This window comes from Leuciscus leuciscus, assembly GCF_965113295.1.
Source record: "Leuciscus leuciscus genome assembly, chromosome: 14".
NCBI lineage: Eukaryota > Metazoa > Chordata > Actinopteri > Cypriniformes > Leuciscidae > Leuciscus > Leuciscus leuciscus.
Window position 1 is genome coordinate 30,347,987 of NC_138738.1, and position 144,179 is coordinate 30,492,165.

At 37.4% G+C, this 144,179-nt stretch overlaps 7 protein-coding genes across 11 annotated transcripts in view; 3 read left to right on the forward strand and 4 right to left on the reverse strand.

The window, feature by feature from the left end:
* Nucleotides 1-6,994: 6,994 nt before the first annotated feature.
* Nucleotides 6,995-8,836, reverse strand: cdk5r2a (cyclin dependent kinase 5, regulatory subunit 2a (p39)). The gene has a single exon (XM_082136992.1). It carries the CDS (start codon nucleotides 8,570-8,572, stop codon nucleotides 7,646-7,648), a length of 927 nt encoding a protein of 308 aa, XP_081993118.1. The 5' UTR covers nucleotides 8,573-8,836; the 3' UTR covers nucleotides 6,995-7,645.
* Nucleotides 8,837-9,167: 331 nt separating this feature from the next.
* Nucleotides 9,168-15,769, reverse strand: wnt6a (wingless-type MMTV integration site family, member 6a). 2 transcript variants are annotated; one of them, XM_082136973.1, is made up of 4 exons: nucleotides 15,282-15,769; nucleotides 14,537-14,757; nucleotides 12,360-12,649; nucleotides 9,168-11,021 (listed from the first exon to the last, which is right to left on the reverse strand). In XM_082136973.1, the coding sequence occupies exons 1-4, from the start codon at nucleotides 15,356-15,358 to the stop codon at nucleotides 10,560-10,562; spliced, it is 1,050 nt and encodes a 349-aa protein (XP_081993099.1). In that variant the 5' UTR covers nucleotides 15,359-15,769; the 3' UTR covers nucleotides 9,168-10,559. The 2 variants fall into 2 exon arrangements, with proteins under 2 accessions (XP_081993099.1, XP_081993098.1); XM_082136972.1 differs by having other exon boundaries at nucleotides 12,360-12,685.
* Nucleotides 15,770-19,974: 4,205 nt separating this feature from the next.
* chpfb (chondroitin polymerizing factor b) lies at nucleotides 19,975-33,566 on the forward strand. The gene is made up of 4 exons (XM_082136803.1): nucleotides 19,975-20,396; nucleotides 22,087-22,654; nucleotides 27,398-27,580; nucleotides 29,108-33,566. The coding sequence occupies exons 1-4, from the start codon at nucleotides 20,095-20,097 to the stop codon at nucleotides 30,368-30,370; spliced, it is 2,316 nt and encodes a 771-aa protein (XP_081992929.1). The 5' UTR covers nucleotides 19,975-20,094; the 3' UTR covers nucleotides 30,371-33,566.
* Nucleotides 33,567-33,705: 139 nt separating this feature from the next.
* Nucleotides 33,706-70,598, reverse strand: asic4b (acid-sensing (proton-gated) ion channel family member 4b). Of its 2 annotated transcripts, XM_082136878.1 has the most exons (11): nucleotides 68,523-70,598; nucleotides 41,908-42,052; nucleotides 40,270-40,397; nucleotides 39,834-39,987; nucleotides 37,525-37,578; nucleotides 35,820-35,973; nucleotides 35,187-35,278; nucleotides 34,509-34,553; nucleotides 34,297-34,376; nucleotides 34,008-34,187; nucleotides 33,706-33,922 (listed from the first exon to the last, which is right to left on the reverse strand). In XM_082136878.1, the coding sequence occupies exons 1-11, from the start codon at nucleotides 69,108-69,110 to the stop codon at nucleotides 33,821-33,823; spliced, it is 1,722 nt and encodes a 573-aa protein (XP_081993004.1). In that variant the 5' UTR covers nucleotides 69,111-70,598; the 3' UTR covers nucleotides 33,706-33,820. The 2 variants fall into 2 exon arrangements, with proteins under 2 accessions (XP_081993004.1, XP_081993005.1); XM_082136879.1 differs by lacking the exon at nucleotides 34,509-34,553.
* A 25,484-nt stretch (nucleotides 70,599-96,082) lies between these two features.
* On the reverse strand, nucleotides 96,083-101,075 carry gmppab (GDP-mannose pyrophosphorylase Ab). Its single transcript, XM_082135966.1, has 12 exons — nucleotides 100,798-101,075; nucleotides 100,493-100,590; nucleotides 100,028-100,131; nucleotides 99,677-99,869; nucleotides 99,537-99,596; nucleotides 99,265-99,395; nucleotides 99,032-99,166; nucleotides 98,828-98,925; nucleotides 98,541-98,587; nucleotides 97,851-97,943; nucleotides 97,594-97,762; nucleotides 96,083-97,118 (listed from the first exon to the last, which is right to left on the reverse strand). Exons 1-12 carry the CDS (start codon nucleotides 100,835-100,837, stop codon nucleotides 97,018-97,020), a joined length of 1,269 nt encoding a protein of 422 aa, XP_081992092.1. The 5' UTR covers nucleotides 100,838-101,075; the 3' UTR covers nucleotides 96,083-97,017.
* A 4,197-nt stretch (nucleotides 101,076-105,272) lies between these two features.
* On the forward strand, nucleotides 105,273-122,428 carry mylkb (myosin light chain kinase b). Its single transcript, XM_082137462.1, has 17 exons — nucleotides 105,273-106,138; nucleotides 107,673-107,789; nucleotides 107,924-107,989; nucleotides 110,564-110,605; nucleotides 110,784-110,911; nucleotides 111,868-112,024; nucleotides 112,893-113,198; nucleotides 113,729-113,773; nucleotides 113,872-113,962; nucleotides 114,071-114,274; nucleotides 114,956-115,173; nucleotides 115,256-115,379; nucleotides 116,915-117,067; nucleotides 117,356-117,479; nucleotides 117,594-117,684; nucleotides 118,603-118,737; nucleotides 120,964-122,428. Exons 1-17 carry the CDS (start codon nucleotides 105,487-105,489, stop codon nucleotides 121,212-121,214), a joined length of 2,904 nt encoding a protein of 967 aa, XP_081993588.1. The 5' UTR covers nucleotides 105,273-105,486; the 3' UTR covers nucleotides 121,215-122,428.
* Nucleotides 122,429-125,084: 2,656 nt separating this feature from the next.
* Nucleotides 125,085-144,179, forward strand: part of fmnl2b (formin-like 2b) — a 28,947-nt gene continuing 9,852 nt past the window's right edge. For all 3 annotated transcript variants that reach the window (XM_082136720.1, XM_082136722.1, XM_082136721.1), the window contains exons 1-14: nucleotides 125,085-125,665; nucleotides 128,352-128,435; nucleotides 131,095-131,175; nucleotides 133,368-133,444; nucleotides 133,517-133,600; nucleotides 137,137-137,286; nucleotides 137,380-137,488; nucleotides 137,595-137,671; nucleotides 138,225-138,318; nucleotides 139,004-139,078; nucleotides 139,191-139,301; nucleotides 139,378-139,527; nucleotides 140,422-140,523; nucleotides 141,579-141,927. In XM_082136720.1, the coding sequence (XP_081992846.1) occupies nucleotides 125,546-125,665; nucleotides 128,352-128,435; nucleotides 131,095-131,175; nucleotides 133,368-133,444; nucleotides 133,517-133,600; nucleotides 137,137-137,286; nucleotides 137,380-137,488; nucleotides 137,595-137,671; nucleotides 138,225-138,318; nucleotides 139,004-139,078; nucleotides 139,191-139,301; nucleotides 139,378-139,527; nucleotides 140,422-140,523; nucleotides 141,579-141,927 (1,663 nt within the window). In that variant the 5' untranslated portion in view covers nucleotides 125,085-125,545. The remainder of the gene's footprint in view (nucleotides 125,666-128,351; nucleotides 128,436-131,094; nucleotides 131,176-133,367; nucleotides 133,445-133,516; nucleotides 133,601-137,136; nucleotides 137,287-137,379; nucleotides 137,489-137,594; nucleotides 137,672-138,224; nucleotides 138,319-139,003; nucleotides 139,079-139,190; nucleotides 139,302-139,377; nucleotides 139,528-140,421; nucleotides 140,524-141,578; nucleotides 141,928-144,179) is intronic.

Here is a 144,179-nt window from a genome sequence, read left to right on the forward strand (position 1 = left end):
AATGTCGGACACATAACGGTAATTCATATGATTAGCCTTTTGCTTACTATGTTATCTGTCTATCTATCTATCTATCTATCTATCTATCTATCTATCTATCTATATATCTATATCTATCTATCTATCTATCTATCTATATATCTATATCTATCTATCTATCTATCTATCTATCTATCTATCTATCTATCTATCTATCTATCTATCTATCTATCTATCTATCTATCTATCTATCTAACTACAAAATAGATTGATTGATCATTTCAAATAAATGTTTTTTTTTTTATTATTTCTATTCATCAAAGAATCCTGAAAAATGTATCACAGTTTCCACAAAAATAATAAAATATGACTGTTTTCAATGTTTTCAACAGTGATACTAATAAGAAATGTTTCTTGAGCACAAAATCAGCATATTAGAATGATTTCTGAAGGATCATGTGACTCTGATGACTGGAGTAATGATGTTGAAAATTCAGTTTTGCCATCAATAATACATTAAAAAATATATTACAATAGTAAACAGTATTTTTTTCCCCTCAGATTTGCACCCATCATTATATTGTCCCCATTTATGTTCTCATTTTACTTTCTGTTCTATTCGGTGTTCTGAATAGTACCAGACGTTCCTCCTTCTTCTCACTCCTTTCCAGCTGCCAGCATCTCTCACTCTTTTTTTCTGACTCTGCTGTTACTGCCACTGCTGGCTACCATGGCAACACTCTGGCAATGATGTTCTAGAAGGTACAGGAAGTGAAGACCCCACACAAATCAGTCCTTGTTGTGATTGTGTCAGTCTGTCATTCACATACCAATTGACATTGAGCAATGCAGCAATATTTATAATAATATAATATAATATAATATAATATAATATAATATAATATAATATAATATAATATAATATTATATTATATAATACACTATAACATAGTATAAAATAAAATAATCTGAAATAATCTGAAATAATATAATATAATATAATATAATATAATATAATATAATATAATATAATATAATATAATATAATATAATTGATAAGTGCATCCTTTTTATATCTCTCCCAAAAATAGTGGTCCAAAATAGATAAGAAGGTATGAAATACCTGTTTTCCCTTCTTATTTCAAAGCATAAAGCCTCATGGTACAGCTAAAATCTTACATAACCCTGTAAATCCTGATATGCAATCATACGAAATAGTAGTCAAAACCATTTTTAATGGAACAGTTCAGAGGCCCAAACTGAGCATTTGGTGCAGTTGCTAAAATGTATAAGACCTAAAATTCTGATAGCTTGTAATATAGATTAATTAGATCTTTATACCAGTATTGCAGTCTATATCAGTTTTTTCTCTATATCTTCCAGTAATGTCTTAGTAAGATGATATTTAGATGCTTCGTTTCATGATCAAATCTCTGTAGTTTTTATTGTGGGGGCAAAACATATAATGCAATGCAATACAATGACGATTGAGAGATGTACAAATAAATGATCTTCAAAAAGCCTGATCATATCTGATACTCACATTTTGTCATTATTTTTCTAAATAATGATGTCTTGACAATCAAGTAAACCTAAGTTGCTTCAGTCCAGTGTGTATTCATCTATATTACTAACAATATAAAAGTTATTTGAATGCTTACTTTATAAAATTCTGTAAAGATTTCACAGCGAAAAGAAATGTACCTCAACCTGAAGATTTTATTAATTTTTTTTAATTATATGGCATACTGCCTTTTACCTTCTAAAAAAGTATTAACTATCCATCAGACAACAGAAGACGTGTAGTAGATTGTGTACAATGGGTTTTGATCATGTTGATAATTTAGAGGCCTTAGAAATGTGTGTATCAAATGTGATGCAGTAGGCTTTAGGGTTAAATAGTGTTCTATGTTGTAACCTTATGAAACCTTCTGACAAGCTCATCTCCAGTGAAAACTTACACACACATGTAACACGACTTGCCCTGACTTGCCCTGTACAAGCTGAATCCTGAAGGTGCTGAATGAGCTTATATTCAGGGCTTATATAAATATATCTCTCAGCTCTGAGACTTTATTCATGATTGTGCCAGGTGGGTGGAACAAGCTTAATCCCTATTGAGTCTCATCAGGAATGTTATCCTGGGATCTGAAAGGCCACAAGGAAGAACAAAATGCATGGATAGATTTGTCAAGAGGGGAAAGAGAACATAATTTGGGGCAATAAATAAGAGAACAGGTGTGCCAGCCAGGTAAGAGACAACAAACTGTCAATGCAGATTTGAAGTGAAAAATATGCAATGTAAGATGAGAGCATCCTTCGGTATCACTGACATGATCAATGCCACTATAGTACACCTACCAAAAAGTTTCCAAAGTTGATCTGTAATGATAACTATTGATTCAAGTCAGTCTTCTGATCCTATCTTTCTCATCACTCATGTTTGCATGAAATCATCAAAAGCTTCATTGATGACTCCCCCTCGTTCACATTATCTAACCATTGTGTGGGCGAGTTGTTTTCGTTGGAAGTCCTTGGCAAAGTTTCATGAATGTTGTGTCAAGGGACGAAAATTACTGTTGCAAAGAAAATACATCATTGCATCAATGCTTATTTAGCATGAACCATTGTATCATAACAATAGGTTGTTAATAAAAGCTTGCAAATTAACCACTGTCAAAAAGATGGATAAATCTCAGCACAACTGAACTCAACTAAATACTCAAAAATATACTGTACAACGGTCTATTTAAATATAAGGGACTAAGGGTTTAATTAAACACACACACACACACACACACACACACACACACACACACACACACACATACACACATACACAAATAAATTGATATTTTTACGAAACAAGGGCACATTAATTATTCAAATGTAACAGCAAAATTCGATTTGCTATCAATAATAAATTGTAATAATAATTCACAATATGACTGTTTTTACTGCATTTTGACATTTTAACATTTTGACACTGCATTAATGCAGTCTGGGTGAGCATAAGAGATTTCTTTCAAAAGCATAAAAAATAATTTATTTTGATAGTCCACTTTAGACATTCTACTAACTATAAATAACTTAGCTGCTACATGTCAACAAACTCTCATTAATTTGCAACTACATGTCAACTAACTCTCATTATTAGTAGATTGTTATGTTAGGTTATGGTTATGGTTAGAAGAATAAGTTGATATGAACTTGCAAAGTTACTTATAGTCAGTAGCATGTCTGTTGGGGACCGTGTTGCAGACAGTCTACTAAGTTGACATGTGGTTGCAAAGTTACTAATATTTAGTAGAATGTGTAAAGTGGACTATTGAAATAAAGTGTTGCCAAATCTCTTACCGACTCGAAACAGACAAACAGTAGGCTAGCTCTTGCATTTAAACATATAGTTATACAAAATGTTTAAATGCAAGAATATTTGTTATTTTCATACTAGCTGTGGATTATGTCTTCTGAATTCAGTGTCTCGGGACCATAACTGCATGCACAGGGAGAATAAAATAATCTCATAACCAAGATTAGCCCATACCAATATAACCTGAAAGACATAAGCCCCCCTGTGGATAAAGTACAAATATAAACACACTATTGCTAGTGTTGATTACCTATGAAAAAAAAAAAAGATATTGGTTATATGATATGTATATATGATACTTAGATCAACTGTGTTATGAATACATTTTGTCAGAGTATTTATATCTCAATTTTCAATGTTTACTTCTGTCTTGATAGAAAGAGAAAGACCGTGCAATCATCCTGACCTCTTTACAAAATAAAAACAATTCAGTTTGAAGTTGCTTCTATTTTAAATTAGTTGTTATGCTTCAGAAGTTATCATTCCATACTTTGCCTAATATACCATTGTACCATTTAATGTGCTTTATTTGCTGAATATTGAGGTGAAGAACATTAACAATTAATAAGCGTTCTCAACATTTAGTTTAATAAAATCTCTCTGACAAAAACTGTATCATACTTTTGATATAATAACCTACAAGTATGAAGTCTGAACTGCATCCATTTATTTTGTGTTTCAGTGGAATCATGAATGGTTGAAAGCAGGACTTGACATTAACTTTTTTTGCTCACCAGCCACTGTGGCTTGTGGTTTTCCAAAGTTACTAGCCACTTAGCATTTTCACTGGCCCCATTTTTGATATCAATACCATAGGGAAAATTGTCCATATAGATATTTTTTTAATTATCTCATAATTTGGCAGCAGGTAAATTAGGCTTCTGCCTCTTTAAGACGATTCACTTGTCTTAAAGGGATAGTTCACTTTGAAATTAATTTTTGGTATGTTTTAGCTTACCTCAAGGGCATCCAAGATGTAGGTGTCTTTTTTCCCGCAGTAGTTTCAATTTTTATATTTTTAGGTCAAACCGTTCTTGTCTGTCAGTCATATAATGCAGGTCTATGGTCATCACCTCAAAGAGCATGCACAGAGTCCAAATTAAAACAATTCCCCGTCGTCCAAATTAAACAATTCCCCATCGTAAGTACACATTGATGGCCTAAGACACGAAACGAGCGGTTTGTGTGAGAAAACGAACAGTATTTATATCGTTTTTACCTCTTATACACAGCCATGTCCAAGTGATCTGATCTGACGTGTGTGCAGACTGGTGCATAGATATATACACACTAGATGTCGCCTTGTCTAATTGTCGCCTTGTCAAAATTGAAACTACTGCGGAAAAAAGACACCTACATCTTGGATGCCCTTGAGGTAAGCTAAAACATACCAAACATTTATTTCAAAGTGAACTATCCCTTTAAAACGACTGACTGTTTTTACGTGAATACTCGCCAAGAGAGGCATTTTGACATTATTTTGTGTGTATTTGGCTGTTTAAGTACCAATAAGTACCAAAAAAAAAAAAAAACTAAATTTAGTACTGAGAGGGTAGCCTATGGCATTCGCCAGGGACTAATCCCACATTCCAACTAAAGGTTTGACAGTCATCTCCAGTAAAAATAGAAAGCCGAAAGAAATATTGTAAATTATTAACTGTCTGCTTCATCCTTTCTGTGGTCCCTGGATCTTGCTTCCAGCTGCTGGCGTTTCCACGGCAACCTCATTCCTACGGCTGCATCTGTATCCAGCAGACAAGAATATACACTTACATAAACGGCTTATTTAACAAGAATGATCTTCACACTGAAGGTTCATTCAAGAACAGTGCCTAATGCATGCTTGCTGGTGCATTTCTTCAATGCATATATCGCTTTAAGGGCTATACGGCTCTTCCAGCACATTAGCATTCATGTCTGACTCTGCAACCTCTCCTGCTTCACTCTCAAGAACATTGATTGAATATTGGGGCATTTATGCACATCCGTGCACATTAGTAATAAGGTGTTAAACGTTTACTGACACTATATTGTATCTAATCATTTAACTCTAGGCGTCCGGTTTCATAGAGACAGATATTGTTCGAGATATATCTTTTCTCATCCTACGCTCGATCTGGATCAGACCCTTTGCTAATATAGCCGTTGCCATAGAGACGGAGCGGAATGCGCCCGCAGAATTCCTATGGCCGACACGCGGCCGGTTCTGCAGCCTTCCGTCACAATGACACTTCTATCAGACTGCACCAAAATCCAGCCAATCAAATGTTCGAACTCCCGAACCACGTGCTTTATTCACAAATTCTGGGGGTTCTCTCGTTTCAAACCAGCTGCTTCTTACTCTCTCCATGACTCATGCACCCCTGAGGCCATTTTCACAATGAAGACGTTTCTCTTGAGGACTACCTGTACAGGAGAAAGTGAGCAATGTCAGTGCACCATGTCCAGCCGCCACACACACACACACACACACACACACACACACACACACACACACATACACACAGACACAAAACATAATAATTATATATAAATATATATATATTTACACACACACACACACACACACACACATACATAATAACACACACGCACACACACATTTTCTGTTTTGAGTGGACTTTCCATTGACATAATGCTTATACTACACAAACTGTATATTATATCTCCTTAAACTAACACTATACCCATAAACCTACCATCACAGAAAACTTTTTAGATTTTCAAAAAACATAACTTATGATTTATAAGCTGTTTTCCTCATGGGGACCAAAACACACACACACGCGCGCGCGTATGAATTAATTTTAAACTTATCATTTTATTACTGAGGTAATCAAATCATAGGCTATATGACGTCTGGGTGTCTGATGTTTTCAGGTGACAGCCAATTGAACGACCAAGTAGAATGGTAGAATATTGATTTTTAATTTACTGTAACTTCTGAAACGTGATCTGTGAGAGTCGTTTGTAAGATAAACGACCAAGTTCAAGGTGCCCCATATTTAATAGATATGGAAGTAGTTTACATATATAACACATATAACCAATAGGCCTATTAACGAAACTAATGCGGAAACTGAAGGCGAGTTTCAGCACCACGGCTAGCGACCCCTCTTAAATAAAAAAGAGCCCGATACATATTTATACACAGAACTTAGTCACGAACAGTTGATTAAATGTAAGTGTTTGCTGTCCAGGCTCAAAATAAAACAATTTAGCAGCTATATATACTGAAAAGCCTCTGGTGAATTCAGGGACTGTATGGATTTATGTTGTTACAGCACGCGCTCCTTATCCGACTGATTATCTTGCTCAAGCATATGCAGTCATTTGCCTGCACAGGAATGACGTAAACCCTACACTGTTGCTCGTTCTCGTGCATGATTGAAATTCAACTTTTACCAATGGTCGAGTTTTGTTAAAATGTAAAAAAAAAAGGAAATCAGTTTTAATTAAATCAAATTAATTGATTTAAGAGAATTGATTCAAAGAGAAATCATCCTTATCTGCGTGCGATATTACGCCGGCGCCTGTCAATGTAAAACCTTGATCATTTATGCTCACATTAAAAACGCCTCAAAAAGGACACTTCAATCACGAACCAATGCATCAACTGTCCCCTTTTCATCATCAAAACAATAAAGAAGCGGCAGAGAGTCTGGGGGTATTTGTATTCATATATTTTCAAATATACAATATAAAACATTACGTTTTATACTATGACAATTGGCACATTGACTGTAGAGAATCGTTTTGTTGTAAAACAGTACATTCAACGTTCAGATAGACAGCATCAGGCGCCACAGGAGACAGGAGGAGAGTGTCTGTTGCAGGCCAGCACCCCGGACAGCTCAGCGTCGGTGACAACATCGTTTCTGAAACTAATAGAAAAATAAGACCCCAGCGTTGACGCACAAGCTAATAATTTACATCTCTCGTTTTTAGCTCGGCACCAACAGCTCGTTATTATTATCTTTTTTCTCCAAAAACCACAATGATGATACGAGTAGAATTCTTTAAGCATGCATTAAGTAAACTATGAAGAAACCCCAGATTGCGCTCGTGACATTCACTGGGTCATGAAGGTTGTAGCCTATTTTACACATGTGATAACGTAAACCCCCTCTCATGGAGGTGAGGCGAAATCCCCCTGTCCGTTTCCACAAACCAGCAATAGAGTGAAACACTCTTTGCACCTTCAGCAGTCGGGCCTTACATTCATTTCACCCTTGAAGGAAGGGTGTGGAGAGGTATCAGAGAGCTTCTCTCTCCTTTTAACACAAGCCAAATTTAGCGGTCCAGATTATTATTCCATCTCCCGTTCGTTTCGCTCGAGCCACCCTCGTTCTTGAGGTCTTGGAAGACCTCGGTGAAGAAATGCGGGTCGGAGTTGATCTGCAGCATTTTGGCACTCATTTTATCAATGATCCGCAGGGAGCGCTCCCAGAACACCTCCTTGTTGGTCTCCACCAGGAAGGGCTTGAGCGGGTACGAGATCTCGTTGCCCATGTAAGAATAAGCCAGGTACAGGCAGGTGAGAAAGGTGGCCTGTAGCTCATACTCGCTGGAAATATCCTCGGTCACCGCCTCCCGGCAGAGCAGGTAAACGAACACCAAGTTGGCAGGAGTGATGAAACCCTGGTCTTGCCAACCTTGGATGAGCAGTGATCGGTCGACGTTTCGGAACCACAGGATGATCTCGTTTTGGCTCAGCTCTTTGAGTTTGTAGCACCTCCTGCACATGAACTCGCTCAGGCAGCGAAGGAGCTCTCCTGTGGAGGCTTGCACGATGACTCGTCTAGGGGAGATGATGGAGCGACTGCTCGGTTGCCGTTGGACCGAAAGGAGCTGCTTTCCGTTCTGGGATGCATTCTGGGTTTGATTGGATCGAAGGCTTTTATCCGGTACAGTAGGGACTGGCACTGCAAGTGGCCCAGATTTCGTCTTGCGCTCGGAGCCTGATTGAGATTTCTTAAGATTTTCGGTGTTTAGCTGGTCTACGGGGTTACTGATTTGAGAAACGGGTGGGTTCGGGTTCACTTTCTTGGCACTCTTCTTCTTGGCCGAGGCAGCGACTAACCGCTTCCACGTCAGAGCCGATATTAGCACCGAATGGCGCTTGAGGCTCTTCTCCGTCTTACCGCTAGCTCCATCCGTCTTCTCATCCAGAATCCCTCCTTTTCTGGATGTGGGAGAAATAGAGAGCACCGTGCCCATCTTTTCAACCGTCGACCAACACCCACCGGCCCTTCGGAATGCGCTGTCTCGCCTTTCGTCCCGTTGAGTGCCTCGGGGAGGTGCGAATTCAGAGTCACAGGTTCACGTCCATTTACGTTTCGCGTGACCACTGGGTATACAGTGGGGAAAACAGCTGTTGAGTTGATCAGGTTACGATACCTATGTAATAATCGATGCAAGCTTCAGTCACACGCGCGCGCTCCGCCACTCCTTCTGCATCCCACTGCGCGCGCAGCCTCAGACAGCGGGAGCAATGGGCAGGACTTGTAATGTGTAGCCGGGCAAAAAAACTAAAGGTACAGACCTGTAAACCGGGATAAGCCTCCCCATCTGCCAATCCTAATGCGAAGTGAAACGACTGATGTCTGTTTTCACCAACCAGAGAAGCTTGAAATACATCTGCTCACATCTTATATGAGTCTGTATGTGGGTTAGACAGTCTCTTTCAGATTTCTATTTTTATACTGGGGTACAGAGAGTATTCCTGGATTTTTGCCAGCAATAGAAAAAAAAGTGTACCTCATAATTACATGCATGTGTTCAACCTGTCAGCTAGCAAGGTACATCTCTCTGACAGATACAATCAATTCCCAAAATTATCTCACAGCTGGTAGAACGGTCAAGCAAAGAGAAAGCTAGAAACAAGAAAATGGGGGGAAACAGACGGTAGCATGTTTTTCTTAATTGTGTATTTATAATTGTATTGGAGACTGTCACTTCAAACAAACAATTTCAATGATTTAGATCATTCATACTTTTTAAATAGGTATAGATACCATAACACAAATAAATGGTCATTTAAACCCCTAGTGGTACAGGTGCATTACAGTAGCCTCAGACATTTGAGCAGCACTGATTCTTATGCTCCACGCTATACTTATGCTCCACCTTGTGGACATTCATTTGTAGACAAACATAAAACAGAGTCTATAACATTAGCGTTGTGTATTATGTTTAGAGTTGCGCTGTAAAATATGGTAAACCTGCAAATATTACCATATAAAGCTACCTGATTGTATAAGCATTTAATTTATTATGTGATGACGTCAGAATGCGACACCCGCACACACATTGTACGTGTGTGAGTCACCTGTGTGAGACCGGAGAATATGAGGCGTAAATAAAGTTGGAAAAGTGTTCTTACATCTACGTCAACTGGCATCCTTATAGAGGGCTCTACAAACATGTCTATGTCAGAGCGATTATAACAAGGAACAATATTTCATTGATCATAACCTTAAATTTAGTTTTGTTGGTGTAACCTAATATATTTAGGTTGATTCACTAATGTTAAATAACATTTTGATTGGAATAAAATGAATTAATTTAGATGGTTTTTTTTAGGTTACCTTTCAGTGTCTTGCTACAAACAAATGCAGGTATTTAAAAGCATGGACAGGAAAAATTGCTGGAAAATGTAAAATTATAAACGATTCATAATTAGACCAACAAATGTTCTAAATCATTTGGGTACTGACTGTATCTTTAGGTTTGCCAGACAGCAAATCAGTCAGGGATTCAGCACCTTGGACAGTGCTGAAATTGGTTCGTTTTCAAATACCAAGAAAATGACCAAAAGCCAAGGATATCTGATGTGGCCAAAGTTTATCAGAGGATGTTTTTGTCCCAAGTTTCAAGCTCAGTCTATTCCCAGGTATTGTTCTGAAAACACTGGAGAAAATCAATTATTTCTGTATACACTTATTTCTCTTAATAAAGGACCAGCAGGTGGCAGCATGACATGTGCTTGATTTCAAAAGCAGACACACAATCCCAGACTCCCACCTGACTTTTAGATAATGCTCAGTCTTGTTTGCAATAACCAGTGGACTTGTTTTCACATGTCACTGCTTCCTTCTGCACAGAGGATGCTCCTCTGCATATAGGAGAGAAAACAAATGTGCCCTTCTAGCTCAAAGAGGAGTATCGCAGATGCAATTCTGCTTTTTATCTCCTCGAGTGGACTTCACAAGCAGAGGCTGACGTCCTGTCTCACGGAACATCTCTGGCACTGAACCTCACAGCACCAGTGAAACCGACACAGACAGTTTTCCTCGTGTTCCAGTGTGTAATCTGCAAATCCTTTACCACAGCACAGGCTGTCACAGCCTCCCGGGCCTGTCTCTGTACTGTTACACACACGGCCCTGTGTGCCTTCTGTACCGGTCCTTTGATTGGCCTGACAGAAATCAGGTGACTCAGCTGAATAGATGAGGACGTTTGCATCTAGGGGAGGGTTATCTGGATCGATGGGGACAAGTGATTTCCCGTCATTCCCACCCATCACGCGAACGGCCGCATGGAAGCTCTGCATGAGATAGTCGCCGACCTGACGGAAGAGAGGCATCTTCCTCCAGCAGCTGCGAAGAGTGCAGGAACCAGAAAGGCCGTGACATTTACACTCTGTTCGCATCTGTATCTGTATGGCCTGTGCACACACATGACAAGACAGAAAAGTGATAAAGTGATTTCTTTCTTCATACGTGCATCTGTCCTGCATTTCATGCAGTCTCGTAAGTTAAAGTCACTGCAAAATCAAAACTGACAATTATTTGTTTTGTATGGAATATTGCAGTATTTATAATAAATGATTTATCCGTGGACATCTTTTTTATTCATGTTACCTTGTAATCTTTAATCAAAATAACTTCCCCTCCCTCTTCTCGTCTCTTCTCGTCTCTTCTCTTCTCTGATGACGTGTTTACTGTCGTGAGGGCGGGGCAACCTGTCACTCACATGACATCACAGCAATAGCATATCACAACCGTCCAATCAACTCACGATGGACAAAATCAAGTCCCGCCCTACATTTATTTCTTGTTCAAGCAGCCGATATACATCACAATAGATCAGAAAAGACTATGGCAACTTCTGTTTCATGCCAGAGTATGATTAGACATGTTTAGTTAATGGTCAAGTCAAGACACTTTTATTTGTATAGCGCTTTATACAAAACAGATTGTTTCAAATACAATACAGCTTTACAGTAATAAAAAGAAAAAAATAACATGTTGCAAAATTCCTCAATTTTTTAAACAAATTCAGTTTCAACTGTAAAGCAGCTCAAAAAAGACAATAGTGTCATTATTCAGCTGAATTTAGTTTAATCCTGATTTAATTTAGTTCAAGAAAAAGTGAAACATGTATTTTTATATTGGTCTAATCGAAAATCGTGGTTTCTGCTTTAAACCTGGTTTGTTCAGTTTATCTAAACGCAAATAACACTCCCCATAGAAAAATATTACAGTAAAAGAAATCATTTTAATTTTAATGTTTAAAAAGTACTTTTGCTTGACAGTGTTGATGTGCAGAACACATTACCAGCTGCAGAAATGGTTGTGGGTTTTATTATTTTGTTGTACAAAACATATGATGTTTTATATGATGCATATCTTAAAAAGTGACAGGTCGTCCCGTTCTCGCGCCTGTAAACATCATCAGAGAAGAAATGTTTACTTTGATTAAAGTATATACGTAAATAAAATAAAATAATGATGTGCAAGGATAAATCATTTATGATAAATATTGCAATATTGCATCAAAAAGAATTTTCAATTTTGAATTCATGGTGACATTAAATAACAACTTTCTCTCTTCTGACTGCTGTAGTCCACATATCTACCTGTAACTCTTTTAGAAAGTAATACACCCAATAGTGTATTTTTTTTTCTTTTTCTATTAAAGCAAGGGAATACAAAAATTATATTTTCTATGATCTCCTATGTACCATGCCATCCGTATTCCAAACCCAGAAATGTAAACGTACCAGTCTTCCTGCCTCATTGTTGTGCAGGTCAATAAGGGTTCTGATGTCACTCTGGCCTTTTCTCTGCCTGGTGTCCATGAACTGACGAGACTTCTCGTTGCCAAAGTCCACATCATCTCCACAGCCCCCCCATTCCCAGCGCCCATTTTGGACAGGTGAAGCCTGGATAAGTACCTCCTCTGCCTGGAGGTCATGGTGAGTTTGAGAGGAACTCTGAAGGGTCACACAGCCGCACTGTGGCAGCGCCCCCTGGCTGCAGGCTTGTGTTACTGCGTGCATCACCCCAGCAGCTGTGATGGCATACAAAAATGCAGTTTCCCGGATATCTAGAGAACAGTTCATAGAACCTTAACTCAATGAGGAAAAATCTACAGTTTGTCCAAATACAAAACCTTACATCTGAAAAAGTGCATTGTGCCGTGTGGATCATGCTATGCGTTTAATTATGATCTCTATCTAAACTCTTGTTTCAGAGTAACAGCCCATCCCACTTCTAAGATCATTTCTAAGGAATTGCCACATTAACAATAACTCATTTAGCAGATTCACATTCCTCACACATCTCCGTTGTCTAGACCTGCCTCAATACACCACGAACTGCCAAAAGAGTTTTTCCTTTTCAACCTTTTCTCCTCAGTGTAAAGGATTCCTCCAAGACACACTCCCTCTTGGTATCAAATTTACATGTAAACAAGTCAAACAAAATTGCTGAGCTTTGGCAATCGGCATGTCATGTTTGGATTAAAAAAGATTAATCCTCATCTCAGTCTCATTTAGACATATGCACTACAAGGTCCAAGCTACTAATAAAAGCATTAGCTCTGATGCTTTTTTCTTCAATTATGTTATGTGTCAAGTAGGCCTAACCAATTTCATGTTCAAATTGACATACAATCATGCCCTCTATTGGCCATGTGGCTAACTACATGTGTTAATGAAGCATTCCTTTACTCTTAGAGCTGTCATTGCCAGAAAATTCCTTTCAAATGTACAAACATGCCAAAAAGAACTCAGCAATGACTAAGCAATCAACTAACTCTGCACAAGCATCGTTTGACATGTCAAAAAGTCCCAGCCAAAAAACAACTGTCTTTCTGGGAAAAAATTATTTGATTACTGGGAAATTAGTGTGCTTTTTCCTCAAAACTACATTTTCAATCCAATGGGGAATCGAAATGATGTTCTGGGTAATTATGACCCATATGAATTAAACATAGGAAAGAAAAAAAAAAGGAATTCCTATTAAGCAAAAGATAAATACAAATGAAGCCAATTGGAGCACTAGATCTGCAACATGTTTTGTCGAACAAGGTCATTGCTAATCAGTTAAGAGGGCTGACTCCATTTTATCTTCCTTTTTGTGTTCCAAATGTATACATATATATAATGAGAAGCTTTTATTTTATTTTATTCCTCACCATGCATGGTGAACCAACTCTAAGGAAAGATTAAATGTGATTCCTCCTTAAAAACATTTAAATAGAATGTCATGAAATAGTTACGTGTCACCTATCAACAACCTTCCAGCATAAACGCTCTTGTTATTAAAGTGGTTATGTTCACAAACCATTATAATTTGAACAGGCAAGCACATGTGTGATTTGACGTGGCAGCCAGTTTGAATATTAAATAGCCTGCCTTATCCATACCTAATGCAGCAAAACGTACGTTTTCTTCTAATTCTGAATGGATAATCGGATAGTGTGCATAAAAGCGCTCCCTTAATCACTAAGCTGTCACTCATCTTAATTAATTACTAATTTTAACGCCTCTGATTGGCCATTGCATAACCTCAGCAGAGTCGTGTGTGATTGGTTATAGTGCGCAACGTTGAGTAGACCTATTTAAGGCCGCAATCAACATTTTTCATTTCATTTTAATTTTCACTTTATTTCTATATTAGTTTAAATGTGCTGGAGCATTTTGGCCAAAGCCCCTGTTAATTTTTGACCCGTGACCAGGGGAAGTCAAGACACATTTATTTATATAGCGCTTTACAGATTGTTTCAAAGCAGCTTTACAGAGATAACAGGAAAATAATGCAAAAAAGTTTGTTTCCAGAAGAAAATAGCGTCATAGTCCAGCTTAAGTAAGTTCAGTGATGTTCAGTGTTCAGTGACAAGGCCATGGAAGGCCATAACCCCATGCCTTACACACGCTCCACCTATGTTCCTCACCTTGTTGCAGGATCTTGGCCAGGTTTCTGCTCTGGCTGGTGCAGTTCCAGCGACGGTTGTGGAACTGATGTTGGCATTCTCGTATGCCCAACTGGGCACCTTTTGCCACTTCTTGAATGATCTCAGGCTGAGACTGGCACAGGTCGGCATGTCTGCTTCCCAAAGTTCTAGTCTTACGGCAGATACTGTTGGGATCCATGACTAAAGGGTTGCCATCCACCCTATGGTGCAAAAGAAATGGGAATAGCTAGAGCACATGTATATATATATATCAATTTCCAAACAGACACACTCACACCCATCCAGACAAAATACATATTTCCAATTTCTCCTGATAGTATTTGAGTGTCTTCCCCCCCAACTAAGAAATTAAGAGAAATTCTTGAATGTTTTGTTTTATTTTTCAGGTTTTTTTTATAAAAAAAAAAAAAAACTGTAATGTGATTCTTATTCACTCAATAGCATTATTTCTCTTTCACTTTTCACACGTTTCTCTCCTCCCTCCTTTCATCTTTTCTGTCATGACCCACACAAAATTATATGCCATTAACAAACCAGTTTTTTCACATCGTTCATTGCCTCTTGTTATTTAAAAAGGCCTGTTGAACCTGAATGCAAAGTCATAGATTCTTACGTTTACAGGTGTAAATAACTTGATCAAATTGATTCTAAACGAACAAAACAAGAAGCTGCTTGTTGCATTCGTCTTATTAGAATATTAGCAGGCAGGAAAGCCACAGCTTACCTTAGTTGCAGAGGTATGGGAGTCGTATTGAGGATAAAAATGAACAAGAGGACGTGTTTTTGCATTGAGAGCATCATCCAGGGATTTAGATCCACAAACGGGTCAAATCTACCTGAAACTGTCCCAACGATGTGTCCTTGGTTTGTCGGCGAATCTTTGAACTGGCATCATATCCAGCAATGATCGAGAAGAGCATGAAAGCGTTTTAAATGCACCGCTGAGACACGATTAAAACTAAGTTTAGACCCTGTGATGCGCAAAAGTAGGGGCACGAGGACAAATAAACCCTCGCTGCTTTTAACTCAATAAAAACAATATTCCTCTTTAGTGGGACAAAACAACTGGCATCACATAAGCAAGTTTTCAGTGAGCGTCCACCGACTAGCGCGCGACTCACTTCTGAACAGCGCGTCTATCGTATCTTATTAACATCTATTGGCACGCGCGCATTCCACCTCCGTTGACGTAGCGTCAGAAAAATCCCTGTCAAGTCAAAAAGTTCAAGAGTTTGTAAACAAACGGCGCAGAAACCCTACATGACACTCACTGAGTTGATGTAAACTCGCACAGCCCTTATTTGTTTTGGAAACAGAAATGATTCCCATGGATTTATGTCAAGCACAAAACTCGTCTCATTATGTTTTCGTTTTGTTTCTCGTTTTCATCAGGCCTTAAATTTAAATTAGTGTTATGATGTCCAGCTGTCGTTTTTGATATGTTTTTCATAAAGTGTTCTCTTGCCTGTGTTGACCTTGGCAGTCTTCTTGGCCCTACAGCTATATCAGTATCCTGTGTTATCAGCCAGAATTTGTCTGTTAGATCATTTTCAGGCCAAACAGAATGGATTTTAAATGTCCATGCCAATAATCTTCCCATCAAATTTCAAAATTCGTTGCTTTATCGTCTTCTTGTTTGAAATAATTTTATAAGAGTTCATTTTATAAGAGTTCTAATCTTTCTCTCAGAGCAATATTGGGATGGACTGAGAAGTATTTTATGGCCATTGATATTGTCTTGCATCTTTTTTGTGCTAGATGAAAATGACAGCATAGTGAGTTCATAAATTGGCAGACTGTGAAAGATACATCACACAAACACACACAACACACACACACACACACACACACACACACACACATGGGTTTTCATGTTTATGGAGACTTTCCATAGACATAATGATTTTTATACTGAACAAACTGTACTGTATATTCCATCCCCTACCGCTTAACCTACTCATAAAAATATTCTGCTAAATATGTATTTAATTATCAAATATTATACAATATTTCAGGAAAAAACAGAAAAGAAAAACATAAAAATGTTATAACCAACTTTATTGTACATTTCTTGTTTATGATGCATTTACATAAAATGTAACATACCTTTATTCCATTTAATTATAACAATTCTATACTATTTGGACAGCTCGCTCTTGGTAAATATCAGGAAGGAAACCCATAATAAAAGGCTCTATGTCAATATGGCTTTTCCTGCATATAACACTGGGTGCGTTGAAGAGACAGAAGCCTCTGCGATCATGTGATCTGGGCTTTCCGAGGGAGGCGGTGGCATAGCGACATTATTTAGTAAACTCTGCCATACATTCCTTGCGTTTATCCCAGAGACAGTAAACAGCCTCAGTGTTCAGATGAAAACTGTGATCTGTGAATGAACAATGCCTGGCTCAGGGCCCCATACACTATGATGGCTTACTGTGAATACCACAACTGTGGGCCTGGACAATCTGAAAGGCCTTTGACCTTCAAATCAACCCGTATGGCTTTATTCATTGTACTTTTTTTGGATGAACAAGTGGACATTTGGGGGAAACTGGATAAAAGTTTCATAAATTATCTTGCAGTTATATAGTTTTCAGTTGGTCCACTAAACCTCAAGGTGGAATCTATAGATCTCGCATTTATTTCAACATTTCAATGTTCCATTTGATCATTTTACAACATTTTTAAAATGGAATATATTTTTATTAGTTGAATTTCAGCACGTGTCTGTGTTCATATTACGGTTTACAACTATGTTGCAAAACATGAGCACATCTTCTCCTGGGAGTCATTTCTGGGGCCATTTGAAGGCACTCAATTTAACGAATTACTGCCACCTAGTGGAAGAAAAAAATACTATATATACTTCAAAAGATACTTTTAGTTCTCTTTTACTTGTCCATTTTTTTATTAATATTGTCTGATGATGTTAGTTTCACCTAAACATCTACAGTAGATCAAATGTATCCCAGAGTTTCCATCTTGAGTTTGCAGGATTTGTAAGAGCTTTATAGTTTATCATATTTAAGGCAAAGCAGGTAAGTACGCACACAGAATCACATCAAATGTAATATTTCCAAAAGTGTAAAGGCACTTTGGGAAACAAGTATTATACTCCCAAAGTAACCCTAGTGAAAAAAGTATACTTTATTGTATTTGAAATATATTCCCTTTTTCAATAGTAGGCTACATTGCAAATACAAAAGTTATACTATCCTTAAATATAATAAAAGTATATTAGCATCATGCTTTTACCTATTTTCACAATACAACTTTTAACACACTTTAAAATAATTGTACTTTAATATATTTTCAAAAAATATATTTTAGAAAAATATACTTGAAGTGAAAATTCTGTTTAATATTTTAAAGTGTATTTATTTGCACTTTATTAAAAATATATTTTAGGTATATTTTAACTGTGTGCTGGAAATGATCATTGTAACAATGCATTTAAAGTATACTTTCAAAATACATTATAGTATACAATAGTATTTTGTAAAAACTATAGCTAAGTATTATTTGTCTATTAATGTGCACGCATTTGTTATTGAAGACAAAGTGTGCAATTTGTAGAGTACACTTATGGTCGGTATATAATGCAGTTAAGTGTATATAAATACACTTAGGGTATATTGCTTGTATGTTTCGAAGACACTTGTAATGAATTTGTAATGTACTTGTCACACAAATAAAGTTCACTTTAATATCACTAATCAACCATGTGATTAGTCCCTACACAGGCATATACTTAAAGTATAAGTATACTTGAAGTTGTTCCAATTTAGTACACAAAAGTACACTAAATACACTTAAAGTTATGCTTTACTACAATTTAATTACAACTAAAATAGAACAAAATTAGTTGTTTCAAAATAGCACTCTTCAAGTTAACTAATCATTAACTTGAAGTATACTAAATTAGACTGGCTGCAAGTATACTTAGCATATTTTTTTTCACCAGGGAATGATTACCCCTGGGAGAACACATCATGCTCTGCTTCATCTACAGAAAGTAAAACCGTATCAAACCAAACCAATTGTGTTTTAACAACCACATACAGAGAGAAAAAGTTTTTTTCTGCAACAAGCGTGGGACAGAAAGACATCAGCACAGTTCTGGAGAGCCCACTGTGTTCTTCAGTTGTAGCTGCAGGCATGCAGTATAAAGAACAGATGTGATGCTCGAGGGGAGGCGAGAATGACAGAGGATGAAAGATCTGAGCTGTGTTTTTGTGTATATTGCCATGTCTGTGCACATTTTAAGTCTGAGAGTACAGTATTTGCCTATATGTATCTGATTTATGGGAACAATTGGTGTGTGTGCAAGGCATAGATTGATTATGATTGTGTGTTTGTGTGTGTGTGTTTGTGGGTGGGTGGGTGGATGCGTGTGTGTGTGTGTGTGTGTGTATACATACATTTTGTATTTTGTATTTTGTATTTGTAAGGAGCAGCTATCAATCACATTAATTCCTAATACAAGGTATCTTCTTTGGACACACACACACACACACACACACACACACACACACACACACACACACACACAATATATATATATATATATATATATATATATATATATATATATATATATATATATATATATATATATATACAATTTTGTTGCAAAAAAATTGCAATTTCAAGGCAGAAAAATAAAGAATCTCACAATAAAATCTCGAAATATATATTTCACTAATTGGTTCAAATATGATTCACATGATCAGGTTAATGTATGTTAGATGAACAGGAACATCACTGTTTAATTTGAGTTTAAACTGTTTAACTGTTAAAATGTCTATTTACTCAAAACTTTCCCCTTAATGTAAAAAGAATCTGGACCCACAAACATCACACAAAAATACTGTAGCCTATAAGCCAACATTTGACAATTCACTAACATGCATTGTGTATTATTATTTGTAGTAGTAGTTTTTTGTATATGTTTTCTGTATTTGTCATTTGCTCAATGCTGTTTAACTTGTTTTATCTTTTAGAATAATTTTTCTTCTTTTTAAAATTAAAATGTTTAAAATAAAACTTAAGAAGCATTTATTTATTTGATGAATTATCTGTTGGTGAGTGCCCCTTCTTTCTTTATGCGCCCACATGTAGAATTACAATTATAGTCTGAAACAGAATGATCGCCCTCTAGTGAAACAAAGAGAGAGCATAAACTTTCCAGGTCAAACGCGGTTTCCTCGCATTATCCCAGGGCAAACGACCAAATTCGCTTTTACTCCTAAATTATAGCTGCAGTAGTTAATGATAGGTTTGCTGCGGTCTCCTCCCCCGTCCATGCCTCTGTCGAATGGCAGTCATCAGCGCTTCAGTATTTGCATTGACTGACGTCTGGTTACTAAAGGGGCGGAGTCCGGAGCGATGACACGTCAGAAGGCAACAGTCACGTCTCTCTTTATAGGTGTGAAGAGAGAGCGACGCAGTTCCTCAGCCTCGTTCTCCTAAAAGCATCTCCTCGTTGTGCTGAGGAGCGGACAGTCCACTATTTACTGCCGACGACAGAAAGCATGAGAATTTCAATGTTAGTTTCTCTCATCAGGCCGACCGGGCCGATTATTGTGGGCATCTCTCTGGGATTCACTCTGAGCCTTCTGAGCGTCACCTGGGTGGATGAGTCCTGCGACTCTGACTGGATGGGACCCGCCGAAGAGATGCTCATAGGGCAGCCTGGGAGCTCGAAAGGGGCCCGTAAACCTAGTTCGATATCCACTGGCACAACTGACAACGGAAATGTCGAAGAGGATTTTGAGCCCAGAATAGTGCCTTATAACAAGCCTGCTCAGGAAGGTCCTCCCAAAAAGGTTTTCAGGTAGGTGTAGCTCCACCAGTGATGCTATACAGTGCCCAGCCTGAATGGAGCCTGTTCGGTCTATTTAGAGCATGCATGCATGAAAGGTAGTAATTAAAAAATTAAAAAAGGAAACAAGAACTTATGATTAAGACAGAAACACTTTTAAAATAAAACAGCATCCAGAGCACTTTTTTTTTTTCTCTTTGTAGCTGTAGAGCTTTTCTGCAAGAAGTTTGCTGCTAAACTAAAGATGCCTGTGCACATTTGTGAATGGGGAACTGGACTAGAACTCTGTTTATTTATAGAGTAAAGGCTCCTGATCTTGCCCCTTGGCCTCTGGAAGCGGATGCGGCCTAATTATGTCATCAGGTCACATAAAGTGTGCTGTCAGTCAAGGATCAGCAGTTCAGTAATCTGAACTACTATGACAGCTTCAACAACTCAACAGTGTTCTTAAAGACACATAAACATAACATTCATGATGTCAACACATTGTAGAATTAAAAAAAAAAAATGTATAAGTTTATTATAGTTTGTGCTAAAATGACAAATATTGTTTGGCCACTGTTAAAAATATTTTTTGGTAAATAGTGTAAGAAGCTTCAATAATATTTATTTATTTTATTTTATTTAAAGTGGTTGCTAATAAAGTTACCACAGTCTTATTTTAGTAACTTCGAGAGTAACATTTTAAGGGATTGTCAAAAGTGATGTGTGAAGCCCAAGTATGGTAACCCTATACACGGAATTTGTCCTCTGCATTTAATCCATCCAAGTTAGTGCACACACATTCGGAGTAGTGAACACACACACTGCAAACAGAGGACACACACCCGGAGCAGTGGGCAGCTATTTTGCTGTGGCACCCAGGGAGCAATTGGGGGTTAAGATGCCTTTGCTGAATTGCACATTTGTCATTTCATGCCATCGAACCCGCAACCTTCGGGTTACCAGTCTGAGTCTCTAACCATTAGGCCACAACTTCCCCCCTTTTCCAGGTAATATTTAGTATTATACACAGTATAAAGTGTTTGAGCATGAAAATGTCAGATAGGATGGTATCTGCATCCAACCATCCTTTTTCCAAACTGCTTGTCCTATGTAGGATCGTGGAAATGCTGGAGTCTTTCCCAGCATCTCGGACCATAGGCAAGGAAACACCCTGGATGGATGGCCTGTCCATCACAGGGACATGGTATCTGCTGTTTGAGAAGTCAGAAAAAATACATTTTGTGTGGAAAACATCTTTATTTCTCATATGTCTCATAACTGAACGTGACATGCTTGTTCAAATGTGTGGAAAGAAGGAGGTTTGAGAGCATAGAGAATTTTCTTTTAATAACTTTGGCCTAAATTTTCCTCACAAAAAGCTATGCATCATATAGTTTCAGAATTTGGATTGTCTTTTTTTTTTTTTTGCTTTTAACTGTCCTTATATACGCAAAGAGTTGCATGAATATCATTCACAAAATTATTTTGTGTTTCATGGGAAAAAATGACAGCAGACAAGTTTAGATTGTCACCGGGGAGAGTAAATAATGACCCAACTGCTGCCTATTTTGGACTTCTGTGTGTGGTATGTTATAAATGGTTGGGTTGGTTTATTTGACCAACCCAGCTGTGCTTGTGAGTTCCTAATGTAACTGCTGTGATTCAAATTTCTTAACTCTTCATGTTAGTAATTCATCCTTCATCTTTTTCTTTTTAGATCCAAGTATGCCAGCACAGAGCTTGGAATTCGTGAACGTCTCTTTGTTTCAGTATTTACCTCCAAAACCACCATAAACACGTTAGCCGTGGCCATCAACCGGACCCTCAACCACCACCTGGATGGCCGGCTCATCTTCTTTACAGGCACTCGCAGTCGTAAACTCCCTAATGGAATGTTTGTGGTCGTCCACGGTGACGAGCGTCCAGTCCCAAACATGTACCAGTCTGTCCGATATCTTCTAGAACATCGCATTGCTGAGTATGATTGGTTCTACCTTGTCCAGGATGATACCTATACCCAGCCCGAAAGGCTGAAGACTTTAGTAAGCCACCTCAGCATTGACCTTCAGCTTTACATGGGCCACCCAGGAGAGTTCATTGGAGGTGAAACCCAGGGAAGGTACTGTCACAGTGGACCAGGATTTCTACTATCCCGTGCACTACTTCTGAAGCTCCAGCCTTTCTTGGAGCAATGCAGGACTGACATCATAAGCGTCAGACCTGATGAGTGGCTCGGTCGCTGTATCATTGATTATGTAGGCATGAACTGTGTTGATGAATATGAGGTAAGAGTTAATTGGGACTCAAATATGCTTTATGACATCTATAAGCATTGAAATGAAAAGTCTGTCATTGTTTACTCACCCTCATGTCTTTCCAAGCTCGAATTGGCTTGCTTTCTTCTGCGGAACACAAAGGCAGATTTTTAAAGAATATTTCAGTTGTTTTTATCCATTTTGTGAAAGACCAGATTGAAGTTTCATTCCTCAGAAGAAAGAAAGCCAAACAAGGTTGTAACAATCAGTGTTATTTTTGTATCAGATTAAGATACTATTATAATTTAAATTCATATTTTGAATTAATTTATATTTTCCTTTACATTTTAATAATTTTGTTGTGTTTTTGTCATTTTTATTAGTTAAAAAACATGTATATATAGCTTTTATTATTTTTTATTTAAGTTTTAGTTATTTCAGTACATCAAGTTAAACTAAATTAAATTGAAGAATGTTGCCCTGGGAACTAGCTAAAAAAAAAAAAAAAGTTGTTTTGTTTTTTATTTTATTTTAGTTCAGTTAGTTTATTTTATTTCAAGTAACAAAATGTTGTTTTTTTTATGGTTTTAGTTTAAGTTAACTATAATAACCCTGGTGACCACATGAGGGTGAGTAAATGATGACAGAATTTAATGTTTTGGATGAACCATGCCTTTAAATCTAGCGTGAGAACAAAAAATGGTATCCAGAGCAAAACAATCAAAATTGCATTCTCTTTTCATTGTTTATATTCCAGCAACTTTTCCATTTCATTAGCTTTGTTTCTATTTTGTTGCAATGCAATCTCATGACAGCATCTGCTTTTCCCCTGTAATCACAAAGGCAGTTACTTTTCTCACATCATGAGATTCCAATTAATCACAAGCTAAAATAGTATCTATCCCAGGGCAAATGTGGCTGAGACAGCCGAAATGAGCTGAAGGAAGGGAAGAGGCGGGGGGATTGGGGGGCTCAGAGCCTGAACTATGTACAGATCATCCTGGCAAACTCTAAAAACAGGCCTGTGTTGATAAAGTAGACTTTTCATGTAGCTGGTTTTCCTTAGTTGGCAATGTTTATGCTGGTCACAAATGACTACATTTTCCACCTAGGGTCTCTAGTTTCGACAGGAAACCACATTACCCAAGGGCCCATGCTTTATTGAGAGGGTGCGCTGTTATATATTGAGAGGCTCAATGCACCAGGGAGGCCAAATATTCAGTAGTTCACAGTATTTTTCAAATTCTGAGGCAGGTACATTGATATACTCAAACAAGCTCACAGTCATGTGAAAATGCTCGGCATATGTTCAAAAAATGTATTTCACGTAATTAGCACCGAAGGCAGTATAGAACAGTATATATATATATATATATATATTATATATATATATATTTATGGTCAAATGTCATGGGCCCTATTTTAACGATCTAAGCACATGGTTTAAAGCGCACGACGCAAGTTAACTTAGGGTGTGTCCGAATCCACTTTTGCTAGTTTAACGGCGGGAAAAATGTTCGGTGTGCCTGGCGCATGGTCTAAAAGGGTTGTGTCTTTTCTCTTAATGAGTAATGGGTGTGTTTTGGGTGTAACGTGCAATAAACCAGTCTCATCTCCCATTCCCTTTAAAATCCAGTTGCGCTAGCGCCATGGCGGATTTGCTATTTACATGGCGGAAATTTGTAAGCAGAAAGACTGAACGCGTCACCAGAGCGCAAACGGATCTGCTAGTGCGCGAGGTTAAAGCACGCGAGCAGACCATCTATGGGACAAGCCGGATTCCACCATATCTTTATGTACACAATATTAATCTTTTACATTGTAATCCTTTTATTTGTAATATTTGGCATATTTGTGTGCTGCTGCACTGTGTGTGTAATAAGCAGAGTGTACGCGCGCTGTGACCCGCCTATAGGCGCATATTACTAACGCGCCCTTTAAATAACTAAAATAAATATTGCGCCATTGACTTTAGAACAGATTTCAGTTGGTCATTGGTGCAGTCTATTTCAGTTGCCTCCAAATAACAATGCCCCTGAACACACCTCGTTTTCAGACCAGCACTCCCATGGGCGCATAAATTGGATTTGCTATTTAAACAACGTGGCGTAGGACGTGAAAATGATTACTGCGTCGGGCTGAAACTAGCAAAAAAACACTATATGGCAATGATAGGGCCCCATAAGTGTGATAAGCAATGGTTTGTGAGTTGGTGTGTTAAATGGGATTGGACATGGGTGCTGGGTGCTGGCTGCTGGCTCCTCAGTGGATTATGCCCATTTCAATGATTTGGCATAGAGTTGAAGGAAGACCTTCACACTCTTAATAGCCTGATCTGATTAGATTCAGGTTTCTGCATGACTTAAACTAACGGTCAAAAGTTTGGTGTCTGGACATTTTTTGTTTTTGTTCTTTAAAGGAGTCATAACCTAGTATTACCTTGGATACCCACGCTCTATTATAGTCTTTCAGGCCCTTCTAAAAAAGAAAAGTGGAAAAAAAATAAACACAGAGCTCCTCTGACCCTTATTTCTGAAGGCATTATTGTCTCGCGAGATCTGATGCGATATTTTGGCTGTCATGGACGGTCATTTTAATAATGCAAATGAGGGGCGCGTTGATTGGTGGCAGGAAGGAGGGGGGTTGACACCGAAGGTAACTTCAGCATATCATTCCAAAATGACATCATGGCGCAAGTTGTGAATGAACCCGACCTGGCCGCGACCTACGGAATTCAACCGTATATGCACGAGCCAGACTCTGAACCTGAGCTGGAAAGGAAGATGTAGAGTCGTTGGAAGGACGTCTACATCAAGATGTCTCTGAATGGTAAAGACAATCAATTTGACTGAGACATACATTATACCTTTTATTTAATGTAGATTACATTAACGGAGATGTAGTCTACTTTTTTTTTATCAGCTTACAGTGGTTATTGAGATCAACGTTTGCTATCATGTGGTGTTTTTGCCTTGTTTCACGTTGTGGTTTTTTAGACATTCAAATTTGTGAAAGATTCCGGCGTAAAATGATTAGCACAGACACCTAACGTTAAGCCAGTGGGAAGGGTTGTAGGAACCGCGTCATTAAAAATGAATTTAATCCACTGGTCCCTGACAGCTTGGTCCGTTCTTGGGAGAGAAAACACATTTAAGTTACATGTTGATTCTGGCAGTCAACAACAGAGCAACTCACGTGTGAATATGAGGGGGAGAGGGGCAGGGCGGGCTTCCTGCAGCATAGGTCTGCGGTGTCCATATATGGTATATCCTGCCCCGTCTTGACGTCAAGTCGGGGCAGAAATTAAAATCTCGTATTTGAGTGCGCGTGCACGTGGGCTGGTTTACGAACCCAGGGGTAAACAAACGCTTCACTTTTAAATATCGGCTTCCCGGCCAGTGTATAATCGTTAGGCAATCATAACATACATTGATTCTCGTGGAAAAGTGAAAATTACAGGTCATGACTCCTTTAAGAAATAATGCTTTTATTTAGCAAAGATGCATTAAATTAAATCAAAAGTGACAGTGAAGATTAAAAAGTATTGTTTTTATAAATCAAATGCACTTATATTTTAAATAAATGCTGTTCTTTTGAACTGTCGATTTATAACAAAAATCCTGAAGAAAAAAACTGCATTACAAAGTTGCAATACTACTGTTTTTAACATTGATAGTAAAAAATGTTTCTTGAGCACCAAAGTAATCATATTAAGATGAATCCTGAAGGATTGTGTGACAGCAAGACTGGAGTAAAAATCAGCTTTGCAATCACAGGCAAAAATTGCGTTTTAAAATATATTAAAGTAGAAAACAGCTACTTTAAATTGTAATAATATCTAATGATATTTTCTGTTTTTACTGCTTTTTGCAGCTTTGGTCAGAGTAACCCAATGTCTCTTGCAAAATACATCTATAACCGAGACAGGGTGTATGTTACAGGGACACAAAAATATGACCATACTTTAATTCTACTGCAAAAACAGTCATAAATGATTAAATGAGGTTTGTTTCATTGACAAGCAGTAAGGGTATCTATCAGGATGTGCTACCAAGGTTAGGGGTTAGTATTTGTTTCAACAGGCAATCAGAACGGTTTGCACTTTACTGGTTTAGGGGAAAAAATAGATGCTGGAAGCAGATAAAGCTAAATTATTATCACTGTAGAACTGTATGAATGAACATTAATATCAAAGAAACAAATCGTAATTTCTGTTGCTGGAAATAGCAGAAATAATGATTTCTCCTGTGATCCACAGAGAAACAAACTCACTGGCTTTCATTAGGTGAGCTATCAGTCTCATGCAGGGGCAACATATCTTTAAACTAGGTTTAGGACAGTCTAGTTAAGTTTGGACCTTTTGAACAATGACATAAAAGCAGTGACCTGACCATAAAGCATCAGTAATTCACACAGACCCGAACATGCTGTTTGGATCCAGCATAAAATAAGTGAGTGTCCAGACACCAGGATTACTTGAATGGAATGATGTACTTCTTCCTGTTCTCGGCAGGCCAGCTGCAGACCTGCTGAGATTTGTGCAGTTAATTAGCATGGTTACAACAAGACATAAAACAGCTTTACTGCAAATTGCAAGGGTCTGCTGACTAGAGCTGACCAGAATTAACCTAGAGGTGCCGTCTATGCAACTATGACCACATTCTTGTTATTGTGCCAAATGTTGAAGCCTAAAAAAACCCACAATACATGTCATTTATATTTACAGTATACAATATATTATTCTGATCTAATTTCAATCTTGCTTTACCTTAGGGGCTGAATTATAATTATTTTACTATGGAAAACCATAAGGACCTTCCCAGAGTGGGGAATGATGGATTCCAGAATGCTCTCACTGTTCATCCAGTGACCAGTGCAGAGCTTATGTATCGTCTGCACAAACATTTCACAGAAATAGAACTGCAGAGGACCTATGAGGAGATTGAAAAACTGCAGGTTAGATTGTGCTGAATTCTTTACAACTTAACAAATGCATGCATATATATATGTGTGTGTGTTTTATTTAGCTCTTTATTTTGTATACTTTATTCATGCATGACATTGCTTTAATATTGCTTACAAAAGGCAATCAAATCCAGCATCAGTACTTTTTTTTGTTAATTCATCATTTTTTTGAAAGCATGCATGCTACATTATACCTTTACCTTGTCACTGCATGGGGCAGTACCCTCAAAGGTACACCTTTCTAATGAATCTACCCCTAAATAAGTGGTTCTCATCTTTTTTGCCCTAAAGCAACGTTTCTCAACTACCAGAATGTTTTAGATGTCTCCCTGTTCAACAAACTAAAAAGGTAATAAGTTTAATCAGGTGTCAATTAGTGAAGCATCAAAACATTCTGATATGGGGGTTCGCCAGGAGTGGAGTTGATAAACACTGCCGTAAAGGGTGCATATAGGTACCCTAATGCTGAGTTCAGACTACATATCTATCAGCTCGATTTTGTTTTGACATAGGGTGTCATGGTGATTCATAAACGACAATGGTATCGGGACACAAGAATCGACCGTTTTATCTCGTAAAGTGTATCATAGTAGACGATAACCGAAACACTTCGTCACATTAGAAAGACTTGCATGTTTAATTTTTTTCTGTCCTCTACAATGGGTTCTGTCACATTTGTGATGTTGACCAATAGGAGCACAGAAGCTCTTCCGTACACAGCTTTCAAACATGGCGAAACGAAAGAGAGACAATGGTATTGGTGCTGCTAGGTAAAATTATGCAATGGAGGAAGGTTTGTGGAGCTATGGAAACTATACTCCTACCTTTATGATGTTTCCTCAAAGGACTACCACAACAGAGTGAAAAAAGATAAATGCTGGTGAACTATAGTGGTGAGTACTGGAATTAGCATTAAGCTAACATGCCGCTTCGGTAGCCATTATTTGTTTACGCTCTTGTTTCCGGAAGTCAGTCGCTAGTTCCACCTTCTCGATGGCAACACGTAACATCTAGTAAAAAATGTCAGACAAAAATATTGTGCAGTCTGAACGCAGCATAAGGTACTATCCTTGCTGAAAAATCCAGAATTGCTCGTCACCAGCATAAGGTATGTTTTGCATGCTGGGATGGGATGCTGGTTGCTGGTTTGCTGGTTTGCTGATCCCCATAATGGGAAGCTGGAGTGCTGCACCAACTACACCAGCTCAATTTTGCTTGAGAACAGCATGATAATGCTGGTCCTCCAGCTAGACCTGCACTATACCAGCTCTAACCAGCATAAACCTACCTGGACCAACATGGAATTCATGCTGGTTTATGCTGTATTTTTCAGCAGGGATACTATACCTTACAATATTAATATGTAGGCCTACCCTTAAGGTGCTAATGTGAACCCTTCAAGATGAAAGTGACAAGCTGTTTTACCCCCTAAAGATACAGTGTATTGTATTTTGATTGTATTCTTTTTAAGTGTAATGGCTTTTTCAACTTTTCATGCACCTTACTTTTCACCCTCAGTCTGAGATTAAGAATGTCAGTGAAGTAGCAGCGGATGGAAACAAGAGTGCTCTATGGCCCATTGGCATCACACCTCCCTTTGAACCCAAAAGCCGCTTTGAGGTACTGCGTTGGGACTACTTTACCGAAGATAGCCTTTTCTCCTGTGTGGACGGTGCCCCTAAATGCCAGCTCAATGGCGCTGATCGCGATGACGTGACTGACGTTATCAGGGTTGCTGTTGAAGAGCTCAATAAAAAATACAACCCTTTTGTACAGTTGAGCTCTCCACGGCTGGTGAACGGTTACAGGCGCTTGGACCAGACACGAGGGATGGAGTACACCTTGGACCTGCAGGTCCAGGCCACGACTGAGTCTGGTCACCAAAAATCTATTGCACGCCGTGTACACCTTGTGAGACCCCTCAGCCAGGTAGAGATTATCCCCATGCCTTATGTCACCGAGGCTACACGAGTTCACGTCCTCCTGCCCCTCACTAGTTATGAGTCCCAAGTAGCACTGCACTTCTTAGATCACATTTCATTCAATTTGTTTGAGACTGGTGAGAATGCAGTTCTTAATTTCCTGTTCACTTACGAACCCGCTGAGGCCCAAAAAGTGAGTACAAATGATGTCTTTTCAGAGGTCAAGGCTAAGATCACCGCAGTTGAGCGCAGATATCCCAGCGTCAAGGTGTCTTGGATCAGCATAAAGACAGAAAATCCTGGTGTCCTGCGGATCCTGGACATTGTTTCTAGGAAGCACCCGGTAGAAACACTCTTCCTCCTGGTCACAGCTGACACTGTACTCAACTCCGAGTTCCTGAATCGCTGCCGCATGAACACCATCAGTGGCTGGCAGGCTTTCTTTCCCATCCATTTCCAAGACTTTGACCCCAGTGTGGCTTATCCAGACCAGGTTCCCCCTGCCTCACACGACCTGGTCCGGGAAGCGGGCCACTTTGACCGCAACACCTTCGAGGAGGTGTGTTTCTACAACTCTGACTACATGTCCTCACGCACACGGATGTCCAGGGATTTGCAGGAGAGTGAAGATCTGCTGGAGAGCCTGGATCTTTATGACATGTTTGTGCAGTACTCGGGACTGCACGTGTTCCGTGCCGTCGAGCCTGCTTTGCGCCAGGCTTTCCGCAACCAAACCTGCGATCCTCGGCTAAGTGAGGACGTGTTCCACCGCTGTCTCCAGAGCTCTCTGGAGGGCCAGGGGTCACGTTCCCAGCTCGCCATGCTAATATTTGAACAAGAGCAGGGAAACAGCACCTGAGGAGCTTCCAAAGAAGCAACAGTGGGGTAACTGTAGACTGGCTAACCGCTAGCAACACTCCTCCTTCTCCTAACATCTGTCTCCAGTAAAAGCTGTTTGATTATCTTACTGAATTCAAAGAGAAGTGTTCTGAAAGGAATATTTTAAGACATTTAACAAGAAATATTTAGAGACATCTTTCTGTGAGTACTTGACTCGCAACTGTTAATGCACTACAAAAAAATTATACTGTTCTTTCACTGTGCTTTTCTGAACAATTTTACAATTTTGTATTGCAGCACGTCACATGTTGCTGCCTGGTTAGGATGGATTGTTTTTAATGTTGTATTCCTCATTTGTAAATGTTATTTACCTTACAGACTGGTGTAGTTTAACCCAATGTATACTTTAGTTTTGACACAAATGCTAGCATATGCGTACCGCCAAACTCATAGGCTGCGTCCGAAATCACATACTCTCTGAGTAGGTACTTATTTTGAGTAGTTACTTTGCGACCGCTAAAAAAAGTATGTTTTATATAGTATGTGTGTAGTACGATTGTAATCTGAAGGTAGTACATTCGCCAAGTTGCCACTGTCATGTGACCTACCAGCATCAATTGCGTCACTTCACTGCCATTCACAAATCCTCTCCCATGGCCTCATGGGATAGTAAAGCATTTATTGTGTCATCTGGGTCATCTGTGTACTTTTTGCCTACTCTTTTATGAGTACTGTGAATTCGAACATACTACTCTTGTCACGTACTGTTTTTTGTCTACTATATAGTAGGGAAGCATGAGATTTCGGATGCAGTTATAGCCTTTCAAAGTACACTTCACCTGTTTCCTTGTGCACCTTGTGGACAAACTAATTACGGCAACAAAATTCAAGGCACAAGTATGCAGAGTATGCACAGTTAAAAAATATGGCTGTGTACTGTACGCACAGTGTATGCATGCTATTCTAATGATGAAATTTGTCACATGCATTGTGCTTACAGCACGATTTTTGTCCCACAGCAGATTCTAAAGTTTTCATTGGTCATGTCAATCACAGTGCTGATTGCCTACATAAAGCCGCGGTCACTAGACCTGTGCATTGCATTTTTGTTTGGACACTGTAGTAGTTTTAATATAATTCGCATGCATATATGGAAGTCTATGGAACAAAAAGTGTAGTGTGACCACTCCTTAACGCTGAAACAAATACTAACCCCTAAACATAACCTCAGTATAGCGTTGGTAGCACATCCAGATAAATAGCTTTTTTTTTTTTTTACTGTTTGCTGTGATAGGATTGGATGATATTCTGACCTCCCGACTGAATCCATGAAGGTTGAATTTTTCTTTACAATTGACCACGTGACTGAGTTGACCAATGAAATCAGCTTAACTGGTTTAGGAAAAAAAAAATCATGCATATGCATAAACTAGCATACATGTAAAAAACGAAGTATACGGTTTTTGACGGTAGTGACGGAGCTGGGAAAGAGAATGTGAATAGAATTTTTTCAGTGATTATAGTGTATTTTTTTATTGTGACTGCAGCTGAGGGAAGAGAGGATGAAGAATATTCACAACAAAATTGGACAGTTCTGAAAGGGCGAATGTATAACAATGTATTTTGTATTATTCCAGATTTCTGAATCCGCCCATGCTAGAAATGCATTCCAGTATTCCACCCACACTTCCTTTTCCCGTTAGCTTTGGCTGTCTGGGGCAACCTAACTATATTGTCCATGTAAAAATCTGTGCCTTTAAATCTGTTCCTTCACAGTGGAATGCTTCTCAACTATGCAACCAACCAACAAATGAACACAAAAACACTTTTTTTGTTTTGTTTTGCACATGAACCTAATATTTAAGTATATTTATAATGTCAGAATTATGTTTTGGTGGTTTGTTTGTTTGTTTGTTTTCCTTTCCATATTTCCTCTATCAAAAAGATGTTTGTGAGCAGAGTACCAGGCTCTGTGGAACTGCCATGTTATAATGAGATTATAGAGTTAATTCATCACACTGCAGATATTTACTGTGTGCGTTGTGCTGCTGCTAACAGAAATGGTTTCAGATGAAGAGCCTAAGAGGCTCTAATTCTATTTGTAGAAAGTGTGTCAATATAAATAAGGGTAAATTGTCATTATTATTGTGTAATCACAACCCATTTGCTCACAACAAATCATCATATCCATGTGAAATTCTCTTAAAAACAACTTTTATTCACCAAATATTTCCACAGTAATTTGCAGAATTGCATTATTCCATATAACATCTCTACCCTTGAATGTCCCCCATTATGGAGCCACCAGACTTGAGCGGGTGTTACTAAGTTCATACAAAGTGGTGTTGATGAAACATGATAGGTGTTGGTGTTTTAGTATTAAGCCCACTAGGTGGCAGTAAAAGCAGTTTTTTTTCTCTCCTTGAAATGCTGTCCTCATGTACAAGGTTAATCTGTGGAAATGCAGAATTACGCATATTTAATCAGAAGGCTCTGGCTTGTGACCAGTCTCCAATACATTATTCAAGACATAAAAATATAAGAAATAAAATAAAGAAGAGCTTATGGTGGTTTTAAGGTTATACTCTGACATTTCTGTTTTAGCTGCAGTGAGTATTATTGTGTTTTAGTCCTTTCCACACCTTTTTAGACCGGATGGAAATGATGGATATTCAGCTAAATGTTACTACAATTTTAAATGTGTATATTGTATTTGAATGTGCTTGTATTTGAATACAAAATAAAAACTCTATCACCTATTTTCATACAAAGGATATTATTTAATAGTCTTTACAGTTATGTATTTATTTATTTATTTTACTAGAGATGATCTCAACAAACAGTGTGTTCTAGTGGTGTTTTCCATGTTTCAAACCTAGCACAGTGGAAAAGTTACATAAGACTGAAAAAGAGCATAACACCTACTCACAGAAAAATGAGTGGTATATTTTAGCTTTTCTCCTACTGAGAAGTCTCATTATGTTATTAAGAAACGTGAAAAGGTGAAATGGCACAAGCACTGTACATTACCGCAAGAAGAACCTCGCAGAAATCTTTTTCTGCACTTAGCAAAAGGTGCTTGTTTGCTTTAACTCTCTGTTTCCCTTATAACTTTCAGTAAGTTCCTGTTTGTCCAGTCAAATAGGATATTTATGTGTGAATGCAATATTTTCACAATCTTTCTTCTTTTAGGCCCATGATAGGTCCATCCAGAAGGGGAAAAAAAACACAAATCAACAAAAGCACATGTGGTTTCTTCATCTGATATTGCCTTGAAAGAGTGTGAGCTGGTTTGAGCCGATTTCATATGATGAGGTCCTGGATTAGGCTTTGGCTGTAGCTTTTATAAGTAAAAAAAAAAAAAAAAAAAAAAAAAACGAAATGTATAATTCAGTGCAGGGTCCATTCAGGATCCCAATTTTAGGTTCAGTGATATGAAAAAATAAATAGCGAGAAGAAGAGGCGTCCCTTAAAAAGCAAAGTCCTGCTGTACGCCCGGTTGTGCGTTGTGATGATTTGGTAACATTGAAGTTGGATGTGCACTGTGCGGTTGAGCCACGTCATTAGCTGCCTGTTGACAAACATATCGCATGATGCAGATCTTCAGATATTAGGTGCAAAGTTTAGAAGCTATTTCAAAAATCTCTCTGACTCACCTTGACTTTGACTTCTTCAAATCTGACTGTAGCTATAGTTCCGGCAGCCAGCTGAGCTTGCAGGTTCTGTTCTCGCAGGTTCTTTGTTCTCTTGATCTGCTCTTGAATTAAGTTCTGTTGGTTCTGTTGTTTCTGACTCTTCTTTGGTTTCAGGAGTTGCTTGATTTTGTGTTTGGCCACCTATAGAGATAAAGATTAAAAGCAGACTGAAAGGACAAGAGATGTTTGTGTGTTTATGTGAATGTCAGGGGACTGCCCTATCCTCTCACAATGAAGTGAAGATACATACCTCATAGATATAGTCAAGTATTTCCAGGATAGTAAGAATACTGGCTCCAATGAAGAGCCCCATTTGTCCACCAATGTCTCCTGGAAATGAAAATCAAACAGCAATGACATAAATTAGAGATTGAATTGTTTTGTTTTGTTTTCCTTTCCGCTAGGACCCATTTCTCAATACTTAGGTCACATTTTCAAAACTCTTAATACTGTTCTCCTTACCAATTTTCAGCTTGGCACAGCAGTCAATTTTGCATCCAAAATGCACTAATAATACCGAAACACTTCAATCATGTCTCAAGTCACGCTTCTATAACACAAGCAGAGGTAATCACCCAACAAATGCAGTTTCTTACTCATAAAACAATGACCAAAAAATAAAATAAAATAAAAACTGTACAAAACCAGAATGACACCTCTCTACTGTTTAAAATTCACTGCAGTTTACATGGTTAATGTTTACATTGCAGTAGACAATTATACCTTCGTTGTCTCCTTTTGTATAGATGGTAATGAAATTGATAATTGTTTTGATTTATTTAATATTTTTTAGATTAGGAATATATTTCAATACGGTATTACTGCAGAAATTGTCTTATTCAGTTTTGTATAGGTTTTGAAAGTATGTCAACATACAAATTGGCCTGTACGTACATTTTGGTTGTGGAATCTAAGAGAAAAATATAATTCATGCAATTTGAAAGATGTAGTCATCGAAGGTCATTCTGTGCCAAAGCAATGGAAAATTATAGTTTTGTAGTTTTGAGAATTTCAGTTGTGATCTGAGAAATGAACCAAAGCGACTGAGAAAAAAAGTAACACTTTTTGAAAAGCCAGACTATTATGATCATAATAGTTATAGGACAAATTGTTGTAGTGTGTGCGGGATTGCAAACATACCTAACAGACCAGCAATGTCGTATGCTTTCTTCTGTTCTATTGTCTCATAGTTAAGGGCCTCAAAGAAAATATCCAAGATGAGAAAGTTGTCTCTGCACAATAATAAAAAAAAATTATAAAAAAATAAAAGTTTAATAAAAATGTTTAATTCCCTGCAGGGAAACAGAATGGAAACTAGCCCATTATGATTTGTATTATGGAAAGAAAAGGATTAGCCACAAAAATGGTTAAAAAAAATAATAATTAGTGGAAACCACAGAATGTCATTTTACAGCAGTCTATTAAATAGTTTTTTCTATTATTAAGCCAGTGAATGGAGGACCACAATTACATTTTTCATCCCCTTATATAACTGACAGAAATGAGCCTGAAGTTTGGACAATAGAAATCCTGCTATAGTTATTAGAAAAGGCTGATATAATTTGTGGAAGAAGTTTTTCAAAAATGCTGAGCAGGTATCCTTGCAGAAGCATATTTGGTTTTCTATGCAAAAAATGCTGGGTATGTTTCCTCTTTGGTCTGTCTGAGGCCGGTTTAAACTACAATGCTGAAATATGTTCAGCAGCAGAATAAAAACTACCCCTGAGATTGTGTGTGTGTGTGTGTGTGTGGACATTTATGCATTGGACTTACCTAATGTATTCCTCTGATTTCCGGTATTTGCGAGAAAGGTAGCGAGCGGAGCCCCTGCTGGGGATTTTAACCATAGAGAGCTCTTTTCCATACCGAGTCAAATTACAGGGTGTCTCACAGGGACATGAGTCACCCGTGCTCTTCTGGAGTAAAGCTGGAGAAGTGTACAGGAAATATTGATGAATACTTGGTATGGACAAGTGGGCTACTGTAATGAATGGTGCAGTAGTCATCATCAATAATCGAGCTCTCTGTGTCATTCAATAGTTTAAAATGCATTAGGGTGTTTTTAAATCCTCTATTAAGTGAAATCATTAGAGTTGTCAATGATCACCGTTTAGAACTTGTCAATGAGCATGATTACATGCACACCAATAAGCAGTTTATTGAAAAAAAAAAAAAATCCAGTTTACATGCAGACCAATGACTCCGCAACACAAGACAACTGCATTTACAAGACTAAAAAATTAAATAAAAAATCTGGTTATTTCCCAGTGGTGACATCAAAACAGAAGCATCCGTGTATTCCTGTCACGAACTGCTCCGAGACACGAACTGATTGAGAATCAGTATTTTGAAATGGTAATCCAAAAACGTAATCCAGATAACAGGCAATAGGTCATAAACACAAAGTAAGGCAGGGGACACAGGCAAAAAGGGGAATCCAAGAAACGGGCAAAGATCAAAAACCAAGAAAACGGGAAGAACAGAGAGAATGCTAGGAATTGCAGTAGAGACACTAAATAAGACTTTGCAGGAAACGAATGTGAAAAACAGGTTTATATGGGGTGAGCTAAACGAGATAATGACATACAGGTGAATGTGAACATGGCTGATTAGTCTGGGCAAAGGATTATGGGAAATGTAGTTTGTGGATGTGTGGTGATTGTCTGGGTTGGAGTGCCCTCTGATGGTTATCCTGGGCACTCTCACTGGTGATCGTTACAATTCGACTCAGAGTAGTCTATTATGCGAGTTGTGATGCTAAGTAAAACATTAAAAAAACCATAGTATTCTGAAATGTCAGCGGGAAACTTGTACAGACTCATATTCTCCTCTCAGAATTTCAGTTTCTATGAATATACCACTTCTCCTTTGGAGATGAGATCACATTTTTATAACTTCTTGGTCAAGAAAGAGTCGGAGTAAATTATATATTTGCTCTTTCCATATAGCGAAACACTCGCTCTGGTTGCATGCCCTTAAATCTGCAGTATGCAAGTTAGGGTGTTTTCTTGCCAGGTGACATCAGGGTAATGGGTGTCGATCAGTTTATTCTTAAGATGGGTTTGACCTTAATTGTGGTCATGTAAACCGCTTTTCTTTATCGGCCTTGTCGGTTTATTTAGCATAATCATTGAAAGAAAGTGCATGTAAATGCATTCATTAATCACTCAGTCTCATGTCGCTTCAAGCCTGTAATGCATAAGATATATTGAAAAAATGTCTCTGTCTTATTATCTTTTTATTTTTTTTTGTCCATACAATGAAAATCAATGGGGTCCAGTGTCATTTTGGACCTCAACGACTTTCATAGTTTGGGAAAAACAGTTCTTCAAAATATCTTCTGCAAACGAAAGAAAATGATACAGGTTTGAAGGAACATGAGGGAAAAAACTTAGGAAATGAGGGAATAAAAAAGAAAGCAAATTAATTGAGTTTATCAAACAGCATCAGTATTTGTATGTGTCTGGGGTGACCTTACCTAACGCCTTGTCAACACACTTGAATTTACTCGGTGTGCAGATAACAGCATCACCTGTAGAGAAATATTTGATGAGTACAATTTTAACCAACTACAGTATGAAAGCTTGTTTCCACCAAGGAATTAAAAAAATTCAAACATTGCGACCTTTTATTTCACAGGGAGTTTGATTGACAGGCGATCTGACCAATCATAATCCGCCATCCGCCATTTATGTCCGACAAATCAGTCAGGAGAAGCGTTGGAGGATTTGAACCTGAAAAACGGAGTATACTGACGTCTTTCCGCGGTTAAAACAACATTCCTTCTTATGTTCATTATGTTTATTTGATGCTATGAATTAACTAGAAGGAAGAGATGATTGGTTCACGAGAAGCTTTAACTGAGGCGCCACAGCGATCTGTCACGAGATATAAAAGAGCCACAAAACGGTATTTATTGTTTAAATCTCTTTAAAAAATGACCAAATTTGAAAGTTGAGACTTAGTTTCATATCAAAAGTAACCCAAAAGTAACCTGGTCTGTCCTGTCTGTCAGCGCGTTGTCAGAGTTATCTCTGCTCCGCGATCACGCGCGATGTATTTTTCACTGTGTGATAATCAGGGGGCCAAAGCTTCCCCGGGCGCGATATTGTTTTTCACAGGATGGTAGGGGAAGACTCATGAATATTCATTAGGGAAGTCATCCCTGATTGGTCTGATGACCTACCCCTAACCCCACCCCTAAACCTACCCGCCACTGGGGGTCTGATGACCTACCCCTAACCCCGCCCTAAACCTACCCGTCACTGGGGTTAAGACCAATCAGGGATGACTTCCCTAATGAATATTCATGAGTCTTCCCCTACCATCCTGTGAAAAAAAATATCGCTCCCCGGGCGCCGCAATTGATTAGCAGACCCCCACCTGCTGTTAGCATTCCATTGACTCCCATTCATTTTATCGTCACTTTGACAGCGAATAACTTTACATCTGAGGCGTTTAAAGACATTTGTCCATTATTTATTTCTAAAGAAACACGAAAATGTATAAAAGGCTCCATTACCTTGTATCTTATGGCCCCGTAGATGCAGTTTTTGTAAAAAAATAGGCTAACGATTGCGTCATAACCACGCGACTCTCTGTCGCACAGTAGAGAGATTACCGTATGGATAGGAGGAGAAGCTCGCGGGCAATCGGGGGGACGTGGAGGCAAAATGACAAAATAATTAATCAGAATACTTAGCAAAAGTTTCTCCTACTCCTAGCTCATGGACACCTCCTACTCACACTCTCCGTCTCTGCAAGTTTCGGAAGGGAGTGATTCAGATTTCTCTTGGCACAGCTACTACTAGAAGACAGACTCACGTCACATCTACGTCGTCAAGCCCAGTTTGAGTCTGCGCAGTACGCTCGGCCATCAGGAAGTGAGAGCTTCTAATTGTCTTCAATTGACGTCTAACAGATGTCGCTGTGTCCATTTCTTTTACTGTCTATGGTGATAATACTTAATATGTTAACAATGGAGCGGTTCATAGAGTTATATTTTGAACTTGGACTAAAATATAAAGTAATACGATCAGTGCTTACCTCAAGGTGTTCAGTAAAGTTGACAATATATTCACAGATTCGAACTTCCCGGATCAATAACTCGTGAGCTAAACGTTGTTCTAACACAAATGACGCCTATTTCCAATCATAGTAACAAAGACAACAAGCTACAACCTAATTTTCCTCAAAACGAGCCTCGTAATATATCGATTTCTATGAGCAGGCGGCTGAGAGACAAGTCGAAAGGGAAATTTCCTGACATGCAATTCTGAGAAAAAAAAGTCCTAATTGTAGCTAAGATATAAACTCGCAATTGCACGTTATAAAGTCAGAGTCATGAGATACAAACTCGCAATTTTGAGAAAAAGAATTGTGAGATAAAAAGTCAAAATTACCTTTTATATTTGTAATCCTCACTTTTTTTCTCAGAATTGTGAGATAAACGTGAGTTATAAAGTCCGAATTGTGTCGCAATAACCTTTTTTATTTTTTATTCAGTGGTAGAAACAAGCTTCCATAACCAAAATATCAGTAAGAGGCCTTGTTTATTATTTACAGATGTCTGCTTTATAAATGGTTAGAACGCTCATTTCCAAGAAAGCGACCGTCTCAACAGTGAAACCAGGAATGTTGGGATGCAGCTGCCAATCTGTCGGCAGCATTAAGAAGAATTATACAGATGAACTGTGTGGTGGCGTGATAAGTACCAACACGCCACATTTGTTCTTACTGATACAGACAGATTTTATGACAACTCTCCCACTTACATACAACACGCACCTGGCATATGCACCATCCTGCAGTTGCACTCTCTCTGCACCTGCGTGCTCTCACAGTGCAGTCTGCAAGCACTGACGCTGTAGGTGTCGTATCCTGGGATCACAGGCTCAGATGAAGCCCGGCAGTTTCCCCACGGCTGTGGCAGGTACGTTAGCTAGAAAAATAGCAGACATTTCGAGAAAAGGTCTCTCTCTCTGCTTCTTTGTCAGCTTGAGTGCACCCTATAGCTGTGAAATACTTGACACATGCAGTCTCAATAGAAAACATCCCAGTCAGCCTTGAAATCTTTGCGACTTTGTAAATTAGCTCCTAATTAAAAAATGTCTGGAATTCAAGAGTTTAGAACAGCCTGGTTTTGAATTCAGACCTATTAAAACATTTTTTTTTTTTGTGACAAGCAACAGGAGTGTGGCTTTTTTACTCCAGTTAAACTTACCCTCTGTTCCTGACAGGAAACAAATGTCTGGAATCCTGGAGAGACCCCAAAGCCCAGCTGGTGGATGTAAGGGGGTTCGTTCTGACTATGAATCTGAACCCGAATACCTGCCTCCAGCGTCGTCTCATCTGAAGATTGACAGATTGTATGGGTAAAAAATTACATTTGACAGACACTGTATTTATTTGTTCTTTTGAAGGTCAATTTATGCAAATCCGCTCTGTTTTGGGGTCCTGTTCACCCTGTTGGGGTTTATTTTGCGATAATGACCAGGCATTATCCCACTTATTGCATGACTACTCACCAAATAATCGTAATTATTTTACCTCTAATTTTAAACACTACCGTTCAAAAGTTTGGGGTCAGTAAAAAAAAAATGTAAAGAAATTATTCAGCAAGCATTAAACGACGCATTAAGCCTTAAATGCATACCTCGGGTCTTTAGTGTCCTGGGATGTCATTAACTACCCTCCTCCTCATACATTTTTTAAAGATAGAAATCAACCTTCCTAGTATTTCAATTCATTACGAACAATATAACAAGAAAAAAATTATTAAATGATAAAATAATGCCTGTTTCCCATTCATTTATTTAGCTAACGACCCGAGGTGTATAACAGTGTAAGTATTTTTATAAAAAATTTTGCACAACAATAATTGAATCTTTGATGACTGAATAGGTGCAATTCACCTTTATTCCTCAAGGTGGCAAGGTCTGATACACAAAGATGAAGTGATGTTTCACTCCGCAGGCAGAAAACAAATGAATAGGAAGTATCATCAGCAAAACTTGAAATGGCTCAGAGTGATTTACTGAAGAGCAAGTACTGAACGCAATCAAATATTAGTGTTACTGTCACTTGATGGTGGATCTGGTGAAGAAGCTGTCAGCGATCAAAATATTGATTTTGAAGATGTTGAAAATGATAGTTTTGAGAATATGTTTGAGATCGCGAATATGAGCCTGGTGCTGAATGTACTGGGAAATGAGCTCTGATGAGGACAGGGTTGATGGTATAAATCCAAGCTCCAAAATGTAACAAAATGTGCTTTATTTTATTCTTCTGTAATTGTTACTCTAATATCAGGAGAGTTTTATATTATCGCGATCGGTAGAGATCCATCCGTGTTAGGTACAGATAAGGGTCGCTAAAGACCCAAATTTGTAATAATGATTGGCTAAATATTCATGGATTTAAGGGTTAAATTGATCAAAAGTGCCAGTAAAGGAATTTATTATGTTACAAAAAAATTGCTGTTCTTATGAACTTTCTATTCATTAAAGAATAATGAAACATCTGTTTTCAACTGTGGGTAAATGGCTGCAGTAATGGCTGCTGAAAATTCAGCATTGTCGTCACAGGAATAAATTACATTTTAAGATTAAAATAGAAAACAGTAAATTGTAATAATATTTCACAATATTACTGTATTTTTGATCAAACAAATGTAGCCTTCTTGAGCAAAAGAAACAAATCTTACCAACCCCAAACTGTATGAAGAAGAATAATGCATCATACAAAACAATCTCCTTTGCAACAATATTACAGTAGCATAAATACTAAAGTCATTCAAGGTCATTTACACTACAATCTATAACTGAGACGCAAAATAGCAGCAGCTGCATTAATCACTCACTGGTTTCTCTCCAGATGGGCAGATACTCATCCTGTTGAATATCCAGCATCAGCTCCAGGCCGTTTCCAGTGCCACCTTGCCTCACCCGCTTGGGTGACGTCTTGTTTCCATTAAACGTGTAACATTTCCCATACCGTGTATAAACCTGTAGATCACAAAACACAAACATGTATTAAACATGTTTGCACTACTGAAATTTCATTTCAACACTTGCACTCCTCAGCCTAGCCCTCTTTACACCCACCAAGATCTTCATTCGAAAGTGCTACTAAAATCTTCTTCAGATTTCCTAACCATACCAACACCTAATGATGGATCCATTATCGAAGCAGCTGCATCAACTGTTGCATTTTTCTCTTGTTTTGACTCTCTGTCTTGTTTCCACCAAGCCTGGTCCACATTTCCATCATAATGGCTAACAGAGGCTACAGTATGTCTACATTAATTCTGATACATTTGAAAACAGCATTTTTCATTTCAAAGCCCTCTCCAGCCACACTTGCGTTTCCAAGTGTTTTCCAAAAGTTTCTCTTTCACACTGAAATGTCGGAAAAACGCTAAAATCAACTTACTGCGAATGTGTAAAGTAATAAAAGCTCACTGAGAAGAGACCAGCTATTATTTTGGTACAATCATTTTATTAGCAAAATATTTTACCACTTACTGGGGAGTCAAGCTTGCACTCAATCACTATTCTATATATGGTCTAAAACGCAATTTCCCTCATGTTTTGCTGCAGGGCAGCAATTGCAAGTAAATTTTCTGTCATCTTTGCAGGAATTTAATATGAAGGTTTTACAAAGTTACGTTAGCAACACTGTGAAAGTGAATAGCACTCAGCAGGCACACGGTATAAACATAGATATCTGTCAGTGCAATATAGAATAGAATAGAATAGAATAGAATCGGGTATTTATATAGCGCTTTCATATGTACTACTGTACACCCAAAGCGCTTTACAATCATATCAGGGGATCTCTCCTCAACCACCACCAGTGTGCAGCATCCACTTGGATGATGCGACGGCAGCCACAGTACAATGGCGTCAGTGCGCTCACCACACACCAGGTATTGGTGGAGAGAGAGTGATAGAGCCAATTCAATGTAAGGGGATTATTAGGAGGCCATGATTGGTAAGGGCCAATGTGTGGAATGTGGCCAGGACACCGGGGTTACACCCCTACTCTTTACGAGAAATGCCATGGGATTTTTAATGACCACAGAGAGTCAGGACCTCTGTTTTACGTCTCATCCGAAGGACGGTCATATGTGTCATATGACCAAACATGCGTCACCTCTGTTTTCACAGTCCACACTACAATGCGAAAACTTCAAATTCATTCACTTGGGAGTGCGTCTTCAAAACATTCCATTTTCGCTGGACAAAAACGGCATCTCAATGTGAACGGAAGGCCTAATATATAGAAAAGGATGCGATTTCAAATGAAACCGGATAACCAGCAGGGCTCAGATAGCACATAAGGGAACTTCAGATTACTGCGCCTCATATTCTGAACTTGAAGAAGAGCTATGAAGCAAAGCTTGATGCTGCTGCCCCAAGGAAACTCTCCAGCACCTTTTACTCAACCCTCCACCTACGCTTTCCTCTCTCTCTCTTGATGACAAAAATAAATTGTGAACTTCCAAGTACTCCCACAATACAACGCTGCTAGACTTCCTTCACTGGCTCCCTATAACTGCTAGAATCAAGTTCAAAACAAGGCAGTACACAACCTAGCATAAAGGCAGTCAAAGGTCAAGCTCCTTCGTTTATCCAATCCATGCAGACCTGCACTCAACTTTTATCTTGTATTTTTTTTCTTTATATTTGTATAGGAAGCACAGATAGCATTCCAACAGATAGCATTTTCCAACAGATAGCATTCCAAATTCCATGTGTTGATAACAATGGTCTTGTACGAGATGTAAAAGCAATATTGTTAGTTGCCCTGGAAAACAACATCTGCTAAATGCTTTGAATGTAAATGTAAGAGAACACCTTTCCTTTTTCAAAAGACCACTTTAGTCTCTTGAAATGGCTTTAACGTTGTACAAAATTGTCACTCAAGCACAGATTTTCAGATAAACAAACACGTAAGACATCAATTATCTTATATCTGCCTAGTATTGCAGCAATTTTGCTATGCTGGTTAATGTTTTTTTTTTATTATTATTATTTTTATTCAGTGCATGAAACCTCTCCCTTAGAGAAAATAAATCAGAAAAACAAATCAGAAGCCTTCCCACAAATCATCCTGATAACAGACATGGAGGTGGAAAGGTCTGATATGACCAGAGACTATTTACAGAACAGATGTTGTGGATAGAGGAGACACTATTATGGACGCAAATATTGTGTAGAGAACATGACTAACAGACCAGTAAGACCAAATGCAGTACAAATGTGAACCCCTTAGATAGATAGACAGCTAGATAGATAACACAGAATAAAAAAATTAAAAAATTCAACCTTCGTTCTGACCCTCCTTCTTAAATGATCAGTTTTTAAGGGACGGCTCCCTTAAGGCTTGTCAGTAAACGGCCACTGTTATAATTGGCTAACATCTTTGTATAGGAAACAGTATCAACTCCCACTCTATATTGCATGTGAGTTAGTGTTTTGAAAACTTGATCCGTATAAAACCATAATTTACAGACAAAGCATTATTAAATCATTTACTTGCAGTTTGTGATTAGGTTAACATTTTGTTAAACACAGAAAGAGAGAGGATAGCATTTATGAGTTTTTTTTTGTAGTAGTAGCCTACAGTTGGGATGTTCACACAGAACGCGTTTTCCATTCCACTGTGTTACTTTTCCATTGGTCAGTTCTATTGCAACATTCTAAAAATGCTGTGCTCAAGTTAAAAGAAGTACAACTTTTAAAAAATGTGTTTGTATACCTTGCGCTTTTTTTGCTCCACTGACCTGCGTCTCGCAGTTTTAACGGCCAAAATGCATTCTGTGAACCGGCCCTCTGCGATTATAATGAGACCTATTGGCATTTGCTTTTGACACAACGTGATGCTCACATACATCAGGCAAATGTCAGCCATTAAAGGGATAGTTCACTTTGAAATACATTTTTGGTATGTTTTAGCTTACCTCAAGGGCATCCAAGATGTAGGTGTCTTTTTTTCCGCAGTAGTTTCAATTTTGATATTTTTAGGTCAAGTCTTGTCTGTCAGTCATATAATGCAGGTCTACCATAGACCTAGTATTTATATTGTTTTTACCACTTATACACAGCCATGTCCAAGTGATCTGATCTGACGTGTACGCAGACTGGTGCATAGATATATACACACTAGATGTCGCCTTGTCTACGGCAGTTCATTGGAACGAATGTCTTTAAGGCGACATCTAGTGTATATATCTATGCACCAGTCTGCGCACACGTCAGATCAGATCACTTGGACATGGCTGTGTATAAGTGGTAAAAACGATATAAATACTGTTCGTTTTCTCACACAAACCGCTCGTTTCGTGTCTTAGGCCATCAATGTGTACTTACAATGGGGAATTGTCTCAAAGAGCATGCACAGAGTCCAAATTAAACAGTGACCATAGACCTGCATTATATGACTGACAGACAAGAACGGTTTGACCTAAAAATATCAAAATTGAAACTACTGCGGAAAAAAAGACACCTACATCTTGGATGCCCTTGAGGTAAGCTAAAACATACCAAAAATTAATTTCAAAGTGAACTATCCCTTTAAGCGACTGAATGCCAGTGGACTATGGTGTGATCTTACTATTTAAGACATGCTTTTTTGGGCCGGTAAATAATGGCGCAAACACCAGTACATTGACGAGCGCAAACCTTAGTAAATCACCTTGCATGATTAATTTAAATACTCTCCTCCCATAAAATTTGCTCCTGAAAGGGAAACCCCTACAAATGCAAATGCAATAAGGTCAGCCACAAAAATTGTGTCCACGTTCAAGTTCTGTTAGTAAATCTGGCCCTTGTTGTTATACCATTTAAGATATTAAGACTTTTTATGACCTTAAATGTGTCACAGATGACATTTAAAGACTTATTAAGGACACCATTGAAAAAAAGTGCCCAGGAGCCAAGATGGAATCCAGGTCACATACCTCTGAGGGCCCCTGCGATTGGCTGGGCAACTGCCTTTAAGATGAATGGGAATGTTAATGTAAAGCTTTCTTCAGGCATTACAAACTTCCTTGGTCAGTACATGTGAAATGTGTACAAAAAAGTATTTATACTTTTGCTCTCTGTACATAGCTAATAGTCTCTTGTGGGTGACCCGTGTTTGTGTATGTCAATGACCTGTGTGTATGAGTAACATATGTTTGTGTGTGACCTGCATGTGTCTAGGCAGATAATTATGTCCATCTGTTGTAATCCAGAGTAAGACAGTGGGGATTAAAGCAGGAAGACAGAATATTGACCCAGCTAAGAAAAATCGTCTCGGTTAAGTATGTAACCCTAGTTCCCTGAAGAGGGAACGAGACGCTGCGGGAATGCCTCTGGGACATGATTTACATTTATGCATTTGGCAGGCGCTTTTATCCAAAACAACTTACATTGAATTTCAAGGTACACAATTACATTCTTATACATTTTTGCTTTCCCTGGGAATTGAACCCATGACCTTGGCGTTGCAAGCATCAACGCTCTACTGTTTGAGCTACAGGAAAGATGCCTCTGCATGATTGCGTCATGAAACACGTATGAAACCAGTCCAATGGCGTGACAGAACGTCATGTGACGTCATCGACCAGGAAACTATAAAGCACACCTGAACCAAACAGCATCAGCTTCTGATAGGCTGAAGCAAGTCGCAGTTTTTTAAATGTTTTAAAGACTTCTTTATTATTATATGGTTATATGAACGTTAAGGGATCATTTCATTTGATCATTTTACAAACATAATGGGAACGTTACTTTTGAATGTTCCCTGAACTTTCTGAAACATGCAGTAACATAAAAAAAACGTTATAAACATCAAAAAGAAACCTTTCAGGTGAAAACGGTCCATTAATGATAAATAATGTTCTGAGAACATTATTTAACACAAGATAACTTGTTTTATTGAACAAATGTTTTATTAACGTTACTGGAAGAATGTTGATAACTTTGAGAGAACCTTGCCACAACGTTAGCTAAAGTTCTGAGAATGCTCCCTGTTCACTGGGAACCTAAAGCTACATTAATCTTGTACCCTTGTATCAGCCTTTTCTCAAACAAGAAAATATTAGATGCTTTTTCTGCGGCCCAAAATACAGAGTTGAGTAGGCCTATGTGATATGTATCTAAAGTTATATCTTTTATCAGTTTTATCTGTCCATCAGTTTTGATATGTAGCTGTCATCTCCCATTTCCCTGAAACATGTTTCCGTCAAACTGCAGCTGATTTTCATTATAAACAGTTCTTCTTCAGGGTTATTTAAAGGACAGGAAAGAGAAACTTAACCTAAGGTTTATTCTAAAGGTCAGGAAAAGAGCCTCTGTACTAAAAAATAAATAAAATACAATAAAAAATAAACCTTATATAAATGCTATCCCCTCTCTCTCTTAGTTATGCACAGATGAATGTGAGATGCATATTTCATGAGTAATCTGCTAAGTGGATAGAGGTAACGTATGCCAAAAGTTCATGTTCAAAGAAAAGAAGAAATAAGAGAAAATAAAACTAGAGAGATTAAGAAAGAGAGCGTGACAGGGTGTGTGTGTGTGTGTGTGTGTATGTTCTTACATTAATTCTTTCTGACAGCATACTTACGTGTAGACTTTAATTGTGCCTGTGGCAACGCTTGTTATTGTTACTGAGTGATTTTCCTTTCGGGTGTTTGTAAAGGTGCTGTTGACGATAACTACTATATATCACAACACAAACATGTCACTACACACTGCTAAGCCTAGTCTGCCTTGTTTTTTAAGTCCTAAACAACACAAATATCTAGGTCTAAATTTAAGATTTATGTAATCAAATTGCATGTTCCATCCATTCATTCCACCAGGCTATAATAAACTTAATGTTATGCATACAGTATTTGTCAGCCATAAACAAGTAAGATAAGATATCCAAATCCAAAGCACAACATCAACGTAACTATAATCTTATTTGGTACCTTTTACTATGCTGTATTATCTTTTACTGTTATGTACTGTTGATCATTTTTTATTAATAAAGTTTTGTCCTGTTTTCATGACAACTTGTGTGCTGCTATCAATGAATAACCACACCGAAACAAATAAATTAGTAACTACTATTAACTAACAAAAAACTCTGATTAATAAATTAGTAAGTAATACAAGCTGAATAAGGTATAAGCTAATCAGTAACTATATTTTTTTTCATACCTCCTGGAATACTACTAAGAACTACTATATACAAGTTCATAATTAAATGTGAATAATGCATAGTGTGTAATTCATTCAAAAGTGAAGATCATGGTAACCCACTAGCGATGACTGAAGTGATACCAAATCCTTCAGAAGGAATTAGCTACTATCCAAAACCTTACAAAAACCTCAAGCTTTACAGTGACTTCAGTCATTACTAGATAGTTATCATGCTGTTTACTTTAGAATTAATTATACATTGTGCATTATTTGCATGAATTATGATAAAACGTATAATTGATTAGCTAATTGATAAGAGTTTCTTGTTAGTTAATAATAGTCCATATAAAGTTAATATTGCGGCACTCATTTGTTCCTATGTTGTTAAAGTTCTCTTAAGTTTTACCCAATTGGCTAAATAAAAGCAGGTGAAAGGGAACACAGGAGACATGGATTCACAGGGCACTAACATTGCCAGTAGGCATCATTAGTTCATTTCAGTCTTTTATTTTCTTGGGACATATAGGGCAGGAGCTCATCCAAAAATGAAAATTCTCAGCAATCATTGACTCACTCTCATTCTGTTCCAAACCCATTAGACTTTTGTTCATCTTCAAAACACAAATGAAGATGTTTTGAATGAAACATGAGAAATTTCTGTCCCTCCATTAAAAGTCCAAACCGTTGGTGCATAAAATATCGTGAAAGAAATCCATATGGAAAAAAAAAGGTTTGTTCAAGCAAGTATGGCTGAGCTTCCATGTACCATATTTGATGTGCTCAATATATGTGCAGTGATCAGACTTGAATTAAACAGCTAGAATGTGGATTGCTTTTACAGTGTCTTTATAAACTTTTTGAAGAGTAAAATATTTGGTGGAATGGACTTTCAAAAATCTCTCAGGTTTAATTAAAAGAAATATTACATTCCTTTATTCATTACGTCATGAAACTAACTAAGAAAACTAGAAAAGAAAGAAATGCCGATTTCATTTAGCCTTGGTCCACACATCCTCCTAAAACAGTTAAACAAACAACCACAGGGATGTACACATATCCACAGCCATGCGGTCTTGCCTCAGGTTTTCTGCTCCAGTGATCTGAACAACTGTAATGAAATGGTAGTTCCGTTCCATGTTCTCTGAAACCCTCAACAGACAGAGATATGTTCGCCAACTGCTTGACTGCCCACAAATTTGTGGAGAGAGACACGTTATTAAGCCCTGTGATTCTAAAAGAACTTCTATCTTTCTCTCTTTCCCCTGCTAACGTATACGAGTCACGAGGATGCCAGAAGGCACCCAAACAAAAGCATTCATCACTATTCGCAGCCTCAATTGGATGCACACTAAGGTACAGACCCAATTTACCATGATGGAAATGAATGTGGATGTGCAATTAAAGTTTAGATTTGTGAATGTTCACGGCCATGCAGCAGCTTTGTAGTGTAAGCAGAGTCGGGTAAATGTAAATGTAAAAGTAAATGTCTATTTATTACTAGGCATATCTGATTAATTAAAGACATTAATGAACACCATTAGGCTTAAAGCTTGAATGTCTCTCTGATGGAAAAGCTGAGGAGAGCAACATACAGTAGACTGGAGGTGAACAACCTTGCAACGATATCGCTCAGTGTTCAATTCCAGGTTTTTCGGAGTTTACTCCGACTCGCACCGTAGGAGTCGATGGAATCGATTCCTCGACTCCATTTACTTTACATGTGAACAGGGTCAGGAATAATACACGACTGCAGTCATTATCACACACTATATTTGCTCCTTGACACAAAGCCTTAAATTCCAATTTTAAGTGGGACTGGCCAAATTAGCGATGACATACATTGAAATGATGAGTAGCTATCAACGTTGTTACCTAGTTGTTGACAATACCTAATTCTACAGAGGTAAAAATACCTCCATGGTCGAATCATTGTAATGGTGCTAAACGCACATGACAACGTTGTCTCTGCGACATCTCATGCTCTCTGATGCATGCACGTCAGTGTCCGAATTCTTTGCTTCATTTTGTTCACTTCTTGCTGATATAGTGCACTCAACGGTCATGCTAGAGAATGAACAAACAAGTAGTTACCTGTGCTATTCTGCTGTAATCTTCATTTAACCTGTGCAATCTTCATCTGATCCTAAGCAATTTCGGAAACAGCAACATAGTCAGCAACGAGAGTTGATTCCTGTGCTAGAATTGACCCCAACTCTAGGGCTATTCAGAGTTGAGGAATCAACTTTTTCAGGAAAGTGTACACACACATTTCCTTTCTTTGTACAATTCATTAGATCTTTTCTTAAAGCCAATTCTTCAAAGCAAACCAGTAATCAATTTCAGCACACAACTGCAGCACAAGCCTTCTGCATGGCCTCATTCTTCTTGAGTGGGCTAGCTGTCAATCATGTCTGTCCATCACACACACCATCTGTAAAGTATGTATGTGCTTGAGAATCTGTATATGTATATGTGTGTTTGCATTGCTTCAGGTTAGCTAACATTGACCTGCTTCATTTTCCACCTGTGTGTATATGTTTAAAGCTGAAGGTTATATGGAATCTGTTCCATCGCTTTCTCGACCTCATGCTGGGGTTAATCAATGCACAACATCACACTTAATGATCGCTTGATTGATCCCCTGCTGAGGTTAAACCTCTCTGTCTCTCTGCCATCCTGACTCACACATCACGCTGTGTTTAGCACCGCATCTGCTTGCCTTAGTATGCGCTTTATGAATTATAATACAACTACAGAAAATTCTCCTAATGATGCTGGAGGTTGTTTTGTCTAAAACAAAGTACAGAGTTTATAGTATTTAGCATTTTATATTTTTAGAATTGCACTACCATTCAAAAGTTTAGGGTTGGTAAGATTGTTTTATATTATAATACATTTTAAAAATCAAATTCATTCCTGTGATGACAAAGCTGAATTTTCAGCAACCACTATTTCAGTCTTCAGAGTAACATGATCCTTCCGAAATAATTCTAATGTGCTGATTTGGTGCTCAGATAACATTTAGCATTTTTATCAATGTTGAAACAGCTGTGCTGATTAATATTTTGTTCAGCCCAGATTATCTGGTAATGTGAGGTGTTTACAGATCAAGCTTTAAACATCCCGATCTGCATCGGGGCAAAATGACATATTTAAAAGTTTTTTCCTTAAAAAAAAAAAAAAAAAAAACTTCATGCCTTAAAATAGCTTAAATGTAACTCTACACCCTTGCCTCATTTAGTATACAAGGTTCTATGAATATGCAAATTAGCACCGCCTCCACTTAGGGATGGGCATGATTAATCGACGATCGATAATTTATCGTTAAGAATTTCGTCGATCACGTTAATTTGTTATCGATTAATCTAATGCATTTTTTTTTATCTAATGCAGGTTGCGTTGCGTAGTGTGAGTCTTGAAGCAATTAAATGAATTTCACTGTGTGGCAGCAATTAAACATTTTACCACCCGGGGGCAATATTTGACACCATACTCGGTTATCTGTGATCTTCCGTTTTGATTTCAAAATAATCATGAAGAGGTCACGGCGAAGTGTGGCGTGGGACCATTTTGATTTAAAAGGCGAAATAGTTCACTGCAAACATTGCGATGCAATGTATAAGTACAACACGGCCACGACTCAGATGATGTACCACTTAAAAAAAGTGCATCCGTCCCTGGTCGGTGGCGGTGCATCCTGCTCTCAGTCTCACTCTCAACCTAGCATCAAGTCGGCGTTAGCACGGACTCGGAGCTGTGATGCAAAATCTGTCAAGTATTATTATGTTTTTTTGTTCAAGTTATTGTTTAACATGATTCTTTTTTATTATTATTATTTTGGAACAAATTAGGTCTCTGTTTAAAGCTGCCGTCGGCAAGTCTGGCAGATTGGGTCGATTAGCCAAAATTTTGAATGTTTACAACTCTCATGCCCCTCCCCACTACCAGCGAGCACCCTCCCATCGAGGTCGTGCTCGTCAGTGCGTCACTGTGCGTGTGTACCTGATTTTCTGTGAACGCGTCCGTCTCTTCAGCATCTATCAACACCATGGACTCGGAGGTAGGCTGTCCTGGCTAATCTATCCATAGATAGCAATAACCGAGGAATTGGAAGCTTGTTAGTAGATTTTCTCTCCGCCATCACGCTTCATGCAATCTCCAGGCGAACTTCAGGCGTGGCGTGTGCATGTGATATTAACGTGCGCGAGTGAGGGGGGATCTGTGGCGTGTGCACGACCTGTGATTGACAGTCAGATATCACACCCCCCTGCGCTGATTGGACCTGATGAAGCGGGAGCACTGGATTTTTGCAAAACAAATAACACGCTCCAGGTGGAGTTAGAAGCTCGGTTTTTTTCTAAAACCACCTTATTTATGTTGTTCTGTCGGATTATAGTGTCGATTACACTGAATATGATCAAAAAAATGTTGCCGACGGCAGCTTTAAGAACGCCGGCTCGCAGCTGCAGGTTCCGCTGCTTTAGAGCACCGCATATATGTTCGGTTTGCCTAACTGAACGTAGTTTAGCTGTCTGCCACAAGTTAATCTTGTAATAAAGGTCTCATTGAGGAAAAACACGCTGTATTTTTGTATTCGTTGCATTTTTGAATTATAGAAGTTAAATCATTAATTTTATTATAAAAAATATATAATCAAAAATATTAATGATTAATTGATAGTCGATCGTTAATTCTCCCGACGATCGACTAAGAAAATTTAATCGAATGCCCATCCCTAGCCTCCACTGACTCACACCAGCTCAGAAATCCACTTGTTTATGATCAAACGTTGACGTGATTGGTTACAAGGTAGTTTGTGACGTCAGAAACACCAGCGATTCCAAACCGTGTTTTTGAGACTGTCTTTGGTTCACTGCAGTTTTAAAGAGAAAATACTCAGCAATGGTGTTGACTTGAATTTGTACATGGTTTGTCTTAAATCATATTAAAAACACCACATAGACATAAACAACATTAAAATCTTTATTTTCACCACAGGAGGACTTTAAGAATATCTTGTAGTGTGTGATGCACCACGATTTCCAAATCTTGTAGTGTATGCAAGTTTGAGATAAAAAAAAAAAAAAAAGTGAAGATTCTCTGTTTGTGCGTGATGCAACGAGATTTCACAATTGTTTAAGATTTATAAACTCCTGTAGTCTGAGCCCGGCTTAAAGGAAAGATATCACTTTAATTTCAACTTGTCATCTGGACAACACAAACAGCATGTGCTTTTGTGTTTATTGACAATCATGAACTCCAATTGAAAAACCATAATGAGACTATGCAAAACACTGATGGATTATCACAACTTAATAACAACAAATGTCTCAAACTGAGTCTAAACACCTAATAATCAACATGTGATTATACTTGTCTGATTGTTAATGAGTTTGTCAAGCATGAGAGCATGTGTGTCTGTGTGTGTGTGTGTTTTCTTCTTCTCTTGGTGGGTCTGAATTTCTCTGCATGCCCCTGTCCTAGAGCTGAATGTTTTGAAAGTGTGCTCTCATCTTGCCTTGGGCAATGTAAGACATCCTGGAACTCATAGGCAAATGTTGCATCAGAGCTGGAGGGCTTGTCTTTGGCTCATTTTTACCACTCAAAAACAGGCAGGTACTGACAAAATTGTTTGTCTAACATGATCAGAGGTTTGGATACAATGTTTGTCCTGTTTTGTTGTATTCACAGTAGGCTTTATTTGCAGAATAAAAGTATAACAAGAGATTTGTTATTCTGCAATTGGAAAGATGGTGAGATGTACAAAAACACCTCAGTGTCCCACTTTGAAACCACCTGGATCTCATTCTCTTTCTTTTACTCTCTCTCTCTCTCTCTCTCTCTCGCTCTCTCTCTCTCTCTGTCCTTATAATGACCTCTCACTGGGACAGCTTGCCATTACACATTTATCCATCTCTATTTTTTGTCTGTGAATTTGCTTCTTTTTTTCTTTTTCTTTTGGTCATGTTCCTGGCCACAAAGATCAGCAATCATCTCATCTGTCAGTCTTAGCCCTCAAACCTTTCATTAAAGAGATAATGCCTCATCGATTGATGGAAAGGTTAGACCTAACATTGTGTCAGTTACATCTCAATGTTTACTGCACACACATGCTGTAGTGCAGACCAGAAAAAGAATCTGCACATGTATTGTCCTGTCTGTTGGGAGCAACCATTCGGGACACTGCACTGACATCACAGAGAATCAGCCTAGCCCTAGAGTCAAAAGAAATGTCAGCACTTCTGTCCTGTTGCTGGGAGAAGAGAGAATGAGATATGGAGTGAGCGCATGAATCACATCGGGACTTACATATAAGACCATAAAATCTCCACATCTACAGCTGTACGTGTAGAAGATAATAAAAAAGAGAGCTCTGTATGCTTCAACCCCTTGAAGGGAATCACATGCTCACGTCCGTCTTGTGTTGCAGAGCTCTGAACACTAAAACTGTCTGAATTTGTTTTAGTCTAAAAATGATTTCCTTCAGCAATTTAAAACCTGTCTGAACAAGAGTGTTTTCCACAGCATATCAGGAAACAGATCAAAGCACCCAGTGACAGTGTGGAATCTTTTGTGTTTGTGTCGTGCATAATGCGTCTGCTTGGTGACAGGTCATTTCTGTGTAATTATGACAGCTGTGGTTGATTACAGCCATTTGGGTGACAGAGGGTGTCAGCATACCATAGCACCCGAACTGTCATATCGGTGATATAATGGGTTATTTACACTGATATCTTAGAGGGGGAGATAAAAAAGATGATGAGAAGCAGAGCAAGAAGAAAACAGATAAAACCAAGTAAAGGGAAAGAAAGTACACTGTTTAAGTACACATTTTAAAAGATAAGATGCTCATCGAACTTAACTGAACTGACTTTTTGGTTGTATTTATCTACTTTGTCAACCATTAATTATATATTTTTTTAAAGATTCCTTTATTCACGCACTACCATTCAAAAGTTTGGGCTCATTACAGTGTTTTTGAAAGAAGTCTCTTATGCTCATCAAGGGTGCAGATGGTCAAAAATACAGTAAACAGTAATATTGGGAAAGATTATTACAATTTAAAATGCTATTTTCTATTTTAATTGTGATGAGACGCAAATGACCAGGGGTGCGTTTCCCAAAAGCAGTTAGCCAACTATGGTCGCAAGTTCCGTCGTTATAGTTTCGTCCTTCCGTCAGCATAGTTCAGCGATGTTTCCAGAAACCATAGTTCGAACGAACATTCCCAAACAGCATCGCAAAGTCGTGTGGAACGACAGCTCTCGACCTGTGGTTAGAAGCATAGTTTCTAGTTTGCATGTCATGTGGACATAAATCCTTTTGAGCCAAATGAGCAAGCTAACATTCAGTACAATCTATATCTTGTATTTAGAATACATACTAATGTAATTTACGTCTTTTAGTTTGTCAAGAGATTTAAAACACCGTTTTTGAAGAGTGTGCATGTGCGAACATGCACCATGTAGAATCTGGAAATAAAGCAAAATAACTGAGAAAAATAAGAGATAGTCCTCAGATGCCATGTCCGTAATTTACAGTACGGTTTCGGGAAACAGTGTTGACTAGCTAGTTGGTTTCTTCAACGACTATGGTTAAGCAGCGAGTTACAGTAGGCTACGTCGTTGTATGGGAAACACCCCCCAAAACATGTAGGTTTAGTAACAGATATAACAGGAACACAGTGGATCAACAGGTAAGTGGTGATTCTTGAGATTGTTAGCAGATGAGATAGACTTGAATTGTTAAATTTGCGCTTTTGGCTTACAGAACTGTTGGAGCACACACACACGAGGGAACCAGTGTTGCCAGATTCGATGGGAGGACAAAATTTGGGCTTTTTAGGCACGTCCGAATCCAATGTTAGCTTCACTTCCTGTCTCCTGAGATACCTTAATCTGATTGATTTTTAAAGGCGGCATAGATGTATCCTTCACACTACATTCGCCATGTTGTCATCATCATGTGACCTATGCAGCGTCAGTTAAAATTGCTTCGCTGCCATTCATAAGTCCTCTCCCGTGGCCTCAAGTGTCCATCTTATGCACACTTCAGAATCTCGCCGAAAGCTGAAGGTCATCTTAGTACTTTTTGTCTACTCTTTTATGAGTAGCTACTGTGAATTCAGACATTCTACTTTTGTCGCATACTCTTTTTCGCCTACTATATTGTAGGGAAGTATGCGATTTTGGATATAGCCAGTGTGTGTGCTCTAAAAAAGTGCTGTTGACGACTGACGAGGGCTAGATGAGTTCCAGGTGTGTGTGGTTGTGTGCCAGGGAGGATGATGGGAAATGCTGTACATACTCATTGACTTCTTTTGATGTTACCATACAGAAGTCCATATTTGACCTACTGAACATATTTCTGGCCAAAGAGTACCTGACATTGAACTGTCTGTGACGTTAATAAATGTTATAATGTAATGTATTCCTGTGATGGCAAAGCTGAATTTTCAACATTTCTCCAGTCTTCAGTGTCACATGATCCTTCAGAAATCATTGTAATATGCTGATTTGGTGCTCAAAAAACATTTACTATTATTTTCAATGTTGAAAACAGTTGTGCTGCTTAACACATTTCTTTTGTGGAAACTAATACAATTTTCTTATTGATTCTTTGATGAATAAAAAGTTCAAAAGAACAGCATTTATTTTAAATAAAATAATTTGTAACACTAGGCCTATAAATGTCTTTGCTGATACTTTTGATTAATTTAAGGCACCCTTACTGAATAAAAAGTATTAATTTCTTTCTAACTTTTGAATGGTAATTAAAAAGACAGAATAGACTCCAACTAACCTAATATGCCTGTTGGTTCAACCGAGAAAAAAAAAAAAAAAAAAACAGAGTACGTCCTATATCTCCATAAAAATGCTTCATGAATATCAGTAATAAATCTTTAGTTATTTTATTAGCATTATTCACTAGTTCTAATAATCATCATGTACCTAAGAGAACAAAAAAATTAACTGAAGCAAACCTGCCATATCACTTATCACTAATTAATTATTCTAAGTCAAACATATAGTGGTTCTTCTTTCAAGCTCATCACACTAAACAAATATGGTTAGACCACGGATAATATAATTAAAATGTTCTTTAAGTTAATCTATAATTGTCCTTTTCATGAAATTATAGGATGTTATTTTTGCATGCTAATAAATCAAGTTAATATTATACTGCTTTGTTCTTGGTGGTTGCGTATCTTCTCTGATATTTGTGATATTGACAGCTTTGGTGCACAAACAGATGAGCATGTTTGTGTGATATTTATCTAATAAGTCTGACACATCTTGCTGTCATTACATTTAGTTTCGAGTGTGTGGTTTAAATGCTTGCACATGCTTCATCAAACAAGCAATCAGAATTGAGGAGCAGAAAATTTGTTCAGGCAGTTAGTTTGCGCATTCAGACTGTTTACACAGAGAATGTCAATAAACCACTTTAGATGACACACAAAAACAATCCACTGATGAGTCTTGAAAAAAAAAACAAAAAAAACATCATGTGTTCATTTTCGTCAATATTCCATAAAAAATGTCAATGTACCAGAAAAAGCCTTGAACATTGCATTACAGAATATAATCTCTGGACACCTCACATAATGGAACATGATTAGATGTTAATAAGATGCCATTTGAAAGTGATTGTGTTAATACAAATGAAGTGATTTCCTTTTATCTCAAGCAGTCTTTGATGGAGATGTGATTAGTGTTTTAAATCATCTAAAGGCAGTGGTAGAGTTCATCAGATCTCTCTCTCACACACTCGCTTAGTATCTATCTATCCATCTCTTTCTCTCTCATCCTCTTGATGCCCCGCAATTTGCATGTTGCTGAGTAATGGGAAATGTTGCATTCATACTAAAGCAACTTCAAACACGCAATTGATTTCAGTGCAAGCCCAGAATGTAATCTCTAAATCCTGTTGCTATACCGAGTTTACCTTTGAAGTTGTCACGAACGAAGAAAATCTAGCAGAAATCATCATAATACCTATAAGTCTGCGATGGAAAGGATGGGATTGGGGATTCACTGCTGCCCTGTTGCCCTGACTCATACAGCGACTAAAAAAGCCAAACGGATACATTATGTGAATTTAGCCCTAGAGCTATTATCATAAATACTCTGTGTTTTTTGCCATGATATATTTCCACAACTACCATGAGATGAAATGACCGCTGTGTGATCTCAATTATATTATTAAAGTCATACGGCATGCATTTTGCACAACTGACCTGTATTTAACCTCTTGAGAATTTGTGCTTTATTGCTCTTTATTGCTCCATCTCTCTAGATCAGTTTATATTTATCATCTCTATCTCAAATTTAAATCACTTTTTATGAAGAACCCATTGCATGCAGAAAACCCCCCCACCTCCCCCCCACACACACACACACAAAATTGCCACAATGCTCAATCGAGAAAGGAAAGAAGTGGGTCTGAAAACCAGGTGAGATCAGTGTCTCCCTCACAGGTGTAATGCAAAAATAACTCTGTAATTCAATAAGCCTGTCTCAGAGATTTAATGCTATCATAGATCCTGCTAAACCAATCAGAGACACAATGAGTCAAAACACCAAACATTTACCACATCAGTGATTAGATTCTGAAAACAACATGAAATTCAAAGGTGTGCAAAGATATTCTCACTTCAGTACACAAGTTATGCAAGAATGATTTCAAGTTTTATGATATGAAATTAGTTGCAAAACTAGTTGAATGAACTGTGTTTACACTTGTGATGTGCTGTGCAAATAGTGTCAAATAGATGTGAAACACAAACTGTTTCAGTTGTGTCATCCAGCCCTGTTGAAAAATCCAGCAAAAAACAGCATGAATTCCATGGTATATTAAGTGCTGGTATAGTGCTGGTCTAGCTGGTGGACCAGCATGCTGTTCTCAAGCAAAACTGAAGAATTTATAATTTAGTAACCTACCATTTTCAGGGGGTTTTTCTCCGCCAACGAAAATAGTTCCAAACAAAGCCAAGAACCGTTGTGTTGCAACACATTCAGAGTTTTTAACAAATCGTTTGAGTGAGTGATTCAGTGACTCATTCATAAAGACACTAGTTTTGCTCCTGAATGATTTTTGAATAGATCATTTGAATGAATGATTTTATGAGTAATTTCTCAATCGGATGGCTGCACTGAGGCTGCGTCCTTCCTAGACCAGTCCTTCCGAGGCGTCTAGGCTAGAAAACTCCTCAGTACTAAAAGATAATGAGACAATCTAGTAAATCCAAATGCAATGCCTATGAAAATACTGTTATGTCTATATGGAAAGGATGGGATTGGGGATTTAAAAATGTATTTTGGAAAAAAGACTTGATATTAAAAATATTTAAATCTGACTTTCTATTAATGCAATGCAGTCAATGAGTTTGACTCATTTGTCTCCCATTCTTTTTCATGAATTGGAAAGTGTGGAAAGGATTGTGGGTGATTGGAAGACACAAAGGATACACTTGATGCATCCTTCCAAATTCGCCCAACGAAGAATGCGGGTTTCCACAATCAACTGTTTTATTTCTTAACGAATCAGTATTTTAAATGGATTGGTTGAATGTATGATTCAGTGACTCACTCTTGCCGCCACCTACTGGCGTAATGACGTAACCTGATTACTTGTGATACAAACAGTAAAACAGCAGTGCTGTTGGAGCAATCAGGTTTGAGGACCAGTATTAATTGTTTTATACATGGTGAGCTGTAAAGACAATCAGTCTTTTTCTTTTAGTTTCTTGTGCATTTCTTTGGCTCACATTTTTCACTAGATTGCTATGTTGCTGTTAACACTATGATAATTAAAGATCTTAAAATATTGAATCTGATCATCTTAAAATGGTCACTTTTTGGAGTTATAATTAGCCTAGATAGAAATTTATATGAATGTATGATGGTGATACTTTAGAATGACAAATAAAATAATTTACTTTTAACAACAGTAAATTAATGCAATAAAGTATGTCAAATGTCAACAATCCAGAATCATGTAATAAAACTCATAAGTATTCAAAATCAAAACATCACAGAACATTTTGCTAAACCTCCTCTGCCAAATAAAAACAAATAAAGAGCAGAGAATTAAAGTCAGAGAGATAAGCAGTCCAACACAGTTCACTTTCGTGACGTTAATCGGAAGAAATGATTCACATTCCCTGGACTTAGACCAGAAGCCCTCAATTACTCCTCCATGTAAAACCTGTTTTTGAATTTAAGTCAAATCTGTTTCTTGGGTGAGAAAATTAAGAGAGAGAAAAAAAAAACTATCTCAGTTTGATGTCTCATGTTTGAACTAACTGAACTGTAAAAGCTCAGTGAAAGCCAAAGAGTTTGTTAACATCACCCACTGTGTAAACATTAGTCATCCGCAGTCTGAGACTACAGCTGACATATCTGCTGCTGGGAGATTTTGTTGTTTTCTTCTTTTTTTCTTAAAACTACATTAGAGATAAAGTAATATATTTGAGGACAATATAACTTGAGTTTGTGGTATATCACATCTATAAGTTATTTGTTTTTGTGTTTACATTTTTGTGCATGCATGCATTGAGATTTTTCTTGAATGTGTGAGAATCTTGCTTTAAATTTATGGTGAGCAGAAGCGTTTCAGTGTCGGGTGTGTGTGAGTGATTAGCCAAATCCAGTGAGTGGCATGCAGGAAGGACCCATCCATTGCCATCTCAGTGGCAGGGAGGTCTGATGAATGTTTCATGTGAGTTTCACTAATCTTTGCCTCTCTATTGTGGAAAATCAAGCATGCAAAATCATTACCGAGCTAAAGGATGGAGGGGAAAGTGAGAACTGATCCATTGACCTCCACTGAGCTTGTTTATTCCTGATCCTCCAAGGTCGCTGTGTGGTCATTATTTACAGAAATGATTACTGCTGACTTTCTTGTATGCTAAAAATAGTAATTACATTTATCTCTGACAACCGGGATGTTGCAACCTTCGCACCTGAACCACTGGCTTCTTAAAAATGTCAACCAGTCTGATTTGAATGGAAATAGAATGGAAATGCAAATTAGAATTGTTTTCTGAGTGACACTGTATAAGCAAAATGGTTTGCATATAATGCATTTTGACTATTGGATGAATAATATTATACCATTATAAAGCATCTAATTATTGTTGAGTGCATGAAAATGAGATTTGTATCTGTATGGGGAAATTTTGTAATAAGTTTTGTAAAATGTACAGAACCACATGAAAACACAATGGTGACATTTAGTGATATAGTATTTCAGGAGCATCAGTAGCTACATTTACATGGACACATTTTGTTCATGTAAACACTATGTTCAGATTCATCAGTCTGAATTATTTCTGGATAAAGAGATCAGATTGATGTGCAAATTGCACACACTGCAAATATACAGAGTTTCACACTGTTTCAAGATGTGCACACTAGCCATCCTCCTGGTTCTTTTTTTATGGCCTAATGGCCTGGTTTCACAGACAGGACTTAGATTAAGCCAGGATTAGGCCTTCAATTAGGACATTTAAGTAGCTCTTATAAACATGCCTTAAAGGGTACCTATTATGCAAAATTCACTTTTACATGGTGTTTCAACATAAATGTGTGTTGGCAGTGTGTTAGCAAAACCACCCTAGAATGATAAAAATCCACCCAGTGTTTTTTTTACAATCTCAATAAATCATAAGCACTGTCTCAGAATGAGCTGTTCTAAGATTCTATGCAATGTGACGTAGAATTGCACAGGCCCCTCCCACGACTGTTGATTGACACTGCAGTTTGAGCATAGACCCGCCCTGAGTGAGCTGGACACAGAGTCCGCCATTGTTTCGACGCTTGAGCAGCTGTAGACAAGAATGTCTCCTAAGCGATTGAGGTGTGTTGTTGTTGGATGTAAGAATGAACATAGCAGTCTTCATTTACTCTCGTTGTTACTCGAGGATGGATCTGTACTGTTTGTGATCCAGCTTACGGTCTTCAGAGCGACAGTCCTAACGTTACTGACCACGGCAGAAATGAAAGTGAGAGCGCGCACTTTATCACAGCTCATCGAGTCATTTTACGGATATAAGGTTTACCAGTTTATTTAGCACCCACTGAAAAGGTGTGTTTATATTTGTTTACTGTAACGAGTGTTTTGTGTACTTCGCTATGTATGTTGCTGATAATGAAAGGGAGAGAGAGAGAGTTTATGGATAAGACTTTAATGCTCACTTCTTATACTGTGTTTATTAAGCTCTTACTGTGATTCTCTGGAGTAAAACTAACGCTTCATCTTTTGTGTGATGTACAATAAACTTCACTGAACTCATCAGTATATTTTGGTCATCATTCGGACAGGGTCTGCTACAGCAGGCTTGTATTAATAGTGGATAAAAGCAGATGACAAGTAAATTATAACCATAATTAAACTAAACTATACCTGTTCTATCTCCATACAGCATATATTCTCTGGCTCTATGGGCATTATTGTCCGACTCCGAGTCGAAATGAACACCGCTACTGAGAGTTTCTGTTCTGATATCATCAGATGAGATTGTCCTGGCTCTGAGCGCGAGCTCATGATGTTCCGCCCCCTGGGCCGGCATCAGCAGTTAATTTGCATTTAAAGGGATACACACTAAAACGGCGCATTTTTCTGAGCCCCTTCCCGCACCCAAAACAAGACATCTGTCGATGAGAGTCCAAAGCAAGTACTTCACAGACCATGAGTGAAAGGAGAATTTTAGAATGACACGGCCGTCTGAAATCAAATACTTCCCTACTGTATAGTATCCGAAAAACAGCACACCATCAGAGTAGTACTGTATGTCTGAATACATAGTATTCGAAAAACAGTGATGTGTAAAATGTACCCAGATGACCTATGCTACTTCTGCCGAGATTCTCAAGTATAATCGTTCAGTTTATGATACAAGCGTGAAAATTGGCATGAGCAGTCTCCATGGGTCACTTGACAAGAAAATTGTCCGAGCCACTTGAAATTTCAAGATTTTTCTTTTTTCAAGATGGCCAACACCTTAGTGGAGCAGTTAAGTGATATAGTGGTTTATTTGGTGATACAAGCATGAAAATTGGCATGAGCAGTCTCTGATGGTCACTAGACAATAAGCCACCCATAGCTACTTGAAATTTCAAGATGGCAGCCATTTTTCAAGATGGCCGACACCTTAGTGGAGCAGTTAAGTGATATAGTGGTTTATTTGGTGATACAAGCATGGAAATTGGCATGAGCAGTCTCTGATGGTCACTAGACAATAAGCCACCCATAGCTACTTGAAATTTCAAGATGGCAGCCATTTTTCAAGATGGCCGACACCTTAGTGGAGCAGTTAAGTGATATAGTGGTTTATTTGGTGATACAAACATGAAAATTGGCATGAGCAGTCTCTGATGGTCACTAGACAATAAGCCACCCATAGCTACTTGAAATTTCAAGATGGCAGCCATTTTTCAAGATGGCCACCACCTTGGTGGAGCAATTAGGCTCATGGCAATTTTCATGCTTGTATCACCAACTAAATAATTTCTTAAGCCTAATTGCTCCACTAAAGTGGTGGCCATCTTGAAAAATGGCCGCCATCTTGAAATTTCAAGTAGCTGTAGGTGGCTTATTGTCAAGTGACCCAGAGAGACTGTTCATGCCAATTTTCATGCTTGTATCACCAAATAAACCACTATATCACTTAACTGCTCCACTAAGGTGTCGGCCATCTTGAAAAATGGCCGCCATCTTGAAATTTCAAGTGGCTCGGACAATTTTCTTGTCAAGTGACCCATGGAGACTGCTCATGCCAATTTTCACGCTTGTATCATAAACTGAACGATTCTGCCAAACATAAGCACTTAGCCGCTCCACTAAATCCCACGAGGCCAAACACACTCTTTTATTGGTTGGTGAGGGTGTCAATACACAGCTTGTGGCCCTTAAGCTTATGTAGCAGCCTGTTTTTGGTACTGAAACAAAATAATTTATGTTTTTATTATTATTTTTAAGGCTCTCTAATAGCTTAATCCTTTGAGATGGACAACTAGGCACAATTTTTTTGTTAGAGCCATAAAACGGCCATTATGATCTCCGGAGACAGGAGAACAGGAGAATAGCAGTGAAGCGACACAATTGACACCATAGGTCACATAACAGTGACATCATGGCGGAAAAGCTGGGACCGAGATGGGTCTTGTGCATGTTGCCTGTTACGGTTATGGGGTTTAGTTAACGTGTTTGTTTTATTTATTTATTTATTTTCTTTAGCGCCGCTCTTGTCCCTCACTTTGTAATCGTTAATCTTTTATGTTGTATATCATTTGTAAATAGATGTTCATTGTTTTGGAAGTATATTTGGTTCACTGTTTATTGTTTTATTGGGTGTTTTGTTGCATCAAACCATTTTTCTTTCTAAAAGCAAGTACGAATTCAGTTTTGGTCTCTGCCTGTTTCTTAATTTCACATAACCTCTAGATGCCAAATATATATGTAGACGTAACATTGCCCACTTGGGTCCCACCTAGTGGCAGGTGCAATCCTGCATTAAATCCATCTGGGCAATTAACATGGGGCCATTATGGAACCCGCGGACAATCCTTTATGGGGTCCATTTTTCAGCCAATTTCATACCAATATACAAATGTTGGCTGGGATGTAGTACATCTGGATTATACACAAATTCATTCTATATGTAGAACACGGTCACAAAGTAAGTTTAAAACCAAATGTAGCACTTACTATAAAGTATGCGATTTTCTGATAATTCCGTACGTTCAACAACAACAGCTCGTTCCATGTCATATTTCATTTCGCCATTTCTACACGCTAAGAACTTTCCAGTTTCAGTTTTCAATCCAAGTTTTTGCATGTCCTATCGAATGTATTATAAAATGTCTAACCACCCTTCCCAATCCAAATAAAATTTCAGTCAGATTAGACCAATTCATTCTGATTGGCATGGTTACATTTGACTTTTTTTATCCTGAATGGGCTACTAGTCTGATTACAAACTTATTAGGGTCCATGTAAACACGTCTACAATAAGGGATGTACTGTAGATTTCTGGTTGTTCAGTTGTAATGTTGTAATGTTTAAGATTAAGATGCATTTTAAAATGAATATCATAGAATCAAGAAAAAGATAAAGACTGATCCTGTTTGAACTCGCATAGTTATTAGCTTTTCATTGATTCTATTGATGTAATGGTAGTGCTTTAGCTGTGCCAGATGAATTGCAGAAGGATTGATTAAACACACTCTTTTATTGATTGGTGAGGGAGTCAAAACACAGCCTGTGGCCCTTAAGCCTATATATGTAGCAGCCTATTTTTGGTACTGAAACAAAATAATGTTTTGAAGGTTCTCTAATCGCTTCAGATGGACAACTAGACAGGCTCAATTGTTGTGTTAGAGCCATAAAATGGCCATTATGATCCCTGGAGAAAGGAGAACAGATAGATCAACTTGTAACTTGTGTGTGGCTTGTAGAGAGAGGTCCATCTCAAATCTCTAAAAAAAATTCATCTAAAAAAGGTTTTAATGGTTGAAATTAACCATGCCGGAAACGGCGGTTTGAATCCCGCTTGCGAGTGCGAGTAGAACTGGAGGGGTTATATTTTTACCATGACCCGGATGAGAGTGAGGTTTAGTGGGTTAAGTGTACCAGAGGACAGCTAGAAAGAGCCGGTTCGAATCCCGCTCGGAGCGGTGTGAGTTGAATCGGAGGGGTTACATTAGTGCAGAAGTGGACCATCAAAATAAAGTGTAACCAACAAAGTACTATTCTCACCAAGAACTGATACATCCAATACTGTATCAAATCCATAAGTCACTGTTCATGTTTTACATGACAGGCAGGTACATTTTAAAATAGACTGGCTGGCATAACTCATTCCAATAATGGCACAACAATGTAAGCAAATGACTGTATTGACAACAGAATATTCTTATGTTCTGTCTTTCTCATCTTACATGTTGCTTCCTTCCATTTAAAGCACTAATTTACAGACACTATTAATTTAGCATGCATTCATATTTTTAAATAACATATAGTACAGTTGTAGCACTACTTAATTTCTATGCCAAAAGATGTCTACAGGTGCATTATTGCATCAAGCAACCTCAAATTCCACAGACTTTAAGACTTCTATAACATCCTGTTGCAATGTCAGTACATAACAAGGGCTTTATGTCAAAACTATGATGTGTTAAACTCACAGGTACTGTACTAAATGTATTTTGGCACTGCTGCACAGCCTTGACAAAACAGGAAATCATAACTGAGCAACAAAGGAGGCTAAAAAGGATGGTTCAAGATCTGAAGACATCACAGAGAGAGATCACAGCCGCTAGTGACTTCTTATAGATCAAAGAGCATGAAACGTTTAACTAAATAGAATGTCAACAGAATAGGGGGAGAGGAGGGGGGAGGGGGTAGAGGGGTAGAGGGGGGTGTTGTAGTACAGGTGATGTAGAAATGTTGAATACTAAGTCAACCCCAAATTTTCCTACTGGGGACAATAAGGTACACTTTATTATTTAATTCAGATATCTTCAATACAGTCTGGCTTTAATAATTTTCCCCCAAGAACAAACCTGGTGTTCAAAATACAAGCTCAAAATTATGACTTCAGAAGTGGGAAGTACTGTAGGAACTGATGACCATAGCATTATTTTATCTACATGAGCAGATCAAGCCAAAGAAATGCATATGGACAGTGACTGTCTCACATTCTGACTTTCACATAAAAATATAGATAGGAAGCAATGAATCTTTTTTTCCATTATCCTTGTGACAATATTAATATACTACATATATAATAATTTTCCGGTAACACTTTACAATAAGGTTCCTTTATTAAACATTAGTTAATGTATTAACTAACATGAACTAACAATGAGCAATACATTTATTACTGTTTTTGTTCATCTTTGTTAATGTTAGTTAATAAAAATAAAGCTGTTCATAATTTGTTCATGTTAGTTCACAGTGCATTAACTAATGTTAACAAGATTTTAATAAAGTATTAGTAAATGTTGAAATTAACATTAACAAAGATGAACAAATGCTGTATAAGTGCAGTTCATTATTAGTTCATGTTAACTAATGTAGTTAACTAATGAACCTTATTGTAAAGTGTTACCAATTTTCTTATATAATATGCTAGTTATAATACTACAATTTTTTTTTATAAAACATAAAGATAATAAAAATTAACCATCTAAAATTAAAATACACTTTTAGATTAGAAGGTTTTAGAAGATTTAGAGTTTCGCTAAATGTGCACTTTATTTGAAAAACTGTAGATTTGTAGGATGTTAGGATATTGACTCTAGCCTTCCTAAATGCAAATGGAAAAATATTTTTATAAGGGCAGGTTACAATGTCAATCACTGACAAACAGACTGTCTGTCAGCAATAAGCACAAAAATGCAGCCATTTGAATGCACACAACCATTATACATTATACATGGCATACTAATTTGTGAACAGGATAATGCAGTAAATCACCTGCCTAAGCCTTCACTGCTGAATAAAACTGCCATAAAATCAGAAAATGATTATATTTCAAAACTATGCACAAGAAACCAAGACTAAAAAAGTGAAGGAGTTAACAGAGAAAATGAGTAAATTAACTATACGAGGGGGGCTCGAACTCAGAGAGAGCTGATATCCTTGACAGAAGTCTCATGGTCTATATCACGGAAAATCTCTCTTATCTGATCCTGTGTAGAATGATAAAAGAAGCCCTGAGAGGAAATTACTGACTGAAATTACAGCAACAACAGCAAAACTGAAAAGAATCACGCCATCTTGACAAACAAAAAATGTCAATGCAAGCAAGGGAACTTTCTTTTGAGAGTTGAGCGTGTGTCTCCTCAAGGCTGACTAATGCAGAAATCATGTCGCTTGTCCCTCTCCTGAATTTTTCATCCATTCTCTGGCCAAAATAAGACTCAGCATCAGATGGGACAGACTATGATGTAATAGGAAAAGAAAAGGATCTAGAAAGTGGGAGAGAAATGTGGCAGATCTCAAATTGAGATGGCAAATAACTGCATTGTTCTACAGTCTGTAGACTCCCAACATGGAGGTTAGACACAGATGGATGGGGATTAATTTCCTCTTTCCACACAAATCATTGATGTTAGCTGTCTCTCATACTGAAAAGACTAAAGGAGGCATTGTGAAAAATTCCTCAAAGTCACCAAACAAAGAAAGCCATGCAAAGAGAAGACTTTCAAGCCAAACAAATGTCCTTATCCCATCACAATTATATCTTTTTTGCATCTTGTAGCCATACATAGCTTGCGCTACTCACCACACTGAAGTCTTCACTTGAGCAGTTCTGCCCGCTGAAATTGCAGCTCTTCAGCATGTCTTCCAACTGGTGGCCAGTGCGCTGGAAAATGTCTAGCATGTCTGGGGGTGGGTACTGGAGCTCACTTGGCCGGTGTCCTTTACGGCTCTTGGGCGGCAGGCCGGTGAGGTTAGTCAAGTGGTAGATATCCGCATCTGTGAGGGCAGAGAAGCGGAATCGGTTGACATTACAGAGTGTGATGGCTGGGAAGGTGAGCTCACGGTGGGTTTCTTCCCTCAGTGATGCGAGGTGGGGATGCTCCAGATAAGCTGCCGCGCTCCATGTCGCCTGGTACAGGAAGAGGCAGAGCGAGACCAACAGTGCCAGTCCCCAGAGGGTCTGTCTGAAGCCCAAGCGTCCTGACGTCCCCAATACCCGAGCCAGACCGTGTAGCGAAGAGGAGCTAGCAAAGGACGACAGGTCAGCCATGCCTCCTTTTCGCCGCCGTAGGCCTTCATCTAGCATGCCGGTTCCGCCTCCGTCTGTCGAGGCCACCTTGGCTTCTTCGCCCTCAGCAAACTTGATTTTACAAACAAATTCGATGGGCATGTGGTTGGCCAGGGCGGCTTGTGAAGAGCCCTTTGCAAATTACTCTGATCCCCCCTGCTGATCTTTCCCTGAGCCTTTGCTCTTTTCCGTTTCGCCAGCTATTCTACCGCAACGTGGCTGTTAGTACATTTTTCCCTAAATCGTCTTTCTCTTGTTTTTCTCTCCCGTGCCCAACCGCGTCCTATTTATAACAAATATTACTCTTATCAGTCTCACCTCTGATCTTTTTCTCTATCAGCTCTGCTTTCCTCACTTCATCTCTGTTTCTTGCTTCCAATACTGTTTCTTTACACACTTTTTCTACTCTGTCCATCTACTCTCAGTCAGTCTCTCCTACCTCTGCACTTTTCCCTCAGATTCTCATCTCTCTCTTCGTCTCTTCCATCCTTTGCATCCACTTTCTGCTTATTTTCTCCTTGGTTTGTGCTGTGGTCTGCTGCTGTTTGAGGATCAGAGTGCAGATGGTGAGAGGAGGTGCTTCGTTCGCCGAGTCAGTGCCCCAGGATGTGCCACAGCCGTAGACTCCAGAGAGAGTAGAGGCATGAGCTGGAGACTATGAGAGAAGTATGAGAGAGAGAGAGAGAGAGAGAGAGAGAGAGAGACACACACACACACATACATGCGAGTTCCACAGCTCTCCTCAGCTGCTCGCTGGCGGCTGACGTAGCTGCTGCCTGAACTCCTCTCGCACACTCAGGGAAAGAGAGCGAGAGAGCGATGGAGAGAGTGAGGGAACCGGAGAGAGAGCTGAAATGAAAGACAGGGTGTATGAATGCTGCCCTCTCTATATGCCCTACAAGAAAGAGGAGGGGAAAGAGAGAAGTGGAAGGAGAGATATTTAATATTATATGAGCTGAGAAGGCAGGGGTTATTTCCCCTTCAGTGGAGAAGAGCAGTCCCAACCCACACCAGCTTTTATTTCTCTCACAGCAGCAGGTTGTTACATCCACTTACAGTGGTCACTCACTGTCTCCACCACCAACAATCTCTTTCTACCTCTCTTTGTTCTTACTTTACCTTTTACTCAGCAGGTGTAAACGTGACTGTACTGTAGGTAAGTAGGATCTGAGATTGCGTTTCAGTTGGTCTGTACACTCCACAAGTTTTGTGGATACATATACATATGTTATACAGTTAGTTAACAAGTTAACTAAAGTTCAGGAGCAAGGCCACGCCTCAACCAATCAGCTTACTACATATTTATACTAAACCAACCTGCACAACACTGTTTGTCTCAGATATTTGAAACTACCCACCCATAACTCATCCCTTCAACCCCTTCCCCCACTTTCTATCTTGAAATATCCCCTCTTTACTCCACAGGCTGCATTTGGGTTTTCAAACCACACGGCTTACTACCTCCCCAGACGAAGCCCTCACTCCACGGTCAAGAACCTCAACATTCACTCCCTCCCATATTTCATCCAACCTGTACTTATCATAAACCCATTCTCATCATCGTTTTGGTGTGGTACTAGTGAAAACCTATTAATTAAGTGATTTGCACACTTTACACGTGAATACCTATGATTACTAATGATATCACACTGGAATAGAGCATTGGTCATAACTTTTACAAATTAGATTTTAAATCCCAGAAAAAAAAAGAAAAAAGAAGATCAATCTTGTTCAGTTCCGCTCTTGCTTGTGTACTAATTAATTTATACTACTTTGTACTTTGCACTGTGTACTATTTTTGCTTCTTATGACAAATTGCTTTTGATGTTCCTCATTTGTAAGTTGTCTGCTAAATGAATTTTTTTTTTAATAAATTTATCAAATAATACAGTATGCTGACTATGTTTTTCACCATCTGTTTTGATATACATATATATCTATCTGTATTTTTGTTTGCATATGCACGTGAGTCAGTCTTCCCAAGTGGCGTACTAGTCTATTCCACTCCATACGTGATGCAGCCGAAGTGTCGTTTGTGTTGTTGTGTTAAAGTGTAACAATGTGAGACTAATGGTGGTGTTAATGAAGACTGAGAACACTGTAACGAGTGTGGGGCGACTCCTGAAGATCAATCTCCCTCCCTGCCGGAAAAGAGAATGACAGAGAATTGATTAGATAGATGCGAGAACAAGTGATTAAGGAGTAGTGTGACCACACACAAACAAACACATGCGCACATACCAACCAAACTCAGCAGCACATACTTAGTCCCATACAGTTAGTGTAATATGTTCTTCATCACTTTTTGAACTGAAGCACATTAGATAACATCCCTAACACAAGGATAACTGCAATATTCATAAATACATTAAATACAAAGTCTTTTAGGGTGTGTTCTTCGGTCTGTGTTGGGTTCATATTTCAGTCAAACCACACCAGAGTTTGTTTGGACCACCTTTTCAGGGGTCTCAGTCCGCTTGTTTGATGCTCACCAATGTTCGTATGGCAGCGTTCACACTTTTTCAAATGAACCGCACAAAGGATGCTTTCACACTAGTGATTTTGGTGTGCATCTGGGTTCAATGGATTGATTCAGAGTTCAGTTTGTTTGGATGGATGTGAACGCTGTTTTCTGAACTTGGGGGCACACTCATAAACCGTAACCGAGTCTGCATAAAAACGGTGGTCTGGGGTACGATTCATGTGAACTTGACATGAACACAATCATACTAAAGCGCTGAAGTGAACAGCTATTGATGAGGTATGATTCCATAAAACTATGTGATTCTCACTCACTTTCCTGACAAGTGTGACTAACGCACTGCAAGCAGAGAGAATGTATATCTAATTTCAGCTCGCTTTCAGCAGAAATGGACTCCTGCATTATTTAGAATATTTTCAGAACATTCACGACAGATAGACGCAAATTCTGATGCTTTGAAAACAAAACCAAAGGTTCAAAACCCAAAATATAAAATGTGAGCAACTCTATGCATTTTACCCCCTTCTCTTGCATCGTAGTTACCAGAACAAGGGTAAACAGTTGCTGCTTTGATGATGCAAACGCACCACGGTTAGGAACTCAAATAATATAATATGAACACAGTCCAGCGGGCGCAGGGGGAGGGGGGAGCAATACTCATGTTCGGACCAGGCAATAGAAACCAAGGGCCCTATCTTGCACCCAGCGCAATCGACTTTGTACACCGACGCATGTATCATTCCTATTTTGCACCCGCGCACAGCAGACTTTTCCCTCCACAGATGCACGTCGGTTAACTAAGAAATACACTTGCGCTCCCGGGGGCGGTTCAGCGCAAAGAGGAGGCGTGTTCCGGCACAAACGTTCCCTCATGCTATTTTGCAGGTTTAGAAAACAATTCCGCCACTAACCGAAAAAAACTAGTTTAAAGTCAGTGGCGCGTTGCGCATGTTATTCATATGCTATTTTAAGGGCGCATGCTTGGCCATAATCAATGTAGCGTGTGCACAACGCGCATACACTTTGATTCTCTCATCTACACAGAAGCAGCCGTTTTCATTTTTGCAAATCATACATTATTATGATAGATAGATAGATAGATAGATAGATAGATAGATAGATAGATAGATAGATAGATAGATAGATAGATAGATAGATAGATAGATAGATAGATAGATAGATAGATAGATAGATAGATAGTTTATTATAAAAGCATACAGCTTATACATTTACCCAAATTATCATACGCCTGTTTAACCGTAGCTAATTTGGGTGTGTTTCTCCATCCCCAACGTCAGTTCTCTGTGTTTTACGGCCCTGACGAGAACGTTGGTGTCCTCGGCTGTGAAGCGCTCCTGGCGCGCGCCGTTATAATAGGAATCCGCTTTAGAACAAGCGCGCCTGCTCTAAAAGGGAATGTGAGATGACGCTCTGTTTGGTTTATTTCACGTTACGCCCAAACCACACCTATGAATAATGAAGCTACTTCAGACCAACCCATTTTAGATTTGCGTCGGGCGCAAGAGTCATTTATCCCGCCGGTATAATAGCAACAGCGCCCAAGACCCGCCCACAAAGTTACTTGCGTTTCGCGCTTGATACTTGCGTTTCAGACCGTTAAAATAGGGCCCCAAGTGTGAAAGCACTTTAAAAGAGCAATCGCACCAGAGTTAGTTTTAATTGAACCAAACCTGCAAAGTGTGAACACACCCTTCAAACTCAAATATGAAATGTCATGTGAGAGAGAGAAAAAGGAGTAGTAACGAGTTGGCCTCGTCATCCATCATCTAAAAGAAAATACTTTGAAAAATGTGTAATGTGTATTATATACAGTTCTGTACTCAACAGAACTGCCTATCTGACTTTTTATTTTGAACAAATGCATCTATCTCAACAGAGAAAGCATTAGAAAAATAGGGCGCTGGGGTCTGCTTTCTGATGACCGGTCTTTCAAAAGCAGGTATGCGTTTTGAACACAGTTGGTACTGTGAATCATAAAGTAATTTAGTCTGACAGAATTTTATACAAAGAAAAGCACTGAGGTGGGTCATGGTGGTCAATTTCTGAGGACATTTTGACCTTGTCCCAATTTTGTTTCGTTTGAACAATAAAACTACCCTTGTTGATTTTTTCTTTAAAGGAAAAAAAATCTGAGTAGTAGCCTGTCTACTCTGGCCACTAAATCATTCGAGACATTCCCAAACTTCTGTGGTGAAGAACCTGAAGTCAGAAAGTCCATCTCATATTTATGAAGACATCTGAGAGCAAAAGAGAAGTGGTCCATCATTTATCCTTGCTGTGAGGGAATGTTACGTGTTGCACTGCGGTACTGAAACATTCAAAGTCATGTAATGAAGTCTTGACACACCAGGCGAATCTTTGAGTCTCACCAACAGTCTCATGAATTATTAATCTCCCCCCAGGTAGCATCACTGACAGTGATCCACGCCCCCTCCCGCAACAAACACACAATCACAGCTTGAGAAAGATTTAAGGTGAAAATAAGTGCTGCTTCACTTCTCCTTCTGATAGTGCCCCACTTCTGACTTCTTTCCACGCATCAACCACTCTAAGCCACTCAGAGTGACAGAGGAGAAGTTTTAAATGACTCTCACACTTGATTTACTCTGCAATGACTCTCCCTGAACAGCTGTTCTCAAATATATTTAGTAAATACGGAGTGAAAAAACATCAGCTCTGGAGTGTAGTCTGATCTTTGTCCTTGTACTGTACCTGTACTTCCTGTCCTAACAAGAAAACAACAAAAGAAATATAGCTGCGAGCAGCAATTATCAGGGTTCAAACTGTTAAAAGCCTTTAAGCACATGCGTAAAAAGATATTATGTTTTATTTAGCAAGCCTGTTATCATCTCAATCATACAGATGGAAATGACCATTTACAGCCAATACAAATTTACCATAGGAAATATGGATTTAAAGTTTTTTAACAGTTAACAGTAATTTATTAGCCGATGGCGGATATGTCAACAGACAAAGGCACTGCATGACAATTTTCAAGTCAATCGGACTAACGGTTGCATAGCTATAGCTGCTTTTAATTTATTGCTTGTTTTTTTCCATATTATAGCACCACCAAGTGGTGAATCGCCGCAGATTTTTACACAGTTCGCCAAAGTTGTTTTTTGAAATAATCTCCAATATTCAAAGAACGATTCGGTGGACAGTGGCGGTCCTAGAGGCAAAGTAGCTCAGATTGAGTTCTACCATGCGGTATGAATGTCGTGAGCGTGTTCTTTTGAATTTCTCACAGGCCTCTAGGGCCGTGAGTCAAACAGGCCCAGCGGGTTTTGTTCCGATCGGCCTCCGTTAACCTTGTCTGATAGCTGCTCAAACTTTATTGGCCGATGGCGGACATGTTTTATGAGATACATTAATGTACGCAAAGTCAATCGGACTAATGGTAAAGTAGTTGTAGCCGTTTTCCTGGGTTTTTTTTCCTGTTATAGCACCACCAAGTGGCTAGTCGCCGCATCCTTTTCAACGCAATCACAGAATGAGCCCTTACATCAGGGTTCACCAATCTCGGTCCTGGAGGGCCGCTGTCCTGCAGAGTTTAGCTCCAACCAGCTCCAACACACCTGTTTGAAAGTTTCTAGTATGCCTAATGAGACCTTGATTAGCTGGTTCAGGTGTGTTTAATTGGAGTTGGAGCTAAACTCTGCAGGACAGCGGCCCTCCAGGACTGAGATTGGTGAACCCTGCCTTACATACTGTAGATGTGCTGAGTTTGGTGAAAGCCATTTCGTACTTTTGACCGCTGCAGCGCCCCCGTCAATTACAATTGTTAAATTGTACATTTTAATTTAAATGTTTTTGTTTTAAACGCTACGCACTTGAACCCCTAATAACAATAATAATTATATATATATATATATATATATATATTTATTTATTATTATTATTATTATTAATAGGGGTTCAAGCGCGTAACACAAATTTTGGATATATATATATATATATATATATATATATATTATTATTATTATTATTAGGGGTTCAAGCGTGTAACACAAATTTTGGATATATATATATATATACAATGAAAACACCACTGCTATATGTTTGGGTAACATCTTTGCATTTGAAATAAGTATTACAGTAATTTAACCAGTAATTTTAATTAAGTATTTAACAATAACACACAAGAGTGCGATGAATTGCAGAATGAAGGTCATGGGACTTTTCACTGTCTGTATCAAAAATAATGCAGTTATCTTTTTCTTTTTTTTCTTTTTTTTTGGACATGCACAAATATGAATGAATGTTTAGTAATGGTCAATATTCTGAATAAGATGTTTACATTAAATAAAATTATGCCGGCTGTGGCATGTGGATGAGCTCAAACTTAATCTTTTAGGAGTGTACACTCAAAGAAAATTTGCATTGTTTGCAATTTACTTTATTATAATAACCAATATTATTGATCACTTTGCCACAACTTCATTGCATGTTGAGTAATCCACTTTATAATTGATATCATTTTAAAATAATAATAAAAAGTTTATTTTAACCATTTGTGCTGGAATTGCATGAATAATTTTTGTCAGCATGAACTGAATCTAGGCTTTAGTTCACAGCATGCTTTCCATGAAAATTGATGGGTTGAAAAATGCATGCACTTATGCTACATCCACATACGCTTTCTATAACCACATTACACTTATTTATGTTTCATGTCGCTTCTAATAGGGCCTGTGTTTATAATAGCCTAGTGAAACCAAAGTCCATTTCAAGGAAAGTCTGTTCACTCGGCGGCCATATTTGCAATGCTTCCGGGCATTCAAGACCAAATCCTGAAATCTCAAAAACTGCTTGCCGAGTCAAATCAGCATACATATAAATCTGACATGAACTGTCCCATAAATGTTGTTCTTTATGCTCAAATACCATTAAGACAAGCCAATGGGCATGTGCAGTCCTAAACGCGAGTTTACCAATCAACGATTGGCTCTTTTACTTAGAAGGCGGGACGTATTCCGCCATATTGCGCGTTGCAGTTTCTACCATTCAAAAGTAATAGGAGTGAACTGTCGCCCCCAGCAAATAACGAATTGGTCATTGCACAGGTGTAGTCAGAAGTTAAGAAAAGACACTCTTGAATAACAACAGAAACGGCTCAGAATTTGATTGTGCATTAGATTACAGATTCACCGTTTGTGTATTTGTGGACTGTATTGTAGGTATAGTAATGCGATTGATACAAGTATGTGCATGTGTGGATCCAATGCTTGCTTGTGATACTGTTGAATACAATTTTAAATCAAATAGAAATTCAGAGCATTTTCAGAGCTATTTTTTAAAGAGGTGCATATCTGAAACCATCATACCCCACAACCTATCATTATTGATAATCTGAATGACAAGTGATCTCAGTCGTTGCTCTCTTTTTGGTACTTTGCTTTTTCCGTCATGAAGAACAGCGAGATGACTCAGAGGGAAGTAGCAACAGGAAAGAGATGAGTGGCAGAGGGAATAAAGGAGTGGATTATGAAAGCAATGAATGAGTGTTGGGGAAAGCAGAATGGTGTGTCCTGCTGAGTGCTTGAGTGGATTGTGGCCCTATATATTAAACGTCATTTACAAAACACATGAATAGGCTATAGAGCAGTTACGCAGATGTCTTTGCTGTAAGAAAGAACCTGACTTCCTTTTTGCATCATCTGGATAATTTGGGGGCGTTGTAATCCCTTTGATCACTTGAGACGGCTCGCATAGTAAATGTATCGGCTTTGGCCAATTCTTTGATCAGGGAATGTGCAATTCTAGGCTAAGAAAGTAGATATTCATGTCTCCTGGGAGAGAATTTCAGTTATCAATTCCACCTGAGACATACTACAAAGCAGCCATAGGGAAAGGTACTGGATTTATATGTACTTGTGATCTGTAACTGCTCCCTGCTCATTTCCAGGTGTCTAGGTGTGAGATCGAAGACATCAAATGCAGTGAGCTGAAGGATGTCTAGCGCTTGCTGGTCTCCCTGAATACTAGAGTAGGGAACTGCAGTACAGGGTGTACAGCAAGAGCACTTTACAAATTGATGACCAAGAAGAGTTAATTCATCTTGAGGTAAGTTAAAGTGTTGATATTTAATATCTTGCAGATTTTATTTGTTTGTTATCAAGACTAATACACTGCATGTTTGATTAAGAAGGCATTTTCTAGTCTGACCACTGTTTTGGAATGCTTTCATGATAAAGACGCATCTCTGCTCAGGCAAAATCAATATATTTCTCACACTTAAGAAACGCTCTATACGACCGCCTCAGTCAAAGCAATAGAAAACAACCTGTCTGTCTAATTTAGGAATCAATCTCCTTCTTTCCTCACACAGGAGAAAGAGGGTTCATTAGATCACCCCATGCCACTCCAAAACTGAGGTGTTTCATATTTATGCAAATGATTTCTGTTTATCGGACTGCCTCAGGCACCATGTCTAAATGAGAAGATGAATGCCATTATTGATGCTCGCAATGCAGGAAAAATAAAGAGGTGCTGAAAACACATGAATATATTAACTAGAAAAAATCCTTTAGCTCTAAACACACTTCTAGCCTTTTCCTGTCAGAGTGACAGAGCGCTCTGGAATATGATGAGAAGTTTGTGATTCTAGAACAATAGCTTTTGTGATTAGTGTTCATCTTTTCTCACTCTGTAATTGAGATGATTAAGAATAGTTAAAACCAGAATTTATGTTCCTGCCTGTTTTCATTTGAAAATAGTAATACTCTGACAGAGCGAACCTGGGAGGACAGTTGACTGAACATGCCATGGGTATATATTGTGCAATGTTTGCTCACACTCATCAAAATACTGTAGTTCTGTTTTTTTTTTTTTGGAACCGCATCTGTAGCCTACATCTTTCTGCACCTTGGGGGGACCATCACATCATCTTTTAGGTTACAGAAGAAGATGAGTAAGATGATTTGGCCGCACAGAACCATTTTGATTTATACAAGTCTGTGCAGGGCTGGCCTAAAGCTTTTCCCTGGGGTATACTGTCAGTTAAAATGTATTCCCCTCTCCATCTATCTGTCCATATCTGTCTATCTCCTCTTTCAACCTGCGCATAGTCTCTCCAAAGTTAATTTGTGTGGACACAACAGGCATAGAGAGGATATTTGACTTTGGACAAAGTTGATGATGAAATAGTATTTTGCAGTGATCTGTTGAACTGCAATATTTTCTGGCCTTGGGCATACCCTCATGCAAGAATTTTAAATCGTTTTAATTAATTGGACTGTGTGAAAAGCTGTTCTACTTATTGAATCAATCTTATTGTTTGTCTTCCATTTCTAACAATGTTGAGAATCTTGTTTTGTTTTGTTTTTTATAGGAAAATAGCAGAGTGTGTATCATGTTGATGCGAAAAAAGTGAATAAAATTTAATTAACCCGACCAATGACCTTTGAGAGATAACAACAATACACAGTCCAATGCATAATTTATGTTCTGTGCACTCTCGGAAAATGTTTGCTTCTTTTCTATAATGTACCTTAAAAAGTAAAAAAAAAAATCTTTTAAGATATTTAAATAATGTTCCATAATTATTGTCATGTAAATGTAGCCTTAAGGGTTAGTTTACCCCAAAATTTTAATGATCCCATAATTTACTCAATGTTATCTTAGGGTTATCTAAGTTATCTTAGATGTATATGACATTCTTCTTTCAGCCAAACACAATCGGAGTTATATTAAAAAATATACTGGCTCTTCCAAGCTTTATAATGGGAGTGAATAGTACCTGAGGTTCTGAAGCCCAAAAAAGCCTATCATCCATCATAAAAGTAATCTATACAGCTCCAGGGGGTTAGTAAAGGCCTTCTGAAGCGAAGCGATGCATTTTTGTAAGAAAAATATCCATATGTATAACTTCATAAACTATAATCTCCGTTAACGGCCGTACTCGAGTCTATAGTTCCGGGTTGAAGAGTGACCTCTGACCCGAAGATAGTCATGTACACCGAGGATGGCTTTAGGGAATGGGATCATTTTCATTTTTGGGTGAACTAACCTATTAAGTGAATAAAACAAAATAAATTAAATTTAAAAAAATACAGTTGGCATTTCAGGGAAACAATGAACAAGATAAATATACTGTTAAAAAGTTATGAATCCCTAAATGTATAATATTTGCAACGTAGGCTCATTGGAAATATGTGGCTCTACCTACATTAAAAAAAATAAATACCTCCAAAACGTACCTATACATACAATTCACTGCCATTTCCAGTTGAAGTGAACACTAGAAGTAATAAAACACCAACGCACACAAATTATGATTACAGGGGGAGATTATTTATAACCAATCGATGTTATGACTTCAAAATGCTTTTGCCATAACGCATGATTTTTGTCAAGTAATACATTTCACATTTGTATCACAATTTTCAAATGTAAACTTGCTCGGTTGCTCACCTGGTAGGATACAGCAGAGTCCCATGAAACACAAGTCACGATAAAAGAGCTCAAAGACTCGAAGCGAGCTGAAATGGCATGGTTATTTTCAAATGTGGTAGAGCATTAACCTTTTAATGCCATTTTATTTCACATTGCCAGATTCAGATTCATGTTTCAGATGAAACTGAACACACTTTTAGTGCCACACTTTTATTTCACTTTCAAAGTATTGCAAAATGTGCAAGAAGTGACATAATATCATTTTGCAGGAATGTCACCACAGGCAGGTAGGCTATATTTCCTTCAGAACTATTTACTACACACATCTCTGCAGTTTTACCTCACGGTGTTTGCATGTATTGGGGTGTTTCAACTATGTCCACTTTTGTAGACTTTTAGAAAAAAAATAGTTTTAAAACACTTTCACAGTCTCACATTCGTCCACTAACAATTATGGATGCACCGATCCGATATTCAGTATCGGTAGAGATTAAAATTCAAATTCAAACCTCTCAGATTGGATAGCTATACAGGAGAATTCTGACATGAACATTTCCACCACATTTTAAATTATGTATTGTGTTTGACAGCACATTTCATCTCAAGCATGCTCTTTGCTGACACTTTTTGTCCTCTATAGCCAACACTAACTTCTGATAAAACTTTACTAGTGGCATGATTGTTGGCCATGATGGAAATGAGGCCTTTCACTCTTTAAATATTTTAATGTTTCATGCTTATTTTACTCTTTGTTTAGAATATAGTTTTAAAATGTAATAATTTAAATTTTTTTATGATGGATTTTCATATTTTAAAATTAAATGTCAAGGGTCAAACAATAATATATATATATATAACATGCCCTTGAAAAGTAAATAAAATAAAGACCAAGTTTCCAAGGCAATTTTAATGTGACCTTCATAAAAAAGTAATAAAATGAAACATAACAAGAAAAAATAATGTGGGAAAATATGTTAGTTTTAATAAAAAATCAACCCCTGGAACCTTAAAATGTCTGTTGTTCAATAATGTGTAGTTAATCTGGTAACTTTCTGATCATATAACTAAATATCAAATATAGGTTTCTCTATATGTGTGGCTTTGGCATGAATACAAAATAGCTTCCTAGTAAATCTGCTTCTCAAATAAAGCTGTTCTTAGCACTACCAGGACTCAAGACAAGCAATAGAGGGCAATGGAGAACATAATGACACATACCTGCACACTAACAGGCACCCAGGTGCAACTTCTTACATCTTCTGACAATCCATTCCCACTCACAGTCCATCCACACTTCTGCCTTGTGCTGTAAATTGTAAGTTGTTAAGTGAGTCATCTGCCTGCTCTGATCTCATAAAGTCAGTCTATGGTCATGATGAGGACAGCATATGCACAGGAAGACTGTTTCCAGATCTGTAACCTCTAAGGGAGAGATTCTGGCTGCAAGCCCCCAGATTCTCCCAGCGTCCTCTCTGGTAATGGCTTTGACACTGGGTTCAAAGACACAAAGCAGACATCGCATAACACAAGCGCAAGCACTTCATCTCCGTCAAACACCTATGGAGACAAACCAATCGCGGCGGTTGTGAAACCCAGACAATAAACAGTATAGTCCACTTGTTCTACAATGGTTACAGAAGCAAGAAAATCAAACAAATGCTAAATCAATCACACAGAGTGCTGTGTTTTGAAACGCTCTTGAACAACAATATCTGTCACTGTTAAACGTCTTCTCAAACTAGCCTCTGTTAGACCCTTAAATCATTTTCAGAGAAAAGCAGCTATAGTCTTGACCTGTTATTAAGATAAAAAAAAGAAGGAGTGAGGGACAGGTTGGAAGGAGGTAGAGAGCACAGCATAAATATACCTGTGGAAGATGTCATTAAGCTGCTGCGTTTATCGACCAGAATCAACTAAACTTGTTCATGGTCCATTTGTACTCAAAGCACTTTGTGCTCCATTGTAGAACAGACTGTTCTGTTCTGTTTCTACTTATTTGAAATGTGAAACTTTCATGAGTCTTTGAAAAATGCAAGCATATTGCCGTTAGCAAACTTCTAAAGCCTTGTTATACCACAATGGACTTCACTTTGTTCTCGATAGATGTTGATGTTTTAATGGATAACCCTGCTGAATAATCCAGCTGGTCACCAGCTTAAGGTATGTTTTGAATGCAGGATGCTCATTTGCTGGTCACCATTATGGGAAGTAAGTGGGAGTGCTGTTGGACTACTGTAGCTACACTAGCTCAGTTTTGCAACCAACATGGAATTCATAGTTTATTCCTTATTTTTCACAAACGGGTTTGACCTCTTCTCTATGTGTCTTTCCATTCTCAGCGGCTGGGCTTCAGTGCTGGGTCATTGACTAAAACAGACACCCAGTTTTCACAGCATGCTGCTCTGACTGTTAAACAGTCACTGTAGGGAGAAAGCCATTGATTTTCTGTCACAGAAACACACAAACAGCATCATCTCAACGCCCTGATGACTGATGGATGCTCTCAGTGCCCGGAGACTGGTGTGCAGAATCGTATACACCTGTATGTACGCATACGCGAAGGTACACAGGAATGGATGTGTAAAACTTCTCAGTCATTTGGTCCCCACCCCCACCCACTATTATGATATCTGATTTACCATTTTCTCCTGTTACTGCAAACTGTGTCTAGAGGAGGAATCTTTTGTCTACTAAAAACTCCTGAAACACCAAACATATGATAATTTGACATTTTATGCCTGCGATGCAAACTGATCTATATTGACATTTGCCATGAAATGTTACGCAAACATGGGCACAGCCAGACCATCCATATCAATGCAACTGTAGATTCAATTAATTTTCTCATGAATAAAACTGATCTTCACCCAAGATGATAATGCAGGGCTTCAAGCCACAAGCAAATTAGAGGTTGTTAAAACATTTTATAACTTGCAATTACCTTCATAAATTATGCCTATGGGCAAAGGCAACATTGTGTGTGTGTGCGCGCGTGCGTGCGTGCGTGTGTGTGTGTGTGTGTGTGTGTGTGTGTGTGTGCTTGTGTGTGTTCCTTTTCAAAATTATATATATATATCACACTGATGGAACTCCTTTATGCAAAAGGTCAGATTTCAGGTTTTTGAGGAGTCCTCTCAAGAGTTATATTAAGTTTGTTCACATCAGTGCTTTTGCTAACCCAAAAATCCCTTATCTTCATTTTGCTTTCCTTGCTTGGCTGCCGTTCTCCCACACCTTCCCAAACATTCAAAAAGCCAGTGGGAAATCTGGTGGGAAATCCTCCTAATCCAATAACAAGTTGTACACTAGACCCAAGGCAAATACTTAGTAAGCTCACTATCAGGTGTTTTGCTTTAACAACATCTTCTACATGGTTTTTGGGGGATTGATTTTTGCTCTAAAACTGGATACTTTAGAGGCTGAGGGTTTGTCTCAACCAGCTCCTTAGTATAGTTGTCATTGCACTGGCTAGGAAGCCATTTAGTACATTACTATGTCAGAATTATTCCAGGCTACCGAAATGTTCACCCCCTATAGAAATTCTCAGAATGCACTATAAAAAACAATGAGCAATGCATCAGCTTCTCCTTTCTGTCTTAGACATGTCATAATGCCTTCAAAATTGCAAGCGTAAATGTATATACAAAAGACTTCAATTTCTGTCAATTTCTGAGAATTTGTTTGTTTGCTATCTATTTAAGTAATATACAGCAATTAGAGATTTAAAAAACGTTGATTTGTGTTTTGTTTGTGTTTGTCTTTTATTTTGACAATCTCATAGCATGTTTCCGGGTTTCTTGTCATGTGACTTCCTCGCCCTCATTTGATCATGTCTTGCGCTTCCCTTGTCTTATGTGTCATGTGCTGATTGGTTGATTATCTTGATTGTTCACAGGTGTTTCTTGTAAGTGATATTAGTCTTGTATAAATATCCCTCATGTTTCCATTGTATTTTGTCTAGCTTTGTTTGTGTAACCACTGTTTAGTGAGTTTTATGTTTCTGTTCATGGTCAAGTTTAATTTAGTCAAGTCAAGTCAAGCCAAGCCTTTGTTAATTGTGTATCTGTTAATTTTGGGATTGAAATAAACTGCACTTGGGTTCTTCAACTTGCCTTCAGTGGACTAAATTACAGAAATCAAAGACATGAGCACAAACAAAAGACAAATCAACTTGACTATATATATATATATAATTCTCACTATATTAACTTGTTGCTCATTGGCTTGCATATTATATTGACTGTTTATTATAAAGCATATATTAATGCCTTATTCTGCATGACCGTATTCTACATCCCTTAATCATACCCCAAGCCTAACCTCTACAACAACTACCTTACTAACTATTAATAAGCAGTAAATTAGGAGTTTATTGAGGCAACAGTCATAGTTAATAGTGAAGATGTGTTCCCAAACTAAAGTCTGACCCTATACTTTATTATATATATCAGCACCGGAGGCCTTTTTCAACTTCTTTAGGAAGTTTGCAAAGGAAACTACCTTAAAATGACCTTGGTACAATTCAATTTAAAAAAAGAACCTAATCATGTCACAATAAGCAGCAAATTACACAAATGAACACAGGCGTTTAATTAGTGATTATGATTGCAGGGGGGAAGAAGGCCAAACACCCGCAGCTAATTACAGAAAAACACAAGAAGCCCTGCAGCACTGCTCAAAGGGAGAGTTTCACAAAAAACACAGAGATAACAACAACAACAACAACAAAATATGTACAACAGAATGAAATTGTGTTAATTAAATTTGATAAGGTTTTGAATAATGTGTTGATTAAGTACAGGAATTAAATGCAGCATTTTGTAAGGTTTTGTTTTTGTTGTTGTTTTTTGTGAGGAAGAGCTGACCATTGTTTGCACAGTTTTTTTCTTTTAGAATGAAAGTAGTTTTTTGCCTACATGTGAGTTCCTGTAGGTTTGGGAATGTTATTGAATAGTTTGGGTCAGTTTGCATGTTGTCAGCATTATATTCAGCCAACACAGCATTCAGAACTAGCAATGGATAGCTTTTCTCCCTGATTGAATGGTGGTTCATTATGCATCATTAAAAATATGCTTTGCATGCATTGCAGAGCATTCTCATGAGTCGTTTTTGAACGGTCACCTAACACCATAGGTCAAAGTTCAATACTAAGATCAGATCACATGGTTTTTCAGCATCCTCATCATATAATTTATGCTTTTCCTTTGTTTTTCAGGTTGGGTCTGTCAGCTTTCAAACAATATTTATAATTAATAAATGTTATTCCAGTACAGCTGGTAAATATATATATATATATATATATATATATATATATATATATATATATATATATAACATTTGAGGTGCGGGGACATATTTTGGGCAGATTCTTTATTGTTAGGACAAATGTTTTCAGTCGATTTAGTCAGAACACTCCATTAACTGGTGATAACCATGGCAGTTTAAAAGAGAAGAAAAGCAGGGTGAGTAAAAAAAAAAAAAAGGAATGAGAGAGACATTTAAATTTTCATTGGATTTTCATAAAACTTGATACATAAAATTGATACTAAATTTAAGTTACAGCAATGAGCAATCTCTATGAAATATTTAAATTGCAGATTTTCACTGTGTGACCCAACCAACACAGGTGAAAAAAGCCAACACAGTCTCAAGACAATTTGTATCTATATATTTGGATTTATTGCAAATTTGAGCTATTGAATCAAAAGAGCATTGGCGACTTTTACACACCATGAATGAAGTATACCATGAAAAAGGCGACCTCCTTTTCAAAGAAGAACTTCCATATGCAAAGGGAAAAGGATGAATCCAACTCAAGTCATTAAAGTAATATTGAATGCACAGAGTGGACATGATCACTCAAGAAATAATGCTGAGGTTAAAGGTCAGGTCTCATGAGGAACTAGAAGACAGGCTGAAGACAGGTTTGGGAGCATCTGCATGTGGCCTGTAGTAGAAGCTGAGCAAATGATGTGAAAGGTCAGAAAGATCCCAGGGTAAATTGTGTCCAGTCAGGGCAAAGCTAGCCAGGGTATATCTGGTAAATGAGCTACCGTAATAGTTTTTGGAGCTCTGAAAGGGAGGACAATTTGTATAAGATATTGGTACACAGTCAGGTAATTATAAGGGAAATTTATTTTTCCAGACCAACATATGGTAGTATAATCAAGGGATAAATTGCAAAGGGAAACACCATCACTAAGATAAGCCAGATGCAGTCCCACTGGAACAAGACTTGCAAGCAAAACAGCCAAACAATGAGAAGATGGCAGGACAAAGCTCTACGACTCTGATACTGGCCCCATTCCAAACTAAAGACAAGGCTTAAAGTTCTAGCATGGCTAAAAAAGTTCTAAGCTCTTGGCACAGTGTGAATATCAGACATGCAAGGGATTATCCACGGCTAGCTGTGCATTAAACGATTTTAATGCATGAGGAGGAGGCAAAGAACCATACGACGCGAAGGGGAGTGCATTCAAATAATTTGATGCACAGTAGCCATGAATTATCCCACTTATACTATGGTCATTTGCCATTGACAACTCAAAGCTGTTATTGATGTTTGCAGCATGATATTTGTTATCATCATTATCGTCATTAAACGGTTTTATTGCACACCTTCTAGCCAATCAGAATCGAGTATTTAGACCACGGTATAATAGAATATAAATTGTTCCACAAGAAGGCAGCACAATGACAAAATGCTTTATTGAGGATTTGTCCCCTGTAAGAATAAGAGCTTTTACTTTCACAAGGGGTTGGCAAAGAACAGGAGAAAGAAATTGTGTTACACATAAGGAACAGAATTGCACTGATTTTAATATGTGCACCCAAGGCAAGTTGTAAAACGCACTTCCTTAACAAATCTGTCGGCAGACTTGTGTCTGTTAAAAGCGTTCAGTTTGTTTAAGAGCTCAGAGCGTACAAAGACAGGTGAGGCATGAAAAAACAGATTGTATGAATCTCAATCTTAGAGGATTAATTAAACAACCCGACCTGTTCTCTCAGATCTTTCGAAGAGACATTTGCTCTTATTCTACCAGCTTTAAACTTAATGCATAATAATTTATGAAAAATTTGATTATAGGGTGTACATTTGTTTATTTTACATAACATCCTGTTCTCGCCAATCCCATCGTCCCTCTCACCAACAGAGGAGCATCTGATAAACTAAAGACGGCGGACCTTTATGAACACTGGCTGCACTCAGAATTTAACTTACCAAAAGAATTTCAGATAATGCGTTTTTTTGTGTGTTTTTTTGGGGGGACTTAAAAGGTTTTCTGATGGGTTAGATAACATGTTAGCAGAGTGACAGTCTTTAAATAGTAATAGATGTTTCAGAATTTCAAGAATTATTTCTCTGCTTCTCAATAATGCTTTAAGTGTACATTAAGAGGATTTTAGAGTGGTGGAAAAGAACGTTAGGGTGGAAGATTATGTTGAAGATGCCAAGTCTGTAGAGTGGGGTGTTAAAATGCATTGAGAGTGCAGATTCTCGGGGCTTTTCACTAACACGGATTGCCGTTGAGTCTGACTGCAACAGTCAGATAAGTCTATAATGCAAGATAAGTCTAGAGGCTAATTGGTTGATATGCGTGCATGAATACGAAACATCGCAGCAATCTTTCATATATAATTTTACATCCGTTGCTCATTCAAATGGAAAAAACGTAATGCTCATGTTGTGTGTATTTAGTGCTAATGAATGTATTATTGATAGGTTAAGTTTTTAAATTGGGAGATTATTTAATATTTCATAAACCATAGACACAGTTCTCAAAAAGTAGAGGGAATGTCACTAATTTGCAAATCTCTATGTTATGCAAGCTATTAGATGAGCCAGTTTAACCTTAGGCAGTCCTGCCTGCCGTAGAAAAGCAGACAATGCTCTGTAAGTTTGGCCCTTATGCATCACTGCTCACTCACTCTCTCTATCTCTCTCTTTAAGTGCTGTCACCGCTTTAAAAACACATTATTTTCTCGTCAGCAGACAGACTGACACAATTTATATTTCGCCATCTACCTCCAACCAAGCCATTAGGAAGGGCAGTGAGTGGGCGAGGCAGAAACTACAGTTAATGCTCCATTTTAAATCTTTTAAAGCTTATGTGTTATGAAACAGTCAAGACAAGTCCTTTGTTCTTCCCTCCTGCTAGTTTCTTAAGGGTTACTGCTGAAGTACTTTATTAGATGCTTTAATTCCTCTGATTAAAAGTAAAACACAAAAGTGATGGCTGAAGATTTGTCTCAAGGATGTGATCATACAGTAGTCATTTATCTTGTTACATCCATTGAGCCACAACATGTATGCATGTGTTTGTGCTTGAGAGAAAGAAAGCAAGTGCTGTATAGTCGGGAAATCTGGCAAAACAGTGGCAAAGGTATGGAAGCTTGTTTCCGCCACAGTATTAAAAAAAAGGTAATTGCGACTTTTTTTCTCGCAAATGCGGGTTTACATCTCGCAATTTTATCTCAGAATTGGGTGATATAAGGTTGCAATTGCGAATTACAAAGTCAAAATTGTGAGATATAAAGTCGCAATTGCAGAAAAAGAAATCGCAATTCTGACTTTGTTTCTCAAAACTGCATGTTTAGGCTATATTTCGCAATTCTGACTTTATAACACGCAATTTATATCACTTTATAACACATTTATAACACTTTATAACACAAAAAAATTCTCAGAATTGCGAGATATAAAGTCAGAATTGCATGATATAAAGTCACGATGGCGTGTTATGAAGTCAGAATTGCGAGATATAAACTCGCAATTGTGAGATAAAAAGTCGCAATTATCTTTTAAAATGTTTTATTTCGTAGCAGAAACAAGCTTCCATACAAAGGTGTTATAGTATGGCTCATTAGATTCAATTATAGCTGTATTTTAACCAGTTAAAGCCCACTGGCTCATCACAGTAACAAAAATGTGTGGTAGCTATCAGAGTATGTGACTTATAAAGCAAATGATGCTTGTGACCTAAATCAAAATGCTCACAGGGGCAGGGATATTATGTTTCTGCTAATCATAATGAACCACTGAATACAGGATTAGAGCTGATGGATAAACAAACTGCCAGTGGGACAATATAAAGGCCTCACTAAAGTGTTCACCGTTGCAGAAATGTCCTCAGATAACATAGTCTTATTAACATAAAACTCCAATTAATGGAATATGTCCAAAACAATTGCACTGACTTGAAAAACAGTTTTTCTTTCTTTCTTTAAATACAAATCATATCAAAGATAATGGATGAGAGTGGTGAGATGTGACGTGTTTTGTATGTTTACCGTATAACGCTTAAATAAAAATTCATAAAATCTGTCGTATAAATGTTTATATTGTCCCTTAAATATATTTAGGTTTCTATAAGGATATTTCAACAAGTGCTCAAACAGTTTACTATATTTTTGTAAGTTTCATTATACACTACATAGCCAAAATGTGGACACTCACACACCACACCCAACCACAGGCATTAATATAGAGTTGGCCTTGCATTTGCTGCTATACAGCTTCTTCTGCTTTCCAATACATGTTCAGATGCAAGATCATAGGGTCTAAATCATTCAAAGGTGTTCAATGCAGTTCAGGTCTAGGTCTAAGTTCTTCCACGTCAGATTCTTGAGACATTTTTCAAAATATATTCTTTTTGTATTCTGCTGGAAAAAAAGGTTTGGAGCGACATGAGGGAGTAGACATTTTTGTGTGTGTATTTTGTTAATATCAAACCCCACAGAACCTTCATAAAATATAAAAATGGAAAAGGGATAGAATATATAAGACTGCATTTATTTGATCAAAAGTACATAAAAAAATTTACTTGTACAATGTACAATGAAAACAGTTTTTGATTAATATTCTTGTGGAAACAGAAATGTTTTAGGTTTTTTTGATGAGTAGAAATTTCAAAAGAACAGCATTTGTTAGAAATATCTTTTGTAACATTACAAATGACTTTACTGTCACCTTTGATCAATTTAACTCATCCTTTCATAATAAAAGTATTAATTTCTTTAAAAAAATGACTGACCTCTAACTTTATAAATATACTGTTATACCCCCCACATTCTCTTTCAAACCGTATTCTTTTCATTTATTTCCTCTCATGGTGGATTTACTTTCTATTATCAGAACATATAGAACTTGCCATAAGAACTACAAAGCTGGGAGACTCTAATTAAAATTCAGACTGAGCCATGGAAAGGAAAATCCTTACAAACTCAGAACTTTGACAGGGACCACTGATGGGGGTGGGGTGAGTTAAGCACTAAAGACTAAAGTTATTTACACCGAAAAGAAGATAATCACGCCTTACACCGTCAGATCTCTAATCAAAGAGAAAGAGATTGTAAATATCCTGATAAAGGAAGATTCTCCACCCAACTTCCCACACCCTGAAGCTGTCAGATTAAGTGAGTGTGAAGAAAAGTGCTTAAAAGAAGGGCAGAAAAAGCTATCTCATCAAAAGAGGACAGTGAACCCAAATGAGGACCACTATACTAAGCCAAATGCTAATAAGTTCACAGGCTTAGGATGTTAGCTCGTGTGAACTTAGTTTATATGAAGGAAAAAAAGGATGATGAAGAGTGCTGATACCTCAAAACTTGGGTTGCAGATCATTTTTGGTTCCAAGAGGAAACTAAGGGAAGAATGCTAATGTTACGCACAGTAGCGCAGAGATACTTAATGTGCATACCAAGCTCCCAAGATTCATGCAGTAATTTTAAGATTTAACCTTATAAGATCTTTTGTATAATGCATTATGGCATTAATTTGTGATTACCTTGATTCTCATATGAGCGTAACATTTAAAAGTTTTTTTTTTTTTTTTTCTTATATGACATGAAACACTCTTAGGAAAAAAAATAAGGTTCAGTGGGGTACTATAATTTGGATGATGTGTGTGAAAACACGCAATCCATTCAAGAATAGGATTCTTGATTCAAATTTAAAGAACCCTTTATGCCATAAAGTTTCCAGGATATGGAGATATGTCTTAAATGATTGCATAATACTTTCATTTTTAACTTGTTTTAATTATTTTTTACTAAAGTATGTTTATAGGCTGTTTAATTCATAATTAATTAATTAATTCCTGTTTTTCCTCAATTGCTTACACACTATTACTGGTTCAGTTGGCCCAATTTTCCAAATCATTCATTAATTTCTAGAAACAAAGACACATTTCTCAAAACGTTTCCTGTTTTCACACACATTCCAATTTTCTCAACGTTTTCGTCAAAACTCTACTAAAAAAAATGCCTTCATTTTGCACAAATGCCCGCATGTTCTAATTCAAAAAACACAAACACATAATATAATTACCTCAAGTGTCACACTGTGAACTCAAATAGCACACATTTATAAACATTAAGTAGCAAAACTGATGACACACCAATTAGAATCTCAGGATAATATAAATAGGGCCATGGAGGATTATGTGCTCTGGAAAATGAATCCTATGGTGGGTTACAAAGAGGAAGAGAAAGAGGCACAGGAGAAGGAGAGGAAAAGAAAAATGAAGAGAACGGGGTTAAAGGACATTTGTTCCTGATGAAATACAAAGCACTACAGACTATGTTCTTCTGCAGGAATGATCATGAGGGAAGTTGGTCTACTACAGGCTCATCTCCATGGTTTTTATACTACTCACACATACAGTATAATTACAGTACAGTAACAGCACATTAAATGAGATAACTTTCACTATTCTATGTACAGTAAATACTGTAGCACATGTTGTACACCCTCAAACTCATAACTGTCAAATCGATTTGTAGCCAAGTACTTCTTACATTTTGAATTTTTGCAGAACTGAGAGACGACTGCCTAGGGGAGGGAGAGAAAGTCTTGTCAGAAGACTAAAAAACTGCTCTAGTATGGCAAATATAGTCATTCTCAGTAATGCAATGCAATTTTGCGAGGATGCTGAATTTACTTATTTATTTTCACTATACTGTAATTGACAGTATACTGTATTGTACTGCAATTCCAAGTTCATGTTCAACTCTTTGGTATTTCAACTTTTCTTTTCTAGTGCTTTTCATCTAAGATCTCTTTACAGAAGTGTAATGAAGATAAGCTTTTCTTTAAGATTATTGTTGAATTTCACTGTATCTGCACCCCTCTATTTATGTTGTTTACTGTAATATACATTGAACTGTAAAATGACCTGATTGCCAAAAGGAGGTTTTTGTAACAGAGTTATGAATTAATTTCACTAGTGTGTAAGACTATGTGTGTTTTTGAAGGCTTGTGTGTCATGTCTGAGGAAAAAGTTAGTTTTTTTCAGCAAGATTGAATGGTTTTGAGTGGAGAGCTTCATTTTGTCCTGCAAAATAGGAAGTATGGGGAATGTGAGAAGTTATGGATTTGTTTTTAGAGTTTCGAGAAAAGGATGCATAATTTCAAGAAACGTGTTTAAGCAATCGAGATAAACAGTAAAGCTAGATCCATAAAATGATCCCATGATTCCTGTGGGAAGCTCTAAAAGGTTCTATATAAAGCGCCTGACAGAAGAACCCTTTAAGTTTCTATAGGGCCTTTTCTTCTAAGAGTGTATAATAATTTAGAACTCTTGTCACATTACATGCATCACAAAGTTTCAAATATGAATGTTTCAAATGCATGTTTCTTCCTCAAATATGTTTCAAATATGCCTATTTAACGCATTTTTGTTTCATGAGGAGTCCTTTTTTGTATTGGCCATGTGCACCCAAAAAAAATAAAAATAAAAATTAAGATTCATATTTTGTAAATAAATTGTTTGGAAAATACCAAAAAAGAAAATGTGCACTTTAAATACCTGGATGACGCATTGAATAAACTGAAAAAATGTAAGAGTAGAATGTTAGACTCTTTGTGCACTTGGCCATTGCAGCTTTCCGTACGTAGAAGAGAAGTGACCTAATGACCTTGTAAAATTCAAAACCATATTAACAGCTGATGCATGGACAATACGTGTCTGAGATTGTGTGTTGCCTGTATTGTGTCTGTGCACTGCAAGTAATTTCAACATGAATGACTTTGCTTGCATTCTTACGTCAACTACAGTATAATTATATTTTAGATAATTACACTTGTGAAGTCAACATTTTAATTTGACTATAGTGTGATAGAATGACAATTTGTGATATCTACAATTAAAATGTAGTGAGATGGATCATTTACATCTGAAAATACATTTTGACTATAGTTAATTTAATACACCTGTAATGTCAATTGTCGCATCACACATACCTGTACAGTTGAGTTTACACCAATTAGTGTTATCTTCTGTTTTGACTTTTCAAAATTTATATTTTCAGTTATAAGAAGTGCTTCTGGTCAAAGTATAGATTTGTTTTTAATTTGTTTATTTAATCTCTGCACACATGCACCCTGGCATTTGTTGGCTCTGCAACATAGGCCACTTAACTCCGAGTTGTTATGCATTTAAAGCCACTCTTTTTTTCCATGAAAAATCCCCATGCAATATCCGTGGGGGATATTGACATGTCTAAGACTTTTGCACAGTACTGTATGTATATATATATATATATATATATATATATATATATATATATATATATATATATATATATATATATATATATATATATATATATATATATATATATATATATATATAATCTGACATGAAAAGGCTTTGAACAAGAACACAGAACTCTATTTCTAAACTGGAATTATGCACTGTGTCTGAGGAGAGTCAGTGTAAAGATAAAGCTGCATGAATCCATTCACAAAGGAGCCATTAAACCTTCTCTGACCCGATCCTCTCTGTGAATAATCAACATGTTTACGGAGGAAGGAGGAGGTTGTCACCTTTCTGAATTACATATTATCTGTATAGCAAAGAAGCATTATTTCAAATTTAGAAGGTAGCCTACTCTGTGGTTTATTATAAAGGATGAAGAAAACTGCAGAATCCAGTCTTCTGTCAGAGCTAACGCAAGTCTATGTAAAAAGAATTGGTCTTCTGATACTTGGTTATTATTTCCATATATCCTGACTGAACATAATTCTGGTGCAGAATTACTCAAAAAATCAGCCTTGGATTCAGGCTTAGCCTAATGGTCAATAATATGAACTGCCACAACCAGTGGTGGAAATGGCTGAAATTCAATAGGAGACCCTAGTTGGGGGCAAATGTAATATTTTTAAACCATAGAAAATCCCACTATATTTAACTATAAAAGGTGCTCTAAGCGATGTCACACGTTTTTTAGGCCAAACATTTTTTTGTCACATACAGCAAACATCTCCTCACTATCCGCTAGCTGCCTGTCCCCTAAATACACTGTAAAAAATAAAAACGCGGTCTCTGTAGACAGCCCAGGCTCCACAAACGGCAAGAAAAACAAACTGGCCCAGCCTTGGCCACAAAACATAACAAACAGTGTTCCAGCCAATAACCGACAACCGGGGGGGAGTGGAGGAGAGAGAAGCATGAAGAGGGAAGTTAGCTAGAGGAGAGATGTCCTAAAAACGACTAACGTTAAAATGGTATATTCTTGAGAATTTTGATATGGCTGACACAAGACCAAAGAGACGACGTTCCGATGAACAAAGAATAGGGAAAAGGAGAAGGAATGCACAAAGTCCCGAATTTACATCGGAAAAGTGTTCAAAAGGTGGCGAGAAACACCGCCGGCAGAAGGGCTTCCAATCCGACATTCAGGTGGCTCTGTTTTTGATGGACAGGCGGGTAAATCCAGTTTGTTTTTTCTAAATGGTTCATGACTGTTTCAGGAAGCACGGAAGGGAGAGGGAGGGGACGGGATGAGGAGGAGGGAGGGTCGAGCTAGCCTCCGTTTTGTTTGACAATTCTTCGAACGTCAACAAGAAGTGACTTCACCCAACATCGCTTAGAGCACCTTTAAATTTGCATAGAGTTTCGAGGCTATTATGTGGATAAAAGGCAGAAATTCTCTACTTTCTGAACTGGAACTCACTTTATTTTAAGGTGCCCTTGTTACAGTGTTTAGGATTAGTTGCTCGTAATTATGCATAATCTGCTGCTATTGCTGTAGTAAGTACACGTAAGATGTTTAACAGGGTAAAATAAAGTGTTACCTATCTTTCTCCTTAATTTCTCCCAGGGCTTTAAAAAAAAAAAAAACGTTGTTAAAGAGTTATAAGCCATAAACCAAACCAGCCAGCTCCGAGGTGAATCACAACATTAAAAACTTTATTTGAAAACAAAAAAGTATTTGAAGATTGGACAAAAAAAAATATATATATATTTTAGTAAACTAAACTTTATACAAAGTATTTCTTAAGCCTAAATACAATCTGTTCATCATATAAAGTGATCACGTCTCTTCAGAGAATTTGGACTGAACCGCTCGTTTCATACGGATTAGTTTTACGATCTCTTTATGAACTTTTTGAAGCGACAAAGTGGTAGTTGCATAGCTGTCAATGGAGGGACAGAAAAGCTCTCAGATTGCATTTCAAATATCTTAATTTGTGTTTCGAAGATCAACAAATATCTTACGGATTTGGAAATGGTGACAGAATTTTCATTTTTTGGGCATATACAGTATATAATGTGTTTGTAAACATTTGTAAACAAGTGTTTAGGGAATACTTAATACTAATGCAATTAATGTCCAGTAATGGTTGGTTTAAAGCACTTAATAAATTACATTTTCAGATTTTCCGTGACCTAATCTAAAGTGAGAACTAGTTAATAAGTTAACAAAACATAAAAATAAACATTATCTTACTCTATGAGATAATTAAACAATAATAAATTAGTTAATTACAGTGACAACTCACTATTTGGATATTAATTAACAATAGACTACAATATATAACCTATGAATTAAATATAAACTAATAGTTTGCAAATTATTTGTAAGTACTTTATTTCTATAAAAAAAAATGTATACCGTTTCTCCCAGTGATACTCTGCAGATAATAAATAAAGACAGTATTATGATATATATGACAATGCAGATATTGTGGTAAATGTAGCCTATGTTAATGTTGTAGTAATGCTTTATTAATATAGTAATGTTGTAGGATATACCCTGTCAGTTATCTTTGTTTCTTCAAAATTATGTGCCATTCTGCCAGACAAATGAATTAAAAAAAACTTGTGTGAAATGTGTGCTAAGAAGACATTTGCCATTTAATTTTCTTTTGTTATCTGGGACACAGAAATGGTTTTTAAATACTTTATTTGAAAATGTCAGTGCAGATAATCTCACCTTTCCAGCATTACTACTTTGGTCATAAATAAATAAATAAATTTAATAAAAACAACGAAATGGCAAAAATGTGTTGTATAAGCCTTCAGTTCTGCATTTCACGTTAGCTGACAGAAAACCACAAAAAAAAGTAAATGGCAAAGAAACACGAAACCACGGATATGTCAGTCTTTTCTTACTGTTTCCCTCCAGTCAGAAGGGTCACTCATATGGCCCTGTCAGTTTTGATCTGTTCCTTTGATATATGTATGATGTAAACTTCAGTAACGTTTTAAATCTTTAGGATTGATTCTATTGTTTTTTATTTCAAATATAAAAGCATCAGACTCACTCTGTGCAAAGTGGACTTGTTACTTTGACATAATAAATCTTGACATGCTCTGATGTTTCAATGGTTGAAATGATTTTAATAAATGGTTGTGACAGAAAACAGGAATAATTACCAAAAACCCCTAAACCATATCTCCATCCATTTCCATTCCTGCCAAAACTATGTGCCTTCAAATCTGTCAGTTTCTATAAAAATACTTCACTGCTCACTCCTTAATTTGCTAAAAAGGCAACACAGGTATATGTGATTTGTAATTAAGGAATAATAAAATTAAAATCTAGTGTTATGTTGGATAAGGCTGGCACATCAGCATAGAATAAGTCATTAAATACAAAATTCCCAGTCCTGAAATAATCAGGAAAATATCCCATTGTTGAACCATATTATTCATACTATATACTGCAATACAATTTGATCACAAGTGGAATCATTTTCTCAGAACAGTAACTACCAAATACATAATGAACATTAAACATAGTGCAATCTTTACGCTATATACTTCCTACATGACCCAATGTACTGTATTTATTCAGAAAGACAAATGAGGAAAGTGTCTTCTATAAAATAATCTGGTTTTTGAAGCTCCTGTTGAGATCTTTATGAGGCAAGACGATAGAGTTTCGAATGATAACCTCTGATGGAATATTCACATTGCAGCCTACAAGGAAAACATAGAGAGTATAGATGGTCAGACAAGCTTCCTGATGTTGAAAAACTGTTGCCACATAAATGCGTAGCAAGAGGATTCATTGTTATAATTTCTTAAGGAACAGCTCCACCTTCTGGACTGCTCCAACCATTACATCTCATTCATATGTTTAAAACACTATCCAGATCATAATCAGTAAGATCTTATTTAAAAAAGAAATTAGTACTTATTCAGCCATGATGGATTAAGTCGATCAAAAGTGGCAGTAAAGACATTTACAATGTTACAAAATATTGTTAAATAAATACTGTTCTTTTGAGCTTTTTAAAAATTGATAATAATAAGATATTTTCTTGAGCACCAAATCAGCATATTATAATGATTTCTGGAGGATCATGTGACACTGAAGACTGCAGTAATAGCTACTGAAAATTCAGCTTTGCCATCACAGGAATTATTTGTAATAGAGGCAAGATCTTCATACCAAGGATGGTGATGGATGGGGTTAGACCTCCATCCCTGAACAGAGTCTCGCTGTCAATCTTGGCATAAGGATCGTTGGGATTGGGGTCACTTGGCGTTCCTTCTACTCTTGCCCACTTCCCTACTGTACTGTCCCATCCAACAATACTGTTCAACACACAACAGTGGTCCTGAAACAGAGATCCAGATATTTAATCATTCATTTCCCTTTCATTTCTGATTGCCATTGTTGCAAATGTGAGCAGTAACCCGCTTAACCTGTAACACGGCTCCATGTAAAATGATGGACTCCCTCACTCTTACGCCTCCTCCAATCGTCACCCCTTTGCCAATAGAAACGTTAGGACCCAGCTGAAGAAAGAGAAACAAATTGGGTACAATATAGAAAAATGTGACCCTGGACCACAAAACCACATGGATCAATTTTCCGAAATTGAGATGTATACATCACCCGAAAGCTGAATAAATAAGCTTTCCATTGATGTATGGTTGGTTAGGATAGGACAATATTTGACCAAGATACAATTATTTGAAAATCTGGAATTTTAGGGTGCAAAAAAAATCTAAACATTGAGAAAATCGTCTTTAAAGTTGTCCATTTATGTTCACAATTGTGCTGCATTCACTCACAAAAATAAATGCTTTATATATTTACGGTAGGAAATTTACAAAATATCTTCATGGAACATGATCTTTACTTAATATCCGAATGATTTTGACATAAAAGAAAAATCGATAATTTTGACCCATACCCGTGCTACTTGTGACAGGTTTTGTGATCCATGGTCACATATTCATGGGTTTCATCAGGTCCCTTTCCACAGGTGTATTAATCAAGCACAATGCAGTCTGCATTCATAATCTAGGTGCTTGATTTTATACACCTGTGGAAAGGGACCTGATGAAACCCATGAATATCTTTATATAAGCTGTTATTCATGTACTCACCACAGCAGAGGGATCAATGTTTGCTGTAGGGTGGATATAAACATCTCCTGAAAGTGGAAAACCAATCGTTTTAAGTGACTTTGTAGCTTTACATAATTAAAGTAATTTTATATATTTTTCAGCCTTTCTACTTTAATTCTGTTTCTTTGTAATTATTGTGAAATTTACTAGCAATATTCAAGTAAAAACTGTTTCAACAATTTTTTTTTTCAGTGTAGGTTATGTTAAATAAAATGACAGCTTTATAGAGCTAAGCTTGTTCAGAGAGAATACTTCATGCATCATACCTATTATTTTGGGAGTTCCGTCTTGGTTTGTGACCAGTCTCTCAGGATGTGTCTGATGATACTGCTTGAGGTACAAACGACTAGCGTATATTGCTGACCTGTATTATATTATAAAACATCATGTACTGTATAAGTAACAGTGGCAGAAGGGGGGGGGGGGGGGGGGGGGGGGGGGGGACATAATCAAAAGAAAGACAGGTTTACCCTGCAGACTTTATCTGACTCCAGAAATGCTGTGTTTTGTAGACGAAGAGTTTTTTCTGTCCTGCTAGGGTTGTAAAGATGTCCTGTTCCAGCCGAATTACCTCTGGCATCTGCTTGCCATTAGTGAGCTCTTCTCTGTGGAAAAAATAAAACAAATTTCAGTGCAAACAGGTCAGACTGACCTATTATTATACAATGTGGTTTAGGGGCTGAATTATGTCAGTGGCACTCACTGGATCCTCTCTTGCTGGTTCCTCCGGAAAACCTTCCCAATATGGCCAAATATATCTGGTGTGAACAAATAGATACCACAGTTGATAATGTCACTTACAAAAGTACTGGGTTTCTCCACAAAATGGAGCATCTGAAAGAAAATGAGTGATAATTAGCATACTGTGAATGCAAGAATCTTCTTAATGGCATTTATTAAACTGAATGTTTGACCTTCACCTCATATGAATTATTACTGTACAAGCAAGTAATCTTGTATCTATATTCATAGTACCTCATTTGTCTCATGATTTTCCACAATGCAGCCATAGTTCAGAGATTGTGTTCTATTGGCCTAAGAGACATAGTAAAACATTTGGATTAAAATCCCACAATCATATTATCCTCTCTCTCATTTACTAAAGTTAAACCTACTGTAGTTCCAAGTAAGACTCCACAATGACCCTCGCCATGTTGACGGTGGAACCGGAGCATTTCCTGCAAGGGGAACTCAGAGCATACATCAGCATTCATGAGGAAAAATGCATCCGGACCCCCAGACAGGATCTGGTCACGAAAGTGATAGATCCCACCACCTGTCCCCAAGGCGGTAAACTCCTGCAGGTACCTTCAGATTTATAAAAAAAAAAAAAAAAATAAATAAAAAAAAAATTACAAGATTATCAGATGTGTGAGACAAAATATCAATATTGTAGCAATCATATAATACAAAAAAGATTAAATTTGTTTTATTTAAAATGTCCACTGATTTGAACTCGTATCTACCTTATTGGGATTTTAAACTCCTGCTGAGCACAAGAAATGAACCGGTTTAGCTCGTCATTGGGCTGATAAAAACCTATTAGTATGATCTCTTTCATATCAGGAACCTGTAAGAGAATAAAACATGGCAGACTTTTAAAATAGATATTGATTACTGTAAATACACTCTTATGAGTCAAGGTTTCAAAATGGGGTTTTGCAGTGATGCTATATCAGAACCATTTTGGGTTCCCCAAAGAACTTTTAATTGAACAGTTTCTTAAAAGAAGTGTGAATAACATTTTAAAATAACCTTTTTCCACTATATAAAAAACACATTTTGTGCAATGGAAAGGTTCCATGCATGGATGCTAAAGGTTTTTCATGGGACCATAGATGTCAATAAAGATCCTTTATTTTTAGGAATGTAACGTCAATTTAATAGACTTTACCTGTGAAAAACACAATCAACATTCAACAGTGTCTTACTTGGGCACAGGCTTCTATGTGGTGCTGTAACATGGGAACTCCTGCCACAGGGAACAGCGGTTTGGGCACCTCGAATGACAGGGGGCGGAACCTGGTACCTGAACGCAGGGCATTTTAATAAAAAAACAGTTTTAATCTCCGCATTTACTAGTATTTGCTACTTTTATATTAAGACGGTAACTGATTTCAGTTATCCTATACCGGACGCTATCACACGTCCATTGCGCCACGTCATCGTAATGTGATATTGTAGCAGTATCATTCATCTTTCAATCATAACATTCAAAGAATAACTAAAGTCTCACCTTTTTGAGGTCCCCCAATTAGGATAATCGCTTTTAACATATTTCAGTTATGATGTAGTCCACTCTTCAACACGAAATACGGATTTAATACGCTGGTTATATCACGTCGATTTTTTAAACGTGATTACTTAATGTAAATCTTTTTATGAAAATTAATGGTTACAAATTTTGTTTGATGAAATTAAAAAAAACCTGCTTCTAAGTCAAGTTTTTCTAACAACACGAAACTGACTCCAAAACCAGTTTTATTAAATCCATTCAATACAGTAATGCGGAAGTGAGTGTACTGTAACCCCGCCCATTGTGACGTGTCTGCTGCTCTGCCCAATCTGGTCGTCTGTTTTGGTTGACACTGTTTAGAGGAGATATGGGTCAACTTATGGACAGATTGGTCCAGTTGTTCCATATTTAGGTCAAGCAAGCATTAAACAGAATTAAATAAAGAATACAAATCCGGCCACATGATTCTCATACAGACAGATACCATTCTTATTTGTTTCTCTTACCCCCATTTCCCTTGAGGAAAGATGGTTCAACTGATCTACCACAAGATGGCAGACCTAATCTTTTTTTTTTTTTTTATGGTCTAGTCTTATTTACAACTTTCACGTATTTCTATGCCACCTGCAGTGACAATTAACGATGTCTGAGATAATGAAAAGAAGAAACCTTGTAAAAAAAATTTTTGTATTTAATGTTATCATTATGGGTTTTTACATTTATGTGTTTAGGTTTATACTCTAAAAATCAATGTGTAACCATTATAGAAATGACTAAAATACTTTCCTTGGACCATGAATAGCCCACAGGTGAGTGTATCTTATATATAATTTAAAAATCATTAAACAATAATTCATAATTATTTTATTCATAATCATTTACATTAAGGCCTGATAGTTGGGGAAAAAAAACATTTCACTCTATAAATCCTATTGTAACATATTTGATACTTCAATTTCTAAGGCCTATTAAATTATCAACATGATCAAACATGTTGTGCAGGAGTTTATTCAGTAATAAACAGAAAACAGGTAAGTAGCTAGTATAGTGAGTAGGCCTATATACAGGTAAATATTCAATATTTCAAAACAGTCTTTAGAAAACATATTTATTTAACAATATCAATCTAAATCAGGGAACATAATCTTCCCTCAAAAAAAGAAGAAGAAAAAAAAAGAGTTCTAGAAACCTACAATAAGCTGCAAGTGTGAGGTTTAAATGCAAGAACAGATAATTGAACCTTTAGACAAAATCCTAAAACACATTTGCAAACTTGTTTTAGGATTTTGTCTATAGATTCAATAAACTGTTTCATTAAAAAAGACTTATTTCATAAGTCAAGCTTTACAGGGTTAAAAAAAAAAAAAAAGTTACACTGTCATTGTCAGTATACAGCTGTGACATGTAAAAGCCACGAATCTTGAACTAATGATATTACTAACAACCATCTTTCAAAGTGAAATGTGCAAGCTTGACGAGTCTGAAACACTATATATTACTACACCCTATGAAAAGAACCACTGTTGAACTACGCAGAAGCCGTGCTTCGTGAGTGGTATGAGAGGTGCTGATTGATCTGGAGGTTCAAGTCTTCATGGACATATAAGGTTCTGGTCTCAAAAGAAGAAGACCACACAAGCTGTTCTGTAAACAGTGTCCCCATGCTTGTCTGCCCCAAATGAGAGCCTCTCCATTCTCAGACACAAAGCATATAGTAGTGTTCCTTTCACTCCACTCTGGGGCATGCATGGATATGAAGGGATGTCCCCTGTATTCTGTCACACCCACTGCTGTTTTACTGTTTCAGAATGTGTTATGCGTATTGTCATAATTCAAATGCAAGGAGGAGATAAAAAAACTTGTTTATTAATGGCATGAGATATGTATGACTTGTCTACTCCGGTTTAGGCTTGTTTATTGTGTTGTATGTGGTCATCCAGGGCACCGCCTACCTATCATGTTAACACTTGGGAGAAAATGCAGTTTCTATAGTATGTTTACATGTAAGCACTAATAGTCTTGAGGCTCTAATAACCGAAGCCTTGACTAAGATTCTGGTTTTGATCATAGGTTTTGGCACATTTCAAAAAAAAAATATTTACAATTAAGGGTTAATTCAAATTAAATATATATATTACATTTTATTACATATATATTAAATTGTTTCGATCTAAGGTTATATGTGTACTATGAAATTGTTTGTAATGTCTTTAATTCAGAACATAGGCCTACTTATACTTGAACTTTGATATAAGAACTGGGTAAAACTTATTTGTCCACATTACACATTATGTAGTTACTGTAGTAATAACTATAAATTATACATAATTACATGCAACTTACACTAAACTAAACCCTAATCCTAACCCTAAAAGTACATGTATTATTACTCAGCACTTAAATTAATAATTATACTGTAACACAGACACTATAAAATAAAGTGTAACCAAGAACTGCTGTTATATTTCAAAGGTATCGACCCAATTCATACCTGGTTCTCATATCGACCCGTTCTTCATTCTGGAATATTCCTGCCATCATATTCTCTCCGGTTGTTTTCATCCAGTCGTTCCTCCAGTGCAACAGCTGCCTTGTTATCAGAACATGCATCAAAATAACTAAAATATTTTATGTTGTGACTGAAAGTTTTCTGAAAATGAGAGACTTTGTTTATTCACTTCAGGCATCATCTTTAGTCCAGTTAGGTCTTTTTAGCCTGATAAATGAAGTCATGTGTTAGTAATCTAAGCATTCTTGTAGGAAAGAGTAATGACATTTTGCTTTGCTCTTGAGTAAATTATTATTGATGGATTTTTTGTTGTTGAAAGTTTGAAAGTTTAGCCAAACTGATTACAATAAATACCGCTAAGGTCACAGTTTACCAGTTTGTGGCCTGTGCAAATAAATACTGGAAAGGATGTGTGAGAAGTTGACTATAAACTTAGCACTTCTTATGGGGATAAATTAGGTATTATTTTTAAAGGTAAATTAAAGAGATGTTCATGTTAGTGAAGTTCTCTTTCTTTACTTTTGATCGTTTTTAAAAACAATTACACACTGTATTTGTCTTCTCCATGTACACACTTCATTAAAAGTGTAAAAAAGAATAAGTGAGCAGATTCCAAGCCAAGAGAGATGTTTACAGCAGAGTAAAGCTGTGAATGACTGAGGATAATGCGTAAATGGGTGGCAGTTAGAAATGAGATGCTCACTCTTTTTGTTTGCTCCTAATAAGTCTGGATTATGTTGTGCGGCAAAGCCAAAGACATACTCCTGGAAAGAAGCAGAAGTGAGGGTCTTTTCATGACGTATGCTTGAACCATTGTTTGGTTGTTAACAATAGAGTCTGGATTTTGCTGACCAGAGTTTAAAACCCACACAATAGTAACGTGTCAGCTTTTTGCCTACACAAAATGAGACTTTGTTTTTAAATGTACTATTTGAAGATGTTTCTCTTGGTGGACATCTAATGGGGGACATTTTTTTTATCAGATGTCAGCGGTTGCACTCGGTCAGATTATGCTCTATCCATCATGACTCATGACAACACATCCAATCTCATCATTATGGTTATCTCTTAGACTTGTATTGCCATTGAGGATTGGATTCTCAGTCTCCCACAGAACATAAGGGAGATCAATTTAAAGATGTGAGTTTGACTGTTTCAAACCAGCAGCAATGGAAAGTTCACTTACCACTGAAGCAAAACAGCACAGGAAGCTATTTTATCTAGGAGACATTCCCATGTTGTGTCCATCTTCCACACACACACAACGATTAGAAGAGTAACAGTGAGTTTCATATCCATATAAGGCTGCCCATGTAACATTTTAATATAAACTGTTGGAGACATGCAACTCAACTCTGATTGGTGAAATGCATCTTCAAAATGGCCCAATGAGGGCCTTCATTTATAGAGAGGTCATAAAGTTAGGCACATCCAAAGAAACACCCACGTAATAATCAGAATACTTCTTTTATGGTTTCTGTCCAAGCACCAAAGTTACAGTGTCTAAAACATGGATGAGCCTGAGATTCTTTTCCTTTTCTCATTATTAAACTTTCAACAAGGACAAGTTTGTTCTGTTTAATGAATGTAATTCCAAATCAGGTAATGATGATAGACTGAAGATTTGTATGTGTTTTTGTCCTTAACATAATGAATCAGTTTCGGATGCTATCTTGCCATCTGTTTACCTCCTAGCTCTGTTCTGCTGTGTTGGTGCCCATGCACTGGAAGTGTTTCCCTAATAAGGCAATGGCGTTTCCCCCTTTGATGCCACACAGATATGAAATGTGTTCCTGTCTCCAATTAACCTATTATAGAATGGAGTCTAAGCTCTTAAACAATCCTATTACACTCCCCACACTCACATATCTCTTTCCTTCCCTCTGTCCTTTCTCTGCTCTCTGTTCTCTCCTCCCTCTTTCATTCTGGTCCAGAGGGGTTGTCCCAAGAGTGGTTTGAGTGGGGAGAACAGAGAGTTGCACAGTGACTGGAAGCCACAGACAGAGCAGGACCTCCACAGAGTCACTGGATCAGTGGGATCCTGAAGGAACGTTGGATACCCATATCCATTTACAGCTTGTGGAACCGCAAGGAACTCCTACCAAAGGAGCAGAGAGGGATTGACGAAAGGAACTTTCTTAAATTAGTTTTATTTTCTAGAGGTTAGCAGAGGAAGACAGATGACAGACTTTAGGGCAGCTCTAAAGCCCCGGTCGGGGCCTAAGCCGGGGTCTGAGATCAAGACAAGCACCCCAACAAAGGTTGACTTCAGATCATTGCTCAACAAAAAAGATGGTTCATCCAAAGCACCTGCTGCCACACCACCCCCAAGCAGCGCACCTTCAGGCTTCAGGTCTGTCCTGAACAAAAAGCAAGCACCAGAACCAGAGAAGACTGAGGAAAACGAACAGAATTCATCAAAACCAACACTCAAGACACCCCAGAAGGAAAAGCAAAGTGGTGTCAATGGCGTAAACGGTGGCGAAACGGATAAAAAGGTTAATGTAAAGGAAAATGCAACAACAGAGAAAAAAAACAGCAGCAATGATGTAGGGACAACTGAAAACAAGGAGAAAGCCAGTCCCAAGAACAAGACAAATGATGGACAAATAAAAGAGACGAACGATAAAAAGGCAAAAGTTGTGAACGGAGGAGAGAAGGATGCTGGAAAGACGCCTGTTTTCACACAGACTCTCAGTGACATCACTGTGGTGGATGGAGAGAAGCTGAGGTTAGAGTGTCAGGTGACCTCTGACCCCCAAGCTGTCATAACCTGGATACTTGATGGGAAAATGGTGAAGCCATCCAAGTTCATTATCTTATCAAAGGAAGGTATAAAAGTTGATACATTTGACCACAATTTAGAAATTACAATGCAAAAATACTATTGATCTTATATTTTCTGAACAGTTCTATATGTCTTGATTAATAGTCCAATATAATGCGGTAACCTTGGGTTTGTATAGAGTTACACTTTTAAAAACAAAGATTCCAAAAGGGGGATTTCACAGAGATGCCATAGAAGAACTATTTTGGGTTCCCCAAAGAACCTTTCATTGAACAGTTCTTAAAATAATCCTTTTGTCTAAAGAGCATTTGAATAATCTAAAGAACCTTTTTTTTTTCAATATAAAGAACCTTTTCTGCAATGGAAAGGTTCCGTGGATGTTAAAGGTTTTTTTATGGAACCATCAATGTTTTATTTTAAAGAGTGTATTTATTGATGTGGAGAAGCTTAAACCCTCTCTTCCTAAATTCCCTACTTTAGTGTTCTGAGCTGTTGTAAATCACATACTGAGAGGCTTGATCTTAAAGCTGAGGTTGATTCATGGCCAACTGGAGCACACAGTGAGTGTTATCTTGGCTCTTTGAGCTCATTCACATTAGGTTATTCGATCTGAGGGTTTAAGGTCTCTCTATCCCATTTCACTGACATGAGACAGAATGATCATCTGGTCACAATTAGAAAGTTCTGAAAATAGCAATAGAGGATCCCCTCCGGGTCTAAATCAAACAGGGATGTGATGGGTGTCCCCTACACTAATGCATTATCCAGTACTTTAAGCTCTCTGTTGTTCTGGTGGAATTTGTTTATAAAGCAGGAGCCGTAAGCACTTTTTTAAAGAAAGTTCCTTAATGCAATTCTTGAGAAATTTTTAAGAAGTTTTCAAATATTTTCTTAAGAACTTCTTGCTTTCTTTTTCTTTTTTTTTTCTTAAAAAGAAAATTACAAGCCTTATATTTGACAATAACAATCCAACAAATGTATTGAACATCTTACCTTTGGCACTTTAAGATAAGTTGGAGGTTATCATAGCTTTATTTACAATGGTTTTTAAGAACAATATTTTCCGGAATTCAAATTCTTCTTAAGTTTTGTCAAACAATCTTAAGAAAAAAGGTAAGAACTTTATTAAGAGATGTCTTTGGGAATACCAAATATGGTTACATTTTATTTCGATGGTCCACTTTAGACACTTTAATAACGATAAATAACTGCTGTACATGTCAACTAACTCTCATTAGAGTATTAGTAGACTCTTAGGTTAGAGTTAGGGACTTATACAGACTTTTACAGCCCGTAGAATGTCTGTTGGGGAACCATCACAATAAAGAGTTAGCACACATACTCTATTTATAGTTAGTTGGCATAAGTTACTTATAGTTAATGTCTAAAGTGGACCATCGAAATAAAGTGTTACCTAAAATATTATAAACTTTATTTTTAGGGATAGTTCACCCAAAAATGCTGCTGCAGAAATTTGACTTGAAAACAAAACTTCAGTCATAAAACTATTTAGTTGTAAAGCTCTACGAGCTACAAAACACACTTGTCATTCAATTCTACCTCTTGTTTTTCCATCAGGTGAAAAGTGTTCACTTACAATTGACAAGGCTCTACCAGAGGATGAAGGACGATACACATGCAGAGCAGAGAATGCATGTGGTAAAGCAGAGTGTTCCTGTATGGTCACTGTTGATGGTAAGTGTCTTGTCTCTTAGACTTCTCTTTATCCATGTCTTTGGAAACATATAGTACTGAGTGAGGGTGCAACAATAACAAATTCTTCCCAAAACTGATAATTAGGATTAATTTGTTGTGTTGCATTCTTCTAGATCCTTCAGACCCTTCAGCAGATAAGAAGAACAGGAAGAGCCCTTCTGCAACTCCCACAACAGAAAGTGAGTAAGGACACCTGTGGCATGTTTACTTGGTCTGTTAGTTATTTAAAGGGATAGGTCATCCAAAAATGAAAAGTTGCTCATCCGTTACATCCGTGGAACATAAAAACAGACGTTTTGAAGAATGTTCACGCTGCCCTCTTCCATATGATTAAAGTGGATGGGGAAAAGTAATTTTCAAGCTCCAAACATTATACATTTACATACTTCTAGGTATTCATGGTCACCAATCACATCAGTGTATGAAAAGGAGCAGCTTGGACATTCAGTTATCAATATCTCCTCTTGTGTTCCACTGAAGAAAGTTATACATATTTCAATATGAGAGCGAGTAAACAATGATAACTGATAATTTGGGTGAACTTTTCATTTAGAGGGGAGGGGTGAAAATTCATCATTTACCGCATCTTGTTCCAAACCTGAATGCATTTCTTTCTTTTGCAGAACATAAGATATTTTGACGAAAGTCTGTTTTGGTTCCCATTGTCAAAGTGACTTCCATTGTATTTTTTTTTTTTTTTTTTTTTTTGTCCATTTAATGGAGGTCAGTGGGAACTGAAACTGTTTGCTCACAAACATTCTTCAAAATATCTTCTTTCATGTTCCACAGAGGAATGTTCCAATAACGTCATGCAGGTTTGGTTAAACAGTATCATTTTGGGGTGAACTATCCCTGTAAAGTAATACACCTCTGTACATAATCATCAATAGAAAAAATATATATATCTGCTGTTGCGGACGAATATTCATGCATGGTTTGAATAGTTGCATAGGAATGTTTTTCTTTTTCTTTTTTTCAAACTTTTGTTTGCAACAAACATTAATAACAATTATCCAGTCTTGGCATACTATAAATAGGCCTTGTGTTTGTTTTGACCCTCTTGAGGATGACCGTATGTAGTGAATATTTCAGTAACCTTCCAGAAACCACAATAATTCACCATTAAAGTCAATTTCCTCAACCGTATTCTCGGAAAACCCGCGCTGTGTGAAATGAACCTTAGTCCAGATTTCCCTTTCAAAAATATTTGTAATTTGAGAAGATGACCCCAGGACAATGGTTATCACGCACACTCTATCCATGGAGGATTTTCGTATCTGATGGCAGATTGAATCTGTGGTACTCAAACAGTTTGCCTGTACTGTAGTTTTCAACACAACTGTCACACTAGATCCTGCGTTTTAATCCATGTGATTATGGAGGAGTAAAAAATAAACTCAGCCGATAGTGTTTTGAAACATATTTAGTGCTGCATTTGTTCTTCTAGTATTTCATAAGCATAGCAGCCTTTAAGACATAAGTAGCTATGAACAGTTATGTTCTTAACAAACAATGTCAAAGTGATTTACAATTTAGGGAACAAAAAGCATGTAACAGGCAAATACCAGGACAGGCAGCTGAGAGTACATATTCAGTGCTTGTGGAAAAAACTCAGGTGTGTCCAAGCATAAGAGAGGTAATGAAAGATAGGAGACAGAAGAGAAGGCCTAAAATGGTAGACTTCTGTGAGCTGAAACACATTAAGATCTGACTGTCCTCTTTGTCTTCCTCACCCCTGTTCTCCCCCTCTCCCACTCTCTCTCTCTGTTTGGACTTTGCTGGAGTATTAGTGGGGTTTACATGTTGCATTGTTTCTTGACGGCGATCAAACCTTAAATAAATAGTGGAGAGAGAGAGAGAGACACTGCTTCCTGGATCTTGGAGACCCTATATTTAGCATGCCCATATAAGGGGAATTCCAGCAAGACAGTGTCCACACAGACACTCTTTCCCTGGATGCTGATCAGGAGTGGCAGTTTCCTTAGAACTCCTGTCAATTCTCAGATGCACACAAATGAATATTGACTAGTCATTTCCTTTTGCACGGTGCAATATGTCAGTAATGTCAACATGATTGATTAGTGGATTGTTTAATGCTACTGAATGGAGAGTAAGTCATTTATCCATTTTAAGGGGAGCAATAGAAAATTACATTTCCCTGCAATCAAACTTTGTGGTATTACATAAAACAAATATGATGTATTGTGACTTCACCCATTTTATTTTCAATTTTTTTTCAAAATATGCTAATATTTGTATTAGACCAATAACAAAAGCAATACAGACTCCACAGAAATTTGTTTTCCTTTTGGTTGGTCATGTTCAGACCCTTCTGTCAAAAGGTTGTTACTTAACAAATCATTATTTATGCTTGTAGTTAGTATGTTAGTTACCTCCCCTTAAATGGACAGTTCGCCCAAAAATGAAAATTCTGTCATCATTCATTCACCCTCACGTCGTTCCAAAACTGTATGACTTTCTTTCTTCTGTGGAACCAAAACAGAAGATATTAGGAGAGAAGTCTCTGCATTTTTTTTATCCATAAAGGCAATGGTAACCAAAACTGTTTGGTTATATCGACATTCTTCAGAACAGTCATACAGGTTTGGACCGGCATGAGGATGAGTAAACAGTTACAGAATTTTCACTATCAAATGTTTGTTTCAATAATTATGTAAATATGTCTCTCTAAATATATACAGTATATACTGTTTATCTATCTTACATCAATACATGCTCTATATCTTTTGCAGATGAAGCCAGAATAAAGAAGAAACCAGCTCCCGCCAAACAGGGTAAGAATATATTCCCACTAAAACTTACATAAGCATCCTAATCTGAGGAATATTTAAAGGCCATGTATACTGTGTTGAAAAATTCTGACAGTAGACAGGCAGAGAGAGAAAATACAGAATAACAATTTACCATGAGAGTGTTGAAAGTGAATTTGTGTTCGCCTATGATGCCATGCAGGTTCTCCGCCTCAGTTTCTGCAGTTCTCTGGAGATCGGAAGATCAGGGCAGGAGAAAAGGTGGAGCTGTTGGGCAACTTTGGAGGGTCGGCACCAATAACTTGCACCTGGCTCAAATTTAAAAAGCCGGTAGGAAGAGTTGGAGAAGGACAGAGAGTTTGTAACATGACAAATCCGTGGTTCCCTAACATTTTGAAACAAAGTCCCCATTTTATTGTGATTTTTGGACGGCACCGCGGCCCAAACCCTGAAAAACGAAATAAATAATTTCCCACATGAGCATCTCTTTTAGCTAAAAATGACAGCACAAATTGTAAATACCCATAAAAAAAAACAAAAAAAAAAACATTTTGGAGCAGAACACAATGCTCTGATCAGGATTTTTAAAGCCAAAATCAATCACTGATTTCTTAACATCTTGATCGACCGTTACAGATCCCAATACCATTTTTTATGGGGATCGGTATTGGTTTACAGTCATTGTTAACTGAATTGATGTAAAGTAGTGACACAAAGTACTGTAGTTTGATTAATTGATATTCAAATAAATATTACATTTAGGCCTGGTTTTGCAGACAGGACTAAGATTAAGCCAGGATTAGGCCTTAGTTAAATAAGGGCATTTATAGCTTTTATAAACATGCTTTAGAAATAAATAAATAAAATTCTGGTGTGCATCTTAAGACAAAACAATGGCAGTGACTGACAAAATTTAAGATATATCAGTGCAAGTTGCTTTCAGTTAAAATAACTCACCCATGCATTTTAGTCTGGGACTAGATTAAGCCTTGTCTGTGAAACCAGGGGTTAGTTGTAAATATCTACTTTATTCATTTTATTAATAGTAATATATCAAAAGTATATATTGAATTGTTTATTTTTAAGTAAATACATTTCATGGCTTTTAATTTAGTTGCATTTTTGCATTGATGACTTGAAATGGTGCATCAGTTTGATATAAAAGTGGTAAAAGAATCTAAGCAGCGAACAAACATCAATTTTAATATAAAATGCGGTCAAATTAATTTGAAAATGAAGGCCTATAATACATACTAGGATACATGATCTAATCTTCTCTTGTTTAGATCCAGCCAGGAAGTGGGGGCATTTCCATAGAGACCAGAGAGAACAGCAGTCAGCTGACAATCACAGCGAGCGACCAGGATCACTGTGGCTGCTACACTCTAGAACTGCAGAATAAATTTGGCACCAAGCAGGCCTCACTCAATCTCACCATCGTAGGTATGGGAGTAAACAAAAACAGGATGTAACACATAATGAGAGAAGGGAAGGAAGCAGATGGGATTATGATTGACTATCACATCACTATGTGTGTGCGCGTGCGTGTGTGTGTGTGTGTGTGTGTGTGTGTGTGTGTGTGTGTGTGCGTGCATGTGTTTGTGACAAAATGTCTCCACAGAGATGGCAATATCCGAAATCCTTGTCCCTGTGGGGAATTTTTTTGTCCCCATGAGGAAAACAGCTTATAAATCATACTAGGGGATGTTTTTTGAAAATGTAAAAATGCTGAATTTTTTTTTGTGATGGGTAGGTTTAGGGGTAGGGTTAGTGTAAGGGTGTGTGTACGTGTGTGCATGTTATTTCGGGTTCAGTCAATTACTTATTTATAGAATCCCTCTGAAAAAAATCTAAAAATATTCATTTGTGGCTGTCTCCAATCAATATCAGCAGTATCAGTTCATTAGCATTTTGATAGAACATATTGACATAAAACACATTTACTGGACAAGTCAAGTCACCTTTATTTATATAAAGCTTTTTACAATACAGATTGTTTCAAAGCAGCTTTACAGAGATAACAGGAAAATAATGCAACAAAGTTTGTTTTGGCTGTACAGCAACTCTAGAAGAAAATATTGTCATAGTCCAGCTCAAGTAAGTTCAGTGTTAATTCATTTCTTTAAAAAAGTTTAGTTCATTTATCAGAGCTCCAGCTCAGTTCAGTTCTCATACAATGGTATCAATGCAGGCAGATCAATAATATTGTTGAAGATGTGTAGTAGTACTAGTAGTAATTATAGTCCCTATAATTCTATATGCAAAGCTTTCTTACTATTGCTGACCTCTCCAATGTAAATCTGTGTCCCAGATAAGCCAGATCCCCCAGCCGGCATCCCTGCTGCTTCCGACATCCGCATGTCTTCACTCACCCTCTCCTGGTACGGCCCCACTTATGATGGGGGCAGCATCGTCCAGTCATACAACCTGGAGATATGGAACTCCATGGACAACACATGGAAGGACCTGACCTCTTGTAACAGCACCTCATACCATGTCCAGAACCTTCTCGGCGATCGTCAGTATAAGTTCCGTGTTCGAGCTGTTAATGTGTATGGAGTTGGAGAGCCCAGTGCAGAATCTGAGCCCATTAAAGTGGGAGTGGAGGAGATAACAGGTGAGAATGAGCATCTGCTTAATCATGAGATACGTTCTGTTTCTATTGATCGAGAAAGAATCAGTGGGCTCCAAAAATCTGAAGCCACTAGAGAAAAGGCCTTTATTTTGCAATCTTTTCTTTTTAATACAAACGTTTTCATGACAAATCATATTATCATCATAACAATTTCAATGAAAAGTTGAGAAATGTACATGAATTTCAAAATTTCTCTTGCTTTAATGGCAATAGCATGAACATGAACTCCACATGTTCAATGATCACATTATTTAGCATGATGTGAGAATGTAGAGAGCATCTTGTGTATGTCAATTGAAGCAAATTAATTTATATTAGGTCTATTATATAGATGTAAGATATTATTGTTTACATTTTTTCAAAGTCTAAATGTTCGATTTTTGTCAAGGTTTAGATTGAAAAAACGATATTCAGTTTGGTCTCAGGCTATTGAACTCCAAAGTATAAATGTGATGATCTGATGCACTACTTAAAACACTATAAAGATTTAAAACATTCCTATTCTTCTCCAGAGAAAAAGGAAGAGGGGGAAGTTGGAGCCACTGTGTCTGATGATGGTATGAAGTTCAAGCAATTATCCACCCCTTCTGAATCCAAAGTTTACTCACATGACTCCCACATGGTCAATCTGATACATATCCTGTTCATTTCACAGATGAGGAGAAAGAACCAGAATACAGAGATGTGGTCATTAAGAAAGACTGTAGCGTTAAGGACTTCTATGATATAGAGGACCGCTTAGGAACGTAAGAGATGCATCTGTTATATCTATTTTAGATTTACCAGAGTTTTCTTCTCTTTTCTCTCTTTTCTCCCTTTTCCAATTCTCATGGTCTTTATTTTGTCTCTACAAGGGGTAAATTTGGTCAAGTCTTCAAATTAGTGGAGAAGTCCTCCAAGAAGGTATGGGCAGGGAAGTTCATCAAGGCATTCTCACAAAAGGACAAGGAGAACGTGAGGCAAGAGATTGGTGTCATGAACAGCCTCCACCACCCCAAACTGGTGCAGTGTGTGGACGCCTTTGAGGGAAAGTCTGACTTGGTCATGGTCTTGGAGATGTGAGTCCCTAAACTATTGTTTGCCATCCAAGTAGGCTACCCTGCTGGTGGACCAGCTACACCAGCTCAGTTTTGCTTGAGAACAGCATGACTATACCTGGTCCACCAGTCATAGCAGCACTATATCAGCTCTAACAAGCATAAACCAGCCTGGACCAACATGGAATTCAAGCTGGTTTATGCTGGATTTTTCAGCAGGGTATCATAACACAGGTTGACTAAATAAAAACATGTTCCATGTTGGGGCCGATGATTACGTTAGGTCACTTTGGTGAACCTATGTGTTCCCTGGTGTCTTTGAACAAGCTGTGATGTTTGGTAGTTGTTTTTTCATTCCACCAGTTTAGCTTTTTATGGAGAAGGTGGAATGTAAAATCCAGCACCCCGTGATTGAAGAAGTGTGTGTCATATGTCCTTATATAGTGAGATGGAGAAACAGCGAGGTGGGGAGGAGAAAGCATGGATGCTCTCTTTCTTAGCTTGGCAGCCATGATGGAAAATAGGCCAGATTTAAATCTCCCTGTAAGAGAACTATTTAGCACCGCAGGCTCAGACACTGTTCATATGGTTGTTAAGTGGAATGTGCATAAACAGTTCTAATGCAGTGAGTCTGCAGTCCGACAGTGATTGGTTATAGCGTCACTAAACGATGTTGTCATTGTGGTCCCCCATTGGCTGCAGGATCTCTGGAGGTGAGTTGTTTGAGCGAATCGTCGATGAGGATTTCGAGCTGACTGAGCGAGAGGTGATCAAGTACATGCTGCAGATCATTGATGGAGTGCAGTTTATCCACAAGCAGGGCATTGTCCACCTGGATCTCAAACCTGAGAACATAATGTGCATCAACAAGACGGGAAGCAAGATCAAACTTATTGACTTTGGACTCGCTCGAAGGCTAGGTAAACAAGTGTAAACAACTGTAGATACAAGCACAGAGTCTGTTTTTGTTTGACAGAGTTGAGATTTTGTTGTTGTTTTCAGAGGATTCTGGCTCTCTGAAGGTACTGTTTGGAACTCCTGAGTTTGTAGCTCCTGAGGTGATCAACTATGAGGCTATCAGCTACCCAACAGACATGTGGAGTATTGGCGTCATCTGTTACATTCTGTGAGTGACAAATCTCAGCTCATCCAACCGTCACTAACAACCGTAGCACGTAAAGACAAAGTAATCAATGCTGAAGACTGGAAACATTTCCTTTTAAGGCCATTATACGTTTTTGGACAACTCGCGTTCCAAGTTTGCTTTTTCAATTGATCATATAAACACAATTTTAATACTTTGGAGCTAGAGTATAAATATTTAAACTGACTTGTGTCAGTTACTTTTATCGGGGCTAATGGCCCCGGTCGTAAAAGGCAGTTTTTGATTTAAAAAAAAATCCAAAACACTAAATTGCAATAATTAAAGGCACACTATGCAGTTTCGGTTTTTCTCAAACAGCGACCCCTAGAGTCGCTGTGGAGTACTTGTATTTAACGTTACTGTTGTAAATACCACTCACGCAGAGCCGTCTCTGCACTCTTCCAACCGCACTTTCTTCGGTTTCTTCGTCGACTCTGCCATGATTCACGTCTGAAATGCGTGCTAGTGTCTTCCATAGAGGCTACTTCATATGTTGTTGATGTAAGTGACGTCGTGCCGTAAAGCAAGTCGTGATTCTCGCGAGATTTGGCGGGGCGCCACCTCTCAAACTAGCCCCCAATGGCTCCTTCCAGGCAGCTAACCCTAACCTCAACCTTAAACCTACCCATCCCCTCGCTGCCTGGAAGGCGCCGTTGGGGGCTTAAAACACCAAACACCCAAACGCGCATTGCTGGTTTTGCCATGGTTTGTTTACCATCAAAATGATTTCTAAGCTGTTATATTAAGGTACAAATCTTGCATAGTGTGCCTCTAAAAAAACTACCTCAATACTTTCGTAAACACCAATTTTTTGCTACAATAATTGTCCTGATTCATAAAGGCATTGCATATCTCATTTAAAGTAATTTGATTAAAAATGTAAAAAAAAATTTAAATGTTGTAAATGAGAATGCCTGAACCTATCAAATATTTTTAAGATAATAGTATGGACTTGTTTTTTGTCGATGTTCAGTTTTATTGAAGGTGATTAAATCATTTTTCATCAGTTGAAAAAGTGAAAAGAAGTCCCCACCTATGAAATATTGCCTCTATATCTATAAATATTGCTTATAAACTATATCCACTATATTATTGGCTCTAAACTATATGACTTTGGCATTTCTTTTTACAAAATACAAACTTCATTGAATATGTTACACCAAAAAAGGAAATTCCTTAAAAAGGAATATACCATTCAACAATTTGGTCTTGGTCTGAATTTTTTTAATGTTTTTAAAATAAGTCTCATAATATGCTCACCAAGGCTGCATTTATCTGATAAAAAAATACAGTAAAATATTATTACGATTTAAAAAACTGTTTTCTATTTTAATATATTTAAAAATGTAATTTCTTCCTGTGATGGCAAAGCTGACATTTCTGCATCATTCAGTGTCACATGATCTTTCAGAAAATGCTTTTAGTCCTCTTGTACCTTATATCACATTTTGGTTGAAAATGCTGTAAGAGAATCAAAGATTATTGCCTGATATACCCTTCCTCTTGTTTACCCTCAGTGTCAGTGGTCTCTCACCATTCATGGGAGATAATGACAATGAAACCCTTGCCAATGTCACCTCAGCCACCTGGGATTTTGAGGATGAGGCATTTGATGAGATTTCAGATCAGGCCAAAGACTTCATCAGCAGTCTCCTAAAAAAGGACATGAGGTAAGATGAAAGCTTAACAGAAGACACTGTTGAAGAAAGATCACTTTTATTGAAATTCCAACATTGTTCCAAGTTAATCAAATGCCTTTTTAGAGCACTCTGTAGATGCACAGGAAGCGCATTCCTTGAATGACACATCTTGAGCTCTTGGCCCAGTAAAATCTACATTGTTGTAAATGATTGGTGTAATTGTCAAAGTTAATTATCACTCAAATGTATTAGTACACGCTGAATATTGAGAAGAGCATTTGATCTGAATTCTGAGACCCGTTAAATGCCACACTGTAGGGCCAGGCTGACCTGCGCTCAGTGTTTTGAGCACTCCTGGCTCAAACAGGACACCAGAAATATGGAGGCTAAACAGCTGTCCAAAGAGAGGATGAAAAAGTACATCCTGAGACGCCGCTGGCAGGTCAGAGCACTGTCTTTTATTTTGATTTATTCGTTGAACAAATAATAAGATTCAAAGGAAAGGCTTGGTGGATGTGGCAGAGTTTAGATATTATGTTTGTGTGTGTCTGTGCAGAAAACAGGGAATGCAGTGCGAGCTATCTCTAGGTTCAGCTCTATGGGAATGTTAGGAGGCATCGGACCAAAGAAAAGCTCTCCGACTGACGGTACTGGCTCAGCAACCAATTTTCACATAGTTGCAGCATATAGGCTTGAGTGCAACAGTGACCGCCCACTTTTTCAGCAGCGCTTGTTCCGGAAGTATTTTTTCCATTCATTTCTCCCATAGGGATTTCAAAAGAGCCATGGTGTTATAAGCCATGCACCAAGCCAACCAGCTACGAGGTGAATCATAACATTCTAAACTTTGATTTGAAGCAAAAAGTATTTGAAAATCAGATAAAAAAACTAAGGTATAACTGTATACTGAAAGTCTTTAGTGAGAGAAAGAACTACAATCCCATGAAGCACGGCAAACAGCATAATCAAATTAAAAACAATGGAGTAATATAAAACTACTCATTTAAAAATGTTGATTATATATAAAATGTGTATATATATTCAAATATTTAAGTATTTTGAGAGCATAGGGAGACTGACTTGATTGCATGGGTGCTTCATGGGAGAGGGCGGAGCTAACAAGATCTTTCAGCACATTTTGCTTGTTTTAATCATGATTTATATATATATATATATATATATATTTATATAGGCCTATATATATATGTCATTATACAGATGTTTCAACTGTCTATTTGGTGGAATTTTCTTTACAGCATCATGAGTAATGTAGTTTTTCACCACAAATTCTGCTGCTAAACACAGTATTATAAAACTAAGCTGAAATAATGTGGGCTGACATCTTTAACAGAGGCAAATACCATCGATTCACAACCTCATAACTCACAGTAAGGTTGTCTTTAAAAGTTTTACAAGTAATCATTAAAAATCTATTTCTCTCTGGAGAAACTGAATGGAGTTTTTACTTCCGGAACCCGACTGTTGCGCTCTATTGCATATTAAGTGACATATATGTAAAAAAAATATTGTTTGCATATAAATGTAATAAAAACCTGTGTGTTTAGAAGAGCCTCCTGCACCATTCTTTGAGAGTGTGGAGGATGAAAACCGCACACCAGAGGCTCCCACCTTCTCCTCTGTCATTCAGGATGTGGAAGTGGTGGAAGGCAGTGCCGCCCGCTTTGACTGCAAGATTGAGGGTAATGACCTTTGACCTCAAATGCTATTGTGCTTTTAGTGCTGAGTTATAATTATTTTGCCCTTCACCCTTAATATTGTCAAATATTATTACAATTTAAAATAACTGTTTTCTATTATATATTTTAAAATGTAATTTATTCCTGTGATGGCAAAGCTGAATTTTCACAAACCATAACTCTAGTCTTCAGTGTCACATGATCCTTCTGAAATCGTCCTAATATCCGTTATGATTTGGTCCTTAGAGATATCCATATAAGGTAAATCTTAATGTTTTGGTCAAATGCCGAAGAAGAAGAAATGCCTTTCCAGTGTCTAAACATTTTAGGGGCTGCAGCAATTTCTTTATTTTGTGCTAACTTTTTTTGTATGTGCTAACATTATCAGTTATGATCATTAGTCTCTATTGCGTTTAAATTCCAAAGGAATATTAACCATTTGGTTTGAGCAGGGTTTTTTAAGTCTTTTATTCACTATTTTGTATATTTTTTTACCTATTTTAATCTGTTTTAGGGTCTCTAAAATGAAAATAGTTATATATTATAGTCATATCCCTTTCTCTACCTTACCATTTCCTAATCATCAATATTGTCAGGATTCTTTTTACCTTCCGCTCTCCCTTTAATATGACGAAGTTAAAAAGAAAACAAACAATGAGAAAGCTTGTAGATGTGGGTGGAGACATGATCATAATCAGTCAGAAAATTAACAAATCAGAGTTGGGTATGATTCATAGCATTTACACCACTCCATATATTGATATTTAAATGCTCCATTACGCAGTAGCGGCCTTTGCTATGTTTCACTTAAAACGGGCCTTGCAAAAGAAGGGGCCTCATCCTGTGCGTGAAAAAGAGCCTTGTCCCCTGCCATCATGCCATTCTTGAGTACATAAATTCTTGTTTTTAATATTTATAAAGAATATAGCTAGTTCAGCAATATCATATAAGCAAGAGTGCTGTTTTCCCAGATATCAGTACGTTTGCAAATGTCATATTGATTTTATAGACCTTATGTAGCCCCGCCCCTTTTCAGTGCTGCGCTGCGCTCGTTGTCTTTTGACTTCCGGTCTGTATTTTCACAGCGATTCTGCGTATTTATTAATGAACGGCTCGTTTTAAAATATTCCCGGTCGACTGACATTTGTTAAGACATCTGCTTTAAACATTACAGTCCTCATGATAACTTTCGTTAACTTTACATTAAGTAAATCCACTTCAAAAGCTTATTACTCCTGAACAACAATGCCATAGAAATATACAGAGCGTTAAATATACAGAAGTTAAAAGACAATAGGCTATTCTGAAGATGGTGGTGCCCTCATTTCTCTGGCGCATAAGGTCTATATAAAAGTTCAATAAACAAGAAGATAATATTAGATGACTTACATTTTAGACTCAGAATATTGTTTTTGCTCTATTTCGCCTATGAGAATAATTCCAAACAAATCCACAACAGAGCCATTGAGCGTCTCCGAGCAACACAGTGGTGTTTCCTTTCATGTCATTATGGTCAAAAAGATGGAATGCGTAGATAGTGGTAGACAGAATGCGTTTATAAGAAGACTATTACGAGTGAAATATGTGACCCTGGATCACAAAACCAGTCACATGTCGCACAGGTATATTAGTGGCAATAGCCAACAATACATTGTATGGGTCAAAATTATCGCTTTTTCTTTTATGCCAAAAATCATTAGGCTATTAAGTAAAGATCATGTTCCATGAAGATATTTTGTACATTTCCTACCGTAAATATATAAAACATGTATTTTTGTGAGTGAATGCAGCACGATCGCGAACATAATTTGACAACTTTAAAGGAGATTTTCTCAATTTTTTTGCACCCTCAGATTCCAGATTTTCAAATAGTTGTATCTCAGCCAAATATTGTCCTATCCTAACAAACCATACATCAATGGAAAGCTTATTTATTCGGCTTTCATACGATGTATAAATCAATTTAGGAAAAGTGACCCATGTGACTGGTTTTGTGGTCCAGGTTCACATATGAGATAGCATTGTTGAAGATAATAATAGATAATAAAGTAATTGCAGTTGCACTGCATGACATGCTTGTCTGTCTTTTTTTCTCATATGGATCCTTCAACTGTTTCTTTAAAACGGGCCTCCAAATTGCAAAGGCCACCAATGCCATTGGTAGGCCAAAGGCTTTGATAGCATTTTTATGATTTTAATGTTGATTTACTGTATTTTCTGAACTCAAAGGGTACCCAGACCCCGAGATAGTGTGGTACAAGGATGACCAGCCTATCAAGGAGACGCGTCACTTCCAGATCGACTATGAAGAGGACGGCCACTGTAGCCTGGTGATCTCAGAGGTTTGCCCCGATGACGATGCCAAGTACACCTGCAAAGCCGTCAACAGCCTGGGAGAAGCTACCTGCACCGCTGAACTGTTGGTGGAGTTTATGCAGGAGGAGGAAGGAGACGGAGACGGTGAAGGAGAGGAGGATTGAATAAACATGGAAACAGAAGTGTATAATGATGGACGGTGTGAGAAAGAGGAGGAGAGTGGCTTAATACCCCAGAAACTATGAATATCTTAAACATTATACAATTTCAATTCTTCTTTTTTACACCATCTTCATGTTTCTTCTTACTGCCTAGAATAGTTTGAAAAAGCGAAACTGTTTTTGAGTAAAACTGTTTGCCGAGATCAAAGACATTCCTGCTTGTGCCTTTTCTGTCCAGAAAATGATCCCAACTGTTTTACCAAAAGGGACTGCAAAATTAGATATGACAACCATATAGCAACCCTTTGATGTTGGGACACCTGGACAAAAAACCCTGCTTGTTTTATCAGACTGATCACATTACATTGATATCTTCTATGTCAGTAATTTTTTGTGAGTCAGTATACAACTGTGTGCACATTTTAAGTCTGCACTGCAGTGCAATCTAGTGGCAAAAACACGACTGTGCTTTTAAAATAACACTTATCTAGTCTATATGGTGTCAATATCAATATGAAGACAATTTAAATCCTGTTGGAGACCTTACTGTATGAAGATATTAACATTTTTATTTTTGGCATTTTTCTAATGATTATATTACTTTGTTTTATTTAATAGTTATAAGAATTATTGTTTCTAAATGATTTAATGTAGTCAATCATTTAGAAACTGTAGTTGATAGAAGGAAGTGACTAGCATTAGACTCCTCAAATACAAAGGACTGTCTGTGCTGTTTCCACTTTGAGTTTATTTAGCAGTTTTTAGCTAATTCACTTGCATGACAGAACAATGAGGTGAATTTTGTGCTGCAACCTGCAATACAAAGCTTCATTACATATTTATGACCCTGTACAGGCTTCTGCTGCCTTTGAGTGTCTGCACTATTCTCTGAGAATGAATTAATCATAGAATTAAGACTCTCCTTTTTCTATTTTCACTGAAAATATAATGCTTTAAATTTCCCATCACATCAGAAGTAGCATATCATAACTTGAAACAAATCTAAGTGCTGAGTTATAATTATTTTAGGTATGTTAGTTTAGGTTTATTCAGCATAACTGGCAGTGATTATCTGAACACTGGTCATAATAAAGTGTTTCCCTTCTGTGCTTTTGTGACATTCATATTTGTTTGTTTGTCAGAATTAGTTACGTAATACTGGTTTAATGACGTGGAATGCTGCAATTTCTATACAGGCTGTTCAAAGCACGGCACAAGTATTTGGTACACTATGTAAAAAAATTTGTTCAAAATTAACTCAAGTTTAATACATCATTAATCCTTCTTCCAAATTGTATTTTTTTCTTACCCTGATTCACTATGGTAAACCTATTATAAGTGTTTATATTTGAGATCTGTCAGGGTGGTTTTCACAGGACGTTGCCTACATACGGTGAACGTGATTTCACCAAGTACCATTATGTTCCTGGATCAACATCTTTGTTGATCCTGGAACAACTTTCCAATCAACCAATCAGATTTGAGGGACAAGTTTACAGTTTATGACAAGTTTAGGCTTAGAACCAGGGTGAGGTGCCTTCAGCATCAGTGTCATTCAACTATCATTTCCCTCTGATTTTAGGGAAAAGTTATGGGTAGGGTTAGGTTTAGGGGTAAGGATAGGGTAAGGGCACAATTTTGGGACAGAAATGTTATTCCAGGATCAACAAAATATGTTGATCCAGGATCATGTCTTACTTGGCAAAATCACGGTGACCGTGTAGATACGTCACTGGCCCGTGCATGTCTCGTCATATCAATAGAGAAAAGTTGCTCTGGCTACTTTGACGTGTGTATGGAGTGAGAGTGACATTGGTTTGTTGTTACAACGTGCGAGAATGACATGGAGCACGCTAAATCTCCAGCATCCGGGGAATCACCTTTTCTTTTTTCTTTTTAAAAATGCCGAACATAGGAGAGTCTGCTGGCAGAAAGAGAATGCGACAGAGCTCGTAATAAAACAAGAATCAACATAGGCTTGGCTTTTCACAGATGACGTGAACTTTATGATTTGAAATGTTGTAAAAGCAACGCAGAGATGCCATTTTTATTTTTACTTAACTGGTAAGGTGTTTTATTGCAGAGATATATTGCTCATTGTAAAGCATTATCTATATTGTGAAGGATCATATTCATCCGCACAGTCCACTAAAAGCATCCAGTTTAATTTTTCAACCGCTAGAGGGCCAAAAGTTTCATAGTGTACCTTAAAGTTAGACACTGGTTGTCACATTAACTTTTTTTTGCATATTTATTTATAGCAATTTGCTGGAGTTTTGCTATTTATTTTCCAAGGTGGTCTATTATCTGTATAAGTAGTTTCTTGATCAAGTTCTAGGACAGTCTTGGCTCAAATCATAGTCCAGGTCATCTACTGTATCATCAGCTTGTAAATGAAGGATCAGCATGGTCCAACAATAAACCATGTAAAACTTGCTACCGTTAAAAGACTAATATGTTAGCTATAACATGATAATATTATGTTTGTGCTTTAGAGCAACTAAAGGCCTGGTTTCACAGACAGGGCTTAGATTAAGCTAGTAGGCCTTAGTTCAATAAGGACATTTAATTAGCTTTTATAAACGTTCCTTTGAAAATAAACATTACTGGTGTGCATCTTGAGACAAAACAATGGCACTGACATATTTTAAGATATCATAACAGCTCAAACATGCATTTTAGTCTGGGACTAGTTTAAGCCTTTTCTGCGAAATCGTGGGTTAGTGTGTTAGGAAATATCCATTGTATGACACATCCCTCAATTCCCTCCCAAAATTGTTGCCACAATTTGTCTTCACTGGAATTTTTAATGTTAAACCCATTAATTATGAGGGGGTGTCCATACTTCTGGTTTTTAATGAACATAATTATTGGAGAGGAATCAGGATTCCTTCAGGACTTTAGAGGGAAAAAAACAGATGACGACAGAGGCAATTTACTTCAATAAACGGTATATTATATAGATAAATATACCAAATTATTTAAGCTATTAAAATCAGTTTGTTACCATAAAATCACATAGGTGATACAATGGAAGGTCATATGGTGATTAAAATAACACCACATTAAAATAATGGTGTAAACTTTAACATAAGTACATGACTGATAACAAAAATAGAAAACTAACTTTTAAAATAAAATTTAAACAAATATAGGTGATATTGTACACTTATAAAAGCATACATATTGACCTGTTTACATATTGAAACATACTTATAAAACAAAAACATATTAGTAATTAATCAGTAAGTAGTTAATAAAAAAAAACATCAATAATTAAAAGGCAAATTCATACTATAATATATTTTTTTCATTCTTTACCATTAAGGATGTGAAAATCTGTTATGAAGGGAAATTGAGGCTATTTTGAAGAATCTAAAATGTAAAATAAAAATAGGTTACACTTTATTTTAAGGTGCTCTTGTTAAACAAATATGCACTGAGTAATATTACTCTGTTAACAACTTATTAGTTAACTGCTTTAACAGCATTTACTTACTGTACTACAGTTAATTGCTTGTAATGATGCATAATTTGTTACTAGTGTATGCCTATAGTATAGCCTATATGTAAGATATGTGTAACAGGGACTTTAAACATATATATTTATTTTAAGTTTTACCTAAAAATAGTAGGCTAATAAAATAAAATAGAAAATAAATGGAAAAAAATGCACAGGATCATAACATAATAAAAACACGTTTAGTTTCTGAGTCGTATTTTAGAGCTTTACAACAAATCCATAATATCACAGCTGTACATACATGGCAATTCAAACGCTTTCCAAAACTACAACTACCAGCATGCAACAGAACAAAACATTGCCTCCCCCTCGACTCCTCAGCATGGCTTTTTGGCACTCCCCAGCGGGGGATTGGTGCTGAAAGGCTTCATTGTGTCGGGGATTGAATGGGGGAGTTTGCGTTTTGTCGAAGTCCGTCTGTTATCATCCACACAGCGCGGATTAACTGGCCTGCCCGAGTCCGAGCCATGCGCGTTATCATGCCGCAAACCTCCAGCGGTGCATTTATTGTGCATGATACAGATAAATGCGCCCAGCTTCAGACCCGCTGCCGTTGAGTGAACGATGCTCAACAGCTCCAAAAAAAATGAGCAGAGGGCCCGACAAATACGGATTAACAATGTAGGGATGCTATTGTCGAAGTCTCTCATCTGATACTGAGCTCTGCGTGTTTACATCGATGGAGAGTGTGTCTAGTCACCTATAAAAGCCTGCTTATCTTTTTTGGTTGCTTTATTACATTTTGGAGCTGAATACGTTTTTCGAACGGTTTTACCGTCGCTGGGCATCAGACAAAAAAAGCAAAAAAAACATGGGGAACGCTGAAAGTATGGATGCTCAGCTTACAGATTTCAGGGCGAGGGGCAACAAACCCCCTAAACTGCCCATGCCGGACCCGGCCGAACTGGAGGAGAGATTTGCAATCGCACTGGTAATATTCTTTACTATCCTGAAATTGAGAAAAGGCATATCGATGTAATTGTGTCATGTGCACAACTAGTATGGAAGCTGGCAGCTCACGCCAGCACACACGCCTCTATTGTGTGCGGTTGGCAGTGTGCAATGCTTTGATGCTGTTTGCGCGTGCATGATAGCTACTAATTGCAGGCGCGCGCGGCCCTTTATTGTGGAATCCTTTGGGTTTATGGTCTGTTTTAGCGTCATCAGAATTGTGAGCTTGGACTCATTCTTTCATATTGCTGTGATTATGCTTCAAGGAGTCTGCCCTTAATCCAGTCATCGCAGCGTGCTCTGTAGGCCACCGTATTCCCTGCATTTGCTTTTAAATAGGATTGCTTTTAGGTGCTGGACTTAACAGGACCAAGAACCCGTGTGGAATGAAAAGTGGCCTACTCGCACTTATTTACATACAGATAGGGCTACAGTGTTTACATGGTATTTTATCCATTGGCACAACCTGTCTGATTGTTGTCTGTGGTGGGGTTTGAAATACATCAGTTTGTCATGAATGGCTCTTCAAGATAATGTCTCCAGGGACATAGCCTACGCGATCTATTATGTGATATAATTCTCTCATCAGAATCCAGCTCGAAGTCTATTAAAATAACATTTGGAGTGGTACAAATTTCCCCTCAGAGACCCCTACATTTCCCCTCTGAGATCAATAAAGTGTACCTTGACTTTGATCGTACCTGTTTTCCCATTAATATTAGCTGTTCATGTCTTTAACTACAGTGATTTGATTAATGTGACTACTCAAAACCGCATTCTTTTGACAAGCTTAACATGTGACGTTCTCAAGGGTCTTTAATCAATGCACTTAGAATTGGTCATCTGTTACTTTTCTCCCTGATTTGATTTACTCATTGTCTTCCAAACAGACACATGTAATTTGCTTACATTAGAGACCTTCTCTCAGAACAGTCCAGATCTAATCAGTGCATTGAGAGTCCAAGTCAAAAGTCTGCAAATCAGCATAACTGCTTCTTGCAATGTGTGCATCGTGCATGTGTGTAGGCGTGTCTGTGAGAGGAGAAATGGAGCGGGGGGAGTGAATGCAAATCGGTTAATGCTGCCTCGTTTTCACAGATTTGCATCACAAATTCTGTCCCAATAGAGTTGACTTTTGCCGCCCAAGTCTCTTCACCCTCTTCCATTGCTCTTGTGTTTTCATTTGATGCTCAGACTCTTTGATTTCCACTGGAATCAGAGCTGTTCAGAGCTATTCTCTCATAATCATCTAGGCTAGATCTAGAATCGAACTTAGTCTATTTTTCCCCAAATAGAAGAACAGAATGTAAAAAGAAAAAAAAGACACAACGAACTATTAGCTCTCGAGTAGGAGCTAATTTAGTCTCCCTAAAAGACATTCCTATAACTAAAATCGTTCCCAGTTCCTGCTAAACACTCCAAATAGCTGGTACATCTGCAATAGTTATGGGAACTATAAACACCCCTATATTTTCTATCCACCATAACATTTTGAGAAAAATGTCTCCTTAGTGGTTTATACACGCATGTTACACACTTGGTCCATACACTTATTTTTTACAAATATTAACTAATATAATGGATTGATAGCATCAGTTTAATTAATTGGATGAACTTAAATTACATTTAAATTAATTTAATTGAGTCCATCAAAGATAACCAACTGAAACATACAGTTATATTACCATTATACCATTATATTAGTTAATATTTGTAAAAAATAAGTGTATGGACCAAGTGTGTAACATGCGTGTATAAACCACTAAGGAGACATTTTTCTCAAAATGTTATGGTGGATAGAAAATATAGGGGTGTTTATAGTTCCCATAACTATTGCAGATGTACCAGCTATTTGGAGTGTTTAGCAGGAACTGGGAACGATTTTAGTTATAGGAATGTCTTTTAGGGAGACTAAATTAGCTCCTACTCGAGAGTAGGGTATAACCCAGCACAATAGGAACTGCCAGTGATGTAAGTGTACGTTTATGGTCCAAACACGTGCCATACAATTTTAAAATCCGTGTAAACACTTCGTTTACATATACTTACTCCACAAACATGGAAATCAGCGATAGTTGAACCAACCCCAAAGTCCAGGCACATCTCAACTGATCATGGAGTCCACTGTCCACCAGATGTTGACGTTGTTGAATGCCGCGCTTAAATAACGTCGCTGTCTGGCGGTTTACATCACTTCGGAGATTCTACTGGCGGTGCAAATGCAACCGGGAAAATGTAGTTCTCGGGGGACTGACCTAGTGGCTAGTTTCTATAACTGAGCTCCTATGACTACCTAGTGTGAAAGACCCTCTCATACTGGGTGTCCTTTTCAAAAATCTACATGTCTGAAGGAGGCACTGGCTTTTTGATCAAATTCTTTCCTTTTTTATTCTCATGATATTCTGTATGAAGTTGCAGGGAAGAATGTTGCTGTTCTGGAGATATTAACTGTTTAGACGGATTGGACACAATTGTAAATGAGTTATCCACTGCTGTTGACTTTCTGTTTTTGAACAACTTGTAAAGAACAATCCATGGTGTCTCAGGAATTTCAAAACTAGCTGTTAGCTTTTCATCACTTGTGTTTTTGATGAACATGGTATGCAAAGAATAACTTTCCGTGCATGATAAAGAAGAATGTTAACTCTTCTCTCTTTCTTCCTCAGAACTCTATGAACCTTCCTCCGGATAAAGTGAGGCTTCTTAGACAGTATGACAATGAAAAAAAATGGGAGCTGATATGTGATCAGGTGAGAGAGTCTGCTTCCATGCATTCTGCATAATGAGTCTCTAAAAAGCCAGAAAGCAGTTTTATATAGAACTGTTATATAACCACATCTTAATAGTAGTAATGGATCACAAAACACATATTTCGGATCATTACAGTTTTTGAGTTACAAATCTGATCATTTTTCGGATAAGGAAAAAATGAAATGAGGGTCGGGGGGCAATGTAACTTTGCTTTTCATCCAAGCACACTTCAAGTACTTCGATACCACAGCCAAAACTAACAGATTAACTAAAGTTCAAACATTACTAAAGACAAGTGAACAGTCAGTAAAAACACTACACTAATTACATGCATAGATAGATAGATACATACAATATAACTAAGTTACAAATAAAGGATCTAACAGTAGTATTCAGGTTCAGGAATGTAATAATTAAATGTAAAATAACACTATAGTGTTCACTGTGTAAATTATATATAGATAAATATTTGTTTAGCTGTTTTGTTGTGTGATTAACATTACAGACATAACTGACTGTGTTTACGGGGATACTTGCCGAGACGGGTATTTTGACATCATTTTGTGTGTATGTCCGTTTAAGCGCAAGGAGATCAGGGCGAAAGAGGAATCAATTTTGCATAAAAAACCGCAAGTACCGAATTGAGTTCTCTTTCGCTGCTTCTTGTGCTGGAATGTTTTAAAATCGCTTGAATGTTTAAACTGGCAACACAAAACCTCTGCAAATTATAAACTTTCACTCTATGATGGTTAAACGTTGCAATTAATTTGCGAATCGCATGCCATCTGAACCGTGGGGCCTGGTCCGTACGGATCAAGTACAATCCGTTACTTCCGTACTTAATAGTCAGAGCTTGTTGCAACCTTCTTTTTTTATTTTTACAGAAAATTGTATTCTTGATTATACCCAATATTAACCCTATAAAGCCTGCCTTATATTTGATACGCAACTTTGTATGGCTTCTAAATTATCAACATGTTTGTTTTGCTGAAAAACCTACACACCTACCATAGCCTTCTGTCGTCTGATTGATGGATTGTTTTTTTTAGCAAGTAAAAGGTTTTTTGGTATAATTCTAAAAAATGTCATCTTTCAGGTTGTGGTACTTTAAAAAAAAAAAAAAAAAGTTAAGAATAAGTTTTATATTGTTAGTAATATTTCAAGATGAACACTTAATGGACTGAATCAACTTGGGTTTACTTGATTATCCATACTTTTGTTTTTTTATGTGAGTATCAAAAATATGATACATCAGGCTCTTGGGGAACGTTTATTTGTACAGTTGCCCCCGTCATAAAAACGACTGAGCTTTGATAACAAAAACTAAGCATTTGAATCCATCTTACGGAGACATTATTTGGAGATACAGAGTGAAAATGATATTTATATGCATTTCATGAAAGTAGTCTGCTTTACTGTTATAAAGATCTCATTGATTTACATTACAAGCTATCAGAAGAATTTCATCTTCATTTTGGCCCAAAAATATTAGAAAATGCACCAAATTGCATATTTTTTTACTCTGAAGTGACCCCCCCACCCACTCCTCTGAGCTTCATATTTTCTTATATCATACTATATGAGCCATCAAAGCCTGATGTATGACAAAAATGATACTCAGCAAAACAAAAGAAAACTTTTTTTTTTTTTTGCTGTGTTCAATAAACTGTTCCATTTCAAAAATGACGGCCTGTGTGCACGACCCCCTAAACACCATTTGACTTGGAAAGTTAAAAATATTATAATATAATGTCTATAGCAAAATTCCAGTTACCATGTGTATACAATGTTCAGTGTAATGTTGTATTTTTTATGTGATCTTGATATCACAAGAACCCTTTGTGGCAAGAGCTTTTAAGTGCTCTGTTGTGGTTTCTTGAGTTTTTAGTCAATGGAAAAAAGACATGAGACACTTGTGATCTGGTCAACCGATTACATAAACAACCACTGGAATATACTTGAGATCTCTTGTTTCTCTCCCCAGGAGGAGACCCCTCATTTTCTTTAGTTCTGATTCCTGTTAGCATACTTTACTGCAAGAATGATTCCAATCAACCAAATATCTTATTTTATTATCTGTCATTAAATAACAGAAAGCATATTTAATTGTCTGTCAGTGTTTTTAAAGTTGGTTAATGTCATTTTTGTTGCATTTCCTGTAAGTCTGTAACACTTTATATTGATCCAAGCTAAAAATGAGTGCAGATATATAATCACCCTGAAGTGTATATACACAGTGGAAAGTTCCTTTATCATAACAGCTCCACTAAGTAAACAGATTCTTTATTAATACATTCTCTCTACATCCACCCTATCATGTCACCATGGCTACACTGACGTAAGAGAAGGAGAGTATGGCTGACTCTGGAAATGTTTGTTGAGGTGAAAGAGTGTGAAATGCCTGCTGTCTAAATAATGAATGATCATATCTCAGTAATTGCCATGATGATTTCAAGGCTGAAATGTGGTTCAGAAGCGATTGGGTGAAAGTGAGACTCCGTGAAGAGTTGAATGATTTGGAATTAGATCAGAGGATAACGGAAGAGGAGGTTTGCTTAGTAAATGTTTTATGTTGAAGTTCGGTAGGGGTTTGAACTTGCTTCAAGAGGAGTGTTAAATATAAATAATATAAATATAGCATCATTTGTGTCTTAATAGGAGCGCTTCCAAGTGAAGAATCCTCCCCATACATACATTCAGAAGCTCAGAAGCTTTTTGGACCCTGCTGTTACCAGGAAGGTGAGTTCCTTCATGTTACACACGCTACCTCCATGACTTCTCTTCTGCCAAGTTAATAGACCACTGAGATTTAAAGGACAAGTTCGGTATTTTACACTTAAAGCCCTGTTTACAGATCGTATCTGATGAAATAGAACGGTTAAGATTAAAATTTGGACATATGCTCCTGTCCTGAGAATTTTAGGTTTATTTCGCTTTTGTGGACCTATTTTGCCAAACGCGTCACACCCGTGATTCTTCCGTTGAGAGCTTGAATAATAGACACTCCAGCCCAGTTGGTGGCGATAATGCACCTTTGCCAATTGCAAGCAAACCACGGGCATTTCATTGAATACACAGAAGAAGCAGAAGAAGAAGCGGCGGAGTAATACCGTAAAGGTGCTGCGGTCTCACAGCACGTCCTATTAAGTCAATGGAGTTGGACAAAAACTACGATAAAACCTGTTGGAATGCATCTTTTTCAGCGATTTTTGAGTGCACATATCAGTGAACACCCCCTGACCACTCGGTGAGTTTCACGTCTTTGTAAACGAAAGTTTAATGTGTTTTTAGGACGGAATCTTCCAGTGCATATAGACAACCATTGTGGGGGTGGGGGGTGGGGGGAAGCGAAATAAACCTAAAATTCTCGGGACAGCAGCATGTGTCCAAATTTTAATCTTAACCGTTCTATTTCATCAGATACGATCTGTAAACAGGGCTTTAAGTGTAAAATACCGAACTTGTCCTTTAAAGATCTAGGTCTGGTATCCAAAACCCTGCAAGGGGTGATCATCATTGTGCCCTTAAGCAAGGCACTTAAAGTTTTTGAGTAAACTGCAGATAGCATGTATATGACGTGTGTGTAAAGACGCCTTGAATTAATAATGTATGCAAATAAGTCTGAGTGTGTGCATAGGGACAATAGCTACAAAGAGAAATGTCTCCTGCATATTTTACAGCTGCATCTAAGTAATAGAAGAAACTCCAAACTCTTCATTTTAATGTCCCATCCAGAAGTCCTTATTGAATTTAAAGGGGCACATACACACTGCAGCTAAAATTGGTTGTCACTCCACCTTTTTTTTTTTTTTTTTTTTTTTTACTATATATTACATTTTCAGTTCACATATTACATCAGATTACACAATGAATAACAATCATGTAAAACACAGCAAACATTTTTCCTCACTTCACCTTTTTAGAGCTTAATCCTGTTCTGTTCACACACAGTTCAGTAATTTACAGGAGTGACAACTGTATTCTACAACCAAATTAACTCCTGTAAAATGCAGGTAGTGACAAAGCATATACAAAATTGTATGCAGTGTGTACGGAACCGAACTGGACGACTAGTTGTTAATGATCAGAGATATCTCTCTCTCTTCTGTATATGCGGTGCAAGAAATCACAGGGAAAGAGGTATGAGCCTTGACTCATTTGTGATGCCAGTATTGCATAATGTATTCCATAATTACACTGCAATGTTGAATGACGATAATTAATGTTTAAAAAAAAAATAATTTATCGAGACATCAGTAGCTGTATTAATATCAGTGATACTGGCCTTCATTCATAAAAAGATGCCATTAAACAAGTATATAAAACATACTGTCTTTATGTTGTTTCTACATTACCGGTAATTTAGAGAATTAACTGAAATTATTACATTATAAAATATATTAAAAACTTGTGTTTTTAATCACGTTTAATCCAGTTATTTTTTTATCGATTGACAGCACTAGAATAAATGTAAAAAAGAATAATAAATAATAATAAAAATTCCAAAAAATGGATATGTATTCTTTTGAGTCTATAAGTGTAAAAGTACTCTTGGGTGGGTTAAAAAGATAATTTAAATATCATCAAGCTCAAGAATTCTTTTATAAATAAATATAGCAGTTTTAATTTTTTTTTTTTTTTTTACGTAAATAATTTACACGCAATTAAATATATTGAACTTTTTTTCACATTACAAATGAGTCTTACACATGAAAATATGTACCTGCCTTGATATTTTCGGAAGGGATTGCCTCACAAAGGGGTTTATCATATTTGGGGGAAATTTAGCATCAAAACTTTTGAAAGTCCAGAAGGGTCACATTTAAACTTGTATGCAATTGGTTTCACACTGTGACTGGCTTTTGCAACTGTCCACCTAAGTTAAGAACATTTTTGCTCAGAAATGGACATCTCTTCCTATTTCTTCACAGAAATTTAGGAGACGAGTTCAGGAGTCAACTCAGGTGCTCAGAGAACTGGAGATATCTCTTAGGACCAATCACATCGGGTGAGCCCAGTGAATTAAGTTCATTTTCAGGCTTTTGAGGTATTCAGTTATTAAATGTTTTGTTCTTTACAGGTGGGTGAGAGAGTTTCTTAATGAGGAGAATAAAGGCCTTGATGTACTGGTGGAGTACCTGTCTTTTGCCCAGTATGCTGTAACGTAAGTAGTTCCTCTTTCTTGTCAATCTTAATTTGAGTCAGTTTTTTGTCTTTACTGCTGTCTTTTGGTTTCTTTTAACTTTTTATATTTGATTTAAGCTTACTGCTCACTTACCATCTCAGTACACCTTGAAATTGGTAGGGGTTGTCACAAAAGTCGACTGTTGTTGCTGAAATCTTGTCACCTCACTGCTGGATCACAGTTGCTTCTGACAAATGAATGGGAGTAATGAATGAAATAAGTGCATCTCTCAGCAGTGACGGAGGGTTTGATGGATGGGAATGTGTAAGGTGTATTTTGAGATCAGTGTGAAAGCAAGATAGTATACAGTTAGAATAATTTCAGCATCTTGTGATATGATTAGTTTTAAGATGCCTTGTCAGCTTAAAAATAAATGAACGTTAATTTTGCCTCATAGTATTTTTCATAATATTTGCCAGTTAAATATTGCTCAAGTGATAATAATAAGTTCAAGTGTGGGTTAGGGATGGGTATCGTTAAGGTTTTAACGGTATTACTACTCTTACCGATACTCCTTATCGATCCGGTACTTTAACGGTATTCTTATCGGTTCTTTTTGTTATATTAAAAAAAGGGGAAAAAATTATTTAGAACATAATTAATATTGCTTTATATTTTGAAATGTAAAATAAATATCTATAGCAAAAGAAAAAGCAATGCTTTAACAAAACAAATAAAACATGTATGTTATGCAGAAGGGTGCTGGCTTTTGTGTTTTATATAGACAGACAGGACGCCAAAAACAAAGTACAAACACATGGTCAAACAAAAAAGTATACAATAAAACAAATATACAAATTATATACCCAGTGCTTTAATTTCAGTAATGTCCACTGACATTACTGTTCAGGAGTAATATGGGTTAAAAAGACATCTAATAAAGTCAGATGTAAAATAACACTGCATAGTTTATCATAGATAGATTAAAGCTTATAACATTCAAGAGCTGTGACTGATTTTCTCTTTGCCTTTTGTTGTTTGATTCACATTAATGGAGCAATCGTCAGCAGGATTATTAGACTGCTGCCTCTTTAAGACCAAATGCAGATCTAATCATTATTAAGCCTCATATTTTCTCCCAACTATTTACGCCGATTTAAGACATAAACTGTATTTAAGTGAATAAACTGTTTAAGTAAATCTCCAAGACGGCCATTTTGACATATTTGTGTATTTGATCGTTTAGATGCGCACACGAAGCCCAAAATATACGTTGCTTGTCTCGTTGCGGTGTTTCAGAGCGCGCGCCGCATTTTGGAACAGCGTCTATTGCGTCAATTTTGGTACTTTTAATAGCCTTTTATTATCAAACGCGTCCCGCAGTTTAGCAAAAGTATAGACTACATTTTACAACAATCACCGATCGTGCAGATTCTGACGTTACTTTTGGGTTTTAGGGAGAAATGACAGCGCATCGCTCTGTGAAGGGAAGGAAGTTGCGCTGGAGAGAATGTGGCTTTAGTTTTTAATGGTTACACCTCAAATATCTTCTTTTTTATAATCATTGGAAGCCAAAATCTAAATCTAAAATAAAATTAGTTTACTATCAAAGATCTAAAGTGTAACCTTTTGAATGTTCTGTCCTCATCGTCACTCATTAAGCAGGGCTGTTGTGTTACGCGCGCCGTGGCTTTGCGTGAAAGATCGCTCTCTCTCTCTCTCTCTCTCTCTCTCTCTCTCTCTCTCTCTCTCTCCCTCTCTCTCTCTCTCTCTCTCTCACACACACACACACACACACACACACACACACACACACACACATACACACACACACACACTCTCTCTCTCTCTTTAGCAAAAATGCATCACAGACAAATGGTTCAATATTATTATATATAGAAGTGGCTGGCGAGATTAAATTCGCAAGATAATAATTTCTTAATAGCAATAATAAATAGCACGTGTACTTTCATAATTTCTCCAGTACCGACAGCAGAACCGATAACGTCCGAGCTTAACGATCCAGCGGTCTTTCAAAATTCAGCACCGGGGCCCGTTTAATACCGGGTTTCGGTACCCATCCCTAGTGTGGGTTGATGCTGAGCCAGGGCTGAATCCAGGCATGACAGGGTCTACTGAAACTTGGCATGGGTGTCCACAAACTCTAGACTTTAAAACTCATCTGTTTAGCCAGGCTTATATTTAAATCCCCATAGTCCGCTACTAATCCTGCTACATTTATTCTGTAGGCTGGGAACTATTGATCCATTCTTTATTAGAAGCACTAACATTACTTTCATTGTTTCTCAACTCCAGTCCTCAGAAGCCACCTCACAGAATGTTTTAGATTTCTCCTTATATTCAACACACTAAGAAACTGATGAATTGAATCAGGTGTTTTAATTAGTGAGACATCAAAAACACTAGCTATGTTTACATGAACACCTTTTGTTTAATTCAGAGATCATAAAATCATTACGATTGATGAATCTGAACATAGTGTTTAAATGAACGCTACAAAAGAGATCAGGTTGATGTGCACGTGTTTGTGTGCGACAAGCTTGGATTTGATCTTTTGACATTCACACACTGCACAAATATTCAGTTTTCTGCTGTTTTTTCCCTGTTTATCAAGCAGTAAAAACACCCATTCCTGCGCACAAAGGCGTCTGTGGACGAGTGTCCAAAGAAAAGACTGGTGTGACAAGGTTGTCCTGCACCATTTCACAGGCGATGAGTAGAAGGAGAATTTTAGATTGACACGTCAGTCATTTATGACACTATATTCAACTACAACAGCAGCTTGTTACGTGTGTCATATGTCATAACGCCATTTCTGTGCGCAGAACTTTCCAGTTTTCTGTTTTCAATCTGATTTAATGTTTCAATGTCCTTGAAAAGATTAGATACGGTTTAAACCAAACAATTATACAATCCAAACAATTTACAAATGTCGTGGTTACATATTACTTTTTTTTATTATGACTGTGCTTCTAGTCTGATCACAAATGGGGTCTATGTAAACACAGCTACTGTGGTAGGTAGGTTTCCAGGACTGGAGCTGAGAAACACTGTCCTAAGGTGTAGGAAAAGGAATTGAAGTAATGCTAGTGCAGCTCTAAGGGCCTCTTGCATAGTCACTATATTAAGACTGGTTAGGCTAGCATTTGATACTATAGAACCACTCTTTTGAATGGCCTTAAGTATCCTGTTGGCATTCATAGACAGGCCTGGTTTAGTTTAGTTCCTACCTGTCAGATTGAGTGTGTGTGTACGTAAAAGAAAAACTGCCAAAACAATTGTAAAGTATGGTGTGCTTCAAGGTTCCATTTTAGGCCCTTTGTTGTTTTCCTTGTATATGCCCCCTTCAAGTGATTTTAGCAATGAAATACAAAAAATTTCAAAGACCAAAGTCATTTGTTACCTCGACAGGTAACAAATAATTCCTTTAACTAAGCATACTTTCTCAACGAGAAGTCGGGAGGACATAATGTTTTGTAGAACTTTTGGAAACCAAAATGACACGTAGTTTGTGTATTGTTTATGCTTTATACAATACTCTTATTCTCTCTCAGGTTTGATGGAGATATAACGGAGAGCACCACAGGTGAGATTTCCGTAGATACCCCCTGGAGCAGGTCTATAGAAGATCTCCATGGTGACAGTAATCTACCATCACCGATTAGCGGCAGCAGCATACCACGATCCACACGGCACTCCTTAAGGTAGACGCTCACAAACAAACACATTTGTGTTCATTCTGAAAATTGGAAACGATTTTTTACAAGACAGCCCTTAACTTTTTATTGCTATCTCAGGTCTAATACTTTGCCCAGTCGCAGAACTCTGAAGAACTCCCGTTTGGTGTGTAAAAAAGATGACGTTCATGTCTGCATCATGTGTCTCAGAGCTATTATGAACTACCAGGTAAGCAGATTATGAAAGTATTTAATTTTGTTCAGCTGGTTTTTCAAATTTATTTGAATCTCTTTTTGTTTTCCCCTTGTCTATATCACACACTCTTTGTCTGAAGTATGGATTCAACATGGTCATGTCCCACCCCCATGCTGTCAATGAAATTGCTCTGAGCCTTAACAACAAAAATCCCAGGTAACACCACACACACCAGTGCATGCTGGTTTCTATTAACCAGTATATATTTGAAGACTTTATCATTGCCCTCAAACGTTTCTCCAGTTTCTGTGTTTAAACCTCTCAAATAGTTGATGAGAACCCTCTTATCTGTTAAGGCTTTCATCCAAACCGTCAAGCTATTACATTTGATCAAAGACCTTTTTTGGAAGGGGTGTTCTTTGGAAACTTAAGCTATAAATAGATGAATTGTCTGTCATTTGTGCTGATTAAGGTCAATAGAAGATAACAGTTTGTAACTGAGACTATTCCCAAAGACTGTGATACACAATCCTTCAATGCCGTTAAATAAAACGTCCATGAATAGTCCCTTGTATAGGTAGGATAATTCCAATGTAATTTGCCATCTGTAAAACCAATAGGATCACTTGACCTGCCCCTTGGAGATTTCTTGATTGGTTGCATTTGGAATCTTTAATTTTTCCTTGGAATGTTTTAATCACAGTTTGTAGCACAAAGAATTTTGTGCAGGTTTGGTTTCTTTAAGTATAATTTTGTCTCCATTGTGCAGGACCAAAGCCCTGGTTCTGGAGCTTCTAGCTGCTGTGTGTCTGGTCAGAGGTGGACATGAGATCATCCTTGCTGCTTTTGATCATTTCAAAGAGGTAAAAAAAAGGATATTTTACCGTAATTTATACATTTTATTTACTTCAATCTGATGCACATTCAAATTGTTTTTTTGTTTTGTTTTTTATAATAACTGTAGCCATCATATTTTTATGCTTAGTAATACTGATATTGCATTAAATAATTCCTTTACATCTCAAAACTGGATGTTAATAAAAACTGGCTGGAAAATATTGAATCAATCAATTAATTTGATACATTTTATGTAGTTAATGCATTCCATTTATTTTAAAGTAAGGAAAACAAATTATTTTTTAATAATTGGATTTGACAGCAGCAAAAATAAAACATTCACAAACAGCACAGGAAATACAATGCAATAATGAAAATCTGCAATAATCAATAAAACAGTCCCCACACTTTATGGATCTAATCTTACATACCGGTATGTTTTTGCTGTTGGTTTGCAGTCCTCGGTTGGAGTTTGCATTAATATATGAATGAAAGTGTTTCACTCTTGGGTGATATTTCAGTTGTTGAGCTTCAATAAATGCATTTCACACACAAAGAAAGTACACATAGGTATTTAATTAATCATATGTTTAAGACGGGACTTCTACAAAACTATTTAAAACAAAAAGCTAGCAAACTGTCAGAATTTAAAATGCACAATGTTGTTTCCTGTATGTTATTAAAATATAACTTGTGTTTTGTGTTTCTCAGGTCTGCTCGGAATCCCAAAGGTTTGAGAAATTGATGGAACATTTCAAAAATGAAGACAACAATATTGATTTCATGGTGGGTCTATATTACAGAGTCCTTCCTCTGTCCTCTGGAGTGCCTTTTAAACTGTCATGCTCTCACCACTGCTGATGTCATATCTCATCATCATTCCCTGTTCGTGACTCAGGTGGCGTGCATGCAGTTCATCAATATTGTGGTGCACTCAGTAGAGGACATGAACTTCAGAGTTCACCTCCAGTACGACTTCACCAAGCTCGCTTTGGATGACTATCTAGAGGTATGAAACTAATCAAAGTGCTGAAAGTGTATTCTCTTTACGCTCACTCAGAAACTGATGGTGTTTCTGTGCACAGAGGCTGAAGCACACTGAAAGTGATAAACTCAAAGTGCAGATCCAGGCATACTTGGATAACCTGTTTGATGTGGGGACGCTTCTAGAAGACGCAGAGACCAAAAACGCTGCCCTTGAACGTGTGGAGGAACTGGAGGAGAATCTCTCACATGTGAGCGAAAGCATAAACGCCACCACCCTTTTCTCTTAGTCTTTTCCAGAACTGATTCCTCATTCACTAGCCTGGTTAAAACCAGACCATTCTCAGTAGTAACTGAGTTATGGTCTGGCAAAGCTTCATTAATAACTCATTTCCAAAGGGGCGTCACCAACGGACGTCGCTCAAATGCCTCTGGGCACAATTGAATAGACCTAAAACCAATCAGAGCGATCGTCATCGTGTAAAGCCATATGCTGCATCCCAATTCGCCTAAGTTACACTACGCCATAAAAGTATGTACTCTTTTTGTGAAGAAAAGGTATTTACTTTTGAATGTGTAGCAAAAAAAGTAGGCAAGCTTTGGGACATACTACTTCGTCATCTTTATCGGACGGATCTGTCGCGTGCATCCTGTCATGTAAACTGCCCTGTCAATCATCTTGTCACAGTTAAAATCCTCTATTAAATCTAATTTCATTTCCTACCGTTTCGGAGAGAAATGTAGTATACACGTTCATCTGCCAGTGGGTCTTTCTTGGAGACTGTCCTCATGTGTTTGCAATTTTAATATGCATTTAAAAGTTGCTGCGCTTCACCAACGGACGTCGCTCAAATGCCTCTGGATTGGATAGACCTAAAACCAATCAGAGCGATCGTCATCGTGTAAAGCCCGCCCCAACGTTTCTGATTGGTGCCGCGATTTCGAAGGATTAGAAATGGGCTTGAATGAGCTCTTTGCCAGACTACTTGCAGAGCAAATCAAAATTTGCCGGAAGTTGTCTGGGTTTTCCCAGGCTACTCATTCACACAATTTGAGTCCTTTTTGGTGTTTAAGTCTTTTAACTTTAGTTTGAATGCTGCAGCATCTTTCCTCTATCTCATTCTGTCTCTTTTTCATGATGGCAGATGGCCGACAAACTCTTAGAAACAGAGAATGAGGCCATGTCTAAAATCGTGGAGCTTGAGAAGCAGTTGATGCAGAAGAACAAAGAGTTGGATGCCGTCCGGGTCAGTATCACACCACCAGTTTGGATATCATCAAATGATTTATAACAACCTGTCAACATATTACATTTTACTTTTGCACAAAATAAATAAATTGAATAATATGAAACAATTAGAAGAACAGGGCTGTCAATTTAACCCATTCGTTTAGTGCAAGTCAGTGTTAGATTAGTATTATTTATGTACTACTATAATATTGGTAACACTTTACATACAATAAGGTTCATTAGTTAACATTAATTAACTACCTTAGTTAACATGAACTAAGAATGAACAATACTTCTTCAGCATTTATTACTATAAATATCATTTCAACATTTACTAATACATTGTTATTAAAATCAAAGGTTGTATTTCAATGTGAACTAACATGAACAAACAATTAACATTTTTATTAACAATATTAACAAAGATTAATAAATACTGTAACAAATGTATTGTTCATTGTTAGTTCATGTTAGTTAATGCATTAATGTTAACTAATGAACCTTATTGTAAAGTATTACCCTAGTATTTATTAATATTTTGAATTACCTTTTATTTTTTTCAGTTTTCAAGTATTAGTAATATAGTTATTTTGTCATTTTTATTGTTTTTTTTTAATATTCTATTTAGTTTTACTTTTTTATTTTAGTTTTAGTAATTTAGTACTTAAATTCTTTTGTTTCATCAAGTTGTCAAGGCTATACTTAAATTTTTTCAAGTTTGTCATCTAATATTTATATTCTATTTTATTTTAGCTTTATTTTGTGTAAAACACACAATTTTTAATAGTTGTACTTTTAGTTTTGGTTACCAATAACGTAACAACACAGCAGCCAAACTATGTAGTCATATTTGTATATTTAAATTTCATAAATATAGATATCTGTATTAGTTAATTTGATCAATTGGACGTAATTTGATTTTAAAGTATAATGGATTGACATTTCATGAACTTCTATAAATAAAATGACTATGGTAACTTAGTAATTTGTTTAATAACATTGGATGCTTTAATGCATTTTTTGTCATGCTCAATTTCTCTGTTTGTGTGTCTGTGTGCACATGCAATCCAGTCTGTGTACCGGGACGCCAGCTCACAAGTTCACACGCTCCGGCGGATCGTTCGTGAGAAGGACGAGACCATTCAGAGGCAGTCCACGCTGGAGAAGAAAATCAATGAGCTAGAGCGCCGAGGCAGTCTCCAGATCCAGGTGAGGGGTGAGGGAGATGGGGAAGGAGATGTGTCTCCGCTGCCTTCACCTCCTCAACCCATGGCTCTTTCTCCCTGCCCTGATGCCATGGCCCTGGCCGGAGCCTGTGCAGCGTACAGCTCTGGCAGCACTTCCCAGACAGGCACCCTTCGAGCAATGGCTACACCTCCTCCTCCTCCCCCTCCACCACCTCCAATGGCATGTTCCTCTGGTGAGTAATAGTTCAGAGCACATCTTTCTACAACTAAAGATAATTAATGAGTTTTGCCCAATGTGAATGCCATAATTGCCTTTCAATGGGATGGTGTAGCCTAAAGGCTGAGACACACCAAGCCGACAGTTGGCCGTTGGGCCATTATTGTTTTGTTTTTTGAGTTCTGCACCATTGGCTCTAGTCAGATGCCGTCTGAGTTTTTTTTAGGCGATTCAGCATGTTGAATCGGCGTCGGGCCCTCAGTGAGAGAGAGAACTCTAATTGGCTGTTCAGCTTAGCGAACGATTCAGTGCACGAGAATAAAAGCGAAAGTGATGAAAGCGAGCAAAGTCAAGAAGGGTACACAGACAGAAGGCTGTTATAATTTTACATCATACCTGAGCATTTGAATGTACGATATATAATAACATGAGAGGACTAGAATGAAGAAAGTGATCAGCGTGATTGAAATTCAAAATGGTAAGCAAACTTTGCTTTGTTTACCGTTTGTATATCTGAAGTCCTAGTTTTGGTTTCCCTTTTTGAATGACGAAAATACGTCATTGATACCTGCTGATATAGACAGATATTTACTTACACGCAGACGCAGAACGCACATGCTAGTTTACAATCGCCTTTAGTCCTTTTGGTGTGTTCAAACGCAGCTTTTTGGCCGAGACGCAGCAGATGTGAAGTGACAATACAGTTGGCTTTTATCACCGCTAGTTCCTTGAAGTCAGTTTGTTGTGTCCCAGGCTTAATGGTCAAAGGTCTTGGGTTCAAACAGTGGTGTTGCTTAAATTTACAGGGCCTGAGAACTAAATGTTTAAATGGGCAGTAAATAGAGATCGACCAATTTTTCCAATAACTGATATGCAATTTCTGAATGCTTTTTTGGTCACACTTTAGATTAGGGTCCAATTCTCACTATTAACTAACTATTAACTATGACTTTTGCCTCAATAAACTCTTAACTACCTTATTAACTATTAATAAGCAATAATTAAGTTTAGGTATAGGGTACGATTAAGGATGTAGAATATGATCATGCAGGCATTAATATGTGCTTTATAATAACTAATAAACAGCCAATATCATAGTAATATGCATCCTAATAAGCAACTAGTTAATAGTGAGAATTGGACCCTAAAGTGTTACCGCTTTTTTTTTTTTTTTTTTTTTTACAAATGATTGCTACAACTATATAAACAAAGCTCTGGAAAAAAATCAGACCACTGCAAAATGGTCAGTTTCTTTGGACTTACTATTTATAGGTGTGTGTTTGAATAAAATAAACATTTTTGATTTATTCAAGAAACTACTGATGACATTTCTTCCAAATTAAAAAATATATATATATTGTCATTTAGAGCATTTCTTTGCAGAAAATGTCAATTGGTCAAAATAAAAAAAGATGTAATGTTTTTAGTTCTCGAGTAATGCAAAGAAGAGTTCATATTCATTTTTAAACAACACAGTACTAGTGTTTTAATTTCAGATGAGTTAAAGGGATAGTTCACTTTGAAATAAATTTTTGGTATGTTTTAGCTTACCTCAAGGGCATCCAAGATGTAGGTGTCTTTTTTTCCGCAGTAGTTTCAATTTTGATATTTTTAGGTCAAACCGTTCTTGTCTGTCAGTCATATAATGCAGGTCTATGGTCATTATCTCAAAGAGCATGCACAGAGTCCAAATTAAAATAATTCCCCGTCGTCCAAATTAAACCATTCCCCATTGTAAGGACACATTGATGGCCTAAGACACGAAACGAGCGGTTTGTGTGAGAAAACGAACAGTATTTATATCGTTTTTACCTCTTGAACACAGCCATGTCCAAGTAATCTGATCTGATGTGTGCGCAGACTGGTGCATAGATATATACACTAGATGTCGCCTTGTCTACGGCAGTTCATTGGAACGAATGTCTTTAAGGCGACATCTAGTGTATATATCTATGCACCAGTCTGCGTACACGTCAGATCAGATCACTTGGACGTGGCTGTGTATAAGAGGTAAAAACGATATAAATACTGTTCGTTTTCTCACACAAACCGCTCGTTTCGTGTCTTAGGCCATCAATGTGTACTTACGATGGGGAATTGTTTAATTTGGACGACGGGGAATTGTTTTAATTTGGACTCTGTGCATGCTCTTTGAGATAATGACCATCGACCTGCATTATATGACTGACAGACAAGAACGGTTTGACCTAAAAATATCAAAATTGAAACTACTGCGGAAAAAAAGACACCTACATCTTGGATGCCCTT

Coding starts and splice junctions, on each gene's coding strand:
- chpfb (XM_082136803.1), top strand. CDS start 20,095: ATGAGAATTTCAATGTTAGTTTCTCTCATCAGGCCGACCGGGCCGATT. Junction 22,655..27,397: donor ACTGTGTTGATGAATATGAG/GTAAGAGTTAAT, acceptor GCTTTACCTTAG/GGGCTGAATTATAATTATTT. Junction 27,581..29,107: donor AGGAGATTGAAAAACTGCAG/GTTAGATTGTGC, acceptor TTTCACCCTCAG/TCTGAGATTAAGAATGTCAG.
- mylkb (XM_082137462.1), top strand. CDS start 105,487: ATGACAGACTTTAGGGCAGCTCTAAAGCCCCGGTCGGGGCCTAAGCCG. Junction 107,990..110,563: donor TGCAACTCCCACAACAGAAA/GTGAGTAAGGAC, acceptor TATCTTTTGCAG/ATGAAGCCAGAATAAAGAAG. Junction 110,606..110,783: donor ACCAGCTCCCGCCAAACAGG/GTAAGAATATAT, acceptor GATGCCATGCAG/GTTCTCCGCCTCAGTTTCTG.
- wnt6a (XM_082136972.1), bottom strand. CDS start 15,358: ATGATGCTCTCAATGCAAAAACACGTCCTCTTGTTCATTTTTATCCTC. Junction 12,686..14,536: donor GGCCAAGATCCTGCAACAAG/GTGAGGAACATA, acceptor ACTGTTCTCTAG/ATATCCGGGAAACTGCATTT. Junction 11,022..12,359: donor ACAATGAGGCAGGAAGACTG/GTACGTTTACAT, acceptor GTGTGTGCACAG/GCCATACAGATACAGATGCG.
- asic4b (XM_082136878.1), bottom strand. CDS start 69,110: ATGCCCATCGAATTTGTTTGTAAAATCAAGTTTGCTGAGGGCGAAGAA. Junction 35,279..35,819: donor AAATCAGAGGAATACATTAG/GTAAGTCCAATG, acceptor ATTATTGTGCAG/AGACAACTTTCTCATCTTGG. Junction 34,188..34,296: donor TACTTGACTATATCTATGAG/GTATGTATCTTC, acceptor TTATCTCTATAG/GTGGCCAAACACAAAATCAA.
- cdk5r2a (XM_082136992.1), bottom strand. CDS start 8,572: ATGGGCACGGTGCTCTCTATTTCTCCCACATCCAGAAAAGGAGGGATT.
- gmppab (XM_082135966.1), bottom strand. CDS start 100,837: ATGTTAAAAGCGATTATCCTAATTGGGGGACCTCAAAAAG. Junction 97,763..97,850: donor TACATGGAGCCGTGTTACAG/GTTAAGCGGGTT, acceptor TCTCTGTTTCAG/GACCACTGTTGTGTGTTGAA. Junction 97,119..97,593: donor CCCATCCATCACCATCCTTG/GTATGAAGATCT, acceptor TTTTCCTTGTAG/GCTGCAATGTGAATATTCCA.